The 117,956-nt window shown below is 40.0% G+C and overlaps 3 protein-coding genes across 16 annotated transcripts; 1 reads left to right on the forward strand and 2 right to left on the reverse strand.

The window, feature by feature from the left end:
* Positions 1-1,530: 1,530 nt before the first annotated feature.
* Positions 1,531-74,544, reverse strand: AK8 (adenylate kinase 8). Of its 6 annotated transcripts, XM_075170617.1 has the most exons (14): positions 74,371-74,544; positions 71,617-71,701; positions 67,562-67,611; positions 66,728-66,841; positions 60,993-61,061; positions 52,488-52,569; positions 50,749-50,820; positions 49,717-49,917; positions 46,759-46,890; positions 43,797-43,886; positions 30,294-30,435; positions 29,066-29,110; positions 4,740-4,820; positions 1,537-2,137 (listed from the first exon to the last, which is right to left on the reverse strand). In XM_075170617.1, exons 1-14 carry the CDS (start codon positions 74,446-74,448, stop codon positions 1,891-1,893), a joined length of 1,488 nt encoding a protein of 495 aa, XP_075026718.1. In that variant the 5' UTR covers positions 74,449-74,544; the 3' UTR covers positions 1,537-1,890. The 6 variants fall into 6 exon arrangements, with proteins under 6 accessions (XP_075026719.1, XP_075026718.1, XP_075026720.1 ...); XM_075170618.1 differs by lacking the exon at positions 29,066-29,110 and having other exon boundaries at positions 1,531-2,137; XM_075170619.1 differs by lacking the exon at positions 66,728-66,841.
* Positions 74,545-75,341: 797 nt separating this feature from the next.
* Positions 75,342-80,688, forward strand: SPACA9 (sperm acrosome associated 9). Its single transcript, XM_075170624.1, has 3 exons — positions 75,342-75,627; positions 78,513-78,715; positions 79,293-80,688. The coding sequence occupies exons 1-3, from the start codon at positions 75,484-75,486 to the stop codon at positions 79,672-79,674; spliced, it is 729 nt and encodes a 242-aa protein (XP_075026725.1). The 5' UTR covers positions 75,342-75,483; the 3' UTR covers positions 79,675-80,688.
* Positions 80,689-84,500: 3,812 nt separating this feature from the next.
* On the reverse strand, positions 84,501-116,292 carry TSC1 (TSC complex subunit 1). Of its 9 annotated transcripts, none has more exons than XM_075170627.1 (23): positions 114,676-116,292; positions 106,456-106,518; positions 105,201-105,376; positions 104,252-104,355; positions 103,465-103,617; positions 101,584-101,728; positions 99,897-100,051; positions 99,510-99,583; positions 97,883-98,061; positions 97,323-97,432; positions 96,974-97,097; positions 96,471-96,586; positions 96,078-96,150; positions 94,584-94,682; positions 93,907-94,477; positions 93,121-93,164; positions 92,304-92,470; positions 91,008-91,190; positions 90,535-90,645; positions 89,839-89,961; positions 88,629-88,816; positions 88,354-88,515; positions 84,501-87,582 (listed from the first exon to the last, which is right to left on the reverse strand). In XM_075170627.1, the coding sequence occupies exons 3-23, from the start codon at positions 105,304-105,306 to the stop codon at positions 87,096-87,098; spliced, it is 3,474 nt and encodes a 1,157-aa protein (XP_075026728.1). In that variant the 5' UTR covers positions 105,307-105,376; positions 106,456-106,518; positions 114,676-116,292; the 3' UTR covers positions 84,501-87,095. The 9 variants fall into 9 exon arrangements, with proteins under 9 accessions (XP_075026728.1, XP_075026727.1, XP_075026732.1 ...); XM_075170626.1 differs by lacking the exon at positions 114,676-116,292 and adding an exon at positions 113,817-113,965; XM_075170631.1 differs by lacking the exon at positions 114,676-116,292 and adding an exon at positions 113,622-113,729 and having other exon boundaries at positions 88,629-88,813.
* Between the last annotated feature and the right edge of the window lie 1,664 nt (positions 116,293-117,956).

Consider the following 117,956-nt stretch of genomic DNA (forward strand, 5'->3'; position numbering starts at 1 on the left):
ACTGTCCCTTTTGTACCCTAGCTGCAGTACAAACAGTATTTAAATACACTCTCTATCCATTTCATCTATCAAAATATTTAGTAGGAACACTCAGATGAAGGTGATATTAGCAAGATGAGCTTCCCATGTATTATTAATAGAAGGGCTCCCAATTATGCATGAATGCTACAGCATATCTTTATAGCAATAGCATAAAAAACAGCTGCCCAAGTAGGTTACCAAACAGCACATTCATAACAGGTAGAACTGTTATAAATGCCCTTGCCCAGTTTTACACAAGGGTTTACGGTTGGGCCCTGTGCCGTGGGAGCAGCCACCCCTCAGCCGGGCACTACGAGCTGGAATTTCTCAGCGCAAGAGGCACAGAGGACTCGGCTTGTGTTGCTGGTGCCAGAGGATTTGGCTTTCTTAGATTTCAAAGACATTCATTTTGAGATTTTTTTAAAGCTGCCCTCAAGGCTAGAAAGTCCAATTCCCATTCACCAAACCCCTCAGAGGTATTGAAAATTCTGACCCTAACCTCTCCCAAAATGATACAATATCCCCATAGCCATCTGGATAACCAGGGTCTTCCCACCTGAATTTACGCTACAGGTGTGACGATGGAATTTGGCATGCGCATCCCTACAGCACTCCATATAGACCTAGACACACACGATTAAAGGCAGTAACAAAGACCCAAACTTATTTACAGCAATAGGATCAGAGAAGTCATCTAAAACCAAACGGCTCCTGAAGGCCTGCCCTCCCCGACAGGACAAGGCACGTCCCTCCTGCATCTTCCCAGATACAGAGGCTTCCAGGAGAAAGTTGAAACTCCTCCCCATCCCCTGCTCAAGGGGAATTCACGCTCATACACAAGGGAGAAATAAGGGAGACATAATAGAGGCATCAAACTCAGTGCTCCTTGGAAGCACAACAGCAAATCACACCCCTTCCACAGAAGCATTAAGGATGTGCATTTCAGACTCCAGCCTCCGGAGTCGGAGCTAGCTAACAGAGTGCTGTGCTTTTTCCTGTTAAGAAAGACTTACCTGAGCATTTACTGCAGCCAGATCCAGCCAGAGCAAAAAAATCCAGGCACCGACCTGCCCAGCCACAGCTCAGCCAGGGCAGCCACTGAGGAAAAGAGAATTTAGTAATAGATCTGCTCCTGCAGCTCGTTATGTCCTTAATTGGGTTCTGAAAGGGATGAACCTGCAACCAGTTTTCTATGGCTCTGGATATTTTTTCCAGTTGTTCTGAGTCTTTCTGCCTGGCCACAGGGCGGGACTGCAGAACAGGGTGACGGGGATGGGCAGTGCACCTGCAGAGTGTTTTGTCAGAACTTTTTAAGCAATCTGAATTAACAAGGGAGCAAAAACCTCTGCACCCTGGCCTCAAAACACTGCAGTTGTCTTTGGGGAAAGCGCACTGCGGAGCTGCAAGCTTCGTTTTTCTATTTGCTTTTGTGTTTGCTTGCAGCAGAGTGTGACAGTAAGCCAGACAGGTAGTGCGTGTGTAGTTTTAGTGGAGAGCACAGAGTCAATTAAGACACAGACACATCTAATAGCTTTAATGCTCCAAATTGCTTCATGGGTATTACATAGTTACGACAAAACTACTATTCACTGAATCACAGAATCAGAAAAAGATATTTGAATTAAACACAGGAACTTCCTTAGCCACAGTGCTTCATACCTTGGATCACAAAACAAAAGCAGAAAAAATTTTCCCTAAATTTCCCCACAATTTCTTACTCTCTGTACTTCACTCAGCCTTAGTGAGCTTCAACTTTAACACAGCTTGGCTGACTTCTTCACCTGTGATACCCTGCCACTTCAGTGACTGGACTGCAAACATTACAGGGAAAAGTTTAAAATCAGCTGTTCCAGAAATCATCCTTATTAATTACAAGCTTTTTAATTTTTTGCATGGAAGGGGCTTAATGATAGAGCTTTCTATAAACTCAAAGACAACGTGAGGATCTTGGTCAGCATTGACATGAAAGGCGTCTTCATAAAAGTCTTCCAGTTCCTTGGCATTCCTGTAATAGGTTTCCACGCGCTTCTCAATATTTTCTTCCGTGTCTCTAGGGTTCTGCCTGAGACGGGCTTGGATCTCTGGTGTGGGTGCCGGTCTGAATGTAGTGTGGTATCTGGAGATGAGATACAAATGCCACTGCTTCAGCTCAAGTTGAGGACACAGGGGCCATTTCCTAAGATACTCCATGTTTTTGCCTATCACAGTTCCTTGGAAGTGCCTCTTTCTACTCTAGGTTGGGGTTTTAAAACAATGATTGGAAATTTTAGGGCAAGTAATCTGTCATTCCTGCTCTCAAGAATCCTGGATACTGAAAAGCCAAGAGTTTCTCTTGACGTGACACAGAGAGAGTGCTGCTAGTGTTTATATACTTCACACGAGGTGTGGAGAAATCCCTATTACGTGCGCAATGCTCCAGTGTCAGAAGCCTCTCCAGATCTGTTCCATATCCAATCCCAAGGAAACATGTTTTACTTGTAATCTTTGATTCCTATCTTTAAAAAAGCATCTAAAAAAGCCTAACCTTAAACCTTAGCATCTGTTAAAAATCTTTGCTGTGGTTTACTGCTATGCTGATGCTGGACTTGAGTCAGGAAAAAACTGCCAAACTTTGAGTGCCTCCTCTGCACTGAATCAGTGAGCCCAAACATAGCCCTGTGTCCAGGCATCGCTGAAGGACTTGTAACTTAAAATGTGTTTAAGGCTCTCAGACATTGGGGACTTTCCTGCCACGATTCAAAAGTGCAGCAAGAGGGCTGGGATCACCAATATTAAATTTTGAAAGTATTTCCTATTAGCAGGCATGTGGCCAAGGGCTTCCAGCAAGCGGCAGAAGGGTAGTGGAAGCACAGCCCTCGCTCACACAGTCTCCAAATCATCACAAGCTTGAGCTTGAAAGACGGTATGCTTCCTCTTGATAAGCCACTACCAGTAGGGTTAATACTGTTAGTACTAAAGATCACTGGAAGAAATTAAGAAGACACAAGTACTCTACCTTGGTCTCTATTTCTGGGCAGATACCAGGTAGAATATAATTGCTAACATCTTTTTATAGTAGCTGAAGGTAAAAAGAGGTTAATTCATTCTGAGGTAGGTTTTGGTTATTTCTAATTTCCAAAATGCCAGAATTCGGCTCCCCTGAATTCACAGTCGTAGGTTCACTCAACTAGTCAGCAGGCTTCAGCAAGACAGAGGATTTTCATCACCAGAGTCCTGTAGCAGTGCCGCCGTCCAGCTCAATCTGCCCAGACAGCTGACACCAAAAAGAACTCTGACAATGTTTCTGCATTGCCAAAGGCTCCCAACAACCGCTAAAAACTCTTTTGCAAACATGTATTTAAACTTCCTGTCATGGTACTTCTACTTCTGAGTAAATGTCTCCTGTGCTCTAACACAAAACCAGTTTATCCCTCTTCCTGTACAGCCAAATTTTCTGAAACTGTTGGGATAGATGCAAAACGGAGGAGAGAAGCAGAGTCTCTGTGTTTCTGCACAGAACTGCATTACAGCTCCAGCTGGTACAACGATGTGGATGCAGAGTTCATTCCACATTAGGATTATTTAGAGTACAGCTGAAGGCCACCCTCTTCACTGCACTGTAGCCAGCGGTGCAAGTTTATCATAATGCTGAGGATTAGATACAGCATCTAAAACAATTCAATTCACAATGAATTTGGAAGGAATAAAACCCAGAGTTTGGAAGAAGGAAGCGTGTTAACTGGAGCAGATACTGAACAGGCTAATCCTAATGATAAGAAATGCAAAGATGCGTGAATGATTTGCTTCACACTGTTCATTTCTTCTGAACAACTGCATCACTTATTACTAAAAGAAAGAACAGTTACAGCAAATCACTGTTGCTGTCACAAGTTAATGTTGCACCTCGAGTGAGATGTCTGAATAATCATGTATCACTTTGGGACAAATCCAGTATTTATGACCTTAATCTTTGAGGGTTCAGTATTTGTCTTTGATTCAATAGGATGCATTTAACCATTAGAAAAGTAAAATAGTGGTTTAAAATATAAGTGTGGGGAATCATAAAAACAGCCAACAAGTGAAATTGCAAATCCACACCAGTTCCAGCAGGTATTTAGGAAGATTTTTCATTGTTACTTGTTCCCCAAAAAACAAGGGTGGAGAAGACAGTAAACCTGAAGGTCACTGGTGAAACAAGGTGATGTGACTGCCAGTGAGATGAACTGCCACATTTGAGAACTCAATCTTAGAGTGACTCAGTGACTCAGACGAGTTTGCTCTACTGAGCAGGAAATACATTAGTGTCTCACAGCAGACAGAACCATCACAGGAGCTGGGGGAAGTAAAATGCAAGTTTTCCATTTTCCCCGGCTGGGAAGCCTTCAAAATTCCCATGGGAATGTCTGAAAACCATCTGCATTTAGGCTAGGTTTCAGACATCTTCCCTCAGCATTATTTTACCACCCAATTTAGTTACCATTAAAATGTTAGGCCTGAGCTACTTGCTACTGTAGATTTCAGGCTCCAAGATTTTAAAATGCCCTATTCTGGGAACAGGAGCTTGCTGTAGCAGGTAGGTGGGTTGGTACTCGAGTAGCTATGAAAGTTTTAACTTCTCTTTTAAGGAATCCCTAAGCAAGACTACAATATTCCTGAATTTCCTTAGATTTCTATGAAGTCTATCTGGTGCTTTCATCTCACTGGCAGAAAAATGTTAAACATCAGACATGAGTGCTAACCTTTCCCCAGTGACGGGATCAATCCTCCGTTGAGACAGTCGTTCCATGATGCATTCATAGGGGAGATTAAAGAAAAATACCCTATGGAGAACACAACAATTAAGTGCATTAACATCCTGAGAACATCATTTGTGACCTTCAGAGTATGAGTTAATCCTTATCCAAACTAACGGCACACACAAATGTGGAAGTGACAGCACCACTCAAAACTGCAGCATCAGAAAATATTAGCGTATGCACAGGACCTCTCTTCTCTGGTTCTTCTCCTCACCTCTTGTTTAGTCTCCAAGCTCATCAAGGCAGAAGCTCTTTGACATGCAGTGTGTGTGGTGCTGTGTGCACTGACAGGCCTTAACGGGCACTGTGGACACCAGCGACTGAATTACAGCTGCAGCCTATCTCACAGTCTGTCATAGCTTGCTCACAATCCAGCAGTTACCTCTGAACTTCCTCTGGATCCAGCTTCCCAACCCAACTAGCAAATACAATCACAATGACATTCTGCAGAAGGTAAATAAAAAATTGCTACTGTTCCTGTCAAGGACAGAAAAAGAGCTTGTCTGCCAGTATTATGCATTCTTCCCTAATAACAGCACTGCACAACTCATGCCCATGAAAGGGATTTTCCTCTTGCTGTTTTAGTCCGCTTCCACTTCTTTTGCCCTTGCCTTCTCACACGGCCCCACAGTGTGAGTCCTCCTGTCTCCCACTCCTGTCCCGCATCCTTAAAAGCAGAATAAGTAATAGGACTTAATACGTGCCACATTACAATGCCGACAATTCCCCGTCCCTTCCGTCAGCATTGACCTGCAGAGAGCAGCGCCAGGGCACAGAAGGCAGCTCAGTACGGCATAACCCACTCGACAATCAGCCTTGCTGTTGAGACTGCTAAAGAGGAAATATTAATGCTTGATTTTAAGATCAAAATCCGCAATTCCCATTGAGTCTGAACATGACATAGCTGCTCAGCATCTTAAAAAGTCAGACCCTCAGTGTCAGCGGTGTGGGTTCCATGCTATGAACAGCTTTTCACCAGAGGATGGAGTGGGACTTGCCAACTCATTTCATACAGGTTACACAAAAGCCCTGATTTGAATCAAGGATGCAGAACCAGAAAATACTATACACCACTATTGACCCCAGTCACATTACACTGTTGCATATAAACTGTTGTGCCCATCTCATATTGACTCCTCTTTGGCATTTTGGTTCATTATAATGGTCCTGTTAATTTTATACACTAGCTCAAAAGCTCTTCAGCAGAAAATTCTCGACAGACTGCTGAGAATGAGCAGATGAGTCCCCTGTCCCCCAGCTATTGGAGACTATAGCAGATCTGCACAAAGATCACATTCAATGATTAAGTCAGAACAAAATAAAAAATAAGGCTTCCTTTGAAAACTTATGAAAATAAACTTTTACCAACTGAGCACGGCCTGAAGGCTGTAAATACATCTTTCTTTATAATACACCTTCTCCTGCTGCTGCCGTCAAGGCCAGGCTTCCTATTTTTGTTTTTGTCTGCCTCTCACAAAAAATACTGTATGCTTTAGACATTCACCAAAGGAACATTTTACACTGACTGGGTGGGATCAGACCAGATGAAAGGCTGAGCTTTACCTTGGCATGCACATAGCAGATTACTAGAATCCTTTGTAGGATTTAAAGTTATGAAAATCATCTCTCTTTTCAAATGTTTACAGATAATGACTTCTATTCACACTGTGGTAACAAAATAACAGCCAGGAATAAAACATTCAAGATCTCAGAGATTCCAAAGACAGGAAAAGAACAACAGTTTCAACACTCTTTTATCCCTTACACTCTTAACATTTTGTTTTTCTTTGTTTCTGTTGCCCAACAATGGCACAAAAACGTGATTGTCAGAACAGGTAACATCTGATGATGTGTCTCAAGATGAATATTCTAGTAGAGAGGAACAACATTTATACAGTCATGATAATTGATACGGCTTCCTATTATATTCTAAAATAAACAAAACCACTAAAAGATTATAACCTGGCATATCAAGAAAGCTTGTCGTAATTCATAGTTACTAACTCAAAAAGTATTATGGTATTTGAAACAGAAGAGCCTAAAAAACTCCACTTAAAAAGCTGCCAACAAAATGAACTTTGAAAGCCTTGTCTGAGATTCCCTTCTTTTTTATACAAGATGCTTCTTATTATCCAGTCTGGTGTCACCATTAAAGAAGAGTGCAGGGGGAAGATGTGGGAGAGTATAGACATCCCTGCTAATATGGATTTTTTTCCCCCACATGCATTGTGTAACAGCACACACAGAATATACTATACAACAGCACAAACTCCTAATCCAATGGTCCTTCCAGTGGAAGGTGGGATGCCTTACCCTGCCAGACCGTACATCTCCTATAGATAAAAGAAAACATCACTCCCCAGGGCTGTCAGTTTAAAATCTTTCAGAAGCAGGAAAAAAAGATGAAGAGGAAAAACACTGACAGAACTACCATCTAGGCTTAAAATACTTCCAATTAGAAAGCATTATTATTATTTTGAAGGAGACACATACCACACAGTCTATTATGCAGCTCCGGGAGGCTTACTCACGTGAGTAAAACCTATTTACATGTATGCACTCTCTGTGAAGTGTTAGCTTTGGGTATATGATACATCTCCTTCGGCTCCTCAAGGTATTTCTGAGCAATGTTTCGCCTGTATCCCTCTCTCAGGTTACTGTGACTCCGATCACATAACAAACTTGACCCTCCAACTGTACAGGTAACATGTTTGTTGGATTTCTCTTGGAAATCCTCGAAGATAGAGGGCTGCAACCGCGACCTTGATCCAGCATTTAGAGCAGTAACTGGAACAACTCCCTACAAGTACTGGATTCATCTCCAAGCAGAGCTTGGCCCCTTTCACATTCCAAGCGTAATTTTTTTCACATAAATGCATCCTCTGTAAAGCTCCCTTTAGGAATCAGTCAGGCTTTGTATGTTGTAATATGTCACAACTTCTATCAAGGGGAAATATGAAACAGATGTCATCAGAATTGGTAGACAGGGAGGCGAGGAAACACAGCCTCATATCAAAGTATACTACATTATACTGCTAGATTAGCATCTAGCGCAGCTTCTCTTTCAGAGTTGGCAAGCTGTTAGTTCAGCTCCGCAACGGGTGAATAATGTCAACCAGCAGCAACGCGAGGTGCGCACTGGGGAGGGCTGGGCGGAGATGCACCAAGAATCCTCACTCCCGCATCACGGGCTCAGCACCTACCTAGCGGCAACCAAAAATCATTGACATCCAGTTACAAATTGGTGTTCTGTGGGGTATAACTCGGTAGAGCCTCTCAGCCCAGGTCTCTGAGGACAAATGTCCCCCTAACTACCACTGAGTGGCAACATTGCTGCTAGATGCAGGACTGAACCCAAGTGATTCTTAAGCAAAGCTCTGTCCTCTCTCTCCTTTGTTCTCTCTCCCAGGAGAGGGATGTGAGAGAAGGTCCAGTCCTGTCAGCTGGCTTTCACACATAACAAAACTGTGAACACAAATGTTAAAAGGAAAAAAAAAATCTTGTGTCAGAATCCTGCCTTTTCCTCACTGTACTTGACATCGCTTATCTAATCTATTACAGCTTTCAGATCCATTAGAGAGATTAAATTCCAACAAATTAATAATGTTGATGACACCTTCACTGTGTACCTAGTCAAATGAGAACTAGTCGCCTTTGGATGACGATGAAATATATAAGGCCTCTAACAGCTGGAATATAACATTATTTTCCTACCAGCCATCTGGCATTCCAAAAGGGTATTGCACAATCGCTTCTGGCTTCTGACTACTCAGACAGCGTCGTCTAAGATCCTAGAAGTCACCAGGGCATCCTGATGGCTTCCCTTCGGAAATGGAGAGAGGGGAAGCTAAAAGTACGGGTGGCAGAGGTTTTATTTCACACCTGATCGTGAGACAGCATTTTTGGAAAAAATGTGTCACAACCATACAATAAGTGAAGAAAGGTTTTTTGACCTACACTACAGCATTCATCTAATCCTGAACTGCATTTGTTCCAGATGGCAACCAACCTAGTTAATCCAAGTTATTAACAAGTGACAGTGCTCAGAGTTGTCCTCAGGAGAATTTTTTTTGGTGGTGGTTTTCCTGTTTTGTGGATATAATGTCACTGACTCAAAGCACCTATAATGGAAAAATGATGAGTGTTGCCATAAGACTAGCAAGTGTGCCTGAATTCTGATATCACTGAGCTAGAGATTAAAGCACGCTCCTCCTGCATACTGACAGTCACCTTCTAGGATGGCTCCGCTGTCTTGCCAGCTGCCTTCACATCTCAAGAGAACTAAAGCTCTGCCTGTAAGCCACGGCCTTCCGCTGGTTTTGGTCCTGTAATTTAAACATAGCTCTTTTATGAGGCTGACCTAGATGGATCTAGGTGTTGCCTGTTCTAGACCTGAGCTATTTACTTAGGTCAAATTCTCATCCTTGGCGTTTCCCATTACCTGGAGTTGCTCTGGATTGACATTGGTGGAGGGGAGCCCGAAGCCAAGCCCTTTCTGCAAAATTATTGTCTGTGAAATTTGACCTATACCATTAAATCTAATTGAATTCACATCTTGTTTTTATTTAAGGATGAAAAGTGTTGCAACGTGATATCTGAGACAGAATCCTGACTCCCTAGCTGGCTTTTAAAAACAGAGATTACTGACTTGCTTGTGGCTATATCAGGGCCAGGTCAACCCCTGCAATAAAGTTAGGATGCTTGAATTAAAAAAAAATACAACACCAAACAACACTGCGCCACTTTTAATGTAGCATTTAAACTTTTGAGTTGAAACTGCAACTTTAAAAATAGTAAGCTATTAATCTTTCCCTTATTTTCTTGACCCCTATGTATCTTCTCCCTTGTAGGCAGGTACCAGCTGCCATATTCCCATTCTTCACGCTCTGCACTCTGCAAAAAAAAGAGGCCCCTGCTGGCCAATTCTTGTTTAAAATTGTGCATAATTGATAGTGGCAAATCTACCCCAGCTGTGTCTAAAACCTCTCCAGGGGCAAGAAAAACACTCTCTGTGACTGTCATTAACTACTAAATTAGCAAGTGCTCCTGGCAGTTTACAACGTACCACATCAGTCTGCTTTAAAAAAAAAAAAAAAGAATGTGAAGATCAGATGCCTGTGTGATCTCAAAGTTACAGCAAACTTTGCCGGAAACGTTGACAGAACCCCCGCTAAATCAGAGCAAAAGAGAACGTGAAAGAGAGAGAGCGCAATAGAAAGAGCGAGGAAGGAGAGAAGAAAGGAGAGGAAGGGACGCAAAGTAACCCTCTTTTCCAGGCAGACAAATAGAAAATGTCAAATTCAAGGCTAGAAAATTGAGCCTTTCATAAGGCACAGAACATCTTACTCAATATGGAGATATCAATACAATGTTATCTGATGCTATGGCACAATTCCCCGTGGAAAATAACTCTCCTGGAGGACTTAGTTCTGGCAATGCAATGGCTACAATTTTTGTAATTGAGATGTAAAGCTGAAAAAGAGATGAGGCTGTTGAAGTGTATGGATGCAGTAGCTCTCTAAAAGGCTACCACAGGTAAAATCCTTATGTGATCATTGGCACAAATGCAAGCTCCTCCCTTTGGTTCATAAAACAGAGCCAAAGCAGGCGGAGGAGACAACACAGTTCTCGCAAAAGGATGGAAAAGCCTTGGGGGGCATTATGGACTGAACTGGCAGAGAGACAAGTACCATCTCCAGCAACTGTCCTGAATTCGGCTCAGCTGTAAGACCCATTGTTAAAATTGACCATGTTTTTTTGTTTTAAAAGTTTCTAAAATGCATAAAACTCTACAAACTCCTGGATCATACAGGGATCACAAGCCAGACAGGGGTGGGACAGCAGGCTTGGCCAAAATACAAGAAAAATCTGCATTGCAAAAAGGTCTTTTTCTTGGGTAGCACCATTGAATTATCACAATATCATGGCAAATCAAGTTAGTGGTTCTAGCTGACAGGTACAAGGAAGTTCAGATTTGAATCCCAGTGACTAATCCCAGCTAAAACCCAGGTCATCTTGTCTTTATTGACTTTCTAGCCAGAGATACCTGACTTGGATCGATCAGTTCCCCTAAAGAATGCTCCCTTTCCCGTAGTATAAAGTCACCTTGAACCTGAAACCTTGGCTAAGCCTCTTCTCAAGAACCAGGGGCCCAGCCACTGGATCCTGAGCACATTATATTTCCATAATTACATTCTGCATCCCCAAATCCCCTCTTAAAAATTAAACTGGTTACATAGATCTCATCTACCTTTTCCCCAGTCTTGTTCAGGTTTCTCTCAATGCAGCTACCAACCAGGTACTTTGCCCATGGGTAACCAGACTACAAATGATCTTCTGAGGCTGCGCTACTGACTGGACATGGATCTTAATTCATTTCCTACCCTAAATACCGCTTCTGCATGTCTCTGCAATGGATGAAATGATTATGATTATCTCTTATTTATGGAAGGAGCTGTTGGGAGGTTTTATTCACTGATGTCTTTCAAATTCTGGCTTATCTTCTGATGAAAGATGCTTGATTCTATTTTGGGAAGTAATTTCACCCTCTAGGTTTTGGCCATAAGGGAAAATACATTGCATAAACACTAAAACACAGGTTAATCGGCACAAGTGTTTTGCTCATTGAGCTCCTATAATGATTCATGTGATGACAAGCTATTTCCAGACACCGGATTTTTCTTTTCAAATGGATGCATTTCTGTCGAATAACTACAAAAGGCAGCTAAGTGGGGCATTATTCCCAGGACATGGCTTCTGGCCAGGGGAGCGAGATGAACAACAGCCTTCGTAGCTGCAGATGTTCCTTCCCTTCACCAGCAGTGCAGAGTAATGACTCTGTTAGATCTTTTCCACCCACCAGTTAGATGTGCTCAGCCTCCAACAGCCCAGACAGCCAAGGTGGCAGAGTCCCTCCCGCATCCCACCCCATCAGCCTGGTATCTCAGCAGCATCTCAGCGGGTGCCACACCAGCTTACGCAGGGGGAAGAGGCGCAGTCCTGCTGGGTAGCACTGTCTGTCGGTTTTACAGAACAATGGGCTGGATCTCGAGCTGGGATAAAGCAAAGTAGCTCCACTGGCGTCATGCAGATTTACACCAGCGAAGAACCCCAGGCCTTTTGGCAGTGAGAGCCATTCCACGCGACAGTGGTCTGAAGAGCTACCGGCTGTGTAAACGTTACATAAGCACAGCGAACAGCACACATATACAGAGCAAATGTTTTCATACTAGGGCCTTCAATGCATTTTTAAAGCTTCTTTTGAGAAGGCAATATTAACTCCTTCCATATGTAATAAGTGGCTTGGATGCATTAGTACCTCCATTCAAAACTGCTTTACATTTCTCCCCTCATTTTTATTCTTTGCCTCCTTCTTACTCTCAGCTGTTATTCTAGCATCTTTGCATTCCCCCTGGAGTTCATTCCAGCGGTGCTTTATGAATTACAGAATAAGATGGCAGCCAGCACTGCTTTAGAGTAATGTGGCTGGCACGATTTCCACTATCCTCAAGGTTAATCAAACTCAGTCTCAGATAATCAAAAGCCTCTGCAGCCCCAGAGGCCCGAGGTCAGGAACCTGAACCCACTTCCCCAAACGCAGTCATGTTTCCTTAGATGCTTGCAACCCTCCCCTGCAATAATTAGATTCTGCAAAGCAAATCTTGAGTGGAGCAAGAACTCCAGGGTTAAGCACTAGCAAACTCATAACTGATGCCTTTGCTACCTGCAAAGCTGTCTGCAGCTTTTCTCTAGTACCTCCTGCTTCTAACCAGGAAACCTATACTTTTCTTCTTTATTAAATAAATGGAATCAAATTTATAGTAAATGATGTTTAATCTGAAGTGTTCCTATAAAATGCTACATTAAACTCCCCCCATCCCATCATTTAAAGACTAACTTTTGTTGTTGGTAGGGTATTTGGTATATATAATAAAATAAATAAAAGAACTGACACCAAAAAAGTGTATGATTTGGGGGCAAGGGGAGGGAATAAAAGAATGGATTATAATGTGTCATTTTATATATGTGTCAAAGGAAACCAATTTCATAATAGGGAATAAAAATTCCCTGTTTAAATACTGTCAAATAAATCCTCAAATGTAATAGGGTTCACTTCTGGGGAAAAGAAAACTAAATCTGATTAAATATTAATGTGGCGTAGTATTAATTAAGAGAGAAAAAAGTCCATCAAGAGAACCCCAATATGTTTACTGTGTCCCCAGGAAGCTGGAAAATTTCACAATCAAGTGTGTAAATGTTCTAAAAAAGGGTCCTGAATATTTTATGAATATTTGTCATAAAACAGAAATAATAACCACTGTGCAGAGCTATTAGAATTAATATTTATGCTGCCTGCCATGAAATATTCATGGGGACAGAGAAAGGGGGGCCCGTAAGACAAGAATTAATTTACATTGGGCTTGGTTTACCCGCTGGCTTGATGTTTAAAGACGGGTTGACAAGCCTCCATATGAATCCGTCAGTCACTTGCAGCAGTAGGTGGGGTGAAGGCAGGGGGAGGCGGGGGGAAACGGGTCCAAGCTGCTGACAGCTCACAGATTGAGTTTCTGACAGCCCTTAAAAAACCTAAACGGCCCCCCACCTTTTTTTCCTTCTTCCATTGCCCAAGGCGCTCTGTACTGCCACCGTTCATCCGATCTCCCCTTCCATCTGCTGAAATTAAGGAATTAATGAGCGCTATACACTTTACAGCGGGCCCCAGGAATGTTTACTGGTGATTAAATTATAATGCAGCCAAGCTGTATAATTCATGAACCAATTAAAGGAAGTGTTAGTTGATTTGATGGGATGAGGACGTACAAAAAGCATTTAACTAATAGGGAACCGTGGGCTGCCGGTTGCTTTGGCTTTCTCGGATTACGCGGCTAATTGCTCTGCTTTATAGGGCTGTCACAGATAGCCATACATATTTCATTGTTCTCAAATACTTCAATTGTTTGCTTCCGTGTTGCTGCTGTAATATGTAGAAGCCCAGCCAAACTTCAGTGTAGTTAAAGCACTACTCTGCAAAAGCAGGTTGCTTCAGGAGGAGGGAGGAAGGAGAGGGGCAGAAGGAGAAGGCTGGCTGACAAAGGAGTAACTTAAAGCCTCAGAGTTAAATGTCACTCAGCAATTACATGATTAAAAGGTGCAACATATGATAGTCTTTTGTTTTACAACTTTTTGGACACTAATATTCTATGCAGACTTCACTGCAGAGAAAATATTGGTACACTAAGCTGCATTTTTTTTTTAATACTGAGGAGCAAAAGAAGAAGGTGGAGAGGGAAGTGTATGTAAAAAAATCCAGCAGGGAGGAGCTAGATCGCTGTGGTTATCAAGAATAATACATTGTGTTTTAACTTACGTGGTTCAATATTCTAAAATACATGAGAGATGAAGGAGGTTGAGGTTGATTTCCCATCTGGGAGAATGCTCAATGTGTAATTCAGAGAGCTGCTGAGTCGTGCTAGCTAGTCATACCAACAACTTCAGTTTATTACACAAGGAATGGGAGAATTTACCATTTCTGCTGTTTTACAAAGCACTCCCCCCGCAGCTGACAGGCCTTAGGATCTGATGAAATGGATTCTCTTGATTTGAAGAGGTCTATCAGTCAAGTTACTCCTGTCCTCAGTCAAAAACAGGCACGTTCTTCTAGCAATGAAATTCCCAACCGATATATAGAAGTACATGTATTGCTGAAGAAATTAGGTACTATCAGATAAACATCACAAACACATGCACTAACTTGTGGTTAGACCCTGAAATCCATTGAATAAAGAACAAGCTGGGTAAATATGCTATTTCTGTAGCTCAGTGATGAAGACTGTGAACTTATACCTAATGAGGTATATTGTCACCCGCCTGAGGAACACTGTGGTAAATCTTGACCTCCTGTCTAATTTAGAGCTTTACATTTCCAAGTGTTGTACAAACACCAACCAAATGACTTTCAAAATATCCTATTATGTAAAGCTTATAATCTGGTTCATCCCTTTCCTCGCACCCGTTCTCTCCAGGATTTGGCTTTGGAAAGCAGTCCCGCGGCGTGCCCTCACTGACGCCCTGGTATGTGCCTCTTCTCCTCATGTGCTCCACCCTACAGCCCAGAGCATGAAATCCCCTCTCCAAATCTGCCCACTCCAGAGAAACAAGAGGGTGTGCTGGTCTGCCAGAAGCAAAACTCTGCACAAAACCACACTAGTTTTAAGAAAGGTTTTGTTAAGTAGGGGCAGCCAACACCTGATGGCTCAGGATAACTCTTCAAAACGTGCCAGCTTCACTTTGACATTCCAGTTATGAACCATCTCCCAGCCAAGCACCACAACACTAAAGTAAGAAAATCCACCTCTGCCCTCCTGTTGGAATTGTTCTGTTTTGCATAAAGAATTACATCAAACCATAAAAGCAGAATATCTTTGCAGTCCAATGCAGGTGTTCACCAGGGAGGCAAGAGACTTACATTCAATGAATACTTACTTTTTTCTAAAAAGCAGAGCAAGCCTAAGAAGCCCCAGAGAGAAGGAGCTGAATGTCCCATTTCCCAGGACAGCAGTCAGATTAGCAGGCTGGGGGTTGTCCAGGTGGAGAAACAGGTGGGAAAAAAAATCTTGGGATACTAAAGAAAAAAGATTTCTTGTATAGCTTGACCCTGATGTTAAAAAGGCAGTATGCCAGAAAAAGAATTATTTTAAATAATTTCCTTTATTCAGAACTACTATATATTGTTAGTTTGTCCCTAGCTTCTGGGTTAAGTAATGCAAAACTTTGGCTTAAGACATTAGTTTAATAGGCAGTCTCCAAAATAAGGGATAATGACATCAGTTACACAGCAGGAAAACTTGCCATTAACCCACTGTGTGGTTGAGTAAAATGGAAATTGGATTGCCTGTTCTAGAAAATAGAAAGGTTAAATTGTCTGGGAGATAAAGTTGATCCTAAACTCACCTAAGTGGGCAGTGCCTAGGATCTGAAATCTGACTAGCCAGATAATCATCTGGATAGTTATACACTCAATTGAAAGCCAACATGTGATCTTCGTAGGCTTTGAATTATACCACTGTTGATTATACACATCTGCAATTTGGTAAAATCCGTTAAATACATTTATGACACTTAGCACCTGGGATAACAACAAAGTGTGTGTGTGTGTAGGCAAACTAAATGACCTCACGTACTGGTCCCAGAAACAGAGAGCTGCATCAACGTGGGCCTTACATGGGGAAAAAGCAGAGGTGAGACGCAGACCCAGGAATCACTTTCTGCCAATGATTGCTAACAGGAAACGTCAGAACTTGGCAATGTCAAGAAATCAGAGGCACTGCAGCAAATATTTTCTTTGTTGCTTTTGAAGTGCCCTGGATACAATCAATCATACCGAAAAAACCTCCTATACTTTGGTTCAATGTGGAAAGGACTATTTGCATTTCAATATGTTCAACTTATCCTGCCAATAAAAACATGGAATCATGAAGAAGAGATCAGGCCACTGGAGTGAAAAACAAGAGATGACATCCTGCAGACCTTTCAGATAAAACAGCTCCTTGCTTGTAACATTTCTGTTGATGTCCCAATATTTCTGAATGATTGGGTTTTCAAATGAGATCAGTCAGCATGCAAATGAAGAAACAGGATCAAGACATCTCCCATATCTGATTGGATAGAGGAATTATCAAAAGACCCTTTTTTCATATGAAATTTCCATCACAAAAGGTCAAACTTTCAACTCCCATTACTTTTGCTAACTGCATTTCACTGTGCCTGCCAGCTCATTGCTGCTGCTGTTTTCAGAGCAAAAAAGAGAAGTAACAAATGATTACATCTTCTCCCACATCTGTCATACAGGATGGACAAACATTTTCTAATCTTATTCTATTTTTCTCTACAGCCCTCAAAATCCTTGCAGCCAAAACATCTCTTCTAACCTGATTAGCTATTCCTAGGTTGTTTTTATTTTTCTTACAGGTTCTCTTCTTATTTTTTAGCCTACAGACTGACAAGAGCACCAGCTGTGTTGCCAGAATGGTTTGTTCTACAATTTGGCCATTTAAAATACTTTTTGATTTTCTAAAATATATTTCCTTGTGCTGTCTGTCTGGATTGATGCCTAAATACTCAAGTAATGTATGTTCCAGAAAAACAAAAGACAGAGAAAGGGAGCATCATTCCCCTCAAAATTCTCACATAGTTGTATTTTTCCTTCCAGTCCATCCCTGACAACAAACGCTGCCTGGCCTTCTGTAGATTTTGATCCATTCCTCTAGTGAACAGATCATGGCCTGAGACTCCACGGCTTTGCCCCGCCTGCTCAAAACACTCAGCTGATGCAAATTCAGAGGACTTACACTCTCGTGTCCAAACAGAGTAGCTCAGCACTCCTAGGTCTCATCCACTGCTTTTCTAGGTTTAAGCCGATGAAGTTTGGAGCAGCAGAGATAGCAAGTGGGGCAAGCACAAGAAGATGAAGACATTAGTAAAAAGTGCAAGACTCAATGTATTTGTTGCTACTGGTCCCATAAAAATTCTCTCTCAACATTATTATCATTGCAACATATATAACCCATCAGATTAGTACCTAGAGATTTCTACTCTTCTGATTTTCTCTGTTTTTCTTATTACTCAACAACTAAATGTTTCACAAAGCCATTTCCTACAGAAATATTTATGTTCCCAAATGTTTATTGGCCCCTCTATCATGATCAAGCTTTTATGAGCACTCTGTACAGAACTCTGAATTAAATACATAATTCCTGATCTATCAGATCTTGGCTTGATGCTGTGTTTGTCTATTTTATACGGCAAGGCACTGTGGCAAACTACAGAACACCTTACAGAAAAACTAATTTATACAATAAAAATATTTCTACCCAACACTGACTGTATGAGTTAGTGATTACAGAAAGCTAATGAGGACCAGGAGGATGTAGGGTTTAAATTCCAGCAAAGGCACTTATTCATTGTGTTAGGTTTCCTGAACAACCTTTTTAGGTAATTTCTACACAACTACGGACAGTAGGCTCTGTACCATCACGTGCTGGAAGGAGATGGAAGATGCTCCTTGTAAACGTTCCACAAACGCTTCTCCCTCACTTGCACACACCACACGGGTGTCCACAGCTATACAGAGTAAGTTGCCCTCAATCAGTGGTAACTGATTGGACTCTCTATTCTTGCTGGCAGCTGCAAGTCATAACCAGTAAACAGCTCAGACTGTTAGCTGGCTCCAGCAGCTATGCTCCCAGATTACTTCCTTCATCTTTGATTTTCCATTTTTCTTCTCTTCTCCTTTTGACCAAAAGTGCCTGTGGTGATTTGTGAATGTCTGTATGTATCTAGTACACTAAAATTTTGGCCTCTTTACCACATCAGATCAAGGCAATGTTCCCAGCTCCTTTGTACCTAACAAATGCCTGCTGCAGAATGCAGGGAGACTTTGTGCATGTAAGTTCTCCAACAGCAAAATAATGGTGATTGTATTTTATCTATAGGTCTCTACTCATCACAGATCTATTACTATTGAAACACCAATCATCAGGCCACCTAAATGGATGAAAAGTCATTCTCTGAAAGGTTAAAATTTGTAGTGTTCTCTTTTTTCCTGGAACAAGTCTGGTCAAAGGTTGTTCTAGAATGAACTGGGTATCTTAGTCACTAGGTAAGTTCTGGAGTTCACACAATTTAATAATGGGCTCTTCAATGTAGCTGAAAAAATCTAAAAAGATCTGCTGACTGGAAGCTATATTTGACATTCAGATACATTCAGAACTGAGATGTGGGTTTCTAACAACGAGTAACTGCATAGCATGTTACTCAGCCTTGCATTGATTGCACAGGCAAATTTTAAACAGAGTGATTTTTTTCATCTAAAAGATACTATAGTTCAAACAAGACTCTGTCTGAATCTGTTGTGAATGTGTTTGGAATTAACCAGACAGAACCTGACATCTAATCAAAAAGTAAAAGATGGATTTTTATTCTTAGAACTGTTTTAAATAAAAAAGATTCCTGTTCCTTAAAAGGCCCAACAACTTTGCATAACTGTTTGTACCTAGAAATAAATTGAAGGTAAGGGCACTCACCTTCACTCGCAGTTTGTACATACCCGGAAAATGTGAAAAGCTGAATGTTTATAGTTATTTTCTCCCTAATACAACATAGAATCCTGCCTAACACCATAATGAAAAAAATACCTTTTACAAAATCAAATCCTCCTGTTCTTCCTAGGGCAAAACTTCCAGATTACATAACAATTAAGGATTTTCAAAATATACTGTTCATACAATCACACAAATTCACTGGCACAGTCCTACTTCGTGCACCATGTAAGAATTAAGTATATTCAGAAATATCAGACCTTCACAGCACATTTTTGCAAGGGCAGAAAGTAACCCAGAACAGGTTTGTTATGTAGGCTTCCAGTAAAGAGCTTACACTGCCATTACCATATATCACCCCAGAATATCAGCAGTGATATAGCATCTTTCATTAAAAAAATACTGCAGCTTCTTTCAGAAGGACTGCCACTTGCCATTTCTTTTAGGTAATCAGATAGCCGTTAATTAATAAACCTGTCAGGTGAATCGTCCTGCTCCGGTCATCATTATCCATTCTGTAACAGAATCCTGCTATCATCACTGCTATCCACCCCATACCTTCCAGCTCAATTAACTTAATGCTATGCAAATGAGAGGCTCTCCTCATCATTAGCTTATAGCCCACAAATGTTAATAACATAATTGGGCCTTCAACAGGGTAATTAGACACGATTTCTTCCATTAGTCTTACAAGGCTAATTATTGTTGATAGGAGAGAGGGGATGAGTCCCAGTGCTGCATGCAAAGAGGGGCATCTGGTTAAAGCAAATATAGACAAAACATCAACAAGGTAAAACAACAGTTGAGATCTATAGCAGGGTCAGGTAGGGGTGGGGGGAAGGAAGACAGCATGGTGAGAAACTTCGGAACCACTGGAGAAATTCTCTACAAGGCAGGAACTAAAACCAAATATTCAGCCTGAATATGGACCTCTCCTACACTTAGCAGTAAAACAACATGATGCTTAATAAATCAGAGGAAACTAGTCTCAAGTTTTTGCAGACAGGACAATTTGGAAGCTGTACTGATCAAACTTCCTAGGTTCAGCCATAGAATATACAGCCATAGAAGAGACCTTAAGAATTGAACCCGGTCCTAGATCTCCCTTGTCATTATGTCCAAGCTTCTCTCTTGCCATCATTTTTTTTGCTGTGTTTTATTGGATGATTTTTCTGAGTAACAGCTACTTGCTGTGAGTAAGAATTACAGAATTGGAATACAAGGAATTCTTTAAGCAAAACACATTTCAGCATTTCAGCAATTTATTCACGGAAAGTTAATAAGAACCTGGATTCAGTACAATGGACCAGCAGTAACATTTTTAACAAAAAAAATGGCTGCAAGTTTTCAAGCTGAGATTATATTTTGAATGGTGGAATGAAAGCTAAGGGCTTACTCCTATACCAGTTAATTCTATGCAGTCTCATCCATGGAGGTTAGAAATGTACAACTGGAGATAGAATTCTGTGAGGAAACTGTACTTTTAAAAGGAGAAAGTAAACTTTGCAAAAACATAGCAAGTTCACCATACCCACCATTTAGCTTTGACAGTTCAGTGTTTTACTGCAAACACTGCTAAGAAAAAGTATATGTCAATCTGAAGAGCCCACAGGACACAAAGGCTTGAGAAATCACGTGATTTCTTTATTTTGTTTCTGTTTTCTTTAACTTTAGGGCACTTTCATGGCCAACACAAATCCTTTGATTTCACTGCGAGTATGTGAGGAGGAACTCTTCCTATATACTTGGCCTGAAAATCAGCTTAAATTATGTTTACAAAAATAGCAGCATTTACTAGAAGGTTAAATGAAACAATTATTTTTTAACCTGTTGTACCTTGACCTTTGGTCAGTTCTATCAAAAGAACAGACTGTCCTCCAGATCGTTCACTCAGTGCATATCAGTGGGATATTAATCAGTATTCATATCAGAACAATATTAGACTACAATTTTTTAGAAAAATATTAACTACAATTTTTTATCATGCGCAAAGCATGATAGTGGTCTTACTGAGCTCAGAAATACAGCACATGTTAGAAAAGGATAACATTTAAAAGCCTCTGTGGGATGGATAAAAGCCTTACTCAAAATGTATTTCAAGCCTTACAAAGGACAGAGTTCTGTAATACAGAATTTTGTAAACATAATATATTTAGGGACAGAACATATGATCCTTACACAGCACAAAAACACGGGGTCACCACTTACACCTGAGCCAAAGGAAGCCAATTTAAGTGATGGTGATTAATACATTTATGTGACTGCAGGTGATCCAGGCCAATAGAATTAGATCTAGTGCATCTGTCAGACATAAGGAATCATTCCTACATCTTTCCTGCAGAATAAGCTATGACAGTATTCAGCTCTGCTCTCTTAAATTGCCCTGCACTTGCTAAATTTACTTACTAGAAAATTCTGAGCAAATATCTTGTTCCAAGGCAAACAGCAGTAAATCCACTGATGTTTTAATGAAGATTACACTTTCTAATCCTCATAGTAATGACAAACTAGTCTCCATTCAATATGCAATATTACTTGACAGTTTTAATCACCCAAGCCGAATTATATTTGCTACAGACTGATGCACTTGTCTTCCCAGATCTTCAGCTTGGAGAATCTAAGCAAAAGCAGCGTAATGCCTGCGCTGCCTGTGGTTTTCAGTATGGGCCAATTTTGCCAGCCACACTAGCTCTGAGTACTGGCTTACTCTGGGATTAGTCTCAGATCCAAAGAGACTACTAAATCAGAGCATAGCTGGCACAACCTTGTCCTAAGTTTTTACTCCAGAATTCCAGTAATCATGGAGTTCAAAAGTAGTGTATATTTGTAATGTAGTTCCTCTAAAAGTACTGCCCCTGTGCTCTCAATATCAGACAGCAAATGCAGTAACAGACTTTCATAAACTCAGTTTTAACCTGTAGAGATGTAAGGGTGACCTTTCTACATTTACTCAGAACAATATTCAGCCAACTTTTGCTACCACACTGCTGAAGTAAATGGTAAGAGATCAAAACAATGTGAGATGCTTGACAACACTGGACAGCCCTCCTTTTCCTATCATGCTTTCTCAGACACTAAGTGTCTTCATCCACAGTTCTCACACATGCAAAACTCCCATCAGTTTTATCTATATGTGTTCTCTTATCCAATGCAAATCAAAATGCTGCCACACCATTATATTTAAAGTTTTCCTCCCTCAGTTATTTTTCAAAAGTTTTTCTGGTTCCAGTCAGATCTTGAAACCCGTCTCTTCCTTACAAAAAGCTTCTAAATCCTACAAAATCGGACTCCCATGTACATGGTTCTTATTTGTGTGTGAACTACTGAGGAAATTAAAGTAAAATTTTGAAAATGACTGCTTTAGTCCGTGAAGAAATATTCAGAATTGACAAAGCACGTCATATTTTACCCTGCTGAGATCAGTGTTACATTCCCCGAAATGCACTGATGGTGCATGACTGCGTGCAGCTACATCTTTTCCTATGTACCTGTCTTAGCAAAATCGTTGGTTAAAAATGACTCTATAGCAAACATCCTCAGAGAAGAGCTGCAGGATGGCCCCTCAGGTTCAATGCTACAGCACTCAAACAGCACCTTGAATACTCCTGGATCCCAAACCAGAGGGTCAGTCACGGAGAGCAAAATGAATGGAGAGCAAACCGGGAGACCCGAGGGAACCCAGGTCTGTGAGTTCAGTGAGCTCTCAGAGATGCTCTTTGGTGACCAAAATGTGTGAATAAAAACCTAAGCAAAGAGAGTGCAGAGGGGAAAAGCACAGGTTAGATGACTTGACTACTATTTAAATGATAACACTAGTATTTCCATAACTGTTTCATTTCATTCCTTAAACAAAGTTGTGTCTTAGGTGAATGCCCTGAACAACTTTTGTTGATTTGCAGAGATTAGTACCATGAAGTTGTCATTGTGAATAAGGATTTTAAAAGCCTGGTTCTTCTTTCAGGCAGTTCTCAGGTCTCCCCTCAGAACAAGGTATTTTCCCCTGACAAGATGGAAATGAGCAAGTTCCCAGCGCTGACCACAGGACACCCCCTCATTTCAGCTTCCCGAGTAATACAGGAAAGGTTTAAATGCAAACATGTGAGAACTTGGCTACTAGGTTCAGTAAAAATCTTCAGTTTCTTCTAGGAACTAGAGACAATCTCAAGTAATAATACCCCACAGTAAATAGTTTTTGTCTGTAGGGATGCAAGCCAGTCCTTTGCCCTGTAAGGGCGCAGGACTCTTGTGTAGCCAAGCAAATCAGGTCCTCTTGGTTCTTGACTCTTTCTGAAACGTTGCCTGATTTAGCTACCTCCTTCCAAACTGCAGAGTTGAGTATTCAAACAGAAAGCTTCCTGTAATGTTGAATTTGACATCACTCAAAGTTCTTTGACTCTTCAAGATTCAAATACAACCCAGTGTCACCTCCTCAAAGTCACCTTGTGGAAATTGCTGCTGCTACACAGGCACCTATTTTTGGCAGCCAAAGGAGGAGCTAGGAGCTCTGCTTTGAAAGCATGGATACTTCACGGCACTTTGTGAAGAAGCACTGAAAGCATTAACATTAAGCCCAGTGCTTTCACAGTTTTACTGTATCTGTTCCCATGTGGAGAAAGAGAGACATTGCTGGTTTGGTTTGCCTTGTCTAAAACTTGCTACCATTGCCAAAGACATGAAAAGTAGCCCAGACTCTACTGCTTTTACAGAGTTTTCTCTCCCTCTCTCCAGTTAGGTACTGAGTTCAGAAAGGCAACCTTGATACCGGTGGCATCTTCTGAGAAAAATGGTTTCAACATAAGGGCAATCAGGATAGAAAGTCTTCAGGTTTCCTAATGTCTCCTCATTTGTGAGAGATAGCTACTGCAGAAAAATACCCCTCCTTTCAGCAGCAAAAAGAATGGAAGGATTGTGCATGTGGTTTTGGGTCCTTAAAAGATAAAAATAAAAATTTTGACTTAAAAGCAAAAGCTTTTCCTCTTTCTCTTTATGGAGAATTAGGAAGCTTGCTGAGATCAGAGATCTCCTTAATTGCTGTAACCAGGATTTCACCAAACTCCAGCCATCAAAAGGAGCTTGTATGAGGTAACTTCTAAAAATAATACCTGCCTCCCACAACTGAAGCCAAATATACGTCCTATTCTTGTTGGAGCAGAATAAGGTTGTGACAGCAAATGCAGCATCCTACAGAAAGCCCATAGAAGGATTTTAAAACTGCATTTGATATTTTGCTATTGTTGGCTCAAGATGCATATTAACGTCTTTCCCCAGGATAGAAAGGCTCTTATGGTACCAATATAGGTCAGGCAGAATGTGCAGCAGAAGTGACATCTTTTTATTGTAATCATCCAATGTTCCATCTATTGGATTATTTAATAGCAGTAGCTTCTATTCAGATTAGTGTTATGTTATGAGGGAAGAGAGAGTACAATCTACTAAGGAAGAGAGGGAGAACGGAGAATAAGGATTCCCACCAATGGCCAAACCTCAGAAATCTGCGTAAGGAGCTGCTTCTATCAGTTTTGTGTAGGGCAAAAGACTGCGTGTGCGCGGCTTTTTGCACTACATGTGGAGAATTAGTTGTCACTATTAAGTAGCCCATGAGTGTGACTGCTTAATAGAGCCTTCATGCCAGAGCAATGTATACCTTTTTATGCACAGCTGTTACACATAAGGTAATGGGAGCTTCCCTGATATATTTTGCCCATTATGGGGTGCTCAGCAATGCCTCTTGCAATAGAGGTAATCAGGAAACAAAGGTAAATGACTTAATTAAAATCTTGCCAATGAAGGGTAAGTCTCAAAACACTTGCATCAAGAGATAACACAATGACTGAATTCTTGTAACTTGGAAAAGGCTACAGGGGTAGCAACTGTGTATTAAACTGATCCCACTCACTCAGTGAAGCAAACGAGTAATTCACCAGTCCAGCGAGAGGAAGATTTGTTAATTTTGCCCAATAAGCACAATCTGTAATGGATTTTGTTTGGGAAAAAAACTTGTAATTTTTATCACTTGGCTAGGGTATTCTGCTCCCTCAGAGCATGGCTATGCGTGTACTTGATGTATAGCTAGGAAGGTGAGTACCTCCACTGGAGTGGGGAAGACAAATAAGAATTCATCACCTAGAAACATATTTTGGAAAGTGTGTTCTATTTCATAAGCATACCATAGACCTGAAGAAGGTCCTGCCCCTTTAGCTCCCACTGCCACTTAGTTTTTACCAGTCAGTCCGTTTGACTTTGAACATGTGACGGAAGAGGAAGAGACTAGCTGAGATGGGAGTACTGATATGCAAAGTGATAATAAAAAGGAAACCAATTAGCATTAGTGAAGTCAACAGTCAGTAAACGAGCAACCATATAATGGCTCTGGTAAGAGCAAGCTGCTTTCTAATCAGAAGAGAAAAAAAATGAGAATGATTGAAACAGAGAATTGGTCTGCCTATTATTTTTACTACTTTCTTTATAAATTAAGCCAAATCCTACATAGGTCACTTGGACTTTTCCTACTGTTTCTCTCTCTCCCTGGTGCAGGCAAATTTTATTGTACTCATTTTGTACCTTGATTACCATATCATTTTTCTGTTGTTTTTTTTTTTTTTCCTGAAAATGAGGGGAAAATAAGAAGATATAATTATAACATTTCTTCTTTGTTACCCATCAGATTTTTGTATGCCATCAATTAAAAACATATCTATTATAAATACATGATATCCATCATTTAAATTAGGCCAAAGTTTTAAAAGTGCCCTGTAAGATTTTTTCATGTCAGAATAATTCAATCACTATTATGTTTCCTTGATGCAACTATTTTGGGACTTAGCTTGTTTCTTGATAGGATTTTAATTAAGTCATTTACATTTAATTTCCAAATATGTAGCTGTTACAGAAGACAGCAAGGAAATGAAAAGACAAAAAGAAACCTGAAGACAACCAATCTTTAACAAAAATATTTCTGATATAAAAATGAATCTGAGGAATACATATTCAGTGATAAGTATTCCAGTCCATGTCTGGTAAACTCTCAGATAATGGCAGCATGGTAGGGTCACTGGGGTTCTATTAGCTCAATTAATGAGGAGTAAGATAAGGCTAACACCTAGCTCTTCAAATGGCTAAAAAATAGAGCTGATAGTAATGGAGTTATTAACCTTCGCCAGCCATTGAATTTTGCTGCTGATTCAAACTCCATTTCCTAGTTCAGGCCTCCATTAATAGGCTGTTTATTATCCCTAATCCACATTGGGATCAGCTGCAGAAATATGAAAGCCCCATGTAACGACCAAATAGTTAAAAAAATTTTAAAAAGTCTTTTTTTCCATTCTGATTTTTCCCTTTTCAAAATATTCACAGATGCTACCTTAGAAATTAGGAACTTCATTATCCTAAAATGTTTGAATACAGGTTCTTAGTAGTGTGATGAAAAAGAAGCTTTAAATATATTATGTAAAAAGATGACATAATTGGGGATACAGCCACATCGTTTTGAAGACCAAATAAAACACTGCTGGAAAACTTGCGCTGGAGAAGTTAGTGCTGTTTATTTTCTCAACCAGCAAAGAAAAAACTTTAATATTGGAAAAATGGGTATTTGAAATATATCATATATGTATTGTTAGGTCAATCTTCAAGTTCATCCCTTCCCTGCCCAGCCTTGTCTGTCCACTTGTATTGTTTGTAGATACTACTGTAATATAATTAATCAATAATGAAATGTAAAACAATTGACCCTGGACTCAGATCAGATGGAAAAAAACACAAAGGAAATGATGGAACAGAGGAACTGGGAGTCCCAGGACGCACTTAGCAGCAGAGCCCATTGGCACAGATGGAAAGGCTTGCTTTATCAGCTTGAGGAGAACTCTAACACAAACCTGGCTACAATTTTAACTACAGAGATCTTGAGTTAAAGGGTTTTTAGGCTCCTTGCTGAGTTTGGACACACTCAATTGAGATTTGTGACACTTTGTGATTTTTCAGTATATTTTCAATGAAAGAGACACTGTATAGTTACCATAGTCTACACACACCAGACATTCTTCCAAAATCTATCACAATAACATCTAATAGAATATCAGCAATTATGAGTAATGGAGCTAAGATCAAAATAAAAAATGTTTATCTAATATATATACATCCAGTACACAGTGCTACCCTCAAAACTGAATGCAGTTCTGGTTGTCCTGTCTCAGCAAAGAAACAGCTAGAAGGTAGAGATCAGGGAGACAAGATGATCAGAAGAGTGAAATGACTTCTAGTAAAGAAAAGGATAAACAGACCAATGTTCTTTGCCTGGGAAAAAGATGACTGAACAGGCATATGCAAGAAGCTTATAAAATCAGGAGTGTTAGGAGACATGAACAGGGTACGCTTATAACTGTTTCTCAATAGAAGAAAGTATCCTGGAAAAAACACTGTGAAGTATTTTCATACGACACCCAGTGAAAAAGTGAAACTCCTTTCCATACGATTTGGTGGAGGCCAAAAATACAGTGTTGAAAAAGAGACTATAAAGTCAAGGAAAATGGGCTATTAGACAGTTGTCCAGATGACCCTCCAGCTCAGGGAATCCTTAAACTGCTGATTGCCTTAAGCTGGCCTGGAACCAGCAGACAGCTGGTCATGAACCAGCTGAAGTTAATGACAAGAGATCTATAACAGATGACTCTGTTGCCGCTGAATCTTATCTTAACTGTAAGTTTGGGAGAGAGCAGAAGGGGATAAGAAATATTTTGGCAGATATTAAACAGAGTTTTCGGTATATTAGAACTATCCATGGCTATACTATGTATTTCTTATTGTTGCTCAAGCATTAACAATAAAGAAAGCTGAAATACCTATTTATACTCATTTGGATGAGGAACTGAATTCAGTCCTTTGTGTTAGTAGTTCTGAGCTTCAGATGCCAACCTGTAATTGTATTTGGATTCCCACTTACCGTAGGCACTAAGTGGTTAATGGTGTTCTTTTACTAGATAGCTGAGAGACCACTAATAGATTCAGTTTCTTATTTGCCCTAAAGGCTGCCACAGTTCAATACGATTAGGATCCTGTCCACTTAAGCAGTAACTGCTTCATAGGGAGGAACACAGAAAGCAATACATGTCTTCCACGAGTACAGAAAGAGCAGTTCTTTGGTAGACAGGTTTTGTCTGATACAGGCAGGTTTTCCTGTACCAGTCTGTAAGCAAGCCTTTGCTCTACCGCAAATTCTAATTTAAAGAAAACCCTGTACCTTACTTTTTCAGTAGAAAATGAATTATTTTCCTTTTTGTTCCAGGGCAGTTCTTTGGATACAGTAGCTGATGCTGTATGAGTTTTTTTATTATTACATTTTAACAAACTTTATAGCCCATTTTGTTTGTTTCCAAATAACTTTATTTTCCTTCTTTTCTACCATCAATTACTAGGTTTGTTTTTCTTTCCATAAGATGGAGGAGTCAGGAGACTGATCCTGCTCAATGCTGTATAATTTAGTATTATGTGTACTAGCTTTATGAGGTGGGAGTCAGATAAAACATAGTATTTGAACACTAACCATTTATTAGCTCTAAGGAATAGATTTATGACTTGACAAGCAGACAATAACTCTGTGTTCTGATCAGCCAAAGAGGTCTACTTTGAGTTCAACACACAGAGTAACATACTCTTTCACAAATAATTTTGTTTACTGATGTGACTAGATTTTAATAATAAACTTGATATATATGTAAATTTATTTTAATCTAATTTCATCAACAGAGCCCTCCTAAAAATGAGACTTTGTAGATTGTTCTGTGTCTGATTTATAGATTTCTGCATCCTATTCCCAGATTGATTTCAAGGCTATAATTCTATCAGGTTTTTCTCCTGATGTCAGAAACACCACCTCTGCAGATAGTGTTTTATAACTAGCATCACAACTGAAACTGAATTACTGCCCTGCTATCCTATGCTGCAATATGTCCTTTTGTTTATAATCACCCTTTCTCCCTTATATACCTACTACTTCAGTTTCATGGAAAATATCAGCTCCAAAATCAATCAGGTAGCATGATGTCTGCTTTTGTCCCTTACTTCAACCCCTGTATAAAAGAGTAGGGGCCAAATTCTTAACTCATATATGAATCTGCAGAGCTCTTTAAAGAAAATGGAAGCTAAGCAAATGGATCAGTGCCAAATTTCCACACATACAATTTTATAATGAGTTGTTCTTCCTCACTTGATGAGGTCTCAATCCTGTAAAGGAGCACATGGCACACACTTCAGTATTCACACTGATCTCAGGTACTCTGATACATGTTTAGGGACTCAGGACCTACCTTCTAAATGCACATGAAGAATAATCCATGGGAAATGTTATTTAACAGAAATCTAGCATAAGTTTCAAGATTCTTTCTCCCTTTTTTCATGAAATGGATTCCTGTTAGGATATGTCTTACTTTTAATAAATAAAGCTACTGCTGTTTTCACATACCTTCATTTGTAAACCTTGATGGCATGACTGCTAGCTCCCTCCCTCTTCACCCTCCTCTTTTCTCTCTCCAACTCAGTCTTACCCTTTTACATCTTTTCATTGTACCCTGCACGGGGAGTGGCGGGGGGATTGAGGGCAGCCACACAGAAGACACAGGAAGAGTAACTTTGCCAACTTCAACACTTATGTGGGCAATATACCTTTTCCACTACTACTTTTTAGATAAGAATAAGCTTCCTGGAAGCATAAAGACTACAAATTTCCAAAGTATGCCTTTGGAGTGGCCACTGTGTCAGCCAGTGGTATGGACTGAACCAGGAACCCCAGGAGGGGAATGGAGAAGCTTCTCAGCTTTGATGAGTACATCAGCATTTCAAATCCTCACCACCCTTGGACCAGCTGTAAAGAGTAACTCCATCTTATTTGCCTGGCACTCATAACAGTTCTCTTTTGATGCTCATTTCTCTTATATTACATTTCTGAACACTTCATTATAGCTCAAACAAAATATAATTCTCATGTTGTTTTTAATTATTTCACAAAACCCAAAAGTCTCATAATGAGCTCCTCGCAATACTAATATATTTTCATGACATTATGCCAATGCTAAAGAAAGAAGATGTAGATCCCCCCTCCTGCTGCAAATAAAATACACCTTCTGATATAATCCAAACTTTAATCCATTTCTTATGGTTTGCCTTTAGAGGCAACTCAAACAAATAACCAGAAGAACAAACCTCTTCTCTCTCCCACAGTTTGGCCATCTGGAGGATTTGTAAGGCCAATGCTCTAATTCCTACTCTCCAGGAGCAAGACCCCTTTTCTAGCTAAGGAAGGAATAAATATATAAGATGCAACAGCCTATACAATGTCAATAAAGACCTGTATCCTTCCATAAACAAATTTTTCACATGTAATGTCATGATTGCTAAATCTATATCTTACCTGTTTGGAATAATATGTGATTTTTGCAGCTCTTCTCCCTGCTCTATGTCTCTTGGGAAGCCATAAAGCACCCAACCATTGGTCATGCAGTCTAGTGCATTTAGGCGTTCTGCCAGGATCTTCATAACAAGGTTGTCTGGGACTGCAAAGGATTAAAAAGATGACATTTATTTTGTATGCTGAGTCTGCAATTAAGGAGGATACAAACTACTTTTTCTGGTTAGATTACTACAGGAACTAAATCACAAAGAGTTATTCCTGTTTATGATTGATAGATTTTGGACAGAAGAGTTACTGTTGACTTTGCATATTTACTGTGCTATCATGGAACCCCCAAACTCATAAGGAACTGTAGGACTAAAGGAAAGTATTTGGTAAAAACTGATGCCTACATAATTTCGCAATGTACTTTTTCTCTCAGCCATACTGGGCTGATGTCACAATGAAGTGTGTGACATAATCTTATCAAAATAAAAAATAATGACGCGAGTTGTGTAAAAGAAATCCTAAAACAGGAAAGAAATTTCTGTAGCATTCTGTATTTAACTTAGCAGATGATAATGGTTCTGCCACAGCAGGCTAGATGCAATATTTCTCCAATTTGCCCAAAGGCTTGAAGCTTTTATAACTGAAAATAAATTTTCAAAATGTATTTCAACTACTGTAATTACTGCATTGCCGACTCCCTAATTTTAGAGACAAAAGTTCTCTTTCCTCCATTATTATTTTTCTTTAGGGCAAGAGAGAACATCAGCGAGATGCTGACTGGGATTACAATTACTATGCAGGTTTTTAAATTCTATTTATTGGGACACAGTGGTAAGGCGGTATCCTGCATATTTTCACTATAGCCTTCATAAAGTAAAATATTTCAATTGAGATACTTAAACTTATGTATCTTGTAATTTTTTTTCTTTTTACAGAAAAATTAAATGATTAGATTCAATAAGAGTGACTATAAATTTTGCAAGGACTCTTGCAATGTGTTGGGTTTAGTGTCAAATAACCACAAAGAAAGGTCAGTAAAATCACCTCCAGCTACTTTCCCAAAAAGCAGCCAAAACAATTTTCAAGAGCAATGAGAGTCCCTTCTCTTTATTTGTACAGTATGTCTAATACACTGTTGCCTCTACTGGAAACAAGCAATAAAAAATGCTACATAAATCCACATCATGGAATGTTGATGTTTTGATACTCACCCTGCCATTGCATCTGCATACAAAAATACAACAACAAGTGCTTGTAGGAGAGCATATGCATCAGATTTCTAACAATGCAATTCACTTTAGGACTAGCTGACAGGAATGTGCCTGTCTTTTAGTACAGTATATTATTATCAGTGCACATTTATACCCTGGGTACAAGCAGGTTTTAAACCGCAATAATAGAATCCATTTCCTTCCTGAAATTTAACATTTCCTAAAGACTTAGACCTCTGTCATGAAATTCATTACTTGTCCTTTAAATAATCAAATTACTGAGTTTACAGAATTGCACTCAGGATTCAATGTACCAGCAAAAAGGGAGGAAAACCGCAGGGAATTAATTAGAAAACAGATTAGTGTATTAATTGAGGATACCCACTTCACATTATAAAAAAACAAGTTAAGGAGAGTAATATTCTCCATCTGCTAAAAGAAAAAAGGAATGGAATAAAACCAGACACTTGACAAAGAGCAAAACGACAATGCAAAACTAGGCATTCTGTTAAAAATGGGATTCATAAAATTAACTATACAATAGTGCAGCAGCAGGCAGAAATGTTATTAGACAGATGATACTTATCTATCTAAGACCTGAGCTGCAGGCAGGCATAGAAGGGATAACAGGAGAATTTCAGTGCTCTTTGCAGGGCAGTTCTCCCTACTCTCCAGGTGACAAGAACTGATACAAACCCAAGACGTCTTGGTAGGAAGAAAGAAAAAAAAACATCCCACCTTCTCTTTCCCCAAAATATATTCCATACAAAGACCAGTGGAATTTTCCTGATAGTCTTGAATTTCTGGCTGCAGCACTAAAAACTTTCTGTCTTGATGCATGTTATTTTATCATGATTCCTACTGCAATCATTAACATGGATTTACAAAGATGCCAAATTACATGGGTTTTTTTGAAACATTTTAAGAATGCTTAAAGACAGCTTTGCAAGAGATTTGAATGAAACCCACAAACCCAAGAGTAAAACTGCGCTAAGGTAGGATTCTGCTGGAGCTGACATCCCTGCGAGATGAAAAGGGAATCAGGGCAGAGGCTGTAAGCCCCGGGAATGGCACAGAGAAATAAGTGGTATACTGAGCTGTTGAGATTCCAGCAGATCATAGGAGATTCTCCAGTTCCAGGGGCCATCCCGCATATGGGAAGGAGAAACACTACAGCCTACAAGAAAATTAAAAAGCAATTGTGATGGGAACCAGGCAGCATCTCCTCAATCTGATCACTTCCCATAGGCCTTCTGTGAATGCTGATGATTGAAATCCTCTACTTCGGTCGCTATTTTTGAACAAAACTGAAGCACTCACAAGAAAAAAAAATCTAACAAGATGCAGTGACAATTAATTAACAATGTATCTAATGGCATGCCAGGTCTGGGATTTTTTGAGTAATACTGGGCATACGTGGTAACCCTGACACCTTGCTAATTTCAACGATGACTGACTAGAAGATATCAGCAATACACTTCAGATTGTTTCTATGCTCATGTACATATATACATCACTGAATAATATAGATGCTTCCATATTTTCTGTGCCTCCCTCTAAAGCTTGATGGTGAGAAATAAAACATAAACAAGTCAGACAGCAAGCTCTGCTCTCCTCTTGATTAGCAAACATACCTATCACTTCAACACAATAGGGGAACATAGCTTGTTGGCTGTTCAATGGCATTACAAAGTACATCAGCTGCCCTTGAACAGGAACAGTCACACTTAAAACAGCTGCATTAAAACTGTAAAACATCTTCCACAGACCAGAGGGGAAAAAAATGGAGAAAAAAGGAGGAAAGAAATCAGTATATTCTTATTTTGCTGTGGTGCAGACAGAGTAGGTAATGGAGAATGCTGCAGTATCGTATTCCTTTTCACTCATATGGAACTGTCTCTTGAATGTAAGGCAAATTAATAACCTGTAATTGGAGGGGCACACAGTCTGTAAGTAAGTAGCCAGAGATCTCCTGGCCTTAAGCACATCACCCCTCGGGCTATATAGCAAAGTAAAATTTAGAGCTTTTCTGATGAGACAGTCAATCTACATGTTTTAAGTAGATTATGAAGCACAAGAGCTTTGAATAATCAATTCCTTTTCAACATAAGCTTGTGTGAGTTTCCAACTCTGAAAGTTGGGGGAATGAGGCTCTAGAGAGGTTTTACTTTATCATTACAGAAGTCCAAAGATAAGTTTCCTGTAAAAATTACAATGTGCTACAAAGAGATATCCAGATTAGGTAATGTGGGAGCACATCTCTATTAAGGTGAGAAATCAAGGTATAGGAGTAAAATTCACCCCTCAGAAGTAATGCTGCAGAGCTACAGTGATACCCTGTGCTGAGAGCACTGTACATAGCTGTGGACCAAGGTCACAGTGAACCTCGGAAATGGTATACATGGCAGAATGAGGCCACAACCAGCTCCAGATAGAAGTGTAATTCATTCATCCATACATTGTTGCCTAACATCAATACCACACACCATATCTCCTCTATCTCCCAGCTTGTCTCAACCATGTAAATGGTCTAGACTATGCAGTTGAATTAGCAGCTGTGGACCTAAGAAGTGATCAATTCAAAGGTATGATCAGGCAGGGTACAGGGAACAGAGGCTTAAAATGCTGCTGTTCATGCTGGAACTGCTGTGTGGACACCTAGAGATCTTCTGTCTCCAGGGCTGACAATCAGCACCTTCCAGCAGACCATTTAAAAAATAAATTTCCTTCCCAGAGTTTCAAAGGTTTTCACAAGTATAAGGTACTTCTCATGAAAAGTACTTCCTCATGAAACTCATAGGAGTGTGGTCTATTAGCTCTTACCCAACTCACAGATCTGCAGGACTAATAGAAAACCATATCAGGCAACCAGTTGACAAAATCATACCATCTGCTCAAGACAAAAGTAACAGAACATTAAAGGCACAGTCTGAAAGGCAAAAACACTACTTGAGAGATTATAGGGCACTATTCTCCAGTAGCTTCAATGCTGTCAGTGCTCCAAGCTATACAATTATCATATTTAAATTGATTCCTCCTCCATATATTTCCCTTTAAAACAGACTTCGAAGGGTATTGACTCACTTCTCCAAACCTATAAAACCTCGATTCTAAGTACAGCATAAATGCATTTGCAGATATAAATTCTGTCAGTTTTATGCTGTAAAAGGTTTAAGGTCCTTTTGACAATATCGTCCATTTACCCTTTATCCTTATCTTGGAGATTTCTTTTTTTTTTAGCTAGGTCTGAAGACTTTCACAGCTAATTCAGATGCCTGAGGCTTGATCCCAGTACTTGACAGTTAACATCTTGCCCTGAGTATAAGCTACTGCCAAAGGCTACTTTCCTGGATTGTCCTGTCGATCCTAAATTTAGCAAAGCATGAGATTTGCTTATCTTATTGCTCTACAAACTCTGGATTATTCACAATGGGTCATTTTATTTGGGTCTTTCAGAGAAGTATTCTACTTCCTTCCCACCTGAAGGTCTTCAGAAATTGTATCGGTTTGTTTTTAATGTGTTTGGGAATTATTTAATAGTGATTTACCATCATGTAGGTTAATTTAATCCTGCCAACACACCAGATTTGTGAAAACGGGCTATTTTTCCATTTCATAGCGTACAGCCAATTTCGCTTACTGTAAATAATAAAAAATAATCTAAGTGTGTCTTCAACGCAAACGGGGGCGGCGGCGGGAGGAAAAGGCCCGTTTCTGCTCCGATGCAGCAAGGCGAAGGGGAGCGTTTCCTGCTGGCGGCGGGCTGGGGTGAGGCCCGGGCGCGCAGCCCGCGGAGCCCCGGCGCCGCTTCGGCTGCGCCCGGCCCGGCCCCGCTCCGCTCCCCGCCGCCGCCCCGGTTGGTTGTTCTCCACCGCCACCTGCCGGGCGCGGCGGGCAGCGCGGGGCGGCGGCAGCCGGGACCCGCCCGGCGGGCAGCAGCCGCCGCTGCGGCGGGGACTTCCAACCGCCGAAATCTCCGTAATTCACGGAAACGGAGACCGCTCCGGAGTCCGCTTAGTCCTCCTTAACTAGGGACACCGGCGGGCTGTCCCGGAGGACCTGAAAGCATCTCTGGTTTTCTGGTTTTTGAAGTAACGTGAAGCCGGCAAGTGAAGAGGCAACATAGCAAATAACAATATTGACGTGGCATTTGCAAAGTACCGTCACACTTAATTAGTAATTTCATCAAATGGAAAATTTACACGGAAATACAGTCTCCACTCACTCATTTTACATATACAGCACTGCTGAGAATGGCTTCCTGTAAGAACTGGAATAATTATTTTAATACAGTAAAATAAATAATGATAAAATATTTCATTTCCACTTTCTAAATATTTTTGTTTCTTCAAATATATTAGTACCTCTTTTTTTTTTGGGGAGGGGGGAGGTTTTTAGTAATTTAAAGTAGAAATTAGCTGTATTAAAGAGGAAGTGATGACATTTTTAAAGCAGGTACGATCCCAAATCATCAATCAGATGATACATGATAAATCAAGACTTTCAGAAATGCATATTAAAGGAGCGCATCATGCTTTCTCACAGTTATCAAGCCAGAGATTCAGGAATCTACATCTGATCCCATTTACAGATTAGATAAGATTCCAGCTCCTTACACTGCTTTACCTGTCAGTGGCATCTTCAGATTTAGCAATGGAAATTCAGTCCAAATTGAGTATCCAGCATACAAACACTCTTTTTATTTCCCCTAAAAATAGCCTCTCCGATGTTGTCAGTGTCTGTGTGTATTTGCCTAATGGCACAGGCTATCAGTGAGGCACAGGATGATCTAGTGGGCTGACACTAAGGTCAAGATCCACACACCTGGGTTCCCATCCACACTCGCTCACTGATTGCGGTGTGGCTCGAGTTGAATTAGGTTTTCTGCCTCAGTTTACCCACCTGCAAGACAAAAGCTACTCTGAATTACCTCACAGGGAGGTTGCTAACCTCAAAGTTTCTAAATCTAGTAACAAAATGTATATTTGCACTACTTCTTTTTACCCCTTCAGCTTCTGCAGAGAGAATACAGCTAGACACAAGACAGCAACTGCAGTTCTAACCCATCTAACATGTCATTTCCATTATCAACCAAGTTCCCTATTTCCTTCTTATTTCTAAACTAGTTCAGCTCTACTGAAGAACACAGGGCTTGTGACAGGGCAGAATTTGGCCTACAAACCCCTTTTTGTCAGTGATAATATTCAGAAAAAGAATAAATCTGGTCGGATAAACATGGTGAAAAACATCTTGGCTTTCTATACCAAATACTGATTCACCATGTGATGAGAAGAGAGGACGTTAAAGGGTTTGTTGTGCCTTACCAGTGACGCCTGGTGCCAGCACGCACTCTAGATCCCCAACAGTGGGATCAGCTGCCCAGTCCTGTGTCTCTCCCCTTGCTGCTCCTCCTGATACCTACCAGCCACATTAAAGAGACATTCAAAAATGTAAAGTGATACACAAAAGCTATCAAAAGTTTTTCTTGTCATAAAAAAAGTCTCTTTCATACAGGAGCCTGATTCTGTACGTATGGCACCCGGTGAAATAGAGCCAAAGCCAGAATTTGATGTTAAACGCCAAAGACCATATGCTGCCAATATGCAACATGCTTTTCCTTCCAGTTGTCTTATAAAAACTCACGTGATTTCCCCATCCCAAACTCCAAACAGAAAAACAAACAGAATTCAAGTCAGCAGCCCTTTACTGAGGACCTAGTGCTACAAGAAAAGTACCAGGAAAGGAACACCACATTTCTAAGTTTTTTAACAATGACTATCAGCAATGAAGATCAAAATAAATAGAAAAGATTAATACTTAGCATTTATATTGTGCTGTGCTGTTTAAAAGCCCCTGACAAGCATGAGGTCCTGTACAGCCAAGGGCCACAACTGCACTCAAATCCATGAGGGTTTGTGGGACTTTGGTGGGGCACAATGATGCCCGCTGACTAAAAACGGGAACTGTGGGCATCTGATACCTTTTAAACTTACAACCTGTTTTACCCCCTCCCTCATGCAAACCCACAGACTCCAGCAGCACTACTCCTGTGAGCTATGATGCGTAATATTGGACTATCAATACTCCAGTAACAATAATAATGGTGAATACTGCGGCAAAACCAGGAGACTAGCAAAATTTACATAGGCAGGACCATATCCACTAATTGACTGATTATCACAATTGCTCCAGAAAACAACTGCACTAGACTCTTAAATAAAATCACATTTATTTTGTCTGGGCTAGCTTCCAGGGTTGGGTTTTTGGGGTGGGTTTTTTTGTTGTTTGTTTGGGGTTTTTTGGGGGGGTTTTTTTGGTTGTTTTTTTTTTCTTTTTAAACTCTTAAATGGGGTGGCCTTTAAAAATACCTTTGTAGACTGAATCTCCCCAGTGTTACTTCAGCCTTGAATATCTGCTAGCCAGATATAGCAGTTTTGATCATTGCATGTTGTACAGAATAAAGAAAAATATATTCTAGATTTTCAAATAAAGGAAAAGGGGACTCTAATGTATCATATTGTAGTGATTCACCACATAAAAAAAGTAAAATTCAGGAAAGAAGATGACAACTTACTGCCTATATGCCTTCATATAAAACTTTCTATTCTACAACCTTGCATCTTTTATTAAAATATAGACACCTAGACCAGAAAAAAAAAAAATCTAAATTTTATTTTGTTCTCTTGACCACCAATTTTCTCCTAGGAAGAAAAAAGACTGCTACCTATTTTCCATAAAAAAAACCTTTGTAGCAGTCCCAGAGGAAAAGTCAAAAGTTTGACTTGAAAAACGGAGCTACTTCAAAAGCATTGTCAAACAGAGGTGAAGGTTTCTTAAAAATGCATACATTAAAGTATGGTGTATTCATAAATACCTCTGTAACCTTACACAGTATATTTGTGATTGAGGTGTATATATAGGTGAACATATAGCATCATTATAAAACTAACTGAAATGAAGTAGAAAATCAATTTGTTTATTAGCTATTGTTTGGGCTCTGTGTGTATGTGTGCGTGTGTCTGCATGTGTGTGAAAAATGAAAGAAAAATGGAGAGTTTTTTTCAATAATAAAAAGGGAGTTGCACTGCAGGGCCCCTAAAGCTTGTGAAAAATTAAACTCGACGGATTCAAACTGTCCTATTTCCACTTCAAAAGGGAAGAGGCACTGAGCTCTTCCCAACTTATCTTCAAACGCCCAGCACCCTAGAAAGTTTCTTTAAAAAAAATAAAGTCTCTAGTTCCCCCAAGCACTGTACCCGTTACTGTAGCTGCTGTCTCTCCCTCTTCTAATTATACCCATGTGAGTCTATTAATCAACTTGTAAATTATTTAGAGAGCCATGCGCTGTCTTCAGCTAGTACAAACACACTGCATGCAAAGACTTGCTGAAAACCAATGGAGCTCCCAAAGGGTCTCTCTCTAACGTTCAGACAGCTTGCAGCTCGCCAGTACTGCGCTGTTAAAAACAAGAAATAACACTAAGCTTACCTCCTCAGATATAAAGATTTACTCAGCCTTTCAACTCTGAAACTCTTTGCAAGTTTTTAACAAAGAGGAAGCTCCTCTATTGTCAAATCTGTACTTCACACTTAGTGATGAGAATATTAATTTGATGTCAAAAAAAACCCCAAGTGCTTTTAGTGAGACTGTGATAACAATCACCAGGGGACCCCAACTTTCAGAGGCTACACCAAAAAGCACCCCTTTAAAACCATTCCAATTTAAAATAAGGGGGAAAAAAAAATCTACATTTGTACAGTAATAGTTTTTATTAGAAAATAGGAGAAATTAGGGAATTCCAGATTTTACCCCCCACATGCAGACTGCCATTGGGGACAGCTTCAGATATTACTGCTTAAAAAATAGAAAAAGGAAGGGGAAAAAACAACACAGATTGTGTGTGTTAAACTCTAACAGGCTGCAAACAGTGCAATGTTACCTGTCTTCCATGAATCAGCTCTTTACCACCTGAATCTTCATTTTGGTGGAAAAAAACAATTACCCAAACTCATAACAGTACTCCCAGCTGAAAAGCAGAATCTTACTGATTTGGGAGTGTTCCCCCCCACCCCCGCTCTTCATGCCGTTTTCCTGTCATCTCACTTTTCTTGGCTCATTTATTGCAGCCTTGCAAACAGATATATTAATTAGCAGTGATCACTCCATGCTATTTCACCATGAAAACACGGAAAATTGAACAGAGAGAATGGCTATGATGACCTTTCCTATTTTTGTGATGCCCCCAACACCAAAATGCGTCTGCTTCTATTTTCATTAATAAAATGCAAACATCTCAAGGGGCAAACACCAGGGACATTTGGGGGTGGCGGGGGGGAGGGTGGGAAGCAGAAATGCTTTCTGCAGGTTTTCTTTTTTTTCCTCACAGGGTATTATATTCTGACAGACACCTTTAAAATGGTGAACGTAGATACTGCAGATGGAACTTTAAATTAATGCGTGCCCATGCTTTCAATGAGACAGGTCCAGAATGCAGTCTAGCTGTCCTCCGAATTACAGCAACTTGGGGACACGAATTCTGCATAAAGGTCTTCATCAAGCCAGTGGGGTCTATGAGTGGGCTATCTACATATGCATCATTTGTCCATAGCCTGAATTACTAGAAGGGGAGGACCAGTCTATGGAACAGTCTCTGCAAAACATTTCAGAAGGAATCAAACTGAATTAATTAATTTACGTGAGTTGTCTTGCTGCCTAGGGAAGGGTTCTGGCCACTACACCACCTCTTACTCCAAATGGAAGTCGTCCTAGGCTGCCCAAGCAAATGGTGTGTGCTAGATTTAGCATTATTGACCAAGATTTAAACTAACTGGAGTTAGTGACCAGAAGACTGGTATCAGACTCCAATGCTGGTAATTTTCTGCTCAGAGTATAGTTAGCAATAATTGCCTAGTATTCAGTGAAAACCACAATATCCTAAAGGAAAAGTCTGTGCATTTCAGACTGGTTGTCCAAGGAACAACTCTTCGTTTATGACAGACAACAAGCAGTCAGGTTGCTGAACTTTTCACTGAAAATGCATTTTTGAATATCTAGTGTGCACCAACTGTAGACTAGAATGTCCTGGGAATTAAAAAATTAATGGGCTCAAAAATATCTATGCTACCTTCGTTAAGCAAAATAAATCACCATATACAAAATTGAGAAGTTTGATAAAGCAAGAGATAAGGTCTTTATGAGACAGCAAACACTAGAAAATACAGAAAATGGGAATGCACTGAGTTGCCTTCTGGGGTGAATAATAGAATTGTCTGGGCTGTTCTTGAAATACATGTTGTATACATGAAGCAGCATTACAGGAAAAAACAATACAAAGCACGTTTGTGAATCCTAAAACCAAGACGACATCTGAGTTAGTCAACCAGAACTAGAACAGAATAAACAGTGGACAGCCTCAATAACTCACTAATGAGTTAGCTTTGAATAAGCTGGTTTTTGAGCCTTTTTATGACACCACAACATACCCTATTGGCATACCTTAAATGACTGACTGTATGCAATCAGTTGTGTCCACAAGAAGGGAAACCACACTGAGATCAGTCCCCAGGGCAAGCATTTTAAGAATATATGAGGTGTGCCCTCAAGATTTTATGGCACTATTTTCATTTTGACTAGTAATGATTCGAGCACAACATTTCTCATGGTCTGTCTTTGGTTCCAGGGTATTCTGTGATAATATCACTTGCACGATTCCTTGCCCAAAGGAACAACTACGTTTATTTGGTACATAACTAGAAATGCAATGAAAATTTTGAGTTCTAATTGCTTTTCCAGTTATAACACTGTCTGCTATTGACTAAACTAACTCTATTCAATAAACGCGATTTTCTTGAAACTGAAAGTAGTCAATAATAGTATGAGAATCTTTCCTTTGTATTAACCTGGTTGTAACTCTGTAGCAAGACAGTAAGGAGTTTTTGCTCATCTTTCCTTTCAGTACACTATGTTCTTTCATTTTTTCCAAGCCTCTTGTGAGGGCAGTAATGAATTCTTGTTAGTGTTTACTAATGTAAATTCATTCTTTGTTATCCCTGGGAGAGGAGGATTAGCAAAATGACAGAACTTATTATTTCTGTTATTGCTACATAATATTTACTTTTATTCAGCCCTTAATTTTGTAGTATGTCCCACCAAATAAAATATATGTGCATAAAAGCAAAAACTAAGGGCGAATTTTTTAGCACAATGCACAGAAATATAGTTATGATTCCCATTAACATTCAGAAGCATTGTACAGCTTTATCCTTGCATGCTATATTAAAAAAATTAATCTAAATCTGAAATAATTTCTAATTTGGAGGAGGAAAGGAATTACAACTTCAATTTCATTTTCCTGAAATGAAAGCAGCTCCCTTGGACTAAGGATGTGCATATTTTTAAGACTGGCTAAAAATTACAATCTGTGCAATTATTTTACTCTACTGGGAATGCTTTTGGTGTCTCCTTCAAGGAACTTTAATGGTTAAGATGAAGTTTATAAAATACACAAAGAGCATTTTAGTAAAGAAAGCTCTTAAAGGACCTATCTTTGAATAAACAGATCATCCAAACTCCCACCTCAGCCATAACAGAAATTTACAGAACGAGGTATTTACAGTGGCTGTCCTCTACTTCACAGAGAGGAGAAGAAAGTGAAATTACAGTATACACATAAGATTCTAAAATTAACGGATACCATGAAAAAGACACAGGCCCAGAGCTTAAAATGATCTCCACATGTGAGTTAGACTTCATATACAAGTAGCCACATTCAGGTCAAACAGACTATACATGTGAAGAAGTTATTTCCATACATAAAAATCTAGGATACATTGCAATTGATACATGCTAAGATCTCTTGCCTTTGAGTTAAATGGCCATTCTGATTAGCAGTATCTCTAAATCAGAAAATCCTCTTCTAGATCTCTGTGCCTATGTTACAGAGGACCAAGCTTCTCTCTTTCAGGCTGTAGAGATTCATGCTTTCCATTCCCATGGCTCCTACATAAGCTCCTAGTCCCAGCAATATGGCGGCTGCCACAGAAAATTAATGCATTGAACTAGCCGAGTTACTGTATTACGAATAAATGCAATCCATTCACTAGAGATGAAGTTTAGAGTTAAAATGTATTACCTTGTGGCTTGACAAAGTGACTGACAGAGGGACAGAATACCCAAAGCTGCAGTCTGCCAAAGGTCTTTTTGAAATGCTTAGAAAAGTACTGAATCTCTTGGTATGGTATCAAGGGAACCTCAGTTAATTTTACAGGCTCATCTTTCAGATCTGTGTAATTCAGTCTCAGAATTAAGCTATTGTGCAAAAAAAGGGACTTTCAAGCTTTCCACTTCACCAAATGACTTTCCTTGCCAAAAACAAAAGACAATGAAGATTTCTCTTTGCTCGGGGGGTTTGCTCAAAATTCCGTTAATACTGAAGCTTAACCGAGATTTCTCAATCTTCAGCAAGATTGTCTTTTTATATTTATATCATTGGTAACCATTTGGCCTGTTGCCAGAAACAGGACTGAAAGTTCCTCTTCCAGGCCATTGTAATTTTGCAAAACAAACATTCTTCCACCCTACTGAAATACAACTTATCCTTTAGAACTACAGATCTTTTCTGATTTTTTAACACCCACCACATATAGAGAGCTATCCTTGTGCAAGACGACTAACAAACATGTAAGATTAAGCTGCTGCCCTAAGGAGCTTACAGTATTTATGATTTATCTGAAATCTCTGCAGAGACTTCCAAGAGCAAAGCATGCTTAGCTATTCTTTGTGGTAGTCCCCTCCCACAACCAAAAATGCTGATAGAAATTAAGTGCAAAGAAACTTAAAAATAAAGTTTAAAATATTTGCAAGAAAGTAGAGCAATCTGCAGTAACATTCTAAAAGTCAAAATCCACATGTAAAAGCAGAGTCTTTATTATAGCCCACTTGAAATAAAAATGAAACACAATACTGTGCTTTAAATAACAGTTTAAACATTTTAAAGTTATACATCTATATCAGAATTTTGATTTTGATTTAGAGATAAAAACATGGAATTCAAATTTTGGAATGTATACAAGAAATCTGAATTTCACTGGAACAGTGAACTATTTGCTTTGAAGATATCGAAGAGCTTAGAAATCTAACTTCTGTTATGCAGTGCTATAAATCACATGTAATGAATGGAATTAATCAACTTCCAGATTACTGTGATGTAACTCAGACTAGAATCTGACCAAGAAAAATTCACTCACAATTTATTTTTCGCCACAAATTTGTAACTACAGTGTAATGAGACAACAACGTGCCCTACCTGGGTATCCATTGTCAATATAAGGCTTAGCCAGTTCTCCAAGTTTTGTCTTGTCTGCAACAGCTTCCTTTAGCAGTTGCCCACAGCAAACTAACAGGAAGGAAGAACAAAAAAGACACAAGGTTAAATTTTAAAAAGGAAGCACAAAGAAAAGAAAAAAAACCCAGAAGCTGCATACTGGAATAAGGTCACTGAATAAAATAAAAGTTGTAGGGTTTTGGGGTTTGTTGTTAGGATATTTTTTCTTTTTTGGCCAAGCAGAGCAAAAAGCAAGGAGACTGAGCAGGGGAGAATACTGAATAAAAAAGAATACATTTGGCAAAGAACATATTAAAAACAGAGAGAGAGAGAAAGATATTAATCAAATATGTTTCTGAAATAATAACTCAAGGGATTGCTAGTGGTTTTCACTTTTTATAAACTTATAATTACTGAATAAAGTTACACTTGCTCAACAGCATCTGAACTGCACTGTTGGAGGTGCAGGATAATATGCAGTTCAAGGAAGTGACTCCCTGGATCGTTTAATGATCATGTAAGAATTATATTTAAAAAACTGTGCTAATGCAACATTATCACTGACTTCAAATACACAGAACACCAGGAGATGCAGATTTAAAGTTTTAGTCAGGACAGTTGTACATGAAATACTGCTACTTTGGGCTTGGATACCACTTTCTGACCAAAGTTTTTGAGTCTTACTGCCCCACGCGAGTTAGATACAACAGTCCTGACCCTTATTTTACAGAGAGGGCACTAAGGCATGGAGAGGTTCCACAACATCACAAGTCCTGGTTTCAACTCAGTTTTGGTAAATATTAGATAACAGTCACTCTGTACATTATTGCATGACCTTTTAATTAATAATCGTAAGTTGATTCCACCTTTTCTGAAATCAATAGCACCAACAGCTGCACTGACTTTAATGGAAAAAGCAGCAAGTCCTTTCATCTCCTTTATCACTGTTAAGCACACTGTTTGGCAAACAAGAGTAAGAATACTCCACAGTAAAATTTCTTGGACAAAGTTGATGAAGTTTAATGTTTAAGTGACAAGGGATGAACACAAATTTTAACAGCCACCAGTTGTCCTGGAGAAGCAAATCCATATTCACAATAAATGGTATAAAAACATAACAGAAACTCAGTGCATAGACCCCAACTTAAGACAACTTATATGTATACACCTAAATTCAATCCAATTCATGAGACTATTTAAACATAGGATTAAATTTTTAAGCCTGTGCTTCAATCTCAATGGCCTAGTTGGAAATTAAGTATATGCTGAATACTATGCTGAAAAATGATGGTCTTCCGACTCTGTTTTAATACTTAATTCTTCTAAGATTTGGTTTACAGTATACTTAAAATTCAACATATGGGTAAAGCATTGGTAATGGTATTTAGTAAAAAGAGCTGCAACTCTCTCATATAGTAGTTACTTAAAAAAAAAAAAAATGCAAATTTTGACCTAGATGAAAACACTCTCAAACTTGCAGTTTTATAAATAAAGTTAAAAAAAAAATTCAGAAACATGAGAACAAGTTAATTTTTCTTTAACACATTCAAACATGTTTTATTTTTCATTAAGCCAATTACACAATTATTAAAAATACAGCTTTGAATAAATCTACAAATATTTATTTTTAATATGAAATTATAAAACACAGCAATATTAAAATAACTGATAGCATAAACATTCTATCAATTTTATTTGTACTTACCTGTATCGTAATATAGATTTTTAAATAATTTAAATTTATCTTTTTTAAGTTCACTGGATATCATTTTAGTCATATTCATGTTTTTTTTTTTAAAGACTAAAATAATAATAAAGATTTAAAATACAAAAATACTAAAACTAGAACCCCAAACTGATAGGGAGACAGTTTCATACTGTTTCTGTGCCTTTAATGGAACTGCAGAAACCTACAATCTAGCCATTAGTTGGAACGATTATATGGAAAGCATATGGCTTTTTCTGAAGGTTCAAGTTTGAACTTGAAAAAATTTATTCCTTTTCTGAGCAGATCTACTAAACCTGTAATTGAAAACAATACCGCTCAGATCTTGAAGTTATTATTCACATGTAACGCCAAACCAGGTTCAGTGAAATCTTTTGACTTCACCAGGAGTTCAGGGAAGACACTAGCAAACTGGCACATCGCTATGGACAACTAAGTGAGTTCCACTAATTAAAGAATCTCCCAAAGATAAAAAATAACTACCTACTTAATTCTGATTTTTTCATTTGGTACACATTGTAAGAATATTAATGAAACAAACTTGCATTTTACTTAACAAAGAGGATATGACTACTCAGCAAGTTTTACAGATATCAGACAGTTTAAAATAATTTGTAGCTACTCCACTATTAGAAGACATTATAGAACATGGACACATATTGCATTGATCCTATCACCAAGCTGTGTATTCATATTATAGGACTTTTTAACATCAGCATGCTAACCATGAACAAGCCTCATATAGAATTTTCTGGGCCTCCTTTAAAAAAGAAAGAGAATGTACTTTTAAATAATTGCTTCCTTTACTAATACATTACTTCAAATGCAGAAAAACTGAGTCTTCATTAAAGTTCAGAGTAAATTCTATTTTAAAAGTGCCCCAATTTTGGTCAGACAGCTGAAACTGCAAAGACATTACCCATGATCCACTGATCCACAGAAGAATAACACATAGAAAAATACTGATGTAAAGGGTATAAAAAATGATGACTAAAAAAAACGTCAGAGCTGGGAGCTGGTTTGTCACAGAATATATGGTCTATTGGTTTGTGTTTCTTCATTGAAATACTTTTCACTTCCCTCAAAAATTTGACATCCATAGCAATGGACAAACAGAGAAATTTTATGAACAAGACAGACAGTCAGACAGCAAAAGATAAATGATCAAAAAGAGAGAAAGGGGGAATTGAGCAAAGTGCATATTTACTGAGAACTTACTGTTGACAACACCATATTTCTGAGCTATTAGTGCTGCCTGCAGGCTCTTGCCACTGCCTGGGGGTCCACAAAAGAGAATCCGTGGTGTAAAGGGGGCGGCTGATCGGTGCCGTGTTTGGACATAGGTAAGAACTAGAACATGAGAGAAAGGCAAGAAATACAGTTTATATCCTATTTCTTTTTTAAAAAAACCAAAACATTGATTAACTTCTCTCTTTTTTTAAAACAGGTTGTCATGTTGATCATCATTTATTTTATCACTGAAACATCTAGATACTCCAACCAAAATCAGGACTCTGATAAAACTGTCATGTCAGCAACTTACACTAAGAGGCACTTTAGAAATCTAACTATCATTACACTCCTGTACTTTCTTTCATCGGTAGATGTCAAACCATTTTAAAGAGCAGATTCAATTAATAATTGCTCTTTTACCATGTTGTTTTTAGCAGAAGTAATTTTTGCTTGATAGGTACAATTTTACCATGCAAATTATAGAGGGATATAATTACATTTAATACTTTCTGCAGTTTCTGAACAAATATTTAAGTGTAAAAACTCAGGATGTTAAATTAATATGACATTTATCGAGCTGTGTGTGTGATTTACAGACTCCTAATTACAATATTATAGACATGTAGCATAGGATGTCATGACACAATACGGCATTGACAACACATAACTGAGTATGATTTTATTCTTTTGTCCATTTTTGCATAACATGTAAAGGATATTTGAGCTTCTCTGCCCAATTCTACTCTGTTTGCTGGACATCATTCTTCTACATTTTGTATCGTATAGGAAATACTATATTCAGGTCAATCTACAGATTATAAGAACTTTGGAAAGACCACAGGACATGTGAAGCATCATCAACATTGCTGTATTGTAGAGATCTGAACTTTGTTACAGTCTCGAAAGAGAACCTGATAGATCACCAAGAAACTAAACGAAGACACAGCTTTGCAGTGAGGACAAATTAGGATCATATTTGGACATAACCAAACACACTACCCGTGCCCCTTTTACGGCTAACAATAGTAGTGAGGAGAGCAGCTCAAGCTTCAGCAAAAGCTATGCAAACTTTCCAGGGATCATAGATTCAAATAGCAAGGCTATGGTATGCCACCGTATCCTGATTGCCACAGTTACACATGATTAAAGCGGCATGGGCACACCTACACAGGCTTTGATTTCCTCTGTAATTGCAATGGATACAATTAAGTATTAGCCCAGACATCTTCAGTTCAAATAAAAGACTCTCTAGACTAAAGACTCCTTGTAATAACATGGTCTAAAAATTTAGACTAATAAAATTAGTCTAAAAAATAAGACAGGCTTAGACATTAATGTTTGTATGAATCGTAAGCCCTTACTAAAAAAAAAAACCACAAAAGGATTGATGGACAACATCATAAGGATCAGTATTTTAACTACCATTGTTAACACATCGCTGTATAATAACTAACAATTTTCCTGAGGACCCTCTGCTAGACACTTTGGTATCATTATAAAATCTTTTCATAATAAAGAAGCATCACCAGCAAACTCCAGCCCTGCTATTTCTAGATAGTGGACCTAAAGTATTGAGAAACTAACTCAAACTGCAACCACATGGCATTGTATCCATCTCTTTCTCCAATGCCACAAGCTGTACTGGGATACTACACTGTACAACTGAATTTGCTGTCACATATCCTAGCATACATTAGCAATAATTGCATTAAAGTTTAAGAGTTTACAAAATTTTATAATTGTATGAAACAATCCATAATTATACTAATATTGATGAGAGATCTCCTCTTTCTTTTTAAACTCTATCTGTAGCAATAAAAATACTTAACAAAAAACCTGGAAAAGCATAAGAGAAAACAGTGTGTTTGCTGCATAATTTCCTAAAAACCAAGTATCAGCTACCCAAGGAGTGCTCTAGTTATTCTGAACATTTTCCATAACCCAGTGTATTGAAAAGCACAAACATTACAGGCAAAGCACCCTGCTTACAAATGATGCTTAATTTGCAGTAAATAACCAAGTTAATTAGGAGTAATGATCCCCTAGACAGTCTCCACATCTAATTATTCTTAAAAAAAAAAAATCTGGCTGCTTGATGCACTGCAGAAAAAAGATCTAGAGAGGATTTTTTCATTCCAGTTTTCAATTTATCTCACTACATTATTAATTAATAATAATTAATATTCAGGCACTCACATTTTTATTTACAATTCAAGGCATGAATTCTTTATGAATCATGATATGAACTTTTAAATTTAATTAAGTAATTTAGAGGTAATTAATGTGTAAATTCAGAATATAAACTTCCTACTTGTTTATCTTAAAAGTGCAGCACTTGTTATTAAAAAAAAAGACCTTTTTGAGATGCAAAATTACTGGGATATAACAGATCATCTACAGACTGACAGCTACAAAGTACATTATCAATTGGTCTTCCTGGCAGTTTCCTTATTCTCTTCTTGAAGAATCAACATTAAAAGTCAGATTGCATTACAGTCAAGCAAAGGCAAACAAGAATTGTTGAACAGAAAAGCTACCAACACAAGCAGCTTTTAAATAATGAAATGTTACCAGCTTTGAACTACTCCTACTTCTTGTTATCAGACTTGTGGAAGGTACTAGCCCTTTGGGAGATTAACAATTGAGCCACAATGCAGCCTTTTAGAAAAGACTCTCGCAGAAACAACCGTGACATTTGCTCTACTGAGTCAGCTGTTCCTTGGCAGGACCCTGGAACTTTCTTTCCAGTTACCTGCACTTACTCTAGTCCTGTAAAATAATTACCAGGAACAGCCCAAACGCTGTACTAGAGAGAACACAACTCAGCTGGGAGCCATCTGCGTTGACTAATCCTAATCCTACAAACTGTCTCTAACAGCTAGGAACTATCTTTCAAATAAGAGTTTATCAACTATCAGATTTGCCATAACAGTACATATTTACCCTGTGAGAGGACATCCATGGAAGGCTGGTCTGCATTGATCGATTTCAAAACTTTTTGGTAGATCTGGAAAACCGCAGGGAAGTTTCTGTGATATTCCAGCAGTTTGTTTGACATCTTCTGTTCAGATAGATCTTCTGGTTTCACCAAACGTTGCTGTACCAGCGGATCACTTGGCCAGCCAAAGGTCGTATGGTACACCTCTAGAAGTTAGACACTGATTAGGAACTAAGAGGATGATTTAATAGGTCTTGCTCAGCTCCAAAAGGTTTCCTAAACAAAATTAAGGTCTTTGTTTAAGCTTTATATTGTGGCACAAGCAATAACCTGTGTACTTCCCTCGCTACTTGTACTGACAGCTATTACTCTGCAGATGCACAGATAGGAAGTGGCCAAGGTAACTGCCCACCCATGTAGCGAAGACAGCATGATGAAGAGGAACCAGGAGCTGGGGATAGCTCTCCAAATTCTTGGACTGAACCTTAAGCAAGACCTTTGATAAGCAAATCTCCTTTATAGCAAATAAAAGCCATTTTTTTTTAGTTAAGAACGTCCCTCCTACTTCCACTCCTAAAACATCCAATGTGATTTTTTTATTGAGCAATGTCAGGATTTTATTTTGTGATGGATGATTGATAATGATACTCAACAGACAATATAGAGCTAAGTCTATATAAGAGTCATTTAATGGAAGATACCTAAAAGCAATACCTGCACCTCAGAAAAAAAAACAGGATCTAGCAAAGATGCATAGCAAAATGTAAGCTCATATGGACAGATCTAACCTTCAAATATTCTGTACTGCCGTAGTCTACTGTTTGCAGGCTCAATACTGAGCTTTACATTTGCCTATATTTTATTAGCACAGAAAATAATGCAATATCAACTTTTTCCAAACAGTTTAAATTTATAATTATAAATTCCTACTCATTCTTAATGGGATTTAAAGTTTAATCCCACTGGTATTACAATGTTTCTGAGACCAAGCAACACTCCAGTTTCTAGTGGAGATCAGGAACAAACACATACTGCACCTTCTGTGAAGGGATCAAGCCTTTTCCCACTGTTCCTCTCAATCAGCACAGTATCTGCAGCATAAAGCACAACTAGGAACAAAAAAAAAAAAAAAAGAAAAAAAAGAAGAAAAAAGAAAAAAGTGTAGCTCTTGTTAGTTACTTGATTTCCTGTAACTGTTTAGATGTATCCTAGTATTAAAGATGGATGAATGTATTTCAAGCACATTTGCCTCATTCTCCTTTCCCAGTATTTTACCTGCAAGTACTTTACTTCACTTTTAATCAGAATTTTGTTCCACCTCCTAAACAGTATAGTGGGACAAAATACACATTAATCCAGTCCAGTACCCATGAGTACTAGCTGTCCCCGTCAACCATACCAATTAACAAGGTTCTCCCTCACTTACATTGTATCTGGAGCCTAGAATGGAAGTACCCACAGATCACTCGAGACTGATTCTCTTCTATATATGTTATCTTCTAACAATTACTTTTCACCCAGGTACTTTGGTAGTGAAACCAGTGAAACTTATTTTTTTATAACCTCACAGAAAAGTGTTCAAACTTGATTAGAAAGCATCAAAAGATGGAGAATCTGTCAGTTCCCTAGGTTGCTTTTGGCTAATCATCCTCACAGTTAAACACTGTAATTTAATTACTATTTTCAGTGCATTTGATTACAGGTTTCAAACAAGTTCTTCTTATGACTTTCTTCTCTGTATCAAATAGCTCTTTCAGACACTTTTCTCCCTATTAAGGTACTCATACACTGTAAATCTCATCTCCTCTCAATCTTCTTTTTGATTAACTAGACATACTGAGCTTTAAGATTCTCATTCAGGTCTTGGTTGCACAGATATAATTGTGAGCAAAACTCAACTTCAGATGTTATTAGCTATATTAAAAATACATGCAAGTACTAGACATAAAACATTTTTGCCTAACTTTATTGCAGTGATTCTGAATTCTTCATTAACAGTCGAATCTCATCCAAATCAAATCCAAAGTGACAATTCATCAAGTTCGCTAACATTCTGTTCACTATCCACTGGCAAGCTCTACATTTATCATTTTACACTGTATTCCACACAATCGTAATAACTTCTTACATTCTAAGTAGGTCCTCTAACTATATTAATTTGAGACAACTGGCTGCTTCTAGATAGCAAGAGCAGCAGTCAAGGTCTTGTCTATCAGCACTTTGCCAGCAAACAAAAGTTCCTCTCAAACCAACTCAGAATCCACCCACACTCTGAAAGGTCAAGCTTAAAATCATGAAGTTTCCGCTTCACTTGGTGGAGTAAAGTTTGCTAAGTTTGCATTCTCTAATTCAACAGAAGGACGAATTTGTATTTAGTACATGAGGAATTGTTTTTGTCTGAGGATCACTAATGGCTGATTTCTAGAGATTGAAGTCAGAGAAAATTTGGACCCACTCCTAGGACAGAAGCAAAGCTACATATAGCTGCTCAGAGACACTTGCTGGAATGGTCTTTTTTTTTTTTTTTTTTTTTACAGAAAAAAATTACAGAAACTCTAATGCATAAGAAGAAAAAGGTTCACATGTGAAAGACAGGATTTAAAGTCTCACAGGTTACCTCAAGTTTTTGAATGAATCTGAACCATACTGAAATATTCTGCTGTCTCATCAACTCTGATGTCTTCAGTATCGGTATTGAATTTATTGAGGAATTTTGGGGAGAAACACTTTTAGTCTTTCCTACTGTATGCAATCACACAAACCTTGTACTGCTTACCAACATGCCTAGGAATGATGCCAGATGATTGCAGCATCCATGCCTGTTCCTGATTTTCAGGGAAGCCTTCCAAAATCCATCCCTATTGAACAAAACCATGAAACAGTTACTGATCCTGGAAGAGAAAATACAAAAATTAGCAGTAAATATCAGTGCTATTTGCACAAAAATTACCTCATTCTGATCTCACAATAGCACAGTATTTGTTATGGATGCTTGTGAGAGAAGAAAGCAAATATGGAGCACTGATATTTTTGTGAAATAGCATGCACTAATACCACTGCCACAGAGCAATGGGACCTTATGTATTGTAGCAATGACTTTTTTTTCATGTTTCAGTCTTAAGAAAAAAAAAAAGAAACTTGTATCTTGAACAAAAACAACCCAAAACAATTTCTACAGTTTTGAAATATTCAAAAGGATACCAGCCCACACTGTGTATAAAAAAGAGGCTAAACAAATCTAAAGACAGATTTAATGCCAAGAACACTGAGGAAAATATGCACGCTTTCATTATTTCCTTAAATTATACAGGAAAACTCACAGTAATGGAACCAGCATTCCCAAAGCTAATGAAGCAACAGAGCAAAAGAAAGAAAAAAAGAAAAAAAGAGCCTTTTGCTCCCTTAAGTCCTTGTTATAGCCAACTAAGTGTTGGATTGAGCATCTTTAAAAAAACATTTACAGATCTGTGAAATACCGTAGGAGAGCTGCAGCCTCACTCAGTTTCTGTGTGATGCAATATTTGAAATCTAATCCACTTCCCAATCTCAAGTCTGAATCTTCTAAACTTTGTCTAATTTATCTGTTAGTCGCTTAACCACACACGTCCCTGGTCACTATATCCTAAACCTCAAAATAACTTTGTGATGCTACAATAAATCTGGAAACCATCTTTGTACTGAAATAAAGAAGATATTTTAATATTGCATTAGCTAGCAATCATTATCATCTCCCACATAAATTTGAAGCTCTGTCACTATGGGGTCCAAAGGTTTTAGAAGTATTTCAGGGAAACATATCTCCATGACTTCTGTAGGAGGAAATTGGGACATTCCAATTATACAAGAAAATAGAGTAGACTATTTAAAATTCCTTAATTAGCCTGGTTTCAGGAACATGTCATCCTGCTGATATCTGTGGAAAATAAGAGACTCAAGTAACTGCAAGCCATTTTTGCCACTCTCAGTGTTTGCTCTATCGAATTAGAATGAACCGCTGTCTAAGGTCACACAGGTGCTGAGAAATCAATTTATCCCTTGGGACATGCAGGAGGCAAGGCTGCACAATATTTTTAGCGGTATGCTAGGAACTTCAGCACTAGTTCTGAATATATTGTGCCTGTACAACATACATATAGGCCCAGATCCTCTTCTGGGGAGAAATGGCATCAGAGGTCTGAAGCCAATAAATCTATGCCAATTTACACAAACTACAAATCTAGCTCATTTTCTCCACTCCAAGTGCAATACTTTTGGAAACTAAAACAAAATAAATGAAAAAAACTCACCCCACAAAACCATTGCTTCTGATGTCACTACAGCTCAAAATCACATACTGAGCAACAGGCACTAAACACAATATTGTATTTTAACAATGTATAGCAAACTTCAAGAGGTTTATATACAAATTTCAAAGGTCCTTAAAACAGGCAATAAGCAATTTTATAGCTAAAAGTTTTTGCAATGTAAAAAAACATAGCTCAGTAAAGAGCTTCCTGCAACAAATACGTTTCAAGGCATTAAACAAATGCCAAATACAAAATACATGACAAATGCAAAAATAGTTAGCATTTTGGATCTTATTTCCAAAGGTCTCTGAGTTCCAGGGTATCAGTCAGTCCCTAATTAGAATACATTATCCATCTACTTGACACTTCAGTGAAATGTCTATTCGACCACAGAGCTGCAGCTTTGTTCAGAACAGGTTTATTGATATTCTGCTGCATTCCCTCTCCATACCCCCAGTGGCTTGGTTCTGTTTTATCACACATCAAAAAGGCCGTATGCTCAGGGCACCCCATGCACAGCTCAGAGCTGGAGGTCTGAACAGCTGCAAGTAGTATGGTATCACAGGAGGGACAAGCTCCAAGCAGATGTCACAGATAAAAAAAAAAGAAAAGGAAAAAAAAAAAAAAGAGTAAAAAGGGAGTGCGGCTTGGGAACGAAGCAAGACGAAGCAAGACACAGCAGAGCAAGACCTGACTTAAAATATGCCTATCATGCTTTATGCAAACACTGGTCTTCTTTGCCCTTCTGACTATCATTAAAGTGTAATTAGTAACTTCACATGGTAAATTTGTTTCTTTAAGAAGCCATCTATTTTTTGTTCTTGATAGCAGTAACCTTACATCCATACATGGATTGCACCTTATCACATCAAGGGTGGAACAAAGGCTAAAAGTGAGTAATTCCACAGTGCCTTTACTCTGTGGTCACTGTTCCCTCTCTTTCAGCTGGAAACCTCAATCCTTCCCCACATGAAGACTGCTGTAAATACAGCATTCTGCTGCTGCCTTAATGCCAAGTGAAGCGCTCCTTGGAGACCCATGCCATGCTGAAAATCAGCAACACGGAAGTGCTTTCAAAGCCGTCACTTTCCTCTCCAGATTTAAGGAATCTGGAGAAAAGGAAATGCTCAAGGTCATTCCCAAATGTAAATCTCATTCCTTTGCTGGCACTTCTCTCAGCTATAATACCAAGCCTATATACTTTCACAATTTCCACCCCAATAATAATGACTTGGATATTCAAGTTCTCTCTTGTTATTTGACCTGTACGTACTCAATGTTTTTTTTTTTATTACAAAATCAAAAATTGACACTGCCTTAGAATAATGAAAAGGGATAGCGCAAAGAAATAATGCTGAATCACATGGCACATCTGAAAGAAATCTCAGCCACAAGCATAAAGACCAAAGGTCATGAATACTGCTGCCTTTAGGAAAACAAGTCATCGCAACAGTTTTTCCACATCATCATTCAGTATTTTTGAAAAAGTATTACATGCCTTTCACTCCCATCTGAAAAAAGGGGACAGACAACAATGCAAAAAAATAATATCACTAATAGCTTTGCCAGTATGGATCTAAAATTTCTGAGATTTTCAGAAAACAGCAGACTGAAGTGCAGTAGAAATATTGTCAGCCCAACTCCTGCAGCCCATCAACATTAGCAGTATGGATGATGGAAAAAGCTCAAATTTTACCAAATTTCCCGTTAGAGAGAAACAGGAATTTTATTCCCCACATTATTTTTGTAGGCTGACTAAGCTGCAAAGCTATTAAAAAACAAAAAAAGCCACATTCTTCTTGGAAAACGAAAAAGATGGTGAATAAGCAGATTCTCTCCCCAGTTAAATATACGTAAGATCACTATCCTTGCATGGAATTTCACAGAGACAACATGGTGATCTTTATCTGCCAGAAAGAACCAATAGCCATTGTTCTCTTTTCTTTCCCTTTCAAAGATAGCCACTACCCTTCTGAACCGTTTAATACCAATCAAAAGTAATTCTGCCACTACTCATGTGAATCACTGGCCTAAGCTTAGTTTCTAAGTGGTCCTAAGACATGAGTAAGGTTGCCCAGTTCCCTCTCTCACAAATTCATCATGCAGCAATCTCTTCACTAGCCTTCCCCAGTTCTATAAATTCCCTCCACAACACCAGCAGTCACAGGTGCCGTAGCCAACATGTACTAACCCTGTAAGATGAAAAGTCTTCATATCAGCTTCACAAGTCCCAGGTTCTAACGTAATGCTTGCAATAAGTTTTCTGCGTATGCTGGAAGACCTACCCATCTGATCCCTTGCAGTCCTAACTACATTTGTATTAGAAGAACACACAACACAGAGTCTCAGCAGAGCTGTTGATCAATAAAAATGTTCTCCTTGGAGAATGCCTGTGACATCTATAAACCTGTGAGTGTCAAAACAATGGCACAAAAAATTCTGTATTCCTACTGTCAGTGGGATGAAAACTGTACAATTAATGCCAAGCCAATGACACCACAAGGAGAAATAAAACAAACAGCTGGTGGTACTATGGTCCAACATACTGCTCCTAATCTATTAACATTCTCAGAAAAAAATGCTGACTCATGCTTTGAGAGAAATGGCATAAATCTGTTCAATGAAGTACAAAATCCACAGTATTAATTCTATTTCCAATCACACAAGGAAAATATTGCAATTGAAATGCATAGATCCCCTTTCAAATGGAAAAGACATACACAATGTGAGGAAGTTTTAGTGACCATGAATTACTATCTATTAATTAAAAGATTTTTAATAACCATCACAACTTTGGAAAGTCAATTATGTGTTTTTCCTAAAAATAGCTAAAACCTTAACTAGACCAATAACATACACTCCATTCTTGCTGAATGTCAGGGAAGCTTTATAAAGGGTTTTTTATCCCCCTCATTCTGTAACACATCCAGCACTGATTCAGTGTTGCTGGTGATAACAACAGGAACATAAAATGTAGGCAGGACACTATGCAGCTGTTGGCATTTTAACCATCTTGTCACCTTACTCAGAGTTTACATGGCCTAATACTTAAAATAACAGTCACTGAGAGATCCTTCCCTTGCTATTAAAAGGAGAACTAGAATCATGCCAACAATTATAGAAAGCATGGGGCAAAAAAAGCATAGGGTGGATGTAGCCTTCGGAGAGCAATGGATTTTGCTTACACACTGATGGTTAGTAAAACTCACTTTAACGCTATCACAACAATCACTGGAAAAATGCCTTCTTTTCATCTGGCAAAGAAACTTAAGTGAAAAAATAAGCATGTTGGAGAGGTTTTAGAGCTACTGTTATAAAAGCCCTAAACTGAAGAGTTATTCACCTACTTGCTAGTTTACAGCAACTACTGCCATCCAACAGCTCTCCTCCAGATAGCATTAGAGGCCAGATTGCCCCAGCAACTACTACCTTTGAGACATCATGTGAGAAAATATTTAGCCAAAACTATTGAAAATAGCAGGGGTACCTTGGCATCTTCCCTATTCTGCCTGCTAACTACCAGTAGCACAACCAGAGAAGCTGTTAGTGTTAAGTTGAGGGGGTCTGTGTTTGAGGACTGAAACCAGCCTAAAGCCTAGTAGTTAGCAGTCAGAAGAGCAGTTTCTCTCTTGGGTTTATCATCTTTCTAACTTCCTTTCATTTCTACAGGTTTAAAGATATTTTAAACATACTCACTAGAGGAGAAGTTTCACTGGAGATAGATGTTCCACATCTTGCCACAAAGACAAGGTAGTAAATCATACAATCACCTGACTTGCTGTATATCCATGATATCTAATTGCCTGCTTACATAAAAAATGTTGACATTCATAGTCTTTTTTTGCTGCTCATTTGCTAGCATATCCAGAGCTGACAATACTGGTCTTTCAAGTGTTCCTCAGCTATACTCTTTAACTCAAAATGCCACAAAAATGAACAAGATGGTACACCACATGCATGTTTTTAAACAGGTTCTCCTGCAAATTGAAAGGCCTAAGTCCTGTGTGATTTAGTACAGATAAGCAAATACATTAAATACTACCAGATATTTGATCTGGAGTGCTAAATAATAAATAAATAAATAAAATAGCTCAGCTAAAAAGACCTTCAAAAGAAACTAGACAGACCCATATAATTCAGGTACAATGACTAGCAATGCAAAAGTTTAATTTTACTTTGCAAATTCAAAATTAATAGAGCAATCATGGAGTAAGATGTACAGTATTTTGCAGAGAAAAATCAATAACGCTTAGGTTTTCTGCCAATCTCTTTACTCCTTTCTTTCTAAGGATCCAAAAATCATTGTTTCAATCTCCCAGATGATGAAGCATGGAGCAAGAAACACAGGATCCTAAACCACAAAAAAACCGGTCCATTTGGAAAAGAAGGGGAGGGGGTCATGTCCTTATACATAATGAACTAGAAAATTCTTCCACAGTCTTTCCAGGCCTCGATCATACCAGTGTAGGAAGGGACTTCAAAGAGAAACGACAGCAAGGTTTAGGAAGAAAATAAGAGCTTGAACTAACAGCAGTATGCATTTTGTCTAAAACCTGTCTCTCATCTGCATGGCGAAGTAGATTTTATTAGTTCACAGTAAGTGGAAAGAAGGCAGGAGTGTGCGTTAGAAAAATCCACACTTCGCAGTTTAGAGTTGACAGTATATTTAAAAATCCTAATCTTGGTAATTCCCCACGAAAGCAAATAGTGGTGTAGTTTAAAAGCGCAGGGTTCAGCTCGTCAATGTGTTACTCCAAAGTTGCAGGAATTCAACCCCGTGAATGTTAATGGGATTTATATTTGGTATAAATCTAGAATAATTTAGAGATGAGCTAGGTTTCTGTTTCATGAATTTCCCTTCATAAAAACAATTGCTAACATTTCTTTGAGGGAGGAGTCCTCCTATACTGTCATTTGTAAATATGTATGGAACCCAATAATGCACCCCAGATTTTTGTTACAGTAAGTCTCTCGTTAAACCTGGATTTAGCTGAAAATGCAATGAAATGTTCAAAACCACCCACATTAACTTATTTTTACTCCTTCAGAGCTTTCTCTACTGATGAAATAGGAAGGGCTTTTATAGGAAGATATTTCCCAATGCAAATAAGGGCACTGTCATGTACTCTTCTGTGACCTGGCAAAAGAAGAAGATTAGCTGGGCAAGGAAAGGTTTGGTTTAGCTTAATGACTTTTCTCGGTAACATTAAACATCAGCAGATAGTATTCAAAATTAAATTCTCATGCAACCCCTGAATTAGACAATGGGATAGGTCGAAGTTTAGCTATTGCTAGTTCTAAGCTACTGCTTAAAGAGACCAGCATACGACTATTTCCTACAGCTCACAACAGAAATATGACACAGACAGATGTCCTCTAGCAAACCTCTCAGGTAAGAACAACTTAACAGATTACATCTCCAGCTATTCATTACCATCCTGATCAAGTTATCCTCCACAGTTCATACACTGTAATTGACCATCTCATGCAGCTTACACAAGGCAGGTGCATTGAAAGCCACTTCCATCAGTGGCTTAAGCTAAGATAGTTGACTTTGCACTGAAGCACATGAAGACTTCTTTGGCAATCATTCACATTATCTGAGTTCTAAAAGCCGAAACCTTCAATCAGGGGCAGAAAATTTTTTCAATTCTTCTTGCTAGTTTTGTTGATGTTTTCTCTGCACCTATAAACACTTCTGCACTACAGAATTACCATCTTAAAAACTACAAGGCAGCGGTCCAGTCCCCAAGATTATTTTGTTTTACATGGATGGAAGGATTCAGTCTGCAGATCATTGCAGACTACACAAAAAAATTATGGAGACAGAGAAAGAAGTACAAGACATAAGGTTTTCAGCATTTCCAGTTTCTTTCAGTGCTCAATGCTAAGAAGCTTTAGGAAGCAATTTTCACACTTCAATGAAATATTAATTACCCGCCCTGCTTAATGCAACCAACAAGGTGGATGATGATGATGTTGAGAAGCAACAGATTTTAATAAAACTATGAGCCTTGCAATATCTCTGTGAGGTCAGGAAGTACTAGTTATCCCCTTACGCAAAGGTGTGGGTGTGACAGAGTGACTGTTCTGAAAACACATACTATTTATCTGAAAAAAGCTGTTTAGTCCTTCATGAACGTAACACCTACTTTGGACTGGACTTTTTCCTCTCAAGAAGTGCATCAAATAATGTCCACTCCATATTTTGGCACTGTTTAGAAACAGGGGTTTATTCATTAAATTAATTTGTCTCTTACAAATAATCCCTTATAATGGGCTGATTATGGACTCAATAAACCATAACAACATCTGAGATTTTAAAGGAAACATAAAAGAGATTTTGCTTTCCTTGAGTCCAGACATTAATTTCAACCAATATTAATCTACTTATGTTCTCTTTTTGTTCTATGTTAAAAGTCTCTACTTACGTTAAGGCTAAGCACACGGAGCGAGGGGGAAGCCCACATATCTGTGAATACAGCTAAACCTATTCAGTTGCCTATTTGTGTAAACTAAGAGTGAACATATTAATTATCACCAAGAAGAGAACATATGCAAATGCAGTTTTTCATAAAACAGGAAGAAAAAAAAGATACAATGAGAAGTAAAGAAAATTGATACGAATAATGTTAGACTCTTTGTTCCCCTTTCCTCAATAAGAGTTAAAATCTTATTGTTTTTTATATATTTTCTGTTTATCTGTTTTGTCCACTATAACTCTGCCAGTTGCCCCAGGCAATCAACAAAGCTATGCTTGTTCAGCCTTTGATCATGTCTGTGCTAGAAGATTAGCATATGCATACTCTCATCCTCCCCTTTATCCTGTTAATAAAGCTCCAAACTCCCTCTGCTGATGTTCAAGAAAGCAATCCACTCCAGAGCCCCCAATGATTTGCCCCCATTCCCTCCTCTGCTCAGGACTCAGAATGCTAACTACTATGCACGAGTTGTGTAAGTGCTTATCCACCGGCCCTCTGAGGAGCAATTCTTACTTGTTTCATGCAGTCCACATTCGACAGACGTTCCTGGATCAGATTGGCCCAAAGCGCGTTGGGAATTTCCTAAAGAAAGAATAAAAAAAGGCTGAATATTCACAATTGAGTTCAAAAGGAATTTTACCATGCAGGCATATTCCGGTTAAAGGTGAACTGAAATGTCTTCTTAAAAATAAATAAAGAATTAAATCTGTGCAAGTCCCTAGTCATTAACATAATATATCAGAGAGTTAATAAGGGCACAAAAATCGGTGTTAAAGGTAAGCTGAACACAAAGCCTACATCCATGCTTTTTGCACACTAACATGGAAGCGGTGCCAAGTTTTGCACACTAACACACACATTGGACATCAAACCTGCAAAGGGATCCATAGGAACATCACATCCACAAGTAATCTTTTTTACCACGAGTATCTGACCCACTACTGCTTCATATGTCAGTGGACTCAGCATTAGTGATCTTAACAGCTATCCTGTGCAACAAGCAGAATCTCAAACACAGAGCAAATCACAGAAAAAGTCTGATTTTTAGGAGTTTTGTTTCATAGTTTCAAGTAACTCTCACTCTTTCATCATTCAGAAAGTTTATTTAAAGTACATTGTAATGTTAAAGTTAATTTTAATGTTAAAGTTAGTTTATTTTTAAATAATAAACTAAATTTCAGGACCGTGAAATGGGATTGAAACTGCATGTGCCACGATTTTCAGAAGTGCTGTTTCCTTCTGTGACTATTACTTTGCCCATATCCAGAGATGTTTTGTAAGACAGTATTTGCTATCCGACAGAACAAAGTTCCTCCACAGATTTAGCAGTTTTTCCCCCTCATAATATTTATTCCATTATTATATTAGATTTCCTGACAAGAAAGTAACAATACCCTTCTCTCCTTCTTGTAAGAATTTTCTTCACTATCTTGTTAATTTAGGCCTTCATTCTATGCTGAAAGTGGTTGAACTATGTTAGGTAGTTAAAACTTGATAAAGCCTAAACCTTTGGCCATGCCAGTCAGAGCATCTGTTAATCATCTGACTAAATGCCTTGTCTCGGTCTCATTCACTTTTTCATTATTGGCAAAATGAATACTCAGAAAAAATTCTGCAGTAAGATTCTCTACTTCCCAAGTCAAAAAATTATCTTTCACTTAACGATGTGAGCTTGACTCTTTGTTCCACACCGTTCCATATATTGTGGGTTCCCATCTCTTTTTCTAACCAAACAGTCTGAAGGGCATAATCATAAATAAGGAATATTTCTGCAGGCTTACGTTATGCTAAAGAATGCAGATAGATATAATGAAAATGCGACTAACTATGCAGAAAGATGTCATAACAATCTTCGTCATTAGATCATGAAACAATTTCACCAGGATTGGTGGAAACAGTACCACACAAGTCACTTTAAAGTAGAGTGGAGCAAGCACTCCAGAATACAAAAGAGATCAGTCCTCAGAACAGACAAGGTGGCCCAGTCAGGCGGTGGGATTTCTTGTTTTATTTATCTCTACTGTCCCCAGTTCTCAGTGTCCTTCCTAATATCAGCCATTCATAAGGCAACGTTCAAGCAGGTAAAAGAGGAAAAAGGGAAAGAAATTGCTGTGTTTCTTGAAAGTTGGCAGGTCCCATAGGGTGGTGCGTCAAAGCCTCCTGCAGCCTCTCGCTGCTGGAGCCTGGGTCTGTGGCTTTGAGTCTGTCACCTTCCAAAGGTGCATCACGCTGCTATCAGAAACAGCTAGCGTCTTGCTTACTCCTTTGATGTGTCATGTCAAAACAGGCTAGCGACTGCCAGGGGTCCACTCTGCTAAGCCTTGCCAAATCAATTTAAACCAAAATTATACTAACTTCTTTCAGTGCAGTAGTATTCTTAGTCCTCTCTTTTGAGCAGGATTTATTGCACAAAAACAATCAAGGACACACATGCGGGTATTTCAGTGGTTTAGTTCCTTATGCTCTCATTTCCTGGTCAGTTTTCCTCCTACTCAGCAGTGGCCTACAAAATCGTTTGCAATAGGTTGCTTGTAGAATGCCTAATTATTCAACTAGAAATCATTAAATTTGATACATATCAGATAGCACATTCATAATTTGTCTCTCATAAACACTCACATAAATATATCATGAGCCTGGTGGAGGGGACTTTGCCTCCCAGAAATCTGCAATAATGGACAATGACACACATACATTTGATAACTGCAGAACTATACCTTATCTAAGGCACTCTGAGGCTGTCCCAACATCCAGTTCATGGAAAGACCTGCTGCTTGAATTGTTAAACCTTCCAAAAGCCATGGTATTTTATGTTCAGACCACTTTTCTATACACACTGGTTTAATCACTATTTCCGTACTGCTGAAAAACTGTACTCATTCCTGATTAATTTTAAACATTCCATGTTATTTCAGAGACATCATATTTCATCTTACATGCCTGATCTACTCGGAGTTACATTTTTGCGATCTTTTCATAAAACTGCTACACTTTTTGTTGCTGGGGCTGGGGGAGCACTTTGCCTAGACATTTCCATTGGAAGATTTGGATATATTTGTCCCGAACACAGCTACAGCTAAAAACTTCTGACTTAGTTTGCTTTATAGTTTGTACCTCAGAGAGAAAAGCAGTGAAGTTTGAAGAAATTGGGTTTAGTATTTTGAAAATCATGAATGTTTAGATTTAGCTTGTTCAGATAAATACACATGAAAGGCTGGGTTGTTTTTATGTATACACAAGACTGGAACAGTTCCTGTTTGTTCCTTCACAGTGGCTTGTCCTGAAATAGATTAGAATGCTGAACATGCATAGATAAGGACACCTTCGGTTTTTCTCTCTTCTATTATATTTCTTCTTAAAAAGCATGAGGATATGATGCAACTGTAGAGCAGTTTTAAGTCATTACATAGTATGCAAACTCCTTAACTGCAATTTAGTATAGCATTAAGAGCATACCCATCCCATAAGCCCACAATTACCACAGCTGTTTCAACTTCTTATTTTATCCAGCTAACAGGAAAAGTGAAACATGCAATCATTAGACTTCACTATAAGAAAAACCTGAAGGTGCTTCCTATTAACATTATAATAACTAGAGATGAGGGAATAATTTGCAATGATTTATCCAAAAATGTAGCCTCTTTTTCTGTTCATGGAATATTTATTGACAGCTCGTGATTCTTCAAATTTATTGAATATTCAAAAATATTTGACTTCTTTTTGGAATATTTTTACATGCAGAATGATCACATTTTGCTTTGAACAGTCAATATTTAAAATTCACTACCTGAGCTGTGCTCATTAGTAAGTGGCCAGGTGTGTGTTAGTGAATGATTGCATGTTCGACTTTAAAAATTGAGAATAATCACATATTTCAAATATGCCTTCCATGAATTCTTGTGCCAGAAAAACTCAAATGCTTTAACGTTCACTGCAAGTGACCACAACAGAGATGAAAGGTTGGCTAAAGATAAGTAAAATATGTGAACAAACATTTGCAGACCTTTTTGCAGCATTTGTCCAGATCTAGTAACATTGGCCTACTGACTTAAAAATGAATGACCTTTGGCACTGGGGTTAATTTAGCTACAGTAACCTTATACGCATGAAACGTTCCTCTAACAACATTAAATTGCGTTATATGATCTTCACACCAGACTTTCAAAAACACAGTCTTAGTTCCTGCTTTTCCTCTTTCCATTTATTAAATTGCTTTGGCCAGGACTACAACTTTTTAATGCCCTGGTTGTCTCAAAGACAGTATAAACAGCTATTGTTCTGTTCCTGAATAGACATTCAAACCCTATTAGTGCTAATGGATGTTATGTGTGCTAGAGGAGTCAAGTTTATCACTTGCTTCAACAGAACCAGGGGTCAGTTACGGCAAAGGAGATTTAGCCAGCAGACATGAATCAGTATGGGAAAATACAGCTCTTGAGATGACAATCTGGCTACATTTTAAGTCATTGTAAAGCTTGCATTGATTAAGAGGCAGCAAGGAGTTCCCTCCTAGTTTTAGGAGTAACCTTTGAAGAATCAAACTCACATAAAAGAACAAAAGAAATGATTTAGTGAAAACGTTTTTCTAGGATCTAACATCTCAAAAACAAAGGCAAACTGCACAGTACTGAACCACCACCAGATTCTGCTCTTCGGGCACTCTTTACTACCTGATTAGCCTTGACATTTTTGACTTTCATCTTCCACACCATCCATCTTTTTAAATCAAATAAGCCCAAAAGGACACCCTTGAAAGTGCATCTGTATAGTCTGAAATATGTTAATAATTACAGTAATTAAACCAAAGGGAATTTTTGTTTTAAATTCTCCCCCTCTAAGTTAAAATTTATGAATCTGGCAAAACAATCTTTAATAATTAGAGTGAAGATTTCAAAGTACATATTCTCAATAAGAATCATTTTATATCATCCCAGCCAAAACCAAACCTTTTTGTCAGTACGTTCAGTGAGTACAATGAACTCTTTCCTCTCAGATCTTTAAGTATATTACTCAAGACATCTCCAAGCGTCATTCACTAATTCAGTATAATAAACACTACCCTATTTTCAGCCTAATTTTCTAAGGAAAAAAAATTAGTCTTATGTCACACCATCTACCATCTCAGCAAATTATGAATCTGTTGGCCAATTTCAATGAAATTTAGCAGCAGTGTAGAATTCTCACAGAAATGAAATTTCTTCAATTTTTATGAAAATAGGTAACGAGGGAGAAAAGAGAAACTCTAACTAGTGGACTTGCTACAGAGAGTCACAGAAAACCAGACTTTTTCCATTCCATTACTCATGGAATACCTTGATGTCTGGAGAAAGGAATCAGCTAAAAGGGCAGGATTCAGAAGGAGATGCTTCTGTGTATTCAGGACATTCTTTCAACATATTTTTCTGATCTACTTGTCACTAGCCTTTAATAATAAGACAATTACATTGCTGATAACTAAAACTGTGCTTCATGACATTTGGAAAAAATGTTCTTCAGACCAACTCCTTTGAACATTATTTAGGAAGCTCACAAGGAAGGACGGATGGATTTAAGAACCTGTCTGGAGCAAACTGGGTACTTGGAGTTGGGTAGAGTGCATCAACCCAAGAACTGAATGACCTCCTGAGTCGGCTGCTATTACCTCAGCTTGAGAGCTTCTCGGGTTTTCAATAACTGGCTGGATTGTCATACTGCTTTTGAGTTAATGCACCAAGTTATTTGTGTCGTGCTACAGAGAAATCAAGCATGCACAACTAAGTAGCTCTGTCAGATCAAAAAAAGTTCTCTGTGTACATATCTTCCAGAGCATTTTGTACTGAAGGAGACCTCAGAGATTAATGCTTGTTTTATTGAGATTATCAAACATGCTGAAATAGAAGATGGTTTGTTTAACGATATAATGAACCATTCTTTAAAATGTATTGTGCATACCTGGACTTCTTGCAATTCTGTTGCTCATGTCTAAGGTTAATGTTTTCAAGACCTCCATTACTTTACAGTGTCTTCCTCTCCTGCCCCTATTCTATCACACATTTTTATCTTTGTTTATATCTTCTTATCTAGCAGAGGTTACCCTTCTTCTCTGAAAGACCCTGTACCTACGTATACACAAACCAATGTACAAACGACCATAGATATAAGAATATTTACTCTGATCTGCTCAATTCATAGCAGTAGAAATCATGGGAATGCCATATAATTCCTCTTCTGTGACATGAGAACTACTATTATTATACCCTCTTACACACCTGCTTTCTTTCTTTATATGCCTTTGCTTCCTTTGTCAGCGCTAATATTTCCTTGAATAACAAAGTCTCCCGAGAGATACGTACGGCATCCAAATGTTTACAAAGCCACATTGCCTGAGGGAAGAAGAAAAAAAATACAGGTCGAAATATTTGGAAAGAAAATGAAGCATTTTTTCAGAAGGCTGCAGAAAGACAGAGTGTTTTCCCAGCCTTCCATTTAAGTAAACAGACTATATATGTAACTTTAAGCAGTTTCTTATAAAATGTTCAAGAGTCTACAGCTTTGAATAAGGTCTTTTTCATCTACTGTACTATAACACAAATTTTAAAGAAGAGAGCATTCTTCCCGGCATGCACACACCACCATCATCTGCAAAGTTTCTGTGGTCAGCTTTCTCTGTGGTTCAAACACAACTTTGACATTTTCAATTAAACGGTACCAGTGGACATGACAGACAACTGGCCATGCAAATCAAGCAATCCACAATATGGGAATACCACAAACGTGTAACTGTGGTACTCCTCCCAGGCTAATTAATCCTGCTAAAAAGCTGGGAAAAAAAGGCAGGCATGATTCTGTTGCATTACAGCAGTATCTCTACCAGTACCTGAGAGAGCTCTCACAGAGCTCACTTGAACATTTCCATTTAACCTCTAGTGTAATATGCAGGCATTCCCTTAGAAATGCCACCCTTCAACTTGTCTTGTGCTCTTCTACCACTTTGACAATTCTGAAAATTATTTTCTCAGAATAAAATTTTCACAAGTGCTGATCTCAGTATAAAGTAAAAAGGTAACTGGACAGTATTATAACATTGAAGGTAGCTTACTTACAACTGTAGTTTTCCCAGAAGCAGGTGGACCAAGTACACAAATTCTTGGAGCTATGAAACAAGAATATGTGAATGTCAAGATGCAGAACAGCAAAAATCCCAACCACTTTCCCACTATTGCATTGCATAATATAAATGTAATCACAATGAAACAATGATTTCAGTTGGAAATCTGCCTGAATGGAGACTTCAGGATTGGGCTCCACTGAGGGAACAAAAACGGGATACACTAAGTCAGTGACAGCTGGGTCTTCCTTTAATCTCCATGGTCAATGAGATTAATACTCTGACTAAACATGCCACTTAAGTATCTATCTATCTATCTATCTATATCTATCTATCTATCTCAATTTAAACACATGGATAGTTTAGTGGGTGAACCAGAGCATAAGATATGAACATTTCCTTAACTGAGTTTGACTTCTGTTCCCAAAACATTGATTAAGACCTAACACATTTTGTGATGAAAAAACATTTTAACTTGTACATGCAGGACAGGACTATTTAACAGTGACTATTATCAGAATCATAGAATGGTTGAGATTGGACAGGACTTCTTGAGATCATCTCTCATTTCTCTTACACAGTATGGTAGTAAAATACTTTTTACTTTGGCAAAGCTTTTGGCTCTCATCACAAAAAATGCAATTTCACTTTTAGTTTCATCTAAATAGGGTGTGTCAGGTTCAGAGAAGATTTAGATACTGCAAAATTAAGCACTCTCTCTCTTTACCTTTTTGACAGCTACCTTCAATTTTTCTAGTCATCATTAAAAGTAATTTTCTTCATCTCTGTATCTTGTGTTTCTCTACTGCATGTCCCTCTCCTTTCCCTGAGGGGGCAAGGTAGGAAAAACACATCCCAGTTCTGAGGAATTCTTAATCTAATGCATACAGACAACACAATAGCCATTACTGTTGTAAGCTTCATTGGGAATGAATTAGAGGCAAGACAAACAAGGGAAAATGGAGTAACTCTTGGGAAAGTATTTGGGACTTTTTCCATGAACACACCTTGGGCTGCAATCCCTTGAGCTGTCATTTTATATTAACATTTTTGGTGTTTTTTCCCCTAAACCTTGGGGAAAAAAAACCAAACCAAAACAGACTATATACAGAAGGGACTGATGAGTACTTACTGGGAATAACATTGGTCAAATCAGAGGAAGCATCTACTCACCCAAAAACCTCTTCATCTCTTTATAACCAAGGAAGATACAGTGTCTGATAGTAGCAGACAGAGAAGGATGTGAAATGTATTTTTATGAGGCCTTCCATGCACTTAACAGTTATTGGGCAGGTGCAATTTTTAAACAGACATGAAACCCAAATTACAGATTCATCTTTACAAAGTTATCTGACTTGGAAGGTTTAAGAAAAACTCCCACCTTATTGGTTCTTGCAAGTGCAACAGAACTAGTACACAATGTAGAAAAATACTTTAAAAGGATACATCAGCTGTTTTTATCACCTAATTTCTTTCAAATGTAATGTGATTAAATCCTAGGGTTTTTTTTTTAATCTAACACCTTGAAACTCCAGCCTGGTACTTAGGAATTATTTATAAACAGCGTCATAAAAGAGTGCTCGGGTGCCAACACTAATCAACTTCTTCAAACCACTTCAAAGAAAATCAAAAAACCTTTCCATCCACAGATCCTTTTGAGGTTTAACTAGGAGCATGATTTAAAATTCACAAGAAAACCCTTAGGTATTGAAGCTTTAATACACAGCTTTCTTGGACAAACGTTTGATAAAAAACGAAACATACCATTATATACACCATATCATGCTTTAATATTGCCCAGGGCTACTGTAAATGCTCACTTTGTACTAAATCTGTTTTTCTCTCTGCTTAGTGGCTGGCAGCAGATGGGGCAGTGTAATTCACTGATTTACTCATTTGCACACTTGTAAGACTCCTCTAAAGCATTCTCCCTAAACATATGACACAAGGGCACGACCAGGACACCACTGTATGTAATGTTTAACCCCCTCCAGTCAGCAAATAGTCAGTATTTAATACTGGAGGTCTGAACCAGCAGCTAAATGAAATCAGGAAAATCTAGAAAATTCCTTTTTCTTCAGTAAAAAAATCATATTTCATTCCATGTTTAGTCTTGATGAGATGTTACAGGATTTACTCTTCCAAGTAAAGTAAGTTTTAACATTCAACAATGATTTTAGTCATAACAAAATTAATCGTGGAATAATGCAGAAGAACAGCTGGACTCGCTGACTTCCATTTAAGCGCGAAAGATTCTATGATTAATATTAACGTGACAAAATTTGCTTAACTTGTAAGAGAAATCCTTTGTTAAACAGGAAAAGCACATAGTACATGATGAACACTCTTGCGGAACTTTTTTACATTTCTTCAGAGGTTTGACTGTAAAGGAAGAATTCACAGAAATGCCACTTGGATCCTGAAAGCTTTTTTTATTAGCACAAACCAAGATACAATGTATATGAAAGAATTATCAGTCTTCATATGGTTCTTTAAGGCTTTTAGAAGGATCACATGAAAGAACAATAGTACAGAGCCTTAGGCACAAACACTTGGCCACACATTTGACCTACGAGATTTTCAAGACAGTTGTAAGCTATAATCATCATTATTCTTGTTTATGTTTTTAAGAGTACTTTAGATCCTATTATTAATTAAAAAGGTTTTCTAACTTCACACCTGGGATAGATGCAATGGTTCTTTTCCACACATCTCTGTTTGAAATTTTCTCTAGGGCTAAAACTGTCTAGCAAGGCAAGATCATGAAAATTCATCACTTTACTGATGGCTCTAATAAGTTTTTTTTCTTCTAAATAGTCAGCACCTTCCACCATGATCAAAAAGTAAAATCAACTCTGCTACAGATTTCTGTTACATTATTTTCCATATAATTTATTCTTAAAACAACATTTAGGCTTTAATTTTAATTGGAGTTCCTTCCCTTTCTTAATAGTTTTTTCCAGACCAAAAACAGACAGCATTTTTCCTTTGACAAACAACGGCTGTAGTTCTATCTTTAGCCTCTAAGTACTGAAGTCATGAAATGGAAACCTGCCTAATTCTGTTCAAATAATACTGAGGGGCTTAAGGACAAATGTTAGCTCAATGCGAAGAAATTTTATCAGCATTCTATCAAACCACGTGAAATTCTTTCCATATTTTCCATGGGTCTATGAAACAGATTGATTATTCATGCTGCCCACATCAGAAAAGGCTGGACACAATTTGCAGGATTTGATTTTTTTTTTTTTTATATTTAGCAGCATTTCAATCAACATCCATCTGATCACCACCACTAAGAGCTCACAGCACCTCTAGTAATAATGATTTCATTGATGCTGCAGCAGAACTTTCATAATGGTTTACTATGGTTTTAAAGAAACATCAAAGCAACATGACACCAGCTATCCCTGACAGCTCATGCAGAACAAAAATTAGAGTTCAGTTGTGCATATCCAAATATAATCTGCCTAAGGGTGAACAGTTTGTAAATCAAATAATTTGATTGAGTGTACATGCTTTTATTGTGCAGAATACAGACTTCCTATTCAATTTACCAGGTTTTGTTATACATACAAGTAGGCATGCTCACCGTTCCTTCATCTGAGATGCCACTGAGCAGTGGAACTCATTAACAGCAGCTAGTAACTAACTAATCAAAAAACAGAGAATCTGCCAGCCCAGGTAGAATAGGAAACCAAATTTACACCTGACAAAAGGAGTAATTAGCGAGCTTAAAGACAACAGGAAATATCAGATGGGGCACAGAACGCATTAATAATTGATACACTAGAACTCTTTGTTATTCCCGTAGAGGGTTTCATTGTTATAACTGTTAAAGTGCATTTTTTATTAGATTACCCACTAAAAAAAGAAATTAAAAGCATCTTACCTATAACTATTCCAAAACGCTCATCTTTTTATTTTTTTTTCCCCTCAAGACACAGTCTGAAAAGTTTTATCCATCATTTGTCAACTGAAGTGCAGCTTTCAAACAGCTATTTACAAATAAGGACTTGAACTATTTATGGTGTCTCAATTTTCACTTACCATCATCGTTGTTTTGCTTTAAATGGTTTATCATATACTGAATGGGATCATCTGGCTTATGAATTAATAGTTCTTCAAGCATGTTCTGAAAATAAATAGGACAAAGTCAGAGGAAAATTTAACATAGCTATGCAGTCATGATATATTGCATTTTTACAGCAATGTCACAATGAGGATCTTAAAGTGTTTATAAATGCTTATTCATTTTCTTAAGGCCCCTTTCATAGACAAAATTGAGACTATGAAACTTATTTTAGATGCTGAAAAACTGAAGTAAAGCATGGTCAGAAAATTGCCAATAAAAAAACCCCAAACCTATTTGCTTTAGCTTATTTATGATACATATAGATACCAGAAAGGTTTGGTGACCACTTTGAGTCTGGTGTCGATAATGGTTGAGTCAGCATTGCCATAAAAACCATACAAGGAGTTCTGAAAACAGAGTCAACTTAAATTAGTATCTCTGCAGGGCAAGTTAAACCTCCTTCTCAAGCACATTCCCACAAGTTTCTGACTAGCCTAGAGGACTGCAGAACAGACACGACCTGCAGAAAACACACAAAACCAACAACCAATCAAAGCCACAAAAGCAGCACATCTCACTTCCGTAACTGTACTGGTCTTCCTCCTACATGAAAAGTAAGGGGGGGAAAAAAAAAAGGAAAAAAAAGGCTTAAAGCATTTCCTTGAACATCCATTTTGGAGCACATTTTCGTATTAAATGTTTGAGGTTATACAGGGCCTTGCTTCAGCTCCCACCGATAGCAGTGGGGACCTTCCACTGATTTCAGCAAGGATTGTGGCTTTACAGGCAGAGAAAGGAATAACACTGAGAAACACTAACTCCATAGATTTTCTTACAAGACATTTCAGCACAGCCAAAAATTCTGTAATTAAATCTAAACATCAAACAGCAACTAATGTTCTGACTTAGATTACCTACTGAAGTGTTCACACTGGAATAGGATGTCTTTTTCTAAAAATCAGTCATAACATTTTAATATTTGCAAGTAAATTCTATAAAGTCTGTATATTCCATAAAATTTTATACTCTAAGTAATTGATTGTCTTTTATTAGCGTGTCCTATTTTCCTTTTCTGCTTCATCCACTTCATTAGAATAATTAAAACACTCAATTTTGTTTATGAACTGTTTCACATGCAAGTTCCGATGCTTCAGGGCCTGGGAAGCACATAGCATAAAGTATAAAATTTGTATTTTTATTGGAAGTTAATTTAGAAAATTATTATTTTCCAGCAACATTTATTTAAACGAAGAAATCCGAATTTGACACTACAGTTGTCAGCAGCTTTAAAAATAACAAGCCGAGGACATTTGGTCTTATTACGATTCAAAATTATTCAGGCTGACAGTGATTGATACTTTCACTATTTCATGGCCAAGTCCTACCAGCACTTACATGCTTCATTTTATTCAGTTCTCAGTTTAATGTTACACGAGCAGTTCTGTTAGTCTCTGGGGGAGGTTCACAGTTTGTGTCTCATGTTTTAGGTTTCACATTTTGGGTTTTGTAAATGTTTAAGTTTAGGAGAATAATTTCAAGCTGCATTTGCTTGTACCATTATGTTTCTACAATACAACTGAAGCATGAAAATGAAACAACGCTCTGAATAAATCCCATAAGCATTTTATGTAATATGAGGACCCGCAGCTGCATTTGATGCCTCATGGCATGCAAAACACAGTATTTCCATAAAAACCCCAGAAATACTATGCCACACTGGTCACACTAAATGGCCTTGAAGTTACACGAAAAAAAGAAAAGAGGAGAAAAAAGAAAAGGAAAGAAAAATAAGCATTTGTGTGTTTTCCAGTGAGATTTGAAAAAGTAAAAAGGCCTTATGACATACAAATCCAAGTTATGAGAAGAGTTAGCACCGGTACACCGGGGGAGTCTCTCCAAGTTCTCATAACAGAACAGCGGCAGAATATTTAGTCCCTCGCACGAATCTCCCCACGCTCAACAAAAGGGCTTTTTCCAAACTTACAGGACAAAACATACCTTTCTCTAAGGCAGGGAAACCAATCTTGCTACTTACTGAAACCACAACGATGTTAGAAGTGTACTTCTTTTTCTTTAATTTTGACACACATCTCCACAGAAAAGCCAGAACAGCAGCAGGAACGCATGGAGAAAGAGTTTTAAACGGATAGTGCTGATAAGCAGGCTGCAAGGTGTTACCCCACCAGCCCCTGTCTCAGGAAGGGCAAAACCCTTCATCTCGGTTTTCCCGCGCTCAATTTGTTACTGCCTCCTCCTCCTCCTCCTCCCTGTCCTGCCAAGCCTGCCTTTCCTTTCATGGACTCAACACCTTTCTTCCACAGGCTGCCACTTTCTTCCGCAAAAAATGACATGTATGAATCCTAGCAATTGCCAGGCTATTATTGAAATAAGTTAATTAATTAAGAAAGCCCTCGGCCGGTGCACGTTCCCTCATACGGGGACACCCGCCCGCGCCTTTCCGCAGCCGCCCGGTGCCGGCCGCTGAGGGAAATGGCCGCGGCGCTGTCCCCCAGGCGAACCTTCCCGGGGCCGCCCCGGGCTCGGGCCTCCCCGGGGGCAGCACTGCGGGACGCCCGGCCGCCGGCGAAGGCCGTGAGGAAACCGGACCCCCCCGGGGCCAGGCCGGCGGTCGTGGGTGCCCTTCACCGCCCCCCCGAGCCCGCCAGGCCGCCCCCGCGCTCCGGAGGGGAGTGCCCGCGGTGCCCCCGGGGCGGGCACGGCCCGTTCACCTGCAGGAGCCGGAACAGCTCCCGCTCCTCCGCGTAGGCGCCCAGCGGCGGCGGCCACGGCCGGGCGGGGGCGTCCATGGCCGCCCCTAGCAACCAGACCCGCCGCGGCGCTGCGTTGCTAGGGAGTCCATCATCACCGCGCGACGCAGAAAGGCCCCGCCCCACTCAGCGCTGCGGAGGCGGTGCCTCCACTGCCTCGCTGACCGCGGGGGGGTTGACGTCATCGAACGGCGACGCTCCCCACCCCGGGGAGGTGGTGCGCGGCGTTAGCGCGGTTGCCAGGGAGACGGCGGCGCGGCGGGAGCTGCCGGGGCGCCCGGGGGAGCCCAGTCAGCCGCTGCCCGCACCGGCCCCTCTCGGCGGGGCGGCCGCGCCGCTCCTGCGCGCCCGCCGGGCTGCGCCGGCCGGTAGGGAGCCGCAGTGCTCGCTGAGCTGCCGGGGGCGGGCGGGAGCGGAGGGGCGAGGCCCGCCCTCAGCGCGGGGCCCCGGGCAGCAGGACGGGGCTTGGGGGGCTCCGGCGGGCGGGCGGGACGGCGCGGGGGGGCTGCGGCAAGGCTTCCCCGAGAGCGCAAGGTCAACGCTGGGGAAAATCAGCCCCCTCGGCAGGGGCCGCCTCGGGCGGGAAGGGACGGGGGTTAACCACGGCCCCGGGCCTCCCCATCCCCGCCGCGATATACTGCCTGCCGGGCCGGCTTCATTTAATGTTAGACTTTTTAAGCCACTTGGGCAATAGTTTTACACTGGATAAGAGAAGCCATCTCTCCCTTCGGTCCTTTCACAGCGGTGTGTTTGATGCATTGCCACATTATGTTTACAATAGACCCACTAGGGTTTATGGCATCTGATTGTCAGTGGTCCCCTCTGGGTTCTCTACCGCTTTTTGCAGCATCATTACTACCTCATTGACTTACTGTTTGGGGCTCTGGGACTGCAGAGCTTTCACACAATATATCTTCTCTTTTTTTCTTTTTTTTTTCTTTTTTTTTAAGTTTTCCACTAACCTACACAATTCCAACTCAGGTGAAAGATAGAGTTACACATGTAGAATTGCATCATTTGTAAAAAGTAGCTTCCTTTCTCCCTTTCTCTCCCAAAATCCAGGAGGGGGAAAACATGAATGAGCTAAAGGAGGCTCTAAGAAACATAGAGCAGAACCACAAGCTCTTTCTGCAGCAGCAATTTACGTTTATCGGAGCACTGCAACGCACCCGAGAGAATGCACATGACATGATCAGACCTGTGGCAAGCATCAGCCAGGTACAAAGTATTCAGCACAAAGTTGTCTGCCGATGAGAACAGGGACCAACGCAGTGCTGTCGCGCACTTGGGTCTGGTTCAGGGATGAATAAATGTTTTTACTAAGGGAAGATGCACAAAAACTCTCTAGTAACATTTGTGTATTACTCTGCAAACCAGTGGTGAAGGATTAAGTAGGAGAGAGAAATACCTATGTTAGGCCTTCCCATTTACAGAGTAGGACTTTTATTGCTGAGCATCACTTTATAGTTTAACACCATCATTTTGCTGCTGAGGCATAGCCAGAAATACAGGGTACAAGAAAACCATCAAACCAACCCTCCTTCCCCAGCCACACATGGAATCTGTAATCCTTAACTTGTAGTAACCAGCATGCTTGCCTCTTCCCTCTGGTATTGGTGCTGCTGTATCTTTCTATAGTGCTTATTAAAAATAATGGCTGTGTTACAGAGGTAGGATGATGGATTGAGGGCTGAAAGTCCCAAGTGGGCTGGGGGTTTTCTGGGCTGGTAAGTGAATTGTCTTGGAATTTTTATAACCTGGGATGTTTTAAGTAGTGCGAAGAACTTAGACCACCTGCAGACAGAGGGGGAAGAAAAATCTAAATAAAATCAGAATTGGGGATGTGAGACAGCAGAACCCAGGCATAAAACCCAGATGGCTGCCAAAGCCAGAGTGGAAGCCAAGCTGTTATTAAGATTAGGACACAGAAGTGAGCTGGTTGTCTTTTCTAAGGGCTGACTCTCTAATGTAAAAGCTTTGCTCGTAACATTGAAGAGGATCACGACAGACATTACACTGAACCGTTTTTTCCAAAAATAGGCATTGAGATTTTGTATAACATCACGCTGTTCTTAAAAGTGCCGATATTTCAGTGGTACTGAGCAAGCTTGGACTCTGCTTCTTGGCAGAGGTGGAAGGCCCGCTTGTTGTGGGGGTGAAACCTCATAGGTAGCAACTTCAGCAACTACCTTGATCCACGACATCATTTGTGATACAGTAACGTGAACTTAGTGGTGGCAAACTGTACTGCATGGATAGCCCTGAGGGTATAACCACATTACCCCAGGGGGAGGATGGGAAAGGGAAAAGAGCAAGTTACTGGGGAGAACAGGGAGCAATTGGTGCAGCACATACTGGTGATGTGTTGTGCAGGAACTGAACCACTACCAAAGAAAGTTCACTGGGGACAAAACCAGACGTCCATTTTATTTCACTATCATTCTCCTGAATCAGCCCAACCCTATTTTTAATTTTGCATGGGAGGGCACAAGAATAAAAGCAACAAATGCAGAAATATGTGTGCGCTCAGCCTACAGATGACTTGACTGCCAGCTTTCTTGGAGTGTAAACATAGAAACTACCGAAAAAAATGGTATTTTACTTGAACACGGCTGCATTTCTAACCCCTAAAAGCTGTATGTGGTAGCATTTTTAGTGTTGAGTGATGTCATTTGTCAGAGGAAAGGGGAGAGCACAGTAAGGTGGAAAGGTCGAAGAGCACACCACGGTCAGGCAATGGCAACAGCTCCTTAAAGACTTCTACATGGAGTAGAAGTCAAATCCCAAGCGGTTTTGTGAGACAAGCTCCTCAGTCATTGCTTCAGCCAGAGATTCACATCACCCAGTGAGTCCCTGCAGCGCAGAGCCTGGCTGTGGTCATGACATGGGCCCAGCAGAGGGGTGTCCGTGAACTCCCCTGGCTGCAGCTCAGCTGCTCAGCAGCAGTTGGCTAACGCAGAGCTGGGCAGCCCTTGCAAGCCGTTGTTCCTGTAGTGCTGGTCCCCATCCTGGTTATGCAGGTGCATTAACTCTCTGTTGTTGATGTGGACAAAAAGAAGTCCTGTTATCCCACCGGTGAACATCCAGGCTAAAATGCTATTCTCTTTAGGACTATTTCTGCTCACAGCAGCAATAAAAAATCCTGCCACTCATAAGGACACAATGCTCAGCGAACAGTGTGGAAGGAGGAATCTGTGGTGGAAATGGACCCTTAGGGGCCATTTTTTATTTTTCTTACAAACCTGCTGAGAATTTGCCCAAGCACATAAGATGGCTTTTCTGTATGCAGGAACTGTACCGATGTTGGAACAGCTACTTTGTTCTTGCCTTGAAATCTTACAGAAAGCACTGAAGGTGTCAGAGTCCAGCTATGACTGCCAGCCAGCCACCCAGTATTTTATATTCTGACCACTCATGTCTGAAGTGCCTGTAATTTCTTTGGAGAAGATACTTAATCTCTTGGCATAACGTTTTGTCATGCAATGCCATTCACCCTGAGTAACAAAAATGCTCAAGGCAAATAGGGAATATCACTGCAATAACAGGTTAGTAAGGACAACGTAGGTTAAATGGGCTTAGTTTGCAGCCACATCTAGCGGTGCCAAATAAAGAACCATGAAGAATGCACGTATGTGCAAACACATCCACACTGTTACTCCAAACCAGTCCCAGTTTGGGTCGCTGCCCTCACCTCCCACCCTGCTCTGCCTCGGCAGCTGTGGCAGTGGCAGAGGGTGCCCTGTTCAGACCAGACAGAAAACTCCGCTCACAGTCAACCTGTTTCTGTGGTGCTTGCAGCAGAGCTGTGTTTTTGGCCGTGGTATTCCTACACTTCTTCAAAGAGGGAGGAAGGCTCACTGATGTGCTTACGAGCAGATCCATCACCCCAGCTTTCTTCAGTCATGATGAATGACAAGCAAACATCTCGGGCGTGCTCTAGAAATCTTACTACCTGCCGCTGTATTGCAGTTTCCATAGTGGCTCACACCTGCAGAGTCACAAGAGAAAGCAGCTTCTCATCATTAGCCTAGGCAACTTTGCAGCATAAGTTAAATGTAATTTAACATGCATGACATTGTCTTTCCCCATGTTGCACTCTACAGGTACAGTCCTACATGGACCATCACTGTAACAATTCCACAGACAGGCGTATCCTCAACATGTTCCTAAACATCTGCAATGATCTAAGCAAGCTCTGCCACAAGCTGGAAACTCTGCATTCTGGTAACAACATAACCAATGGCATTTTGGAGAGATGCAAGCTGCTCCTTAGCCACAGCAACGATCTGAGCACCATCCGAGCTAAGTAGGTGTCTCCATCAGCTTAGTTTCTTTGAGGCGGTTGTCAATGCTGGGGCACTGTCACAAGAATGCTTATTCCCACTTGACTTCTCCATCACTTCTGTTACAACATCTTTCTAGCTTTAGTGAGGGTACAAGGTGCTACACAGTTTAGTATTCCAGCTGTTGGGAAAACGTTGCCAGCCTCCATTCACAAAAAGGGGTTTTGTTTGTTTATTCATTCTTCTTACTCTTGCATGGAAGGGCATATATAGGCAGGTCAGTACCCTGAAGTAAGTCCCATGCAATGCTCAGGCAGTTTACCTCCTCCTTCCTCCTATTCCTGCTCTGCATGTAGCTAATTTTCTGTGGGGCAAGTGTCTTTGCATGCTCTTGAACTCTTCCAGATCTAGCCCAACAGCCAGGATGGTGTGTTTGGCAGGACTCATTTCTCAAGATGCACTTCTATCTGTGCCTTTTTGTTTTGGGGAAATGGCTGTCTATGCATTTCTGCTCTTCCAGGGGGTCCCAGGTGACGCTGTGGGCTCACCAGGGTTGCATTGCTGGGACTACTCCGCCAATTGTTTCCTTCTGTCCCACAGATACCCCCATGATGTTGTGAATCACCTGAGCTGTGATGAAGCAAAGAATCATTATGGAGGTGTGGTGAGCCTCATCCCCATCGTTCTAGACTGCATGAAGGAGTGGGTAACCCACACTGAGAAGCTGCCACGGCACTTGCTGTATAAAGCGAGTGGTGGAAGTGCTATCTCTGAGAAGAGGGCACCCCAGGATGCACCAGCTAGGGCAGCCATTTCCCAAACACCACCTTCTACGCACCTTGAAGCTCAGATCTCAGCTAGTAACAAAGATAATGTACAAGTGCAGGGGAGCAAGCACATCCAGAAGAACATAAATGACACAGAAAATCACAGTGGGAAACTTAAAGGTCCCTGGAAACCACCAGGTAGACACGCCTTTTAAAGGATCAAAGTTTATGCATCTTCTGCTTACCACCTTTAATCAGGTGGCTGATTAAAGACAGTGAAATGAGTACTAGAGATCCTTCCTATCTGAGTTCACTTTCTAAAGAGTTAGCCCTGTAAGCCAGCCTTGGACAGATACATATTCTCCCCCTTGCTGATGTTTCCACTCTCCTCCTTAAAGTCGTACCCCAACAGAAGTAGCTGTAGCACTACAGCTGGTCCCTTTGACCAGTACTGTGGTGAGAGCAGGGAATAGGCAGGAGCAATCACGTTCTAATCGCTCAGATACAAATCTTAGGCAAGCTACTTGAAATGGGATTTTACACTTTCTCAAACTTCTTTCTGAGGAACACCCACTCACTCACCGAAGCCAGAGGTGTGAAGAACCTGCATGTCTGAAGGACATGACGCAGAGCAGCAAAGGCCTCTCTTTATGGATTCAGACGTGTGTTTGAGATTTACACTTGTTCCTAAAGTTCCCTCACCCTCATTGAAATTGCCTGGTTTTTGGACGAAAGAATCAAAGTCTACAGGACACTAATGATGTCTCCTTCCATGCCACTGGCTACAGGAAAGGTCAGCGCACTTTAGCTGCACCGACTGTGCTCTGCTGCATCCTTCTTGCAGGTTCTCACACCATTGCCAGTACACACCACTCAGAACATCTTCCCTTACATCTGTTTGACTCCTTTGCTGTCAGAGCTAGAGATGTAAAGGAAGACAAACTTAATTTTGCACTTAGTTTGGTATATTGACAATATCCAAACTTGAATAAAACTCCCCTGTCCTCCCCAGAGCTCTGCAAAGCTAACAAAGTCATTTCCAGTCGACATGATTCATGGGAATCTGGTGGGAGCAGAGAGAGTGAGAAAGCTGTGGCCGTTTTCAGATTATTCCTTTTCAAATTGCAAGTTAAAATGTATGTGCTTTCCCTTCTTCGAGATGAGAATCTAGCTTGCCTAGCTTTCAAGGATGTTACGAGGCTTAGTTCATTAAAACTGCAAGGCATTTGAAACACAGTCTCATGCTGCTTTTATACCAGCGCTTCGCAATTCCAGCACTGTGACTTTATACCAGTGCTGAGAACAGCTTTCTTTCCAGCCTGCTTAAGGAGGGTCAGCAGAGTCCCAGGCTCTCCCCATTCTCTGGAGCTGGTAGGCATTTTTGGTGGTGCTTTTATTCAAGCACTGTTAACTACAAACTTAAGATCTCAATAATGCGGTGTCTTCCCTGTATCTGACTGCTCTTTTCCCCTCCCACAGGCAAATTAACTCCTGTTCTTTGCTTCCTGCTGGAAGACACTCCTGAGTAAACAATTTCCCCTGGCACACCTGGCTCAGTTTGCTAAAATGGTGAGAAAGCTTTCGCCTTAAGATGACCAGATTTTGGCAACAAGCAGCCAAAACAGAGGGGAGAATTAATACAGAGGAGGGAGCATAGGAAGGAATGATAGCTCAGATGAAGGGGGAGGTATTTTGTGTTTCTCACATACCCCCACCTTCTTTTGCACTTTTTTCCCTTCCCCTATCCACACGTGCTGCAATGCAATACATCTCTCCACCCTGGAGCAGAAGCCTATTTTTAGGAGACATCATGATCCAACTGAATTGAACCTTGGTGAACTCAAAACGGTAACGAAGCTTGCCAGGGTCACACAGAGACTCCTAGGCACCGCTGGGGCCACAGCCAGCTAAATGTGACCGTCACCCTCTCAGGCTTTATTTGAGAGCCCTGTTGCAGAGGCAGCTTCAGGCGGAAAAATCAAAGTTGCTCGCAGCTGCCCTATTGTGTTTCATGTTGCAAAGAGAAGTGTCTGATGACAGCTGCTGTCTTGGAAAGTTTTTTGAAACAAATACACACTATGTGGACTAAAAGATGACAAGTGTTGGGGACACAAGGGACACTATTCCCAGATCTTGTTTCCAGCCTTCCTCACCCTGTCATGTAGTTTACATTTGAACACACAGGCTCTGGCAAGACCAAAATTATCCTCCAGTTTGCAGTTCACTTTCAGCTTCCATGGTACAGCACAGCACAAACTGCTTGTCAGAACAGTCCTATCAAACCCTGTCTACCACCTCCCCAACCCTGCTGTTCAAAATTCCAACGCAGTTGTCCATTTGTACTTGACAAAGGTTGTGATACACGCAAGAAACGCAGTTCCCAAGTCTTAATAATAATTTCTAGCCTAGCCCTATCCTTTCAATCAGTCTTACACTGCCAAAATTTTAAGACACAAGCAGAAAAATGAGTGCATAAAAATTGCAGCCTGAGGTTTGGTAATGACATGACCAGAATCTGTTGGAAAACTGCAAAGTCTCACAAAAACATCTAGACAAATTATTTAATTTCCATACAAGTTCTCCTCTTCCAGAGTGGATGGATGGACACTTCAAAAGACAAAAAGATACAGCAAGAATTGTTTTTCTCTACTACAAACCAAGCTGTTTGAAGAATTTACATAAACAGGATGTAAATGCCAAACACAGAAGTGCAATAAAGTTTTACTTTAGCCTCTGTGAGCATAAAATTGCAAGATACACACTGAGAAAGCGGGCAGGGCACCAAACTGGCTTACCAAGAGATCTGTCAGTCAGCCCAGGAAATAAATGCTGCTTTTTCTTTCAAAGACTGAAATAGAGATACAGGCTGGTAGATGATCTCACCAGAATCCTGGTATCTGTAGGCTGTAAGTTCCCTCTGCGCTCCCCTTGATTCAGCTAAGGGTCAAACCAGGCTTTTGTCAGCCTGTAACCAGGCCAAAATATTCTGTACGTTAAACATCTGGTTCCAGCGCCTGACACGCCGAGGGGACGGGGCATAGCTCAGGCCCCAGGAAGTTAAGATCGAGCGTCAGGGATGGTGGGGGGCTCCCGAGGGAACGAGAGGGGCGATTCAAGGGAGAGGGGAAACTCGCCATCCCAAAAATGTCATTAAAGCCGAAGTGGCGGGCTCCGTGGGGCCTCTAGTGGCCGCGTCCGGGAAACGCCGCGGGACGCGGGGCGAGCGGGGCGGCGAGCGGCCGCCCCAGGGCCGGGCTCCCCCGCTGCCCCACTAACGCACCCTCACGTCAGCGTCCAGCGGGCAAAGGCCCTTCAAAGCAGTTTTTAAAAAGTGCCGACAGTCCTGCCGTCCCCCCAGTCCCGAATCTAAAGGGGCTTTTTGACGTTTGCGGCACGTAAGCAGGACCAGGGGCTACAGCAACGCAGCATCCCCGGCGGTTTTCCCAAGACACGAAGGGCCCCTGCGGGGCCATCCACTCCCTGCTGCTTCATAAACACACCGCAGTCAAGAGGACAGCTCTGTTTTCGTGGGAGTTCCAAATTCACTTGCTGGGGGTGTAGCACCAGTTCAAACTGAGCTTTCAGTCAACGGAAAACCACGCGCTGCACCGCTGAGATGGGGAGCACAGGCCGCTTTGAAGGAACCGTAAGTTGTGTTTGGCAGACATTAAAGATCCCCGAGTGGGTCCAAAACTAGAGGGTGCACGTGGATTGAAGAGGAAAAAGGTTTAGCCAAGTCAAGCTCACAGATGCTGAAATCACGAAGACCATCAGTCAAAATCATTTGGAAAAAAGTTTTGTCTGAAAATTACAGCTAAGTAGTTCCAATAAATCAAGATCAATCAGCAAAGATACTTTATATTCAGGAAATTAAATTATTTCCTTCCCTAATGTCTACTGCATGTTTATTACTTACAGCTGGGTTATAAACTACCAAACATACTACTTAGCATTAGTGAGTAAGGAAAGTACTTTATTTTTCTCCTTTTGTACCCTAGTGGATGTACTTCTGTGGGTAATATATATATAATTTTTTTTTTATACTGGCAAGTGCAGCTTTTCAATGCTAAGCTTGTTAAGGGATATGCAGAATGGATTTAAAATAAGGCAAGAACAAGTCAAATTCACGTTCTGCTTTGTTTTCATTTCACTTACACCGTGCTGTAGAACTGATCCCAATGCAGAAGGCCCAAAGACAAACTTTCTGTATCACCAAACCCCAAGATAATGTTTATGGTAACTTTTACATAAAATTCCCCATAACACCGTTACTCAGCCGAAGCCTGTTCACAAACAGACTCTACATCACTCGCGCCATCCCCTTGCACGCGTTGTTCAAATTTAAGAATTATACTCAGTCCTTAACCGGAATGCTGAGGTTCATGATTGCTTTGAGCAAACTTTCAAATATTCATTTATTTCAGAAAAAAAAAAACAACAAACCAAACAGTAAGAAAGTGCCAGTCTGGAAAAAAGAAGAAACAAAACAAGAAAACAACTAGGTTGTTACTGTAACCTACTAGGTTAAGGTTTCAGTAAAATGGCCCCAAAGTTCCCCTCGGTTTCAGAAACTGTCCTGCGTGCAGTGACCCTTGAGCAGGGTACAGAAGACAATAGCATGTAGACAGGACAGAGCGAGCCAACCAGCGTCTGACAGCGTCCCCAGCTCTGCAAACAACAGCCTTTGACATACTCAGCTATTAATTTGTCTAATTGCGGTGTAGTCTCTAGACTACGTGAACAATGCCATAGAGAAAGCTAATATGCAGATTTGCAGTACTGAACTGTTTGCAGTTAAGTTACGGATTATACCGGCAAGTCGTCATCGAGTTTGTTTTTCACAGAAGAAAAAAGGCTGTGGCTCCATGCAAGAAAATGAACTTCTAACGACAAACCCCATGCAAAAAGAGGCAGAACCACTTACCCGCTCTGTACTATGCAGACCTTGGAAGATGCTTCGATACCGAACTTGTTTCTGCATGTTTTGTCTCAGCACAGCTCGGTCCCAAAGAGGTCGGCTTGCAGGGAATTTAACACAGAGTAGTGCAAAACAATACATTTTATTTGTTCACAGTTAAACACAAGCAACTGCCTTGACATTTTAGAACATTCTAATAAGGACAGCAAAACCTCCTTTTGGTTTAAATTCTCTTTAGCTTACGATTGTACCATTTCCTCGTATTTCATATTTATGGCATTTAATGTGGATTGTTTAACATGCTTACAAAGAGCGAGGCAGGGAACAGATTAACTTGACAAAGACAGCAATTTTAGATTTAACTAAAAGCAGTCAGTTAAAAAAAAAAATCTGTTTCCACTTCACTGATGGGACCCCTTCAAACAAACTGCAAGTTAACTACATACAGCAGATCCATGATTTTTAGACTTACAAAAAAATTGCAAAATTTGTTCCTCCATAATCTTTGTGGTCCATAAACAAACCTAAAGTGGTTTCCGTTACTATCCTGGTGCTAAAATCCTTTTTAAAAGAAGAAAAAAGCCACCTTATCAATGAGCTTGCATTACCGCCAGGGCATTTTTGTAACCGACAACAAAAACCGCCTCTCCTCAGAACAAATGAAGTCATCATATAAGCAAGATACTCTTCCGGGCTCGGCAAAGCAGAAGGACGGGCTAACGAACTCCTCCAACGGCTGAGCCAGCCCTTCAAGGGCAATGTGCAAACCGTTCACTCCTGGGGCTGGGACCCGGTGGGGCAAGGGGCAGGAAACCTCCAAATCTTACTGAAACATACGCTACCACGTTTGCTACCACTAAGTCTTAGAAAGCCTATAGACATGTCGACAAAACCAGTCTGTCACTTACAACCAACTCTCTATTTTCTATTCCATGCAGATTCAAGCTTTGACAAAACCACTGAAGTTCACCTTTACTTTCAGAGTTAGGACTGACCAACCGAAAGGACACCGAGAATAACTTAGACAGGCAGAAATGTATTTAGACCCTAGGTGTAATGGAAGAAGCGGAAATGGGGGGAAAAGTACTGTCAGGTGCAAGTTAGCATATTGCCAGCCGCTCTGACAGAGTCTGTTCCTACTCAGGTTAAGAAGGGATTTGAACTACAAGTGCAAGTGTACTTGGACTTGATTTATATGTGAGACAATTCTTAAACAGCAGCTGCCACCCACAGAATGTTTAAGAAAAGAGGCCACGTGTGATGCAGGGTAAGTGTGAAGCCTGATATGTCTAAGTACGCCTGGACTCAGACATATCTAACATTTAAAACAGGCACACTGCCTTCCTACCAGCGGGCCCTGTTCTGTCACGAAGGAGCTTGAGTCTGACCACTGACAAGCCCTGATCCCACAGTCCTCCTTCACAGAAGGCTCATCATTGACTTAAAAGATGATGAACGCAGAAAGGCTTCATGACAGAATTCTGATTCTCAGTTTGAGCAGGTTTCCTCTTCAGCCTTGTCTTCTAAGGAAACAGGGATGAGGGCGAAGAGGAGATACCTAGAGCCAAACTGACATTACTGAGCTGAAAAACGTGCTGCAGTCTGAGCAGAACAGCACTCAAAGGAAACCATATTCTGTAAGTCAAGCCTGAAAACGTATTCCCGGGAAGAATGAAGCCAATTTCTTGGACTCAAAACACAGTGGTCTTGCTCAGCCCAGGAACAAAGACCAGAACTATGAAGGAGGGTCAGGCAGCGCAAGTATTTCCCTGATTAGAGAAACAAATGCTCTTCTGCAAATCTTCATAAGCTTGCAATTCTACATAAGCGTTCTGCATGCTCTCCCTACTTGAGTAAAGCTTCCTTTTCCCTCTTCTCCACCCCAATTGCCTTCCCATACGAACCAGTCTGAGGTCAGTACCAGTCTGTCAGGCAAACATTTAAAATACCAAAAAGATCAGAAGCTAGTGTTTTAACAAGTCTTCAGCATATACGGTCTCTTCTGCATACAACCTCCAGTTCCTTATTAAGTGTCTGTTCAAATGTAACTTTCCAGGAAATGTTAAGGACAATATAAACAATGATCATGAATTAGGGTGAATGAATCGTTTTGCAGAGGTACACTGTTCTTTAAACATTTAGGTATTCAATCAGAGTCCAACTTAATGAAGAGTGGGCTCTGAGGGATGTGGGACAGTGGACAGGCAAAATAGAGACCTTTAGATGAATGCACTAGAAATTCTAGTGCTGCTTTTTTCCAGGCTGAAAGCAACCAAAGTCACCCGGACAGGCAGCACAATTAACTGCTCTAAATTGGAAGCTTGCAAGGAAATACAAAGCATTCATAGTAGACTCACAAATGTTAATTTGGCCTCATATTGCACTCAAGTTCATAAACGCAGCCACTCACTGGGGACGGGGAGAAAGGGAAAAAATACTTGCAAATGCTAACAGTTGTCCCTTCAAATTAGTACACGCTGCTAAGGACTGAATTTGAGAAAGAAGCAAGAGTTAGGCTGGGCATTTCAATTCCAGACCCAAAAATCCACTTTGCATTCGTTCAGCAGCCTTCTTCCGTTTCTGGACATCAATCCTATTCCGCTGCATGAGCTAGCTGCTCAGACCAAAGAAACATAAAAGCTTTTAGTTAAACTTGCATTCACGCCTCCTGTTCTATGCCAAGAATATGAAAATAACACTGATTGACTATCTTCCTTTTTAACTGTGGTCATGATGAGTTTCATTGTAGTCCATGATATGAAGCTGTCCAACACTGCTTTCCTGGATCTTAGGTGAGAGGCTAAGGTTATCGGGGCTTGGAGGGGCCTTTGTCTCCATGCTTGGATCTTTACATAGTTCAGTCTTTAGAGCATCAGAAAGCCTGTTGATGGTTACACCCTCCTCATCACACTGGCTCTCACTCTTGTTGCGAAATAATTCTCGTGCCTTCATTCCAAGGAAGCTCTTGGAGCTGGGGAGTGAACCTACAGTCAGTGGGACAGTAGTCGAGGGCTCCAGCAACATGGATGTCTCCCAGCGACTGCTGAATCTCTGGTTCTGGGGTTTTTCTGGGGTGGAGAGCTCACTGCTGCTGCCACCTTTACTGCTACTACTACCTCGAGTGCTGGGAGGTTTGGTCTCTCCATTTCTACCAATTGTTTCTTCACTGTATCCCGCCACAGTATCTTCATTACCACAATCCAGCCTGTTTTGGAAAGAGAGAGGATACAGTGTCAAGGCAACTGCAGCAACTGTTTACAATGGAAGGGAAAGTGCTGGGGAAGGCAGGTTACTTAGATCACTTTCCATTTCTGCTACTGCATATGCACTTCAACAGTTTTCCTTTCGCCGTTTTGTAGCAAAGCAGCGGTGACGCAGGGTAACCAGAAAGGTAAGTGTCACACACTCAGCTTTGCAACATCCAGTGTTTTCAGTCCAAAGCTGACAATAATCCCAAAGCAGAATGGAACTGGATCCTGATCAGTTAAGGTAAAGGAAGAGATCTGTACATCTTCCTTGATTGTAAGTCTTTCTTCTACCTAGCCCAAGCACAGGTGATCGCCACTTGCTGGCAGTGCAAGAAATTATCCTGATGCTGTAGCAGAATTTGGTGTAGAGAAAAAAGGTACGACCTGAGGGAAAGTACAGCACTACCTAGATAGACATATGTAAAAAAACTACTTAACAACAGTGTAACCATTTGTAGATCAAAGAGACCGGTCTATGAGATAAACCGGAGGTTTCTCTCAAACTTTGAGTAACGGTTCAGCTATCTGAGAAGTACTTCATGAGCACTTCCAGTTTTGCCAATGACTCTCGGTAACCTGGGCAGAGTCCTGAAATAGATTCAGTCTGTAAAAGGGAGAGTAACAGAAATATTTTGAGATGATGCATCCAAGTGCTAGGAATTCCATGAGGATATCAACTTCCAAGGAGTTGCTCGTGAGTCCAGCATATTCTACATCATCACCCTTACCTTTCTTCTGCTGCTTCAGCTGCTTCTGTTTTCTCATCTTCAAGTTTTTTCAGTAGGCTGCTCTTCTCCAGCCGGCCAAACAGATCCAAGATCTCCAGCTCAAATGCCTGTGTGATTCTTTTCTGGGCCTTGTACCTACTTTCTACTGCTTGCAGCTGACCTCTGAAGAGAAAAAGAAACCAAAACCCATCAGGTCCAGTGTCTCCAGATTCTGCCGCAACTATGATAGTCCATCTGCCAATGCATGGTTAAAATTTTACATAGGAAGCTCCTACCTTGCTTGGATTTTGACATCTTCCAGGTATTTCTTTTGCTCCAGGAAGAGGTGGTCCTTTTTAGCAAGCTGAGATTCCAGTTCAGCTATCCGTTTCTGGGAAGCATCAAGCCTTTGGCTTTGCTGTTGAACACACAATTTTGCCTTCTCCAGTTCTTTCCGAAAAGCAGCGTGCAACATTTCAACCTCCTCGAAGGAAAGAACACAACGTTAAAGCATAATCTGTGTGTTATTTTTATTAATATTTAGACATGTTTCTGATGCTATAAATAGGCACATTTTTAACCAGGATGGAATAAAAGAAGCATTTCTAAAAACAGATACAGAAAACTGGATACTCTGAGGATATAACTATTAAGTTACTGTGAAAATAACTATACATCACTGGAATTTATTAGCACATTAACGTTCCTTATGGGAAGCCCTTTTCAGCAAAGCAAACTTGCCAGATCTGCACCAGATCAGGACAGACAAAGTCAATTTTAAAACCATTTTTGCAACATGACCTTCATTAAACACCAGTAAAAGACTTTTTTTTTTTTTTGGCTTATTATTCACCTTCTTTAATTACTTTCTCTCACGCAGAAACAGTTACATTGTTGTGTAATTTACTTGCTTCTAATTAAAAAAGGTTTCTTTGAAGTCAGGAAGTAAAACCATATGAACCACAGAAGTTTTAGTAAAGTTAATACTGACTCTTCATAGGAAAATGACTGAGTGAGAATAGGACTGCTTGTTTTAAAACAGCACCTCACAAAAACCAGTAAAATCCTGGTCAAGATCTTTTTACAAATTCTAGCAATACTACTCTACGCTATACACTTTCACAAACATAAGAGCCCAATGTTACTCTACCAGCAATAGTCCGCTGCCAATTACATTAAGAGCACAGTAAAGTCTTGGCCTTTGGCAATAAAAAATTGCTAAGAATTTACACCAAGTGGCTAAAACTGACTTGAGGTGTACCCTACCATCCCCTTCTTAGCTTTCAAGCACAGGGCACTGAAGGGATTCCATAAACCTACAGTGCACAAAAATATCTGACCAGAAGATGAAATATGAAATCCAATCCCTGAAAATCAATTTCAAAACAAAGTATGTTAAGTTATGAAGCATTTCCTTTGTTCAGAACACAAGGCTGAGAACAGCTTGGTGATGACCTCTAGTGAAGTCTTCCCCGAAAGGCCTCCTCTGCAACTCAGCGATCATACCTTCGTAGTGTCTGTGTGCTTGTGCTGCAGCTGCTCCAGGTACAACTCATTGACCTCTCCAAGAACCAGAAGTTGCCTGTTCAAGAACTCCATCTGCTGTTGCACTGATTCGCTGTTGGAAAGCTTGAAAGAGAAATTGGACAGAATCAAACATTGGAATGACTAGTTCAGCAGGAGAGTCACAGCTGACAGGCACTGTGTTCACAGGGTATTTTTATAAAGAAGGGAGACAAGGACAAGAATCCAATGAACCACAGGTAATCAGTGTTAAATAAATTAGTTTGCATAAAGCTGGTGACAGTCCATACAGAACTTCACCACACAGGCATCGCTTCCCTTAACATAACCGTGTTTCCACTTACACAAGAAGTCTGTTCAACTTCTGATACAAACAAGATCTCCAAGATGCCAAGATTTAACAGAGCTTTAATACAAGTTCATATTGCTCAACCTGCAAATTTCTATTGTGGAAAAAGCAGCCAAAATGAGAAGTTTCAGAAGCCTTTGAATCGAGTTTAAAGTTTCTTCACCAAAATACATTTCTCTCTGTTGCTTTTGTGCAATTAATATCAGATTCTATGGAATTAAGCACAGGCTTCTTTCAGAACAAGGAAGAAAAAGCACCTGATAAAAATTATCAGGAAACAAAAAAACAGAAAGACACAAAGAGACCCTGGGAACAGTGACTTTTCTTACCTTTTGAGAAACTTGGCTAAGAAGCAATTCAGTGTGACACACCTTGTTGTTAGCCTTCTTTAATTCTAACCTCAGATCTGCAATCATATTCCGGCAGTCTTCCAGCTTGGTCTGTTCAAATAAAAAAAAAACTCACTCAGGGTTCTGCAACTTTAATAAGGACTAGCAATGGCATATGGCTGGAGGGCCGTAACCCCCAGCACTGTAAATTAAGTTATACTGAGTACTTGTGAAAGTCCCCAAACCAGCTCAGAAACTGCATTTTCCTATTTCCAAAGTGAAGACAGGGCAAAACAGAACTATAAAAGGACAATGACTAAGTTAGGCATTTCCAGTTATGCACTGTCTTAGGACAACATCTCTAATAGAGATATGTAACTTTCTCTCAGATATTTCATGCCATGTTATTAGGAAGGTTATTTTTAAAACCAGTAAGTAGATAACATAATTTTGTTCACTGTCATGCTTCATACCTGCAATTCCTGGCTCTGGTTGTAGAATTCCTCCCGGTCATGTTGCAGCTGTCTGATCTGGCTGTGAAGCTGAGCCACTATATTTTCATGTTCCTCCTGAAACTGGTGGTACCTTGCCTGTTCTTTCTGCAGACTCAGTTTCAAAGCCTGGATTTCTTTTTCCTGTAGTTTCAGCTGATCTTTCTGTTAAGAACGCCATATGAAGCATCAGATAAGACACCTGCTTTATCAGTTAGAACATCTGTCCTAAGCTGCTAGCTAAGTAAAGCACTAGTATCAATTAATAGCATGCAGGCACAACACTTTTCCATACATAGAACATTTTATATAAAGCACGTTCTTAAGGCTTTTGGGGTTTTTTTTTGGCTGAAAGAGATTAAATGGTGCTAGAGTGGACAGGCTGAAAACTCCAAGTCGCATCCAAAGGCACAGTGAGCAATAGCAGGTTCTTCCACTCATGCTTTCGACAGGGACTTGGGCTTCACAGCTGAAGCTACAGTTCATTTTCCAAAACCTATTTGGAAAGCTATTTTTGGCTTTTCACTGAATTATCAAAAGGTAAACTGTAAATGGAAGTAGCTATAACATGGAGGTACAGAATGAAACATGCCTAAATCTGTAACGAGACATCCTTCAACGCACTTAAAATTTCAAATTTTATCATAGTAAATACCTCTGGAAAGGAACATTTGAGTTTTTGAAGTTTTGGCTATTGCTCCTCAGTTGAGGAGTGGAAGGACAACACTTCTTCATATAGAATCATAGAATCATAGAATCATACAGGTTGGAAAAGACCTCTAAGATCATCGTGTCCAACCGTCAGCCCAACACCACCATGCCCACTACACCATGTCCCTAAGGGCCTCATCTACACGTCTTTTAAATACCTCCAGGGATGGTGACTCCACCACTTCCCTGGGCAGCCTGTTCCAAGGCCTGACCACTCTTTCAGTGAAGAAATTTATATATAATGCAATAAGGTGTCTAGCCAGGCATTAAGTAACCACTCCACTAACTGTGAAGCCTTTAATATTATCCAAAGGTAAGTGCTGGCAGGGGTCAAGCATGCAGGCATCCACTGATTCAGTTGCCTCCAGTCAAATAGAAACTACTGGTTTTAATAATCATGGTGCACGTAACTCATGCACAAGTCATTCCACAAACACTGACTTTAATAAGGTGAGAAACGAGGCTTCTTTTTAATTGAGTGGTACTGAAAGATACTGGCCAAACCAATTAATAGTTGTTCTAGCACCAGCCTGTTTAAATGACTACTAGAGTTGTATCCCTGCTCACCATGGCAGCATTATGTTCCTCCAGTGCTGTTGCTTTAATCACTTTTCGCAAGAGTCGACGGTTCCGAAGGGCATGTTGCTGTCTTTTGAAGCGTTCATACAATAACTGGTTGTGCAGCAAAAGCAATTGGTTACGCAGGGTGTGAATCTCATCCAAAGGGGGAGAACCTGGATTGGAGTCAGAAGACACAAGAGGTTACTGAACTGTACTGTCCCTGCTCCACATATAGGAAATATATTCTAAAATAAGCAAATCAGATTTCTTTCAAATTACAACTTAAAAATCTGTCTGTTCCATTTGATCTCCAACACAAACTTAAAATTTCAAACATTTTTCCCAGAGCAACATGTATAGGCTTCAAATGGATCGCTCCTTCTATTAAGAAAAAAAGCCAAGTTCGCCATCACCACAGAAGCCTTAGAGCACAAAACTATGACACACATGCAAAGCAGCAAGAAAAACAATCATCAGTTTTAGATTCAAGTAGTATTTCAAAGGTGGAAGGATCTGTTAGATGATCAGCATCACTCTGAAGGCTAGCAGATCTTAAATGTCAAAAGTAGAAATATCTAGAATTATGGGGAAGGCAATTTTTACTTTTCAAAGATTAAAAAAACCAGCTCATCCCACTGGAACACAGATCTGTGTGTTCTGTTTATCTGCTAAGCAGATAAACCATGACTTAATGGAGGGCACCATCTTTTTTTTTTTTTTTTTTTTTTTTGAACTAATGCATCAGAAAAAGTATACAGGTCATTGTTTAAGCAAGTCTAATAACAGAGGAACAGATTGCCAAAACACATAAGAAACTCCTCACCTCCAAAGTGAGTCCAGTCAGCAGATTTGCTTGGCAGAGACAATCTGAAAAATGAAAATGCAGCATTAAATAGCAAGTTTAAATATGCAAACACTCTGCAAGTCACTTTAAAATGGAATGCCCACCTCAAAAGAGCTTACAGCCTAATAAAAGTACAATTATGGTCAGTTGGTATGAAGAGAATAAGCAGGAACCGAGCAAGCAGCAGGTTGCAAGGGCAGATGATGGAGGGCATAATTTCTTGGAAGTTAGAGAAAAATTCTCTCAAGCATAGAAAACAGCATAAGGACAAAGCGGAATACAGGGTAATAAGATGAAAAGAAGGAATACAGCAGATAGACCTAAACCTTAAATCTGGTTCTCCAGTTCTTAGCTTCATGTAGATTAGAAAGAAGAAAGTGTCAATCTCCTCTACATTTGCTTTTGACTATCTAGTCAGGGACTTAAACCTGATAAAGTAAACAAATCTCACTAACAGTGGTACCAAAACCACACTTGCAGCACAGCCAACAGCCCTGCTTCTGCATCCCAAGCTCTGTCAGTGAAGGCAGTAAGTCCTGGGGTCACGGCCCCTTTTTTTATACCAAAGCAAACTAGTTACCACTGCAAATATAAAAACCCTCCACCCAGAACCCCTAGCTCAGCAGTTAACAGTAATGTTTCACAGAACATGGTTTCATTGTAGATTTCCAGACACACTTGCTTTTCAGGCACAGCTATTAAAATAAAGCCAGCACAAAAAGGAGTAACAAGGAAGTTTGCAAAGTAAGATCTTCAGTCACCTACTTGTTCAGCTCCTTAGTGTGTGCATCCGCTCCTTGCTGTATCAGTCTGTCCAGTACTTCCACGGGGGAAGTAGAGGACATGCAGTCATCATCCTGGGTTCCCTTGGCTTTCTTTAGCAGCTCCTCAGTTTTCTTGCCAACAAAGAGGTAGGCAGTCTTTGGTAATGCAACCTCAAAAAGGTGCTCATATAGGGGAGGCTGCCCACTCCCAAACACCACTCTTCTTTGTGCTGGTACTTTGCAAGGACTGGGAGTGAGAATACTCGTCTCCCCAGAGGTTCCTTCCCTGTTACCAGCAGGGCTTTCACCAGAGCCTCCACAGGGCTTGTCTATGGGAGTAAACGTTTGTTTGGGTGTTTCCCGCGCACTCTCAGGCCCAGGCTTGTCCAGAGAAGATGTTAAAGGCTCAGAGGTCTGACTGTGTCCCTGAACGCTAGAGACTACTGAATGGGTCTTCTTTTGAGAGCCTGACAGACTTTCATTTGTGCGGTAAAATGGAGAGTCAAATCCTCCTCTAGGCACCATGTGTTCAGCATCGGTTGTGATCTCGGAGATCTCTTTAGATATTGCATCTGAGAAGGATGGGAGGGGGGAGCATAGTTACACATCTTGTAACTTACACATCAACATTACAAATGTTTCCTTTGCTAAGATGTACGTAAGGATGACAGAAATTACCTTCCTCTCTGTCCTTTTCAGCACTATCTTCAAAAGACAAACCACATAAAAAATCGGGAAGATCACTTAAGGTTACTGAACTTTTACTACCAGGTGTGTCTGAAGAAAAGAAAAGTAAAAAAGAAAAGTCAGTTGTACAGATGCTGTTTTCTCCAGCCTTATCACAGCCCAAAACAGAAGTCTTTTACTGCTGAAAGGGCCTTAGAATAAGCTTGTCCCTCCTTCAGATGCTTCCTCAAAGGAGGAAGCTATCTGACTCCTGTTCCATTCCATGTGGAAACCAGTTCAGAGATCAGTTACTGGTCTGTCCTGATCCCAAAATGTAATTTTGTAAACTTAACATTTGCTATTGCACAACAAGTGGAGGTGACTGCCTCTATGAATAAGGGTGTGCTGTTTGCAATTTAACCCATTAAATAAATAAAAAAAAAAGAGAGGCTTAAGTGTAGAGTGGCTACTATACCTCCACATTAGCATTAAACTCCCCTTTAGCTTCTGATCTGGCTACACAGTACTTACCTGAAAAAAAGGAAGTTTAGCCATCTGATGTAACACAAACTTGACAATATGTGACTACGGATCAAAACTCTGAGACAGCTGCCAGGGAGATATACACTAAAGCATGCAGGATAGAAAGCTCACGCTCACAGCTCACTCACAGACTAGGAACCCAGTGAAAAACCTAGCCTGTTCTTAACTTGTAATTCAGAAAGTTCAGGTTCCAGTGTCCACAACTTCACCAAGGAAAACCAGCTTTAAATTTCACTATCATCTCCACTTTGAGGATGGTAAAGATTCACAGTACATAAGTCTCAAATACAGTGCCAAAATCCCTTTCTACAGCTGTCACAGATGTAGATGACAGAGAATGGAAAATGGAATCTAGATTTACCTATTAGAAGCTGAGTTCCTCAACCATCCACTGTTGATTTCAATATTCCACAGGACTTTAAAAAAAGGTTCAAGTACAGCAATATAATTGTAGATAGAAAACAAAGTTTTTCCAAGAGCCTTTAAAAGGGAGCATCATATCTATCCTTATGTGCAGCCTTACAGTTTGATCCAGACATGTGACATAAAACTTGTTCAAGGAAGACTTCATATACAACTTGCTGCTTCTAATAAAAAAATTCACCCTCAAAGAATCAGCTTTTAAAAAACAATATCTTTTTTCAGCCTTCAGTGTAGATCTGTATATTTCAAAATGCATAAGTATGCATGAGGGCCAGTTAAAAAAATTCTGCAAGCTATTTCTGAAGGTGAATAGTTAAAATGAAATCAAAAGCATCACAAGAAGGTTTTAAGTTGACTCACAGATTAAGGCAGGATCCTGGAACTACGAAGAACTCGGGGGGGAAAAAAAAAAGAAAACACAACAAAAAACGAAAAGAGGAAAACCTGTGGAAAAGTGTTTGGCAATTGGAACATGTGTCAATAAAACCAGGATTTGTTTACAACAGGTTATTGTAATGGGGAGAGGAAGACGGAGTTTACCCAATGATTTATCGCTGTTTATGACATTTTGCTGTCGGTACAGTAAAGGCCTCCCAGGATCTGGTTTGTCCTCCTGAAAAAGAACACACCAAAAACCAAAATAGATTCTTTGCATCAGACATCCGTTGGAAGCAAACCTCTTGGACAGTTTCATAGAAAGGAAATTCTGCAAATAGATGGCTTAAATAGCAAACCAATATAAGACGTCTTAAAATTGGGCAACTAGAAGAGGCAATAGTTGTCTAAACTTAGAAGAAAATGAGATTTTGCAATAAAATGCAACATTTTTTATAAGTCAGTTACTCTGATTTTCCTTCTCAGTTATGGTCACTGCATATATGACAAGTCAATGAAAAAAAATCAGATTTGTTTGGCAGAAGAGTTTTGTTATACCTTTTTAGGAGGCGTGGCAGCAGCTGAAGGGAGTGAAACATGCACAAAGTCATCTGAAGTGCAGGGTGGAGGAGGAGATGTGGCTGGCGTTCCCAAAGGTGTTCCTTTCCCCCCTGCTGAAAAGGAGGAGCAGAAGTTTTCTCAGCAAGGCTCCCACTTCCTCATTTCAGTTGAATATTGTATGTGAAGAATTATACGTTTAAACGCTGTCTCAACCATTTACTTCTTAAATCTCCTTCAACTATTTACCAAGATAAAAGTGCACAGTTTCCAAAAGACCTGTTTCAGACTTAGGCACTTAAATCACTGTAACTTATTTCCTATGTCAGTGTTGGCGTTAGTACTGCTCTAGATGACCAGGTACTCAGTTCACAGAAGTATTGACTTAAGCCTATCAAATGGCAGGGTGTGGCATTCCTATTTAAGAATCTGACAGCAAAATTTAAGCCAGAATTTCTATTATAATAAATCTTGAAGGCCTAATTCCAAAATGCAGCACGTACCAGATGTGCCAAAAGCTTTGCTGTAAGGTTGTGATGCAGACTGGGATGACTCTGATGGGACAATTCCAGGGGAGGTTGGTGGAGTGGTCATACCACATACTGCAGAAGGACTCCAGATGGTAACCTATGTAAAAGCAATACACAATAAACACAAATCAGTGAAGCTCAGAAAAGAAGCATCTGTATCCAGGTTCTGACACAGGAAACCAGATGGGTATTAAACATGAAACATTAAGTTCTGAAGAATTCACAGTACTTCTCAGAAACATGAATTTTTTAGATTGTCACGAGAAACTACGAACACAGTGCAAAGAATTAAAAGCATGCTGTGCTTTATCTTCTGCTTTACCTGCTGTGGCTCAGTTGACAGCCGTATTGACTGTGGGCTCAGAATCTGAGGTAGCTGCCCTGGCATTTGTGATAGTGTTAGCCGAGGAGTGGAATATGGGGTAGAAGTCCCTGAAAGTTTAAAAAAAAAAAAAAATTAAAAGTATCCTGCACATCAAATACAAATCAATGATTCTTCTGGCTAGTATTTAGAGGCTTTTAACCAAAACATTTCAAATCCATTCAACATACACAGTCGCAGCTAGCGAACAAGACTTTTCTTCCAGCCCAAGAAAATATCTATTGAATATATTACATACTACAGCTTTCTTTTTGGCTGGTTCGTTGTTTTGGGGCAGGGAGGACAGCGGAGGAAGAGGCAGTTGAAAGGCAACTTGCCAACATTCTGTATGTCCGCATGACCAGAGCATATATCTATATGTTTCTTTTTTTTTTTTAAATGACAGTTTATTTTCTGGTGCCCAAGAATTTAAATGGTATACATTAGTAAGATGTCTTTTTGCTATAGGGCCAGTTTTCCTCCAGGAATTGGGTATTCATTAGCCGACAGGCAGGTCTTACCATAGCTGCTCTGTGTGTCAATGTAATAGCTGGCACTGGGGTCAGTTTGATGATGCTTTAAGCTTGTGCAGAGTTTCCGAGACACAGAGTAATAGCCATCTTCATACGAGGCTTCTGCAGGGTCCAGGGAGATTTTGGCACATTCTATCACAACATCATGAGTTTCTAGTCTTTTCCACCTGCAGACAGTTTTTGGATCCAAAAGAGTAAGTTAGTCAATTATTGTTACAAAAAAGAGTTCCTGGAGATATGAGGAATTGGCTCGTAGGATGGCCCATTTGTTCCAGACAGCTTTGCATGCTCCCAGCCAAAACTGGAACAAGGCACCATACAGAAATTGCAACCAGATGACTTGTAAGAGGGGTCTCAGAGAGGAGACAAACAGCTTTGACACAGAGATCCATAAAGGTCTGCCATGGAGCACTCTGGAAAGGAGGAACAGCATACGAAGACTTGGTTGATCCTGAGCATCAGCAGCTGTAGAAATCAGCTCAACTAGACTCAGATGTTGGTAGTCAAAATTTAGACATGCCAGCAGTGAGGGAATCTTACATTATTTAAGCAAACACCATCTCCAATGCCAGCTTCAGGTCTGTGTTTTTCCTCCCAAGTTTTGGGAATGTTTTTTATTATTACTACCTCCTTCATTCTGAAAACTTTTTCTCACTAAATTAAGCAGACAGATTAGATCTGCCTGATATTTCAGGGGATGGAAGTTCACTGTAAAGAAGAAAAAGCACAGCAGGCCGTCTATTAAAGGCTGAGTTGCTTTTGAATGTAAGATATTATGTGCAAGACGCCAAATCAGAAGGCTTCAACTGGTAGTTTTGTGCCAGTTGTACTCCTTAGTGGTGCCACCCTCCCCCCTGTCTGGGAGAAGCCTGCAAAATTGAGCATTGTGATATTCAATAGGTTCCCATTTAGTAGTGTTTTCCTAGTGGCTCTGAAAAGCAGGGCAAGAGCACTACTGTGCAGCAACAAGAGTCAATTTCTCCTCTTCAGTGGCTGGGCCTGTGGAGACAAGAGAAAAGCAGCAAGTGGTGCTGCTGCAGGCAAATGAGCCTATTTCTAAAGAAAACTAATACAGCTGATAATGTTAAGACATACCTGTTAAAAGAATTGATCTGTTAACTGAACCAATATCTAGGTACCAAAACAAGACACACTGAAGCCATTTTAAACACTTAAATCCCACCAAGTACTTCAACAAAGCAAAAAAAATGACCCAAACATTAAGCCAATGAAGCAGGTCAGTGGTAGTTTTCTTTAGTCATTATAAGCAAATTATTTTAGAACTTTATGAGGATGTTTGATCGTTAAGTCATAAAATTAAGTCAAAGTCAACTATTAAGTAGAAGACAGATTCTATCCCAGACACAAAATGAATCCAGAACCTCAACATTGTTGTTAATGGCCTTTCACAACAGTTTTTGCTTATTCATCCAGCTGTAAGCTTGGATGAAGAAAGTCTTCATGTTTACCTGGTGTACCTATGCATATGGGTGGCAGAACACCACTGGCACACACTGTTGCTGACAGAAAAGGTTTTGCTGTAAGTCTTCTGAAATAACCCAGCTAAAAGCTGCTCATTTATAGCCTTTCCTAATAGCAGAGTGAACATATATACCTTCGTGGGTCCAGTTCATGGTCCTTAGATCCAGTCACTAATTCTGGATGAATTCGCACATGTTCCATCATTGGCTGGATGAGCAAGAGCAAGAAGAAGTATGTATTATCGGTACAGCATCTTTTGATTGCACTAAACTACACAAAGCTGATGACCAACCTATTGATGCCAATAGTTCAGAATGTTACATTTAACAGATAAAGCTAACACATATCATCACAGCTTCAAAAGATGATCTTGCTCTCAACTGAGATTTCAGCCCTCCAATAGCCTGTTTTTATTCTGTTTTGCCCTCAGTTAAATCAGTGTAGTTTATTGGCAAATACCTGCCTTTATACAGCTATGAATTCCTTGTCTCAGATAATACAGAGACGAGCTGCATTTTACCTTGACTACCTCTTCAAAGGTCTCCAAGTTTTCCTTCATACTGTAGTGAGAACGCAGAAAGGAGACAAAATTGCAAGGATACATTCCATAAAGACGATGAAAGAGAGCATAGACGCTGGCATGAAGATGGACAAGATAAATCTCTGCCACGTGACCTGGAAAAAGTAGTTAGAATCTTTTTCATTACATTGGAGAAAAGAACAAAACTTCTAAGAATGCAAGCAAAGTACTTTTAAATTTGAAATGTTAACTGGAACAAGTCTTCTGAGATATGAACAGTCCCTAGCGAAACTGTGAAGTCTTCTGAGAGAATGGGCAACACTTACTCATCAGCTCACAGCAAACCCAAAAATTAAGATATGGACCATTAATTCCAATCAGAATCCTGTCATTCTCAAAGCACAGCATTTTTTATTCAAGTTAAAACCTGAAACCCCTCTAGATAGAGAGCCAGAGTTTTCAAGACTGACTGAATGATTAAAAACTAAGGTTTGCTTCACTTCAAAGGTAAAAACTAAAAGCTTGTATCCACAAAAAGCAATCACGACAGACTTGAGCCTTACTAGCCATCTTATAAGTTCCAATCCTACCTGCAATGCAAAATGGCCCTTTAAATCACATCTCTATGTGCTTAACATAGCATTTGTTCATACAGCCATGAGACACACACATAGATAAAGCTAATGTTAGGTATCAGACACCTTACAACAAATTCAGCAAAACCAATTCATCAGAACCAATGCTATAACTCAAAAGACTAGTTTTACCAACACTTCATGATTATTGACAATTGTACATTAAAAGAAACTCTTACGTGTTGCTTCTTCCCCCGCCCCTTCCATACCGGGGAATCTCAAATTCCCAAATATCTGCCTCAAATGTTAGCATTTTCCCTTCTCTATCCATTAAGGTCAATCTCTGCTTTTCACTGTCATCAGGATAGCATTTTGGTCCAGTGAAACTTCACGTAGTAGCTGCACCACATAGAAGAATCTAAGAGACTTCTCAATTTTGAGCAAAGAAGCACTCCCCGACGCTAACCATCAAAGCTTGTAGGCTTATGTCATGGTTTAACCCCAGCCAGCAAATAAACCCCATGCAGCCGCTCGCTCACCCCCCCCTCCGGTGGGATGGGGGAGAGAATCGGGAGGGCACAAGTAGGAAAGCTCCCGGGTTGAGATAAAAACAGTTTAATAATTGAAATAAAATGAAGTAGAACAGTAATAATAACAATGAGAACAACAACAATAATAAAATATACAAAGCAGGCGATGCACAATGCAACTGCTCACCGACCGCATGTCACGAACAGGGGCGAGCCCCCCCACACCCCTGTTTTTTATACTGAGCATGATGTCACATGGTATAGAATACCCCATTGGCCAGCTGGGTCCAGCACCCTGGCTCTGCTCCCCCCAGTGCAAGCACCACCCAGCAACAACCAAAGCTTCAATGGGCTATCAATGCTCCTTTCATACCAAACCCAAAACACAGTACACCCCCCAAGCTACTGGGAAGAAAGTTAACTCTGTCCCAGCCGGAACCAGGATAGCTTAATACAGCATTTTCTGCATTTAAATAATCTCAGACCATTAAGAGTCTCACAAAACAATGTGCTGAGCAAATGCATAAGTGTCACAAGGATACTACTAAACCATAACTGCATGCAACAAAGTTGAAATCTCACCTGGATTCTGCAAGCACCAGGCTGAGAGACGCCCAAAGATACCAAAGAAATCATGAAGGTACTGTTTGCCAGACTGAGGAATCATTGGCAACATGGTTATTAGCACTAGGACACCTGTGGTGAGTACTACTACATCTGTGTCAGTCTGCAAGAAGGGAAAAAACCTGCATTAGTCAGTTAAAAGAGTTGAACTTAATTTTTTCCAAGGATGAAGTGAACACTGAATCATCATCATGGAAAAAGTTCTCTACTTTGAAACAGTTCATAACTTAATGAACTGAGATTATTGTCTCTTTCATCCAAAACAACTCTAAGAAAAAAGATTTGGGATTCTTGCTCCTATTCTGCTGCTGCTTTTCCGTGTAAAGACTTGACTTAGTTAAAAAGGGAACATCACCACAGTTCCACAATTGATTAGAAAAAAAATCACTGGTATGTGAAGCATCTTACTACCGCCTTCCTTCTTTCCCAGAGCTAAGCACACACAGCATTCAGAGCCTAAGAAACTGTAAATCTGAGCAGGGTATTCAAGGATGTTGGCCAATTACCAACGCAAGGGTCAAAAGCTTTTCTATTAAACCTGGTTGATGACTCTGGCTGCTAAATATTTCATAAAGCAGTAATTCAAACAATAACTAGGATCCCATGGCTTACACAGTAAAAATCTTTAGCTAGATGAAACAGTAATAGAGAATCAGATTTTAGGACAGGACAGGACACAGAAAATGTTCAAACTCTTTTCCAGCGGGGTTCCTATTTGCTTCCACAGCTTAATGCGCGTTTTCCTTGGTAGTTCCTCTGCTTTGTCAGGATAGGGTTGCAAACAGCACACGTAAGCTGTGGCCAGATGCCACTGAGCTGGTCTTGGTATCTCCCAAGAGCCACTCGGGCTGATTGGACACATTCAACGTTATGAATTTTTCTTCCTCTGTGTAATCTACGGCCTCTATTCTCCCTCAGTCAGACATAACCTTTCACAGCACATTTCGTGTCCATCCCTATCCCTTTGTACACATCCCTAGCACTTCCACATCTCTGTTCTACTCCCACCAGCTTTCTGACACACTTCACTCCTCTCACAATCAGATAAGACTCGCACTGAAAGGGATAACAGAACCCTTGACAGGCACATCAGGAGTTCCAGTAACAGCACTTGTAGCTTCTTCTTTGGCAGTTATAAATTCGTTGTGTTTTTGTTTCAAAGAGAACTGGCACTTGACTATATCATGCATTTTAATGTGACTTAAATGACTAATATGAATTCTTCGCTATCATATTAAATTATATTACTGACAATGCATTCTAGGTCTCAAAACACTTTCCATTCTTTCTTTACTGTTACAATACTGTGCAGTATGACAACTGATAAATTTGCAGATGGGAAAAAACCCCAAAGCATGGGGAAACAGCTACCTCCTTGTAATCCAGCACATCTGTAGCTAAGAAAGGAAAGTCTGCTAATTCCAAGGTAATTCCATTCTATCGCATGGTCTGCAAGTAGAGTATATTACCTTACATGCACAAATTCAGAATGCACTAATGGGAAGTTATTGTATTCCTCATTAAGTTCACATTCAAGATATCCATCAACTTCGCTGATTGCCCTCTGTCTTTAACTTATTTTTAGAAAAGTTCTAGTAAGCTTTCCTAACTCAAAGTTATACACTGCTTTTAGAAACAAGATTGTCAGTAATAACAGGATCAGCACAGCGTGTTTAGTTGATACAATTCCACTCTGGCTCAGTATTTTAATCAACATTTTATCTCTTCTCACAGCTTAACTAAATGACATCAAAACAGAAAACAAATGCCTTGCATTACAAGTATGTATGTTTACATCAGGTGTACAAGTGTTTTATGGACAACACTGACAGTTCTTACCTTGAGACATTTAAGTAATGAAAGTAGGAGAGGTGCTTGAGAAAGCTTATGTTTCCAAGATGGTTGTCGTCTTATCACGTGTCCCAGCAGAGAGAGAGTGGGTAAACGGGTAGCAGCTTTGCCCATATATTCATTAATTTTGTCCAGTAGATGCTGATAGAGGATTTGCAGAGAGTGGTAGAAAAAGGAAGGGTATTTCTATTTAACTGGTATATATTCTTCAGTACTTTGCCATTGCCCATCATGGAAATTATGGGCATTTTACAAATATACAGGATCCAAGAGCAAATAAAACCCAGCAATAAATTTAAGTCTGCTGCTAGTGAAATACAAACTATTCCGTCCAGAAGCAGTCACTGCACTTGAAAACGTTTATCATAAATAAATAATTTAAAAATTCTGGTCAGCAGAAGTAGAACAATTTGTAGTGCCATTCTTTCAATCTATTTAAAAATCCTTATTTGCTCTCAAAATACCCAATTTGTTTTAGGCTAACACAGCCAGCATTGAACAAGCAGCAGTAACATTGCAAAGAGACAACATTAGTCCTCAGAAAACTTTCATTTATAGAGGTCCTTTGCTTAATTGGGTCTGTTTAAGCAACCCAAGAAACAGAGACCTTTGAAGTTTTTTTAAAACTTAACTACTCTTACTACAGAGATACTACATCTCTACAACAAGGTAATTCTATACCAGAATGGAAAACCAGAGTTCTAACAGATCCTATTTAAAGGCTGCTTCAATACCAGGCTAAAATCTGCCATACTTAATAACACGATTTTTTTACCTTGTCATGAGGCTCTTGCAGTGTGGACAGTATATGCAGTGCCTGCTGAGAATTGGTTTCCAAGTAATAGTCCACCAGGTTGTTCACAAGCATAGGTCCACGGTCTATCAGTTTGTTTACAGCAAGACAAAAAACATACATTCTCAATACACTAAAAATGAAGCATTTGTTACAGGGCCGTTGTACAAGTTTTTAACAACTATTACACAATTTATAACATAAACCAGTACTTAGTGTCACCAGACCTATAGGAAAACGAGACCTCTCAACTACATTTTCTAGTTCCTAACCATTCAAGCAATTGCATTCGGGGGAAAGTAACTAAGTTTTTTAATAACTAACAATTACTGTGGCACTGTCTAACCTTAAAAACCTGGAGGTAGCTGAACTGCAAGAGTATTTTACCCAGTACAGGTAAAGAGTTCAGGAGTAACTTTACATTCTCTCCCCTCAGCCAATAAAGGAGAACAGGTTCCGGAATAAGGACACTGACAGTGCTCTCATTCTCTGAAAAGGCTCTAGCAACTTAAGGGATGCCTTAATAGCAGCAATCATTTTTTCAAGAAAGTCCAGGTCTGCTGTTTTGTTTGGGGTCGTTTTTTTGTTGTTTGTTATTCGAATGAACAAAATCCCACTAGTTCCCATAATGTGGATGACACCTAATTCTTTCTAGACATACTTGACAAAGAAAGTTTCACCAGCTTGAGGCTATGCCCCAGGAAAACCTAGTCATTTTAACAATTATATAACAGACTTTCCAACAGGCATGCCATTAAGCAAAATGGACTGAAGAGAAGCCTCAATCCTTAAAGCAATTTCAAACCCAAATATCACAAGTTTCTTTCAAGTTGCATTTGCAAAGACTGTGTTTGGTAGAAAAAAAAACATTATTCTACCTTTATTGGTGTGAAAGCAAAACCTTCCTCCAATTACATACAAGAATACATACCACAAATGAGATTATCTTTGAACGCAGCTGTTATATCTTCCAGGACACCCAGAATTGGAGAATCCAGCATTGAGAGGAGCTCACCAACATTTCCTTGCTGTGCCATGATGCACGTACTAACATGAATGTGGAGGTTAAAATTTCAGGAAGTTCCTCATTGGTGCCTCTCTACCAGACTAGGAGAGAAGAGAGAGCAGATGAATGAGCTTTCCTTTTTCCCTTTCCATCTTAAATCTCTCATCACTTCCCTATTTCTTTTCTGCAGTATTGCCCATTTAACAATTTTACACAGAAAGGATTGCTAGAGTTTACACACCTGCAATAAAAGCTGCAAAAGAAAAGTTTACAAAGAAGCCAATGAGTCACGAGCAGGGTTTTCTTAATCTTTTTAAAAAAGACATTAATCTGTTTTGCGGAAGACCTCAGCTGGCACATATAGACTATCAGAGCGTTCTGTTACCGTATTTTTTTAATTTGCTCTCCAGGTCAGTCAACTAAGACTAAAGTTTTAAATAAAATGCAAACAGCTCCCTGGAATCACTTTCTTACAGCAATTCCTCCTCAACCAACCTTTCAAGTCCTTTGCATAGTGGTCTACACCCTGGAGAAAACACGCATCTCAAGATCCTTCTCCACTCCTGTGGCTAGATTAGAAATTCACTGCCCTCGGCTTTGCATTATTGCACACTAATAGATTTATGCTTTAATACTTGCAATGTGGCCAAGTTGCAGCTGTTAGGAAACTCAGTTAGGGTTACTACAGCTGCTGCTCCTCGGCCACCCTGTGCATACTAAATCACAAGCTTAGCAGCACAACATACCTTGTTTTCCCATGTATAATTTGTGCATTATATAGTAAAAACTCTGCAGTGCAAAAACTGTATAGATTATTAAATGCAACAGTGTGCAGCTAACATGACTGGTCAGCTTCATTGTACTAAGCAGGAGTAAATCTAAGACATTTCAGGCTTTTAAGATGGCTTCCTCCCATGTACCAGCAAGGGAGGGATTCAGGTATCATATCTATCTGTCACAAAATGAATCAAGTTTTTCTTTATCCATAAGAATCCTACGCTGAACCTTTCCCAGTGGCAGAAAAAATCTGGCTTCACATCACACCTAATTTTATTAGCAAGGGTTTCCTCCTTCCTCATACTTCCAGCTAGCATACGTTTTTCACTTCCTCCATGGAAGGCAAGACTGACATGCACCAAGTTTACACACAAGATTTTTTTACTGCAATTATGTACAGCACCTGTTCTGTGGACAAGTTGAGCTTCTGTTTGCAATGCTGTCAGCCACACACCTTTCATGATCACTAATAAAGAAAAAGCATGAAAAGGTTAACAAAAGGCACAATTTATTTCTTCCTTATCAAACCTTGTATATTCAGAAGAGCATTAAGTTCTTTACTAAGCATAGCAGAGCTATATACCTCCTGCGTGAGGAAAGTCAGCCCTTAGTTTGAAAAACATCAAAAGGTGTTGCACAGTTGCTCTTTCCAGAAATTGTCCACAGATTAACCTGTGCAATTGCCTCCAACTAGACGGCTTTCACAAGACTGTAGTTTTGTACTGTAAACCTTCAAAAGCTGCTAAGGACTTTTATTTATCGTAGGTAAAATCTTACACACAAAGAAGTCGTCTCTTATCCTACCAAATTCTGAACATAGAATAATTACTGTAATTGTTTAAATCTTTAGATTTTAGTCAAAACATTGTTAGACATTAGTCAAGGACCATATATCAGTGCTTTATTTTAAATGATAATTCTGTAATTACGTATATACATATTACTTTCTTGAAAACTTATGTTTAACAATGTTACTGGACAGCAGGAGTTAACCTGTCTACCAGTAAACTTTGTCATTTGCAACATACCACTCTGTAGTTGCAGAACTGCCCAAGGTCACTTTTATTAGGGCCACAAGACATCAGCTTACTTAATCTGGCACTGATTGCAAATTCAAAGGTGATAATATGGCACCACACTTACAATAGGCATTTCATTAGGAACAAACTTTCTTGAAGTGTTCCAGTAATCACAGTTCCAGAACACAAAAAAACCCACCCTCAGTTTTCAATGATGATAGCTGCATAGCTAAACAGTCCAAATAAAATTTCAATTCATCCACAAGCTGCTAGCAGAGTCTGCTAATTGAAGTGTTTCAGACTTCAATGCTATTTCTTTTCACGTCCCATGCTCACAAGACCTTAAAAACGGCAGATTTAAAACTGCTGGTAGCATAAGCAAGGCTTTCAACTAAAGATGATAAAATAGAAACTTGGGGTGGGGGAAAAGAGTGGCTTTTTATTCAAATACATAATGGATCTCTGCTTTCCAAAAAGATTAGGGCTGGGATTTGTTGTGGTCTGGGTTTTTTTTTTTACTCTACATTGTGCAGGCTTCCAAGCTTCAACTTTTTCCGCAAAGAACTTGCTGTTTAGAAGGCAAGCAATGTTCAAAGAGTGACACCATCCTTTCAAAAAGTTTAAAGCCACACATCCATGCAACCCAAGGAGTCAACCTTCCACTTTGTTAGTCATTTTCAGGAGTCAACTGCTTTTTTAGTTTCTAGTAACTGCTGTAATACTTACTTACTAAACTACAGTTATACTGAGATATCCAGAATGCATGCAGAGCTATATATGGGGAAATAGTTTATTACAAGTAATCTATTCCTTTATTTCTGAGAAGACTATCTTTGAGACCGAAAAGGGCTTGCTAACATAAATGCCTCAATTTCTATCAGGATACAGTCTCGGCTATGGTTAAGCAATAGATTCACCAGCTTCCTAAGCAACATGAATTAGTTGTTTAAAGTCTTGTTAACAAAAGAGATGCATGACCACACCCCCAAACCAGCTGCAAGCAAAACCTGTTCTGAGAATTAAAGCGGCATAAACGCTAGTCTCTGCTTTTTTACCCCATAAAGACCTTGTCAACTCTCTTTTCTTTGATTCCCCACCCCCTCACCAGAGTGAGAACAACTCTTTTATTTCTTATTTTCCTCTAGTAATACTATTATATTTGGAACAGATCTTCATCACACCAGTGAAAACCTCAACAGCAGGTTTCACCAATTCTGATATTGCCAGAGGAAAAACTATAGCATGGTGAAATCAAGAAACACGCATGTTTTTGGAAGTCAGGTTCAACAATACACTTGCAGACAGATGGGAAAAACACCGGTTTAAGTGTTCAGTAGGTAAGAGGATTTCAAACTTTATGCTATTGGCCTGATGGCATGCACAAACACTACAATCAGATAAAAGCAAGGTTGATAACGCAAGCTTAGTTGCCCATAACTATACAAGTAGGTAACTAATAATTTCCCAAGCTCCCTAAACTAATTAAAACAGATGGCTCAAGTGACCTTGTGCCAATAAATCCAGCGTAGTTTAAATAAACTTGTCAATCAGTCGATAGAGCAGTGAAGTACTTCATGTAAAATGGAGCAATCTCCATTCCAAAAGCCAGTATTCAAAATATTAATAAAAGTATTCCAAACCACATCTAAAAATGGGACAATATTACACATAAGTACTTCACTAGGTGGAAAGTTTATCTGCTGAAGTAATATAAACACCAGTATAATGTTGTCACCCTGCTATACACAAATAGTCATAATTTTACAAAAGCAAATCACAGCTTTCGACGCAGGATCTCTTGTAAAGTCATTTGTGAGGAACAGATTTGAAATCCTAAGCAAGACTAAGGTTGAGCTCCTTTAATCATATGGGGTCTGCAATGCCCAACACAAATGAACAAACCAGGAAATTCCAGCAATAGTCTTAAATCGTGTCATGCTTTTTTTAAGCAAAGACAGCTGAATAACTAGTTTACAGGCAACAGGCTTTTAACTTCAATCAGAAAACACTGTGTTCTGGTAGATGAAGTACAGTTCCCAGGGGCCATGGTATCAGTGTGATTTATGACCAGTCCCAGCAGTAATTTGTGATGTGATTTTCAAATCTCATAGCTAAGGAACTCAGGACAGGCCAGATTAAGAAACTTCCACTACCTTCTAAAACAGTGAGATCATCTATTGAATGCCACGGTATTTTGTATCTGGGATTGATACATTTGTGGTGAACAGGATCTCCCTTAAATCTTCACAGTATCATATCACGACCACGTCTTTCCTCTCAAATACATAAGTCTCTTGAATGCTTCCATCCCTAGCTATTGCAATCACTCCCATATTAGAAGAATTTCCACATCCCTGCACCCATACTTGGAACTGACAGGATTAAAACAAAGTTAGTAACTTTTCCATATTGTTTGAGTCACTGATTCTTCGCTAACTTTTAAAATTAGTTTTATATAAAAGATCCAAGGCACTAGGTAATAAAGAGTGAAAAAAATCTGTTTAAATACCTTTTAAAATGCAACGTTTTAATCTCACTGGAAGATATAAACACCAAGAGCAAATTTCTTATTCTTATATTCAAGAGCTTTCATAAAGAGAAATTTTAATAACAAGTATTAATTTTAAGTACCGATACAACTTTGGAGGCAGCTTACAGGAGAAAAAGGAGAAGCCAACAAGCCAAGAACCAACTTGTTTTAAAAAATTTTTTCAGTAGCTTATTTAACCACAACACAATAGTGTTAAGCTACAAACTCAAGACAAAGGAAAAGACTGTAAAAATATTCATTGGAAAAGGCTAAATAGAGAAAGAGATAGCAGAGTATTTCAAAAGATTATGACTTCTGTAAGTATTTCTGTCAAGAGAAGATGTTCTTCTGTTCAGTGTATTTTTATCTCAAGCCAAATGAAAAAGCAGCTGGTAGTGCCAGTTATGCTTCTCTGAGGGGTGGGGAGGAGGGGGACACGCTCAACACAGACGCACACTCCTCCCAGAATGTCCTCAGCGTTTGCTGTAACAACGTAGAAATTCAGACACCAGAAGCACTTATTCTGGGGGGTGGTGTATCAACATCAGCATTTCATCCCTCTTCATTAATCATAAGTTAAATTTGGGGCATGCCAGTAAATGGTTATTCCGCCCCAAGAGAAAAGGGGGATTTCAACAATGTAAGACCACTGCTGACAGCAATGAAGTGAAGCCAGACCTCAAGACTTACATTTTTCCATCTGATTTCTACTGCAGGTAAAGTAAGGTCCTCAGGTACTGCTTTGACAGAGGCTATAAATGAGGACAGAAGTATTTTACAGCAATCATTGTTTTCAAAGAAAAATTGACAACAAAGCAGCCCTTCTCACTCAAATCTTTGCAATGTTTGTCATGAAAGGATAAGCCTCACTCCCTCCCATCCGATATACAAAAATCTAAGCCTGTTTTATATTTCCTAACAATACTCAAGTTTGTATTTTCTTCACAGGTAAACTAAACCCTACCATTATAGAAGTGACATAAGCAATGAACAACAAGTGACAGTAGGGAGAAAAACCACTGGTGGCAATAGGAAAGTAAGCAGCTGACCATTCCCTTTTTCACTACTCAGAAATAATAACTCTAAACACTTTAAACCTCAGTTCAAACTGATCATTACAATTGGCAGTATAATTAATTTAATTTATGTATTAATTTTCAAAGAATGAAGGTGTCTGGCTTCTTCTAGTAGTCCATATTTTTATGGTTTTTTTAAGATCTGATACAAGACCCCATTCCTAAGCTCAATAATTATTTATAGTTATAACTCAGTATTATATACATTCTCCTGTACTTTGTTACAGGTGCTTAACTAATGCAGGAACAGAAAGATCACAAAAACCCAATAACCCCAAATAAAAGAGAGAGAATCATATTCAGCAATTTTTAAGATTCTTTTGAAACTATGCTGTGCTAATACACTATGCTAATTGCTACCCATCAAATTTCTGTCAGAGGGAAAATTGTTTAAAAGAAATGCAAGCCGAAAAAAGCCCAAACATGGTAGGGCTGACATTTAAGCCTTTGGGAGAAGCCATGCTAACAAGCCAGTTGCTAACCTGAAAGGAAATTATTTCAATTCCTTATACACAACTGCATATATTAATACCAAATAAATAAATAAGAACAAGCATTGTTTTTCTGTACCAATTTAATTAACAGTACATAAGGAAAATAAGTTCAACTAAGGAATCATTTTAAAACTATGAACAGGTAAACAGAGAGCTCTAGACTTTGCAGTAACAAGAGGCAAGACTCCTAAATCTCTGCAGCAGTTTTTCTGCCACCAAGAGAAACCTTTAAACATATTCAAGGAGTTAGGCTGCAATTCAGTAAACCTTGAAACCACTGCAAACTAACTAGTGTACTTAGTCGAGGCATTTTAACTACTCCAAGAATTAAAGTAGGCATTACGCAGAACAATACCAAATGATGTGTAACTTTTTAATTAAAAACAACAAAGAATAATACCTAAGGAAAGTGATAGCAGTTCACCACTGCAAGAAGTTTGCTCTGTATCTTAATGTGCTACCCAAAGAAATGCTTATGCTAACAAAAGAAGTATTATTACTTGTCCTCATTATGTTTATTAAACTACATGAAAATATAGCAGCAACATACCAGACCAAGATCCTAAGCTGTAATATTCTTTCAAAAAATGCACACCTGTCTGCAACATGCCATAAAATCTGGTACCCCTCTCCTGCCTCCACCATTAAAAAGTGCTTTGATTATTTGATTTGCTTATTACAGAAGGTATCTTTTCCAGAGAGAGAGAGATGTTTGTGCATGCGCGTGTGCACGTGTGTGTGTTACAGCCTATTCAGTTCTTACAAAGACTGACGTTGGTAATCACATCACCAGCTCATATAAGGTATTTGGCAGTTGCAAGAATTTCAGGGATCGGTACAAGTCAACATCCCAGCAGCCCAGCTCTAAATAGGGCCAGCATTCATTTTAAACTACAAATAGTTACTAAAGTGAAATGTTTGTTCAAACACCAAAACATCTGCAACTGGACAGTATATCTCACGTGGGAACCCTTTAATAATGCTACTTTTTATTAGTCACCATAAAAGTAAATTCTCAAGTAACAAAGAGTTAAGGAGCCAGGATTAAACACAGCCAAAGATAAAATCATTTTAATTAAAGCTTATCTCATGACACATTAGATATTCTGACTATATTTTCATCTGAGTAAGTCCGTGCAACTCCCCATAAAGGCAATTTAGTACTGGGTTGACTGAGCTGTTAAAAAACTAAAAAACACAGAACAAACGAACAAACCAAAACAAACCAAATAACTGTTTTACTGAGTAAAGGATTTTAAGCCCATGAATTTAAGCTTAAACGTGGCATAGCTGTTTCTGATAAGCAGAGTACCTGATTACTGCTTAGCAAAGCAGAGTCAACTGCAGACAGAAGTATGTATTCCCAACGCTTGCACTAATTATTAAAAATTCCTGAGTTTTCAGAGATTCAGTTTCTAGTTGTTCATACATGTAAACTGAAGAGAAATTTTTCCACCTAGTGGGATCACTTCAGTAGTGCTTCCATTATGACAGATTTCTAACAACTTGCCACAGAAGTTAATGTCAGGAAACTACAGGATCAGACCAGACAAAGAATGAAAACCTTCTGTATTAGCATCCACTGGAAGGTTCTCTGGAAACAGCAGTTTTGGAAACAGTTCTGCACACAAACCTGATCCCAGTTTCTGTGTCATTTCTATGGGTTTTGAATCATGTACTCCTTCAAGGCATGTTCTTTCTTTCACTCATTGCCTTGTAAAAAAACTCATTTTAAAAAAAAAAACAAAAAAACAACAAGGAGGGAAGCACTGACTAAACTCATAAAACAATTATAGAGGCTGCATCCATGGCAAACAAAGGGTGAAAACTTCAGAACTGCAGTCTTCCAAGTTCTTTGTGATAACGGGAAGCAAAATGTTTTCTTGCAGACGTAAACAACATCCTGACTTCACCTTACCTACTCACGAGCAAGAAAATAAGAAAAGCCTTCCTCACCAAGGGGACAGACTTTTAACAACTGCTTTAATGCCTAACCCCTGACGAGGGAACCTCCTCAGCGAGTGACTGAGGCAGGGGAAGTCTGGAAATCGCTACTCAGCGTTTGAAACGGAGGTGCTGAACCGCTTTCGAGAAATCCCGCAAAATTAAAGAGACACGTTGGCTGGGGGAGGGGGGCTGCGGGCGGGCAGCGCCCCCAGTCCCCCCCCCGGGACAGCCCCGCCGAGGCGGGGGTGGGTAGCGACCAAGTGCAAGTTTGGCTGGGGGGAAGGAAAGGGGACAGAGGGGGGGAACATCGCCCCCCCCCGCCAGGCTTTACCCTAGCCTTCCCCATCCCCCCGGCCCCTTCCCTTTCTCCTGCCGCCTCCTCCCCGAGCCCTTTCTCCCTGCCTCCCCCCTCTCTCTGTTCTCTGCCTCCTTCTCTCCGTCCCCCCCGTCTGCCTCCGCTCTCGCCCCGCTGGGGGAGGAAGGAGGAGGCCCAGCGCACTCACCTCTCCTTCTCCTCCCCTCAGCTGTTTACCACTCAGGGCTCCTCTAGCCCACAGGGCGCCGCCATCTTGGCCCTGCCTCCCCCTCCCCCCCTGCCATTCAAAGTCCACTTCTCCCCTCGAATCCCTCCGCCGCACAAACTAGTCCCACCCCTCCGCCTCACTCCCCCCTCGCCCGACGCCGCGCCGGTCCCTCACCGCCCCGCTTGTCTCTTCCCCCTCAAGGGCCTTTCTCCCCGTGGGGGAGTAGGGGTGGGGTGACGGCTGCCGCGCCCACCCGGTCTCCCGCGGCGGAGGTATCTCGGCGCGGGAGCGATGCGGCCCGAAGAGGTCGCGTGATTCGGGGGGCGGTGCCGCCAGGAGCCCCGGGCGGCGGGCACGTCACGCGGGGCGGGGCGGGGCGGGGCCGGGCGGCGGCCGGTAAACAAGGCCCGGTCTGAGGGGGCCGTGGCGGCCACCCCGGGCGGCCGGAGCCGCGCCCTCGCTACCCGCCGAAAGTGACCCTCTGTCTTCCCGATTTCCCCTCCGCCCGCGCTGCCGAGCCGGCCGAGGCACCCAGGGGTGTGGATCAGGGCCCCGGCGGCCCGCGGGCCTGGCTCGGCCGCCCTCTCTCCTTCAGGACAGGCCGGCTGAGGCAGCCGTGCGGCGGCTCCGCGGGCCGCGCCGTGAACCTGGTTCCAGACTCCTGCCTGAAAGCGGTTTTCTGAGTGCGGGAATGTGCTGAAAGGGAATAAAAAGGTCTCAAAAGTGCCTCTGTGTGTGTGGAGTACCGGCACCGGGCAGCCGTGTGTACCGTACTGCAGAAGTCCTAGAAGGAAACGCCAGGGCAGGCACCCGAAATTTGATCTGCTTTCTACCTGGTGAATATGCAAAGCTCATTTCATTCTTCTTGGTTTGGACCCCGTAACACTTCATGCAAACCATGGACAAGCATTAGTTTCTTTTTTTGCTGAAATGCAGCAACTATACGACATAAAAACTTTCATCCTTCTTTCTAGATAAGCTTTCTTTTAGTTTGTGGAAAATCCAGAGTTTAGGAAGGAAGAATGGAAATTACTTCAGGGCAGGTTCTCCAGCCTTCAGTGCTGTGTGCCACGCCAACAGGTTTTCAACTCAAGGTTTCAATCCCCAGACCAGTGGAGTCTCCGCGTTTCTCATTCTCCAAGCAGGGGCAGTTCAGTGGGGATGCACTGAGGGTGCTTGGCAAGCCGCTGATCTAACTCTCCAATCCATATGAATTGTCCTCAGATCCCAGTAGGAATCACGGACATTAGATCTGCAGGGTAGAAACTAGATATAAGAAAATAAATGCAGATTAGAAGGAACTCCATCTGAGAAGTGTCGGTTGATTTTTAACTTCTGCGGTGTTAGTTTCGGTGTTTCACAGCTCTCATTCCTGCAGGGCTGAGGTAGATCCTTCACGCTGCACCTGCAATAGGTCATCCCGCTTCTGGATGAGATAGAGTTGCTTGGAGCCAGTGTGGTTTTAATCTAGTCCTGCCTCGTGCATGGCAATTAATATTTATTGCAGTCTGGACTGAGTGATGGCATTTTTTTTCCTGCTGTGCAGAAGACATGTTTATTTAATCTGCCACAGAAAAGACTGGAAATTAGGATGAGCTTCAGAAAAGAGCTGGAAGCAATTAGTCGTGTTATTTTACTGTGACTTAATTACCGTAACATTCAAATTGCAAAGAAAACATGGATGCTACAGGAGGGGTTTGCTGCTAGATTTGAAAGGGAAGACGACTGCATTAGAATGGACATGATGTGTTATAATTAACCTGTTTATTATTACTGAGTTATACATTTAATAATCTATTTACTTAGGATGCACTGGAGCATATGACATGTATTAAGAATTCATAGCAATACACAAAATTAAACTGTCCTCAGATGGAAGCAGAACTCGCTGCACATCCACCATGGCTTGTGTGGGTCAGGGCCAGCACAAGCTTATGTGAGCCCAGATAAGCCCTCTGCGGCTCTCTGTTCTCTGCTGGCCCTGAAACAAGAAGAGAGAACAGGGAAAACTACATCAACAGGAAGAACATAAAATAAGAATGACCACACGGGGTCAGCTCAAAGGTCCTTCTAGCCCAAAATGCATCTCTGTGTTTTCTTCAGCTTGTATAAATCACCTTTTGCTGGCGATTTCAATGGACAGGAGAGGTGATAAGTTTAACAGAAGCCATAAACAGAAATCTAGGAAAGAGTAAGAACACAACAACCCAAGGTGATAGCTGACTGCGCTCCCATCCTGCAACTATTTGCTCCGTAGGAACTCCTGAAGTAAAATAAAGGGAGAAGGGGCGGGTGGGAGCTGAACCAGACACAGCAGTGTCCCCATCTCTCTTCAGGCATTCTAGTGTAGTGATAATCGTGATAGTCATAAAAGAGAGTATCTGTGCCCATTATCTCATGGATCAGTTTGTATGTTTTGCGAGAGGGTGTATCTGTATCTGTGCTTTGTCAGAGGGTGGCTACTTGGGGAAGCAGAACAGCTGATACAGATGTTTTATTTGCAGCTGCTCTATGCACAGGTTACTGACCCTGGGACATGTAGTCATCCTCCTCCTCCAAAGGATGGTGCCCAACGCTCTTTGGAGCACCTCTGAAAACAGCTAGCCGGTGAGGCTTTACTGAACATGCTATTAGATTTTTTGCACAACTAGTTTTCTATATATTTTGTTTGTGTAGCTGACCTGCTTTTACTGTCTCTAGTGGTTTGCTCTTTACAGTTTAAGAGCCACATTCTGTAGCCATTTGTTCTTTATGTCAACGGGAAGTCTGTGCTCAGGGGTGCTGGCAGAAGCCGGCTCCAATGTTTCATAAAATAACATCTCAGTCCTTTCAGCAGCTTGTCATTTTCCTGTTTTGTTTAATTCCTGTAACTGTCTTCATATGAAACCCTGAAGCTGCAATATACATTTTGGTTTTCTGTTACAATGCTTGTTTTTGTAGTGGGAAATGTAATCCTCCAAATGCCTGTGTTTAAGAGGATGCAAATCAGCTTGCTAGCACAATGCTTTGGGAACGTTTCTTTCATGCAAAACCCAGCTAGATAAATAAGGAGGGGTGGATGGAGAGGGAAAAGGGATTGTTTGCTTCTATAAACAACAAGAATTAATTACGTTCAGTAAATGACAGATGGGTTAAGATCAAAATCTGAATCTTTCTCAATGTGGGTGAAATCTACACTCCTATCTCCGAGTTGCATCAAAACCCATTGCACAGCCTGTCCGGTGCCATGGGGCAATGACAGGGCGTGATGACAAGAGCTGTGACTTGTGGCCGTCCCGACAGAGAGCGCTAGGGCCAGCACGCCTGGCACCACCGCCTGCCACGGCGGGATGCAAAATACCTCCACTATGAATCCGAAATGTCTCTGGACCACATCTGCTCCATCAGGGAAACACCAGCTTACCCCCCATCCTGTTGCAGGGCAGAAAAAAGGTTATTGCTTCCTGGTGCTCTCACCACCCTGAGCTGCCGTAGGAAAAGGGAGCAAACTGAGTCCTGGTTTAATGCAACTGACTGTAGAAAAAAGTGAAATGCATTTGAAAGCTCACAGTGAGCAGAAAAACTCCATGATATAAAGGCATTTCTCTGATGGTGATGTCCTAGTACTTGGCACTCAACAGCTGTGTATATGCTTATATACATCTTAAATTATTAACTTCTCGGCAGGCATCTTTGCTGTCCCAATTCCAGCCATGCAGAGAAGTGTGCTGTAAGTGCAGGAGGGGATAAATGAGGGCACATACAGCTCATTCCATTGTGCGCTTGCACAGTCAGGAAGATTGTGATAATCAGAGGATAGATGAAATCAAGGAATTGCTTCCTCCCTCACCCCAAGCATTTGGGGAGATGAGCTCTCCTTGTCTGTCTCCAAATAAGCGTCATGGCCAAGGATTCTCAACAGAAAATCACTGCTCTCCAGCCCCTGTTCCCACCTCTACCAGAGGACAACTGGGTGATCTGAGAAAAGTCACTCTGCCTCTGCTTCGTTCTCCCTCCTTCCACCCTGCGATTACAGGGGGGTTTGGCAGTCAACTATTTCACATTTACAAACCCATTTTCAAAGCTTTTTTGAAAGCAAGTGATAGAAGTGCAAATTCTTATTATTGCTCTTGAAGAGCTTTTTGCAAAGATGCTTGTTAATGAGCTTGCTTAATGAGCTTTCTTAAATCTATATTTATATCCTATATACAGCTGTATATAGATAGAGCAATGCCTAAAATACGTATGGATTGCACACACATATGCCTAGGAAAATGAAGGCTGATTAACACACATCTTTTTCAGTTATTACTGTGCAAGTATTTATTCCTTTTT

The sequence above is a fragment of the Calonectris borealis genome, chromosome 21 (genome assembly GCF_964195595.1).
Source record: "Calonectris borealis chromosome 21, bCalBor7.hap1.2, whole genome shotgun sequence".
Taxonomy (NCBI): Eukaryota; Metazoa; Chordata; class Aves; order Procellariiformes; family Procellariidae; genus Calonectris; species Calonectris borealis.

What these genes read in the sequence shown, in the direction of transcription:
- AK8 (XM_075170617.1), bottom strand. Translation starts at nt 74,448, where the DNA reads ATGGACGCCCCCGCCCGGCCGTGGCCGCCGCCGCTGGGCGCCTACGCG. An exon ending in CATATAAAGAAAGAAAGCAG is followed by an intron (nt 61,062 to 66,727) that starts GTGTGTAAGAGG and finishes TTCTTTCTTTAG; the next exon opens with GAAATTCCCAACGCGCTTTG. An exon ending in GATCCCGTCACTGGGGAAAG is followed by an intron (nt 2,138 to 4,739) that starts GTTAGCACTCAT and finishes TCTCATCTCCAG; the next exon opens with ATACCACACTACATTCAGAC.
- TSC1 (XM_075170627.1), bottom strand. Translation starts at nt 105,306, where the DNA reads ATGGCACAGCAAGGAAATGTTGGTGAGCTCCTCTCAATGCTGGATTCT. An exon ending in CAAAGCTTTTGGCACATCTG is followed by an intron (nt 96,587 to 96,973) that starts GTACGTGCTGCA and finishes CCTCCTTTTCAG; the next exon opens with CAGGGGGGAAAGGAACACCT. An exon ending in AGCACACAGACACTACGAAG is followed by an intron (nt 88,817 to 89,838) that starts GTATGATCGCTG and finishes CTTTCCTTCGAG; the next exon opens with GAGGTTGAAATGTTGCACGC.
- SPACA9 (XM_075170624.1), top strand. Translation starts at nt 75,484, where the DNA reads ATGAATGAGCTAAAGGAGGCTCTAAGAAACATAGAGCAGAACCACAAG. An exon ending in CTGTGGCAAGCATCAGCCAG is followed by an intron (nt 75,628 to 78,512) that starts GTACAAAGTATT and finishes TGCACTCTACAG; the next exon opens with GTACAGTCCTACATGGACCA. An exon ending in CTGAGCACCATCCGAGCTAA is followed by an intron (nt 78,716 to 79,292) that starts GTAGGTGTCTCC and finishes TCTGTCCCACAG; the next exon opens with ATACCCCCATGATGTTGTGA.